Below are 144179 nucleotides of genomic sequence, written 5' to 3'. Positions count from 1 at the left end.
TATAAAAGTAGTCCTTGGCATAAAGCTGTACTAAAATTATGTGTGTATGCAGACAAAAAAACTGAACACAAGTGATAGACTGCACAATAATATCTTTAATTATCATCATTTCTCACAATATGTCCAAATTCTAAGCAGTGTGACATGAATTGAGTCATACAATTAAAGCTACACATGGTCATACCAGAATGGGCCACTAACACAATTAAATAGTTTATTTATATAGCACATTTTGTACAATCAAGCAATATAATGTATTTCAAAAGGTAAGAGTGAACTCCTTGTACACTATATTTTTCTCCCCCCTGGGGAGTTTTTTTCCTTCACTTACTTTATGACTTGTCTATGTAAAAAGCACTATACAAATAAACTTGATTTGAATGAATGTCCATTTAAAATACAGATAGGCCTCAGCCATTTTGGTACAACAATACTAAAACATAAAACAATAATAAATTATTGAACATAAAATACACAAAGTCAGATTTATTTCTATTGTGGTCTTAGTTCAAATCTAGTGTGCAGAAAAGTTGGACAGCTTGCACAATTAGAGCTGCACTCTGCATCTTTTCAATGCTTGGCAAGTGCTCTCTCTCCGTGCTGCATAATGGATAATGCGTCATTATCACTAGCATGTACCAAGATCCTCCTCTGGAATCACCATGTGACAAGATGCGGATCCTTCTGTAAAGGCCAAAGTCCACTGCAGGTCAAATGAATCTAGATGGAACAGGAAACCTGACACAAAAGAAGAAGCACAGATATAATAAATCAACACTGTCAAGAACAATCAAGGCCATTACCAGACTACAAAGTCAGGAACAGGCATCAAGTCAGTGAGCGTGTTGAAAAGCCAAAGCGACCAGAAGCTAGGTGACAACAGGCGGAGGCAGGACATCTGGGCAGTCTCAAGTTGGACAAATGTGAAATCACCACAACCTCGGTAGTGACACCAACTAAAAGTCTCTAGACATGAAATGAAAGGTCATTCATATGGGCTAGCATAGATCAAGACATCTTATGCAAGAGGTTTTGTTGTTCAGATAAAGGGAAACTCACCACAGGTAAGCAGATGATCTTCATTCAGTCTTCAGTAACCTACCAGCCCATCAAGTCTTTGGGAGAAAAACAAACTGTTATTCTGATGATCATTACTAGTCAAAGGTTGAACAATACAGCCTCTTTAGTCAGGAACCATGCTGGTGGTTCAGGTAGTTACAGTCTCAGCAACCCAATTATGGTCTGATGGGTAAACGGCAAATGTGTAAAATCATCATTGTTCCAGCAGTCACTGACGAAGGTGGTAACGTCAAATACCACAGGTCAAGAATCTAACTCACCTTAGCTGTGACAAAGCTGGGCCTCTAGCGTCGTTAATCCCCAAGAGATCCACAAAACCTATGAGAAGAAAAAAAAAAAAGTTTACTTCTAGTGAGCAAAACATGGAGTTTTGATTCAGACAAATATAGTGGTCAGTGATGATGCTGCTGGTGGTTCAGGTAGTTACAGTCTCAGCAACCCAATTATGGTCTGATGGGTAAACGGCAAATGTGTAAAATCATCACAACTCCAGTAGCATCACTGCAGGGCACAACAAAACATGGTAACATCAAATAACAGGTCAGCAACCATCCAACTCACCTTAGTTCAGACCAAGCTGTCCTTCAGCATCGTTAATCCCCCAAAGATCCGCACCTATGACAGAAACAAACATTGAAATTAACATCTAGTGGCACCAATACATGGAGTCTGATTTGGACAAACGTGGGAGGTCAGTGATGATGCTGCTGGTGGTTCAGGTAGTTACAGTCTCAGCAACCCAATTATGGTCTGATGGGTAAACGGCAAATGTGTAAAATCATCATTGTTCCAGCAGTCACTGACTGAGGTGGTAACATCAAATACCACAGGTCAAGAATCTAACTCACCTTAGCTGTGACAAAGCTGGGCCTCTAGCATTGTTAATCCCCAAGAGATCCACAAAACCTATAAGAAACAAAAAGTTTACTTCTAGTGAGCAAAACATGGAGTTTTGATTCAGACAAATAGAGGTCTGATGATGCTGCTGGTGGTTCAGGTAGTTACAGTATCAGCAACCCAATTATGGTCTGATGGGTAAACGGCAAATGTGTAAAATCATCACAACTCCAGTAGTATCACTGACCAACAGGGCACTGCAGGTACTGATGTCTATTGCACATCTACTATACATCCATGGTTGCGTCTCACATTATGGGTCAGGAATGGACTTACCTCATGACAGAGAGGTATGCATCTGGCACCTCAAACCTCCATCAGGTCCATGGAACCTATGGGGGTAGATTCAAAGTATTATGCAAAGTAACAACTTAGGCTCTGGCTAGGACTAGAATTACTCATTGTTCAGTGATTATGCTGAGGATTCAGGTAGTCACAGTCTCAACACCCCAATCTGGTCAGATGGGTAAACGGCAAATGTGAAATCATCACTTTTCCAGGCCAGCAGAACCACTCACTACGGTTACCAATTCATATTTAAATGTTCTCATTTATCAGACCTGATTGAATCTAGAAACACACAGGTCTCATAATGGGTATTGCACTCACTTCCCTGGTTTCCAGGGAGACGGTCACATTTTTTTTTTTCTACTTCAGATTGATAACATCAGTTAATTTGTTTTAGTTGGAATGCTGCTTCTTTAGTGTCGGTGCTTAAATCACATGGTACTGAGCCTTTCCCAAACTTACTTCGGTTTCACAGAATCCGCCTGCATCAGGAATACCAGCAAAGATTCCACTCAGCCATCCTTCTCTGCATATTGAAAGGGGGAAAGAGAAGTTAGTTATATCAGTTCAATAGGATGTGCCTCACAGTCTTTGAATATTTGAAAAGTGACCATGAGAATCGGTTCACTGAATACATTCAGCACCATCAAAACTCATTGACACCGAAAAATACCTCTAACTAATTGCCCTTAGAGCATGGAGCTATTGATTTTTGTCTTGCAGGGATAAGCTGTACTGAAGGAACAGCCAATGTGCATTAGACAGCTTGGATGACTGATGAACTTAAGGTCGGAGGGCACATGTAACACAGCTTGAAAGCACAGCCCAGTGCAACATTACTGCAGCCTCTCCGATGTGGGTTCAACACCAGGTCACAACCTATACCATGACCTTTACTCCTTAGAGTGGGCCAAAGTCGTGATTTCCCCAATGAAATAACCAAGACGACAATTCCCTGACCACCGGAGCCTCTGGTGACCCGTTAGCCCTGGCCAGAGCCAGTGGACAGTACTAACAATAGAAGTTGAAATGGCAAAGGGGCAATTTATCATCCAAACCGGGACAAGCAGCTGCCAGCATGATTTATTACAATACTGCAGGGACGTTTAAAAGTTTGCTATTTGATGCATGATGATTTCGGTTTTATTCTCACCAATGACTCTACCTATTGTTTTGAGATGCAATGATCAGTCAACTTTCTGATAATCCTACTTAGAACAGCAGCTAATTTATCAAATATTGAATTTGACCATGGGTATGCTCCCAACAGGCAAAGCTTTTGATTGGTGCATGTGCATTTCAAATGATAAAAGGCAAGTCAATTTGATGAAAGGGGTAGATACATGAATTGCTGTGCATTGAATTCATAAGTATTTGTGCATGGAATTGCTCAATTACAATTATTTCACTCAAATTTATTTACAATTCTTTCACTCCCATTTGAGTTAAATTGTATGATACCATTTGATAGTAGATCAGACCAAATTAACAAATCATACAATTTAATCAGATTTAATCAAATCAGTTCTATAATCCAGTATAATTGCATTTTATTCAATCAAATAATTTATGAATTCTTACTTTCACCTCAACTTTAGGCCTTAAATAAGGTTTTATTTGGAATTGGTTATATTAGTCAACTTATATTAGCATATGCAATGGCTGTTGAAGTATGCAGCCATGTGCTCATTCAGGCCTGGGCCTAAGACTTGCAGTATCCAGGGGGTTCTAAAAGGCCATGTTTGATTCCTCTTTGGTGGGAAATAGCCAATCAAAAGCTTAGTTACATAGATGATGGACCACCATCACCAAATGTGTGATTGCCACCATCAAATGCAGTATAATTTCGGTCCAAGGGGGTACTAATTATGCACCGTTCCATAGTAACCAATTCAACAGGGCATGCAGCAGGTGGTGTACTTGGTTACAATGTTCACCCGCATTGAGGTCCCCTTATAAGTAACCACAACTGTCTAGGACATGAAAAATATGTTTGAAAGATACAGGGTTTGACAGGAACAGGTAATCCAACAAACACGGGAAAAGCTTTCAACATCTCTATTCCTGTACTATCAATGACCTGGCAACAGTCACGCCATAGCCACTTTCGATACAGGGCATAAACATTCTTGATTAATTGACAAGTACTGCATATCGGACAGGAAAGGCATGGGCCTTTTTTTTGTGCCATGGATGGCTATTGAAGGTTTAGATAATTAATTACAGTTAATTATATAAACATTGACCTAAGTCATTAATGGTCGGAGTCCTCAATATAATTGATGAAGAAAAAAGGGAAGAAATAACCATAGTATTGATTTTAACTGGGTAAAGTGCTAATTTAGCTTAGCCCTGACACCACGTGGGAAGGGCTGTAGGAGTCTGTCTAATTGCTGGAATAGAGTGCAAAATGCTGGTCCATGGAACGGTGAAGCTAATACATAGTTGAGCGTTCACATTATTATTTTCTTTAAAGTGGGGAATTCTAGCCACTAAGAAATGTATGTAGGGCGACAAACTTTAAAAACCGTAATTTCTGGCAACATGGAACGTTTCATTCCAGGGCCCAGGCAGGGTTAGTCTAACCGCATGCAGTCTAATTCTCGCCAGGTAAACTAGAATAGCCTACATTGCAGTTTGCAATGGGCAAAAATCAAACGTACAACTGCATCATTCAAGGGACGAGACAATACAGTGTGGATTTCCAGCAAGTTAGTGAGCTGGTTTAGCAATGGGTCTGACTACTCTCTGGATCGAAAACGTTTCATGGAACGTTCCCTGTGATACAATGCAAGTCGTATCAGGCGCGCAAATAGCTAGCTAGCTTCGTTGTTAGACCGAGATTTTCTGTAGGAATTTACAAAAATTCCTACGAGAAATCTCGGTCTAACAACGAAGCTAGTAGTTCGCTAGCTAGCTACTGGAACTAGACTGGAACGGAACATTCCATTTCAGCAATTCGACTGACCATTTGCAAGTGCAGAAAAGCCGCAAGATATCGCGTTAATTATATTTGTGTTTAATAAAGACTCTTATATTAGATGTGGTTACCTACCTGTTGGAATAAAATGCAAATCGACAAGCTACAGCTCAGAAAAGTCATCTTGAGAGCGCAGATTGTATGCTGCAGCACGCGTTCCTCTTCACCCAAAGAAAGAACTTCCTCCTTTTTCTCTGTAAAGACATGCGCACAGACATCCTTGCCACGCATTGCACACTTGTCCCCTTCAAAGTACACTTCTACTTTGCGAGTGGGGTCCTGTTCGATTACTTTTAAAGTGCAATACTCCTTCCTCCCTTCCTTGAAGAAATCACTGAACCAATGTGATTGGATTGGTCAACTGTCGCCTTTGAGAAGTGTGTGTTGAATTATTGCTTTGAGAAAAATGCATGTAAATTAACTGGTGTATTTTTTTTATTGAAGACATAACATAAACATAGCCTATTTTAAATTGGACCAGTGGACTATCATTATCAGGTGATTGTGTGTTGACCATTTTACAGGTGATTGCTGCAACGACTAATTTCCATGATCACAATCATTATATATATTTTTTAAATAGCCTATAATCACTGCAGTTAATACCATTACTCTACATAGGCTCTAGACTATAGTTTGTTGACCTATTGATGGCAAAGAAGCATGGTGCATTCGCATCGGTTGCAGAATTGAACAAAAAAAGCGACAAACAAATTGGACACTTTTATGTGAAGTAGGCTATACCTATGCTACTTTTGATGTATTGGTTGCAGACACCTGCAGACGCCTTTTGTTTCATATTAATAATTTGGTCCTATAATAGCAATATGCTCATGTCCCCTCTCTTTTGTTAAACTAAAGCAAATCAAATAAATGGGATCCCGTTTGTTACAATACTTATATTTATAATATACCTATTTTAATCTTAATTGTTAACTACAATTGACAGACATGAATTTTTTATTTCATTATCCAATATTCACAAACACATTTACAACCGTTCACGTAAAAAAGAACAGGAGATGAAGAGGCTTCTACCCATTGTTGACATTCTGACAGACCACTTCACATGACAGATGGAAGTTATTCACACATGCATTTAGTGCAAATGTTTTAACTGAAAGTGCATAACCAACAACTCAAGCATGACGGCTCATTACCCCAACACACGGAATTTCTAAAGGTATACACGTTAATACCTCTGACAAGTACAGAACTGCAGAATACAGAGCAGAAACGCAGTGGCCAAAATAACAATAGAGGAACACAAAGTTTAGTCTATCTCAAATGTTATATACATGATATATTAATTTACAATGTGTTGTCATTGAGAGTTTTGTAACTTTTTTCCTTTAGAGATAAGCACTTCAATAGTTTGATAAATAAAAAGTAGGCTAAAGACCCAATAGGCCACTGGACAGGCGATGAATTCACTGTCAAGGCTGCAGAGACAATCATTTTCAAAAAGCCTGCCGTGAGAAAGTTTTAGGCCTTTGACATGAGACGTAAATGACAACGTCATTTTGTACAGTGCAGTCTTTATTTATGTCCGAGAGGTCGACGACGATGCGCCCTGATTCTCTGTCTGTTTTGAATTGTTCAAGAACTGGCCGCTGGCTCCTACATACAACCTGGATCGCATTGGCCACTTCTGTTGAGACAAAAAGGAAACACATTGTTAGATTGAAGTTACTTATTTGCATTAAGGCCCCTATAACATTATAGCTATTTCGAGCTGATTTTGAGTTGAGCTACATGGATTCACAGTAGGCAGTAGTATGTGTTGTGACAATTATACTTTTTGGTAAATAATACAACACAGTTGCTAAACTTCAGTGCTTGTTACAATGAATCTAACCAAATATCAGATCATTATTTTACCTAATCACAATTATAGCCTTGAAATGTCTAGCAAGTTTGTCAGATGACTATTGAATAATCTGTTAGTAAGTGTTGATGTGATATTTATAGTTGACTATTTAGTTTGTATGATTATGAGTATTGATAACCAATCATTATGATAATAATAAGAATGATAAGAATTATTATAATATAACAATACTATTTGGATTATTATTATTATTATTATTATTATTATTATCATCATTATCATCATCATTATTGTTCTGTTATTATTTGGTTCTTACATTGTTATTTTTTTGCTACATTCAATAGTTTCAAATTGAATTTCTAAGTCATTTGATTGATATTTTGTGAATATTTACTCACTTTCACAGGGTGCAGGTAACCGTCACCTTTCAGCGAGTGTAATGCCTCTGTTTGTCTTGTGCTTTCTCCCTCCTCCATGCCCTCCTCTTGCAGGGTTCGAGTCAGATGCGCGATGTAAGTGGTGGCCAATATCAACACATCGAGTTTAGACAGTTTGGTGTCTGGTGGCACCGATGGCAGAGTCCTCTGTAGCTCCAGGAACGCGTGTCTCAGGGTTTGCACTCGACTCCTCTCCCGCGCTGCGTTAGCTGCTGCCGGACGCCCTCTCCCACCGCCAAGGCCACCGGCCTGGACCACCCTGGAGCGCTGTAGGGCCTCAGGACGACGACTGTCGGTGTCAGGACTGGGGCTGGAGCTCGGACTGGATATGGGACTCTCATCCATAACTGTCACTGGGCCATTTCCACTATCCATGCGGATCGTCTGTCTTCCAACCATTGGGAGCACTTATAAACCTGAAGGGTAACATCATTTCACTCATTATACCTATCAAACTGAAAATTGCAACATGCAGTTGAAGGGAAAAAATAGAAAAGCTATTTGATATATAAGATTCAGACTTTTTCTGCATGAATTGAATCGAGCCTTAAATTATATTTATGATACTTTGACGCCTTATAGGATTTGTAACAGGCCACGTCAATCTGGTTACGCTTTCTTAATTTGTTTATTATGCTGCAAACAAATTAAATCCATATCGTCAAATCGTAAACCTAGCATATACTATCAGAGTCTGTCTTGAGTTTCTTGTGATGGATATGCCTAAACAATATACATTTGTTCTATATAGTCTGGCGATGTCGTCTGCATTTACAGTGAAAACAAAAACATTTTTTTGTATAAATTATTTACATTGGGCCTGTTTGTAGTCACATTAATCCAAATAATGTTTATTGTTTAAATAAACAATAAACATGGCATAACAGCTACACAGACCTAATGCTTGAATTGACCTATTCACCATCAATTGCAATACATATCTGATTAAAATGGTCTGAATCTTAATTGAAAGTTATTGTCCTGTTGACAAACATGTTACACCAATGTGAATCATGAAGCTCTCCATATAATTATGTTAAAATAACGCTTTGATAATCGTTACCAATTATTGCGCATGTTGTAGGCCTATTGGCTTATTTCCAGTCAAAAACATATTTGCAATAGGCCAATTGCTTGATAATGCACTGCGTAAGAAATCAAACATCCTGCGATGTGTATCATATTCATGCATGGTAGTCTAGAACTTACCTTTGAATTTCCCCAAAAGCGCCGTTTCCAGAAACGACATGAAGGCAATGCAGACTTCGCTGCTGCTACTCGAAGGAGAAAAGTAGTCCAGCTCCAACTCCACTTAATCTTTATAAAGAGGCGCGGTCGTGGAAGAAGGTGCGCAACGGTCCCTGTCCGCGCGTGGAGGACTCACCTGAGTGTGCGTAAAGGTCTCTGGAGTCTCTAATTTATTGGATACACAAAGAGCTGACAACTGTTTCACTCCGGAGTAATTAATCACAAGCCCTTAAGACTCCATGGCAGTGGGAGAGACTCCCTGCTCTTTTCTCTTTCGCAAGTTATTTCTGTCGGAGGGGAGCAGAGAGACCCGTTTTCAACGCCAGAGGCAGCATTTTTTCAATCGGATTTTGGGGGACGTTACCTCTCCAAGTATAGGCTACTGACCACAGATATTTTCTTACATCAATAAAGAGGTCAAGGAAATGTTATTGAATTGACACTCTTTATAAACTGTAGTGGTTTATAGGACACTTGCTTTCCTAGTCCGTTGTCATGCCACCACAAGAGGGGTTAGGCTATAGGCTATAGCCAATGCCTATATAAACAACCTACTGTATTTTGGTGCTAATAATACGTGGAGCAGACCACGATGACAAGTTGACTAGGGTAAGGTGATATGCAAAATATTTGACTAATTGCCAGGGTGTCTTGAGTTGCAGGTTGCAATACAGTCTCATTTTCGGAGGAACAGCTAATAAATAAACTCTAAACACTGCAATCAACAGGCATGCATGAGGAAACTCTTTCGAGACTCATAAATTAATCACTCTGATTTCCAGGGTCCGCAAACAGAGATGTCGCCAAATTAATGAATGGAATTATTCATAACATGCATATCCTCGACTGTTCTTAATAAACATTGTTTTTGTAAGGATGAAGTAACAGTATTGCTCTGGGCCACTAATTATGAGGCAAAGCAAAGAAGGTTAAGTAAGCTTCGTTTCCTAATTACCCCACATCTTTCTAGGGTTATACACTAACATGGTTTTAAAAACCCATTCAGACGTGCGCAGGGAATTTAAACAATAATAAGCGAATAAAACAGTAATCCACCAATTTTACTCCTCTCTCAGCAATGATTATATCCACGTCATTTTAGCTGGGGCACTTAATTTTTAAGCTATTTAAAAAAATCAATAATATGACTTTGGTGAGGGGACATAATTGTTCTTCCCCTCAAAGGATAGCCTAAATAATTGTTTTTGTACCAAGGTTACAGAAATTAACACAATAACAATGACAATAATCACAACATACCATTGATTAAATAAGCGTACAAACCCATAATATGAATCAGTGTCCCAGAAAACAAACGGACCTTTAGCGGAAAAACTGACAAAAATACAGTGACAGTGCGCAATCATATTGAAAGTGATTTTAATTTCACTATTTAGTCCCTTTACTGATGGAAAAATACAAATGTAATTGAATTTTTGATATGGTTGACTTATTTAACATAGACATGGTTAGGGGATAGAATTGTTCTTCCCCAAATGTATTACAAATTATAACCTCTTTGGGAATAAACCTTTTCATTAATGCCAAAAATCTTCACATTCAAGAAACAAAACTGTGTGCAAAACCACACTATCTCACCACTGGAACATGAGCACACTTCTCTTTGGCATTCTGGGGATTTCATAGATAAACATCTCATATCTTACACTCAATGAAGGCAGTCCATTTTAACATTCTTATGGTACACAGAATACACCAAATAGGTGATACCAAAAAGCACTGACTGCAAAATATCAACGTCTCTTGCAATAAGAGCTAACCAAACTTACTTTTATTTACACTGCATGACATTTGATATCAGACATATGCTTTTATGAACTCACATTTAAGATGAGGCAGCCACTGGTACTGTATGTCACATTCAAACAGACTCCATCAACATAGGCAAAGAGGTCATAATAAATACAAAGAGCCTCTGCAAAAATAGACACTGACAGCAAAGACAGCAAAGTGACTGACTGACTGACTATAGGCTCTTTTCTATTGAGTGTGTCAGGGGACCATGTGCTCCTAATGCACGGTGGCAGTAGTAGCAGGCTCTGTGCTGTGTGCGTTGGGTTAGGGTTGGGTGTGAGAGGGTCGTCTGTGTGTCTGTGTGTGTCTGTATGTGTGTGTCTGTATGTGTGTGTCTGTGTGTGTGTGTGTGTGTGTGTTTTTTAATGGAGCTGGCCGTCTCACAGAGTCAAGTGGCTTCGGATCTTGGGTGAGTCAGCCACCTCCCCGAGCAGCCCTGCACTCACTTGGATCTTCATGTTCGGTGTCCTGTAAGAACAGAGAGAGAGGAGACCGTTACCAACCAAAGACCACCAGCACCTTATCGTCATCCATGACTACTATTCCTCTAGATGATGAATGGTCAGTGTGTGATCATAAGCTTCTTCATATTTCACATTTGAGTGTATTGAAGAAATATTTATTGAATATTAAGATGAGAGAATTAAGTAAAATGTTAGGGCAAAAAAAGACCCAAAATGTACAGTTGCTATTCCTATTATACCAGAGGTTAACCCCAGACCCACGGCAGGGGGAGAAAACCGTTTATTTGCTTGAGAGAAAAAAAAAAGAAACATCTGAGATGGCGCATTTGACAAATAGCAGGCCATTCGTCAAGCATGTAGAAAAAAGGTCAGGAAACAAGCTGTTTAGTGAAACATGTTGATGTTCAAATCACTTATTTCAATTAAATACACATTCTCTCATTCAAACTGAGATATGAATTTGGCTGTCATTGTTGTCCACTTGAAAGGAGAAAATCATCAATTACCACACATGGGTGGTGCAGAGCCACTGTATTCACAATCTGTCCAAAACGTTTTAAAACACTTAATGCTTCCATTGTTTTCTTGCATTGCATTTAAACATAATAAAACTGTCTGTAATAACACATTGCAAAATAAATAGTCTTCATTAATACATTGACATTTAGACAAGCACTATTGATAGCCCAACCTGAGACGTATACTGCCTCAGAACACTTTAGAGACCTCTCTTCTCACAATGTCCATCTATCTGTAAACTTCAATCTTTTTAACAGTCAACACATTTAAATAAATACTGTGAATGTGAGCTGGGTGATCTAGATGGTTTAGAGTGTTGGTACCTCACTGCTCCACTGTCCATGTGCGCGTGGTCTGAGCAGACTTTCACACCGGGTCTCCCACACTCTGGTGGCCTCCTCTTGCTCAGGACGTAGTTGTAGGTGTATGCAGGATGGGGGCCCATGTTAAAGTCAGCTACAACACAAACAAAGCCAGTCGCACGCACACACGCACGCACGCACGCACGCACGCACGCACGCACGCACACACACACACACACACACACAAACTTTTTGAGTCATAGACATAGACGTTCACTTAAAAAAACCACTACGTCTTTACTAGGAATAAGATATCGTAAAAATAATAAGACAGAATATGGAAAAAGTCTATAGCATTTCATATCATCTTACCAGTGAAGGGATAAGTGATCTGTCCTGTCATGATTCTTTCATCTTTCAGTTTTTTCTTGGCATCTTTTGATGCTTTCCAGTTAATTAGGAACTGCCTGGACAACTCATTAATTTCTTTCCCATCAAGTTCCTCTACAAAAATAATATTTATAAATCATTTCCATAATATACAGTTTCATCATGTGTTAAAGACCTGATATACCTTTCAAACATGTGCAGCCGAGAATGAGGTAAAAAAACAGAAGCAGTTGAAACATCACGGCGAAAAGTGTACAGTGAAATTACAAAGGTCAAAATATCATGTATTTCTCACCCAGTGTTTTGCACACAGTGATCACTCTGTCTCTGTACTTGGGTTTGTGGCACAGAGGATTTCCACTCAGATCCATTTGATGCAGCTGAGGCCAATGGCAGAACACCCCCTCTAACTCCTGAAAGCACACAAGACAGAGACTTCAAACACAAACTCAGGGTGAACACTACAAATGTAAAAGGTGACGCCCGACATCACTGTAGGGGCTCTGTCAGCATGACCAAGGATCAGAGTCGTAAACGGCCTGGTACTATGAACAGTAAAACAACCTCCTGCATATATTACTATCTCAATGGACTGTACTCTTGACACTCGAAAATGTGTAATAATGATCTTGGAATCAGAGAATCTTACTAAGAACTCATGAAATGAAGGTAATAGTGAAAGGCAAAAGCGAATGCTTGAACAACCCATCAGCCTGTTTTAATAAACACTGTCGCTGGTGTCGTGTGACTAACATGTTTCCCCCTGGGCCGGTGTGGGGCTGGCTCCTCCAGCGTGTTGCCTGCAGTTGTATGTTTATCTAAAGGCACATTAATCCAAGCCTGGAAATATGAATACTCTCTGGACACGCTCTGATTGTTCATTGCCTTCCTGTCTCGACCAAAGCGCTTCCACTTTTCCAGCTTGCACTGCAATCAGTTCAGAGGGGACCCCAGAGCGCCACGCACTCCCAGGCTTTGATAAATGATCGTGTCAGGGCCGTCACTCAGAAGGGCCTCGCTGAAGAGCAGCCCAGCACCAAATTGCCCCCCACGCGGGGGTGCGGAGAGCAGCCTGGGCTGGGTGTCCACTGGGCTGAGCTAGCCCCCTCAGCTGGACTAATGATGGGCCAGATATGAACCTGTATTTGACCAGCTCTTCGATTCCCCTGTCCTCTCTGCTCATCTCTGCCCAGCTCACAGCTAACCGCCCCGGCAGATCCTCCACATTTGTCACCCCGGCTGACTGCCTGTCATAATCTATTTAAAAAATCCATAATGCTTCCTCTGGATTCTGACCAAATTGCGTTGAAGGAGGAATTGATCCTTTGGGGTGATGTCTTTGCAGGATCGATAGTGGCAGTGGGGTTGTATAAATTTCAGGAGATATCTGCTAAATATGAGAGCTCCCTCTGACACGTGTACAGCAATTACCTGCAGAGGGGTGCTCAGCGGAATATGATTTGTGTTGAGTGCCAATGTAACCCACAGTAACCGTGTGCTTTCAAAGCCGTGTCCAAACGTTACATCGCGTGGATGGAAGATAGACATTTTCTTTACAGAAATTCAACCATCTAGCTTTTCAGCTAACACATCCACAAAGGAAGGGGGGGAAAAAAAGTCTCAAAATCCAACAGCAGGTCATTTTTCAAGGTCAACACAGGGAGCAGAAACCATATCTCTGCCACAAAATGAATCTCCCATAAAGTTTTTTTTTGGGGAGGGGGGGGTAGGGGGGTGGGGGGTGGCGGGAGTATCAAATGCAGGACTCTGAGGGAAAGAGGCAAAATCAGCCTGCTAAGGAAGGAGAGAAACTTGCGCTTGTTTAAAGCTGTCAGCGAGGACGCTCCCAGGGGACTAGCCCGCTGATTTGTTGAATAATTCTGACCCTGTATGCGTCGCAGAGACTGGGAACCTCTGGCAGGATTTGCAGGATTTGGTTCTTTAGCACCCTATTCTCCATATCATTTCACACATCAGTGCATAGAGCAGCAGTGCTATGTTAATGTTACCCTGATCAGCTTGTAGAGATTGTGTTGATATGAATACACAATGCCCTGCATAGTTGCTATGATGTGGTGTGCTTTCTTGTTTGATTGCAGAGCACGCACACAACTCCAACTTTAGCCATGTTGGGAAAGTGTGGAGTGAGTGTTGAAGTTCTTGGTCAGCATTCGTTCCATCAAAAGAAGTGGTTTGATCAGTAAAACTGGAGTAAAAACAGTCAAACTTACCTGCATGTCCTGTAATTGATTGTCTGCAGCAAAGAAATGTGTGAGTTTCTTTAGAACTGAAAGATCTCTGATCTCATCAATGTTGTTCTTGTTGATATTCAAGACACACAGAGATTCCTGTAAAAGAGAATACATTTTGGTAAATACAATGGCAAAACATTTCACACCAACTTTGCTGAATATATCTCCTACCCTATCGTGTAGTGTCTTGTCTGGAAAACAACTGCTGGTAAAATGTCATATTCTTACTGGTTTGACTGTAAAATAGTTATTAAAAATCTAAAGTGATATTGTTTGACCACTGCCATTTAAATTCAATAGTCTTATTTCTGTAAGCTCCTATAACGGGGCATTTATAAAAATCTGGAGCTCATACATTTGCTCTGCAATTTCTTTAATTATCTAAATAAACCAGAATTTCCGATTCGCAGTTTGTTTACTCAAGGCTTGAGTGGTAAACAACCCTGGTTGATCTGTCAAATGAGAGTGGGACAGAGCCCTCTTTGACATCATTAAACTCAGCACAACACTGCTTCTACAGGGATCTGTGGCCTTGTGGAAACCTGTGACTTTTCCAAGGACATAATGCTAGTCATTAGTAGTCTATATATGGTCTGATAATTCCATAAGGGGAAATATAGACGTTACCAATACAGAGTACAGGGATCTATGATGGAATCCTGGGGCATTGCCGGCATTTCAGTTGTGGTGTAAAGTGGGGCCCTTCAACCCCTGTAACCACCATTAACCCAGATGATTTGTTACTCTCACTCTCATAATCATGTAGAATGATCTGTAAATCACCAGACAATGTGCTACAGTATGTTGGTCAGTGAATAGGTCTTACAGCGAGGGAGAGGAGGCTCCTGGGGTCAAAGAGCAGCTTCTCTCCACGCGGCAGCCTCTGGCCCTCCAGGTGCAGCTCTTTCAGCTCCCCAAGCTCATCTAACCCCTCCACCACCGTGATGCTGTTCCCTCCCAGGTACCTGGGGCATGCACACACACACATACATACATACACACACACACACACACACACACACACACACACACACACACACACAGGCATGTGGGTATACACACGCACGCACGCAGGCACGCACGCACACACACACACACGCACGCACGCACGCACGCACGCACGCACGCACGCACGCACACACACACACAGCCAAAGTTGTGGATTGTTGTCACCCTAGAAATAGAAGCCCTCATCCTCATTTACACTGGGTGCATGTGACATCCTACTCACAGTTTAGAAAGCTTCTGCAGGGAGGAGAGGTTCTCTATATGAGTGATGTTGTTATTCTGCATATACAGGTGAGTGAGGTTAGAGGCAAAGCTGAGGTTGCAGATCTGTGTGATCTGATTGTCATACAGATAGAGAACTGTGAGGTTTCTGCACATAGAGAGATCATCCTGAAACACAAAACATAATCCCACTGTTAGTACTTGTATGTACTGTGTATTGACAGTAGTTTATCTAGTAGTAAGATGGTACTTACTATGTCCTCTATGTTCTTGTTGGAGAAGTTCAGGTGAGTCAGTTTCTTCAGGTACTGTGGGAGGGAATAGCTTCTCTTGTTTTTGAAGTGGTTGCTGGATTTGCCAATCAGCTCCATGGTCAAGCGGACCATGGTTGCTCGTCACGGAGAGTGCTTCAGAGTGGATCTTTTTCAGCTTCAGCCAAGCGTGCACCGAACAATGACCAGGAACGTCTGTTGAGAGGAAGAGGAAAACGGACACAAACTAGACATACTGTATATCAAAAGGAAGCTCTGCCACAGAAAATGACACATAATTCAAGGAAGACAAATCTAGCCTATTTTCCCAATAAAGGTACTGATTGAAATAAAGGACAATGTAGCCAATTCACATATCAAAGGTGTGAAAATTGAATGCTGACAGCATTTGTCCCAGTCAACACAAATAGGTATAATTGATGCCAAAATCATACAATGTTGTCATGCTCATTACTAGTAACTCAGTCCAGATAAATGAAGGGCAAAGGTAAGATGACCACTCAAATTGTGGTAATTAGATCAGTCTATTCCCCGAGCAGGCCTGAAGGACAATCTCCTGAATACCCCAGGGGTTATGTATTAGCTTGACCCCAAAACATCTAAATTCACTCCCAATGAAGACATCAAGTTAGATTACAGACTCACCAGTCACACACACCAAGTAGTCATAACTGTCCTTATGACTGCATGTGCTGACATATCCTTTTCTTTAGAGAGGAATTCTGTCTCCGTGCCAGACTTTCCTTACACACTGTAAACATAGAGAGAAAAGTGTGTGTGTATGTGTGTGTGTGTGTGTGTGTGTGTGTGTGTGAGAGAGAGAGATCAGGCCAGGGTGTGACAGCAGGACTTTTCTACACTTGATCTCAAGGCAGCTGTGTCAGACATGGAGGACCTCTGTTCGATTGCATGGGTTCTACCCTGGCAACAGCAGAAGCACATTGATGCTCTTGGGACTGGACGGACAGCAATTAATCATGATTCATGCCGTGGTCAAAATATGACACTATAAGGCAAACACAAGGGCTAATGCATTGCGTAACGTTTGTTATGAGATACGATACTTAGGTGATGAAATAATTACGCCAATAATAGCATACAATAGCAATTCAAATAATTATCTTACAATTCATTTAAAATTATAATATTTAAATATATATATATATATTCTAAAATCGTATTCAAGGGCAGGCATTAATGCATTCTCATCTTGGCACACAACAAAATGTTGTCATCAAGCTAACCTGAGCTAGCTCGTTTAGAGACGTGTGTTGTTAGCTAGTTAGCTAAGTAAGTTGGTCAGGCTAAAAACAAACGCGCAAAGCAGACAGACAGCTTCTGAAGCTTTTATCTGAGATCCAGACTCACCTACCTCCGTAGTGTACACATGCACGTGTGTCAGAGGATGAGATGTGAAGGAAGTTCACACACTGCAGTATCGATATCCTTGTTTGGGAAGGATGGTCAAAAAGGTTGCCATGGAGACAACACGCCAAGGCCCAGGGCAGTCCTGCGTGCGTGGTCACCTCCACCCAAGCACACTGCTCAACCTATGGATAATGTGAGGTATTATAAACATGGTAATAATAATAATTATAATAATAATACAAAGAACTATATCTAACTTGTTTTCTAAGGGTGGGCCGTTTGTTACATTCTATACACAGCTACAGTATCATGTCAATCAAATGCACGCAGCATTTTTCCTATAGCAAAAAAAACACTAGACAAACAAATACATGAGTCATCTGAAAAATGACTAAAGCTGTTACTTAAAACTTGGGGACATAAATGAATTTCTCTTTACTTATAGTTATTTCTATTAAATGTGGACCCAAAGTAATTGGATCTAGAACAAACATAGGAATTCACAAAGGAAGTGGTAGATGAATTACATGGCTTTGGCAGAAATTAATTGGCTGTGCAGTAGGCTACATTAGATTATTGTACAGTCAGCATGCAGGTAAGAAAACAAAACATTTCCTTTAGATTGTTCATTTTGCTGTGAACCATAAATCAATATAATGAATAGGCTGATCGTTTAAAAAGTACTTACTTTAAATGTTTGTAGTTTCATCAACAGCATTTGCATGAGGTAGAGTAGGCCTAATCAATGTTTTGATTGATCATACTCATATTGGTGAAATTCATTTAAAATCCCCTGTCAATGATTTTCTCTATCACTATAATCAACATATACATACAGTACCAGTCAAACGTTTGGACACACCTTGCCAAGAGTGTGCAAAGCTGTCATCAAAGCAAAAGGTGGCTACTTTGAAGAATCTAAAATATAAACCATATTCTGATTTGTTTAACACTTTTTTTGTTTACTACATAATTCCATATGTGTTCCTTCATAGTTTTGATGTCTTCAATATTAATCTACAATGTAGAAAATAATAAAAATAAAGAAAAACCACTGAATGAGAAGGTGTGTCCAAACTTTTGACTGGTACTGTATACATACATTTTACGGGTGAATTTGGCCGTTTCTAGACTGAGTATTATTGGGGTATGGCAGAAAAAATATAGAATGAGCCAGAATCAAACAACGTATATTCCTTTCAGCACTTTCCATGCTTCAGAAATAATCAGACAACTATTCCATTCAAACATCATAAATCATGTAGTTCTTGATGTAACTCTTTAATGGTCAGCTTCTTGTGTGGTAGTAATCAGGGATAAAACTGTATTTCTTTCTAAGGAGAGATGTCAATTTTTTCTTCATGTCCAGGGCAGTGAATCACTTACATTACTAATACATTACATTTGATTTAACAATACATTTGTTCCCAATAAGTTCAGAGGCTGAAAACAGTTCACAGGGCATTAAGGATCACTTCAGAGAGATAACATATCAGTACATTTAATGTGAATAGATCTAAGGTACCAAACATGAAGTGAAGCCTAACCTGCAGCTGCTTTAAGGCCCTTAACTGAGGGAGTTGTAGAGAACTTGTACATGATGAAATCTGACACCATGTTGATCAGTTTCTCTAACTTTTTGAGCTGAATGTTGTCTCCCCTCTTTGCAGTCAAGATCACATTGCTCCGAGTAATAATGCGTATCATTCCTCATGGTAACATGGCGGGCCAAGATCACTGTGTGATTGGCTGGGCGAGCCTCAGCAGTGACCCGTGTATTGTTATATAATGTCAGGGCCCGGGCTTCCTGCGAGTGAGTGACCTGCCTCCACTTATGCATGCAGAGCACTTGGCAGGGAGGAAATGTAGAATGTAGTTCTGGGGCCTTTTTGTTTTACAGAGCTCCCCTCCGGGGTAGTGGGTGGGTTTCAACCCCCTTCACTACGCCACCTTTGTTGGGCTATTTCTGAGATCCAAAGTAAACAAAATATCCTTGGACTTATGTAGCTGGGTCATTTGTTCCACAGGGCCTATAGGTGCCCAGTGATACATAGCTATTAATCATAAGCCTTATCAATCTAATGCTCTCAGAACTCCATTTGTATCAGTATCAAATTATCTATGTTTGTTATTCCTACTCATTTTTGATGAACTCACCAAATGAGGTCGAAATCCACTGTAATTCTCGAAGGCTGATAGAAAAAAATACTGAATTTAAATTAAAACAATGCTAAATGTCAGTGGAACACAATACTATTGTAGGCTTTCGGTTGGGCTTTCATTGGAATTCACTTTCACTTTCTTCACTGTTAGTTAAACATTTAAATGTTCATCTGGTGACAATTTACAGGTCCAATGAGTTCAATATGGAATACTGGCCTTACAATTTTTAAATGATCATTCACAAACCCTGCACTGGGTAAAACTATTACAGAAATAACACATTCTAAATACTTCTTCAGCACTTTACGGTCAATCCATGTAACACATTTATAAGTCTGGCAAAACTACCATCTACAGTGCATTCAGTGGACCTTGTGAGAGGAAAGCCAAAAAGCTCTGTTAGAATCCACAAATTGCATTAAACATAACTCAATAGGTTTCTTCTTTCTAATAACACCGCATTAGGATACACACTTCCCATTATAAAACTGTAAAAATAATGTAAAAAAGTAAATCATTATAAGAATTTGTGCCAAAGCCCTTGTACGTGAGAAAATGCAGGCACATTCAATGTCCCTCCATTAGGGGTTCTCCTCTCTGCAATACTGTATCAAAAATATACATTCAGCCATTACAATACTACAAGAAAAACCAATCATGACATGAGATGGAGCCAGGGCTGCTGTATGTAAGAAAAGGCAGACTCTGCAAGTGTCCGCTTCGATGAAGAGCAGGCGCTCCGGGTGAATGGACTCCAGTGTGAGCCGCTCCCGTTTCTGTGCTGCATCACTGACGCAGCCCGGCTAGGCGACACGGCGACCCTGAAGGATTGTGTACCACAGAGAGACAACCTGCGCCAGGAGCTGCCCCGCGGAGACGTCCCATACATGCCAGCCAGTGTTTACGTTTGAGCCCATGCAGCGACTTGAGTTTGTTGTTCCATTATGTAATGCTATGACTGGCCAGAGTTTAAATGACTGGATGACTCGTGGTAGGTTTTGTTGTGAAGGAATGTAACCATGGTCTTTGTTAAAGTGTTTAGTTGGGCTATGATTGTGTGTGTGTGTGTGTGTTGAGAGAAGTCTAGCCAATGTGCCAAAAAGTCATGGAATATGTAAATATCATTGGTACCGTGTCCGATTGAACCCAAAGGACCATACATTTGAAACGTCTGCAAGCATTCAAAAAATAAGTAAAATACATTTATCAAAGTTGGAGGCAAAACAAATAAATAGGTGTAATCTAACATATTCACACTTTACATTCTCACTCAAGTCCAATTGTGATCAGAGGAAAATAATCAATTTTGATAAGCTGCCGTGAAGAAGCTCTCATTTATAAATGAAACACAGGTACAACTATAAACACAGGTACACCACTATTTATTTGCGCACATCTTTCATGTGTACATAAGTTGATACCATTCACACTAAAGAATAGGTGAAAACAAATCCAACAATCTTTCCTCAGAGGAGTGAGATGCTCCTTCTAACCACAAAACAAAATGCTAAACATACACAGTAAAACACATACAAGCCGGTGAACCTCATCTGGGCCATGTCGGGCTTAGTTGGCAGACGTGTTGATTTGATTGAAGAGTTTATCCTTTATGACTTGAGACATTAAACCATGGATTGCCTCAATGGTTGTCTTGCAGCTAAAATAGTCAGGAGACAAAAAGAGAGTTTAGTTAGTTTCTCTGGGGACTAGACAACATTGACACAGATGGTAAACAGGTAAAATTAAGATTAGGATATTTGCACTCAAAGGAAATCACAAGAAGACATCACAACCATTTTGGAATAAGCAGACCTTGAATAAATAGACATAGCCAGCCACCAGCTAAAATAAGTTATAGTTGAAGTAGGCAACTTTACACAAATATTTGTTTATTATATTTTGGTGACATTGTCTTATATGCAGTCAGCTATCAGTATGTAAAACATTCTGAGAGAAGATCCAACTTCTATGACAGACTCGCAAAACATTTCTACACTCCCAGCCCATCCAGCTAATCAGGACAATTTAGCATGCCAGTTCTCCAGTCAATTGGGCCAACATGGCAAGCCAGGTCTCCAGTGCAGGAAGCTGAAAACTGGAATGAAACGCAGTGCTCGCGTGCGTGATTGACAGGGTGTAAAGACGCCTCCTCATCTGATTGGCTGGAACGGTAGGGCGCTCAGAGATTCCGACATTTTTTAAGAGAGCAATTGCAGAGCAAGGGGCAATCGATGGCATGTAATGACAATTACACCAAACTATAATAATAATAAAAATAATATATATATATTATATTATATATAAAAATCTAGAAAGTTGCCTACTGCAGCTTTAAAAATCTTTCCACACCACACACAAATAATGCATAGGTGAAAATGTTTATAGAGGACCTTATGGAATTAGCTATGGGCCATAAACAAAAGTGAACACTCTATGCAGTGGCTCAAGTTAAAGCAGAGAGAAAGAAGGCACCAGCCCAGCAGGTTGTGATGGTATATGTACTGTATATGTTAATTGGGAAAATAACTTAAGATCAATAGCAATGACGCTGGTATCAATGTGGTCAGAATAATTGATGTCTCAGTGTATTCTATATATTGCACTAGGCCTACGTCTTTGTTTAACAGCATCTTAAACGGGTTACGAACTGTCAATAACACTGGCAAAAATGTCTATAAAAGTAACAGTAAAAAGGGCCTTATTGATAATCCGATCCTGTCAGATAATCCAGTCAGTCAATACTTGCACACCAGAAGAAAACATAGTGATGTACAATGAGGCAGGGTTCCTAATTAGCTAACCATTCTAATTTTAGAAAGCCTTACCTATCTCGTGTTGCTTTGGCCAGTTTGTCCTCGGACTTCCTGTCGTGTGTGTCCAGGCCCAGCATGAAGCTGCCTCTGCCGAGCTGGGCCTCAGACTGCTCCAGCTTCTCTGACAGATCAAACACCTGGCCTGTGGTGTAGTCCGAATTCTGGGGGCGCAGGGACCCGTGGACACACACACACACACACACAGACAAAGAGAGACACGCGGACACACACAGAGACACACACAGAGACACACACAAACAGACAGAGAGACACGCACGCGCACCCACACCCACACATTAATGAAACCATCAGGAACAGGTTCATGCACAATTTCACAACTAAACTTGACAAGATATTTTTCACCACCACCAAGACATTCATAAACTAGTTACAAATATGCCCAACTTGTTAAAGGCTTAAATGGCGTGCCAAGTCGCTGTGAAAGGGGCTCTGTAAGACGTTTGCCTAAGGTGAGGCCGTGTTTTCCATGGACAAGGTAATTAAGACACAATGACACGGGGGCCCCGATTGTGGTGACAGTGTTACAACTGACAAAGCCCTTCACCAATGGAGCAGCCGATTCTTGACATCTAGTCAATTCATCTTCATCCAGAATGCCCAGAGCCCAATGTTTGGATAGTCTGCTGCCTTTTGAGACTGTTTAGCCAAGCTCAGGACAGCGCAATGGCATCCACAATGGGAATTCACAAGGGGCTTTCAATCTCATAACGTATTGGCGACAAGGGAGATGATCCATGGTGAACCACAGAAGCATCTGTATCTCTACTTCATGAATGCGTGCCACTCCCATGTCAAAAAGGCTAGCATTGACGTCCAAACAGTCATATCAATTAGCCCTTGTATTTTAACGATTTCTGGAAAATGTAGGTAAGAAAAACAAACAAACACTGGCCATATAAAAAAAATGAATGAATTCAAATCTAAAATCAGAGGCATACAATGGTTATGTATAGAAGTGTTCTACAAATGTAATATTGCCTGATTTTGTGTTATGATATTGAAACCCTTACCGTGAGAAGACTTGAAGAGCTCAGAGTATTGACCCAATATTTATTCCAGAGAAGCTCCAGTAATTTACGGTCGAGTGAGGACTTGAAATAGGTCACCTCCAAGGCATAATACCTAAACAAATAAACAAAAACCCACACATTACAACAATCCTTAGTAAGGAAAAAAGTATGATATTACACTTCTATTGCAAGAAAATTACTTGATGTGTTTTAAGGTGTATTACATGTTACAAAATATATTACATTGTTTAAAGTATGCTTTGATTAATAAAAAGCATATTAATTCTCAGGATTAGGACTCACTGTTTGCAGTGCACCCCAAAGTCCTCGATCTTGTTCAGGGGAATCGTCTGATACTCTGAAGGTCCCTCATCGGGAGGTTTGTAACCCTGAAAACAAATGTGAAACATTTCCTGACAGTTAAAAAACTGACAATGAAAGATTACATACACGTACACAGTCAGCAAACCACTAATTAAAACGTAACAAACACATTTTCCAAAATCGATTGAAGGTAAATCAGAATAGTATAGTTAAATAAAAAACTACAGACCATACAGATAACAATCTGAATGATAATCAAGGAACCTAAATTTGCAGAAACATCTACAGCAATTATGTACCTTATTTCACACTTTAGAACAGGCTAAATGCTGGGATTTATGTTTCAACCATACCTTTGGGTAGGTTCTGAAGGCGCCAAGATTGACTTTTCCTGCAGATATGGTACGAGTGGGGTCGATCTACGGGAGAGAGATACAGTAGAACAGGAAAACGCATTCAGAGGTCAGACAACCCCTAGAGACCACCACAAGCTGGCCACCAGGAGAGAGTTTTTTTCTTCACTACCGCTGCCAGTATACTAAAAGTACACACTTAATTATACTATGCCCATGGCACTGAAGCTCTGTGAGACCAATGAAGTGTAAATAGCATATACTGTTACAAAAGCCAAATATTTGCCTGTGCTTCATGGAAGCCTACAACCATACATCAATAACCACTAAAAGGATGCCTAAACCTGATTGCCCCCCTTCTCAGTTACTCACCCGTGCCCTTGCACCCTCAAGTCTTAAAAGAAAACAAATGTACTGTCGTCTATTTAGGAAATAAGAGGCCAATGGACATCGGAACATGTGTGTTTTGGGGGGTACGGCACTATGGGCAGAGGTTGAAATACAAAGGAAACAAGGATTGATATATTACTGTACTTACCACAACAGCCACAAAGGGCTCCTGAAACTGCTGGTTGAGCATCTGAGTGCTGACATCGATGCCAGAGAGCCAGCAGCCGTAGCCTGGATGACTGTGGTACCAGCCTATGGCGTTCTCCAGCCGGCCAACCTAATGGACCACAGATGTCAGGCTATATCAGGACACGGCCAATCAAAACAGCTTCTAAATAAGAGGTATACTATGTTGAACTGTGATAGTTGCTGAAATATGTAGTATTGACATGACTGTATGATTAGATAACAACTGTCCGGTAGGCCTAAGTGTTAGCAGCATACATGCGTGCACTATTACGTCTTGACCCTTCTGTACAACCTGAAGTGCGATGGCACTGACAGATCACACAGGATCTTTTCCACAGGTAACAAACATCTTACCTTAAGCACTTTGAAATTATTCTTGTATAATGCGCTTTATAAATGTCATAGATTATTGTTATTATTACCTGTTTGGCATTCTCAATGTATGCGGCCATGTATTCATAGGCTGCAGCCTGAGCGTTGACTCGGGTCTCTGTGCCCTCTACGGGTAAGGCAAAGCTGTCCATGATATTCATGGTCTCTCCGTCCACCTTCCCCAGCATCAGCCCCATCACCTCCAGGTTTCCTCCAGACCTGGCGTGCATCACCATCTTCAGGAGCGCCAGAGCAGAGATCTTGCAATACTTGAAGTAGTGATGACTGTTGAAGAGACAACATTTTGACTTGAAGAAGTGACAACTGTCCGAAGTGAAGTGACAGATGAGGCCTAGTTACTGCAGGCTGCGGACTACATGCTAGTGTGCCCCTCATGTTACATTGTCTCACAGCAGCTAGATAGCGGTGTAATAACCCAGCCCAGAAAGGGGGGCCCCATATTCAATGTTGACATGCGCTAGTAGCAGTTAGCTAGCTAGCTTGCAAGCTAGACTGTTGCCAAAGAGATGCAATTGACACATTCTCATAACAACTCGTCCCCTTAGCCAAGTTGTCAGTACATTTTACTTACTCCTTCGTCCATGGCTTCGCAGCAAGGATTTCTTGTTGTTGTTTTTTGTCATATTTATAGATTTCATCTATGCTCTGAACTTCCTGCATACTGTTGGAAAGCTCCCATGTTTTCTGTGCCATGCTAGTCCCTGCCATGTTGCCAAACTAGACGCAAAGATATGCTTTGCTAAAATAACTATATTAGCTAGAGAGGTAACCAACAAATCCGCCAACAAATGTTCAATATTTCGGAACCTCTGATAATAACATAATCACAAAGCTAGCTATATCCCTTGTTCATCCACTCATTCAGGGAGCCATGACACTAGGCTGTACCATTGCGTTGGGCTGGGGAATATGCACGTTTTTTTTTTATGTTGTCAAAGATGTAAAAAGACGACACGAATTATTTCTGTTCAGTTAATGAACAAACTTAGGAAATTATGAAACACCATTTAACAGTGAATGGTTCTTAACAAACAAATCAAGCTTGTATATGTTACCTACGTTAAACCCCCATTAAATGTATGATTTAGTTCAGTCCAGAGCACAGACGTGATGCGAATGGAAATAGTGACATCTGCTGGGGGATTTCTAAAGTGAAATAATTCACTTTTTTGTCATTTACCCCTGAAACAAGTGAGCTGTTGCATTTGGTTTTGTAGGGAAACGTATGTCAAAATGGGAAATACATTTTTTTATTATTATTATTATTTTTGTTAGATCTCGCTGATGTCCAACCTGCTGCAGCTGTTACTTTCGTCTCACGCCCCTGGCTGTAAATCAATCGTGCTTAATCAACAGCATATCTGTCGGCTGGCCCCGTGCTAACTTCATTGTCTATTTGTTGGTAATAGACTGCTCACTGCGGTAAGTTATTATCATGATGCTATAGGCACATTTTTGTGTACACCTGTTGCTTGAAACATTTGTTATGTTTTCTGTCAGGTTTTAAAGTTATTTCAAGGACAATAAATTAAAGTTAGCCATAGCCCTTTCCTAGCCTAGCTAGTTTTGTGTGTGTGTGTGTGTGTGTGTGTGTATATGTTGCGGTTGCCTAGCAACGGAGTGATGCCCGGTTAGCAACCATAACTTTGTCAGATTTGTTTACGCAGGTGTCTCTTACAAATGGAGGACATGCAGAACGTCTTGGAAGAACAGAGGGAAATCAAGGTGCTGTAAGAACCTATTGCAATAATTCTAAGGATACCCATTTTTCCACTTAGCCACTGGCAGAGTTGGACTAGTTAGTTTGCTGTAGTTTTGTTGCCTGTAAATGACAGGCTTTAATGTGCTGTTGTTTTTCCAATTATTTGAAGTTAATGGTTTATTATATGTTTTTTCCGATTTGATTGCAATAGTCAAAGTCAAACAATATAAAGGAAATTGTTACTCCATCTGAAAGGACAGTGCTATCAACACAGAGAAGACCCCCGAACCCTAAGACAGGTGTGGTGTGTTTCGATGAATATCAATGCTCTATGGTACGTTGTTGTATGTCACTTTTAGTTCAGTGTTGGTATGCAGTGCTATTATCATGGTTTGATGTCAGTTTGGTCTTTTCCAGAGGAGAGCTCAGGCATAAGTTTGTTGGGTGCAGAATATGAGCAGAAGAAGCGAAAACTCCAACAAGAGCTTCGTTGGGACTACAGACAATATGTTACTCAGGTCTGGTCTAGTGATGTTTTACCATTATATACTAACAGCTCATCATGACGGCACTGTGATGAGTCAAGCAATTCAGTTCATATTCCACCTTAATGCATAATAATGGAGGGAAAGAAGGTGAGGTAGAATAGGCTACATAGAAAAGCCTTTAAAAATATTGTCCCGCAAAATCAAGGGAATTCACTTTGCTGTCTGTCTATCATAACCTTTTCTATCTAGTGGGTAACTTGAAAATAAAACTTTCTGTGATTGAAAAGGAACAACCCATTCCCTCTTCACCCAATGCATCTATTTCTTTGCAGATTCAGGCCCCAGAGACTGTAGGTTTGGCTGCTCACTACCCTCTCCCACCCCTTCCAGTGGCCCAGCCTAAAGCTCAACATATAGGCCCCTTCCCTGAAGAGCAACTCCCATCCAGGAGAGATGCTGCCACCTTGACCGAGACAGGGACAGGGGGGGAGAGGCAGACCCAACAGAAGCGAAGGGTCTGGGAGCTCTACAGACCAGCGGTTGAGAGGCCTCCAGTGCACTGGGAGAGAAGGAGGAGGCGCAGAGGACGCAGGGAGGAGTATACATCAGAGGAGGACCTCTCAACGGAGGGGGAGGAGCTGGAGTTCCTGGACAGGAGGAGGCCTAGAAGGAGCAGAGAGCTCGAGAGAAAAGAGAGGAGGTTCAACTACAGATCTGACAGGTGCTCAACACACTCATCAGTTAATATGCTGTGCAATTTGTTCACTCAAGTTTGGGTTTCCCCTTTAATGCCCATCTTGGTCAATGGGGAAGACGTCCATGGACGGTTAGTGTTTGTATTTCAGAGTATCAGAAGGATAAACATTTGACGTTCCCGTTGAACCAGTATAGTTTTGTCTTCATGGCAGAGTTCCTCGGGAGAGGAGAGAGGTGCACCCGACTGTTGTCCGTGAAGAGGTCCGCAGAGACGGGATCCGGAAGTCGCTGTCAGCAACACCAAAACCCAAGTACTGACCCACTGCAATTAAACTAATGAGATTAGCCAAAGCGTACGCTTCAAGTGCCATGGAGAGTAGAGGGTCAATGAGGCACTCACTTCAGCAGAGCCGGCACCACATGTATAAATCGTCTCCATTGATCTGTTCCTGTATTGACTGGAGAGAGACAACAAAGGGAAACTGAATGCACTGTGTGTTTATAGTCCATTGGGTAATTGCAAGGCGGGGTAACATATTTGCTCTTCAACGGTGCCTCTATTAATACAACGTTACGAGAGAGCGTTCTTTCCGAGTGCTTTCGGTGCTTGGGTTAACCCCAGACAGCCTCCCGCTGCATATTCCATCAGTGGAGCTGCATTGATCGGCGCACGATGAGGAGGCTTTCCACTTGGTTTCTGGGTCACTGGGTAGGAGACTCCGCAGTCAGTGTCAGCGTGTGATGTGAGGTGGTGGTGCGGGCTGATTGGGGTGTGGCTGGAAAGAGGACTGATTGACGAGCTGTGTGTTTTATGAGGTGGCATTGCTCCGGTGAAGTTTACCCGCTGTCTGTGGTGGTGTCTGTGCCCTTGGAAGTCTGCAGATGCCAGCGGCCATGAAGACTGCTGAGAGATCCACGTTAGCAATCAATAAGGACCAGGCTGAGTTCGCCACGGGACTCATGATCGGTAGGACGTGCATGATTTAACATTTGTACCTGTCTATCAAGAATCCCGTACGTCGATGTATCTATTTGTTAATGTCATAAACATACCTTTTACTCACATTGTGCACGGGTAGAAGTTTATATCTATTCTCCACGGTGATGTCATTCAGGTGCACCAGAGGGGAATGTTGCCTTACAGAAAAGGAAAGACTGCTACAGGCAGGACCTGCTGGAGCAAATGGCTGAGCAGCAGAGGAACAAGAAGATGTGAGTTTAACCACATGAGAAAATGAAGCTTTCGCAAAATGGGGGTGGGCCTTACATAGGCATAGGGTCTCTCACCTGCACTGATTTTAAAAGACGGCTTCAGTTTAATCAATACGATTCAAGCCCACCAGCGGGTTTGCTCTCACCTGTCCAAAGGAAGCAAGGGAGAAGATGCCATTTTGGATTATTTAGATTGCAGTCATATTGCGAATGTCTGAGGAGAGTGATTCAAAATGGGTTCTCTTTTACTAGGGAGAAGGACCTGGAGCTGAGGGTTGCGGCCACAGGGGCGGTTGACCCAGAGAAAAGGGTAAAACAGCTGTGCATGAAGGTGTTGGTTAACTAAATAAGATGAGATGCATCGACGCTGTTTAAGGTGATGTATCGTCCCTCGACATGTCAAAGTAGGGTTCAGTACAGTACATGAAAGAACGTAGACACAGTCAAAATATACTGTGATGACTAAGTTGGTAATCATATGTACTCTTGTATTTATTGCAGTTCCATGATAAGGTATATTATGTGAGTCTTAAACTGTGTTTGTGCAAACTGTAATTGCGTTTGTTGATGTGTTGAGTGATTCTAAAGAAACAAAAACCTAGTTTTTGTTTGTTGTCCATTCGTCTATAGGAACAAGTGTTACTTCAGTTGGGTTTTGTATTGTTTTCATACAAGACTTGGCATCATTTCCTCAATGAAAATGGTCAAGTCTTTTGGAAACAACATACTGTAACATTGAGTGGTTGCATATTTCACAGCACAACTTCTCACAAAAACTATGATCAGCACATTTCACATTGCACTGAATGCATTCACAAAGATGAGCAAAGAGGCCATAATTACATATCAATGTAACTGTCTCTGAAACACTTTGATGTACTAGATCATAGTGCCTGGCTTCTTTCACCCTCATGTTAAAATGTTCCATCATTTTTGACCACCATGACTCATAATGTGTCTCTCCATCACTACTCCCAGCCTGATCGCATCAAGCAGTTTGGGGCTGTGAACCGTGACCATCAGGACCACAGACGGGACCTCCCCTATAGACCTGGGCTAGGCCTGGACACCCTGGGGACCAACTCCCGCCCCAGGCGCCGGGAAGAGAGGCCCTCTGTGGGTAGAGAGGAGAGAGGCCCTCCTGAGAAGCCCCGGATGGCCTTCCCTTCTCCACCGCTAGACTACAGCACAGCCCTGCGCCAGCTGATAGGAGCTGGGGGGCCAGGGGTAGGGCTGGGGGCTAGAGAGGACCCAGGTGCAGGCATGGGGGTCCCTGGGGTCGCCCCTCTCAATGAGGAGTTAGTCGTCCCAAGGTACAGTAACTGAGAGATTGGTTTATTGTTGCCCTCCTGTTTCAATCTATACCTGAGGTGTGTGTGTGTGTGTGTGTTTTTTCATTCTAGAATTGCTAGCATACCTCCTCCAATGCCACCCACTCTAACTGATGCCTACAGGACCCCGTATGATGACGCCTACTACTACTATGGCGCCAGGAATCCCCTGGACCCAAGTCTGCCCTACTGTTAGTACATCTCACTTCTCACTCAGCCCCTATGTACTGTGGATTAGATTGTTACAAAAAAAAAAGGATGTGGTCATAATTAGGTTTTTAGTACGAGGTTTAGTAAGTCTGTTTTCTCATAGTGAGTCTGATATATTGTATGCTCCGCAGGGTGATTTACTGCTCTTGAATTGGCTTCGTAATTAATATCTGGTGCCCATTGTCAGGCGTGAGTAATCCAGAGTGCCTCAAATAAACCCCCTGAGAGCTCTCCATGGAGGGTCATTACCATTTGTTATGAAGCCACTATAGCACCAGATCTATGGCCAAGAACACTTGGCACGGTGATTCAGAACTCTCATATGACCAAACACTGATTTATGTTGGATGGGGACCGACAGTTTATTGAGAATTAATTTCTCTGACTCCAGAATCCAGATGTTAGCAAGTGTAGCCTATCCAATGTGCCATTTTTGGATCAATGCTTTCTTCCTATTTTTCACTGCAATTAAAGATAGCTGGAGGCTGAATGGCCCGCACAAGTGTTGGACCCAGCTGTGTGTGTGTGTGTGTGTGTGTGTGTGTGTGTGTGTGTGTGTGTGTTGATGTCCAACTGACTGTGTTCTCCCATTTCTCTCTTTAGTTGGACCTCCTGGGGGTGGAATGCCTCCCCTGGTCTTGCCAAACTTGCCCCCAGGAGTGCCACTTCCCCTTGGGCCACACGGCCGCTCTGGGTGGGTGTCCTCACCTTTTCACAACAGTCCCACAGAGACCGGCACACAAGTTACTCAACTCACGCCCTAACAAGCAGCTTATTGCTCAGTAGTCAGTGCCAAATTCATCTAGTCATAATTGGCTCTTTCCTCATCTTGAACATAACCCATTTAGATGTGTTAGAGCCTACCCATGTTCTGTAGGTTTAGATTATTTTCTACCAGAAGGGGGCGCCCATATCAAACAATAACAGGTGTTCTCATAACTACCACCAGTGGGCATTGGCATACATTCAGCACAACACACAACAGTTTGTGACACACACAGAGAACAATATGACATGAACAAGTATGTCATCTCACCGGTGATGTTTTGAATATCTTTCATTAGAGGAACCAATCAGCATGGAGCAGCAGCTCCCCCTGGGATGGGCATTGGCATGATCCCAGGAGAGAGGCCCAAACAGTCCAAGGAAAGTGTGTTGAACTACCAAGAGGCACTAAGACAACAGGTACACAGTCAGACCTCTAGGTGTGAAATGCCACACGTGTCTCCATCGGCAACCACCTCATAAATCATAAATAACTCACACCTGTTGGCAGGGAAAAGGCTTTGTTCTCTCTCTCCTTTTTATTTAACCTTTATTTTACCAGGTTAGTCTCATTGAGATGAACAGTCTCTTTTACAAGAGAGACCGGGCCAAAATAGCAGAAAAGCACAAAGTTTAAAAAAGAAAAACCCATTTAGATCATAAAACACAAGCACTACAGTTGAAAGTATACTTTTAAATAGTGCTGTGGTGGGGCATAAGTATAATGGAGGTTTCAGTTTGCTGTAGTCTCATTTGTATGATGAAAGACTCTGAGAGTTGCTTCTCTTGTCCTTAGCTCACCCCGGCCTGCTCTCCTGTCCAATTGTGTGGCCTCATAAATGGCCACAACATTTACCAAAGCCTTTGTTTTTTGATCTTTCACTGCCCTTGTGTGGTTTGGAATGTAATGACGCCTAATGCATAAACCATTGAATATTGATTAAATACAATCTTAGGTCAGTCAGTCAACTCCATTATGTCTTTGTTATATAAGTGCATTGAGAGAGAACACAAGTGTTTTGTGAAGTAAAGTGAGGGTTGGGGGAGGGAAGGAGGGAGGGAGGGAGACTCATTGAGATGCTGATGTTAGCTGTGTCAGACTCTTCACTTCTCCCCATGCTGATGTAAGAGAAACAGGAGCCAATGACTCAGATTAGTGACAGACTGCAATATATTGACAGGAAGATATCAGGCGAGAGTGGAGTCATTTCATTTCATACCTTAACTGTAGAGCTCAGTTTGAATATGTTGGAATAGACTGATGTTATCTCCGGCATTTGAAATTGAGGAGTAGTCTAAATGTTCAGCCACCAAGGATTTCTCTCAACTTTACAGAAGATAAATGCTCTCATCTTTTTAAATGAAGTCAGAAACTTTTCAACTGAAATTCCCATACAGTCATACCTACGACCATATTGTCATTGCCGTCCACAGATCAAGGAAAGAGAGGAGCGCAAAAGACACGAAATGGAGGAGAGGGAGCGCTATGATGCCAAGGTTGAGGCGGACATGAGGGCCTACGACCCCTGGGGGAAGGGGGGAGGAGGAGCCCCGCTGAAGGATAACAGCGGGAAGCTCATCAGTACGCCACCCGTGACCTAATAAACTCTGCTCTTTACCTGGTCGACGCCATAAAATATTGTCTAGCCTTTTAATGGCAAACTGAATGTCAGCCTCTGAAACTTTTATTTGTGTCATTTTATTCTCGTTCCCACATCATTTTTGATTTCATTTCTATATGGTCGTTTCATATCTATTATGAATGCATTGGCCCTGCTGTGAGGAGGTAGCTGAATCTGTAGTGTTCTAATGATGCCTACATGCCTTCAGGCGATCTGAACCGAATGCACAGGACCAACAAGGAGGCGTATGTGAACCCACAGTCCAGGGACAGGAAGGACATGCAGGGCTCCGTGGGCAGGAGAGTACCCACCCCGCGAGTGGAGGACAGAGTCCCCTCCCCTCACCATATATCAGGTAGACCAATCCCCCCTGACGCACTTTTGTAAGGGCGAAAAATGTTCAGTTTCCCGGTCTTTCGTGTGTGTGTGTGTGTGTCTGTCTGTCTCTATCTCTCTATCTCTATATCTATGAGTCACTCCTCTCCATCTCTGTAGGTTTCTCCTTTGCTCAGCCATCGCGGTTCGCCCGAGGCAACGTGTTCACTGATCAGCCCACTCCACAGCAGCTCCAGGAGCAGGACACGTACAAAGACTACCTGAAACAGCAGGTAGGGGCGCTCAGCCTACACCCCGGGAGGCCACGCACCTCCACTAGCATCAAATGGTGTGTCGAACCATTTTGATGAAGGCTTATTGTTGTCCATCATAACCAGAGGAGGGTTGGTTTGCTGACCTTGAGGAAACATTAACATTAACATTGAGGTATATGAACACAGATGTTTTTTTGTTTTTGCGTTTGGCCAGATCCAGGAGAAGAGGCGTAAGGAGGAGGAGGAGAAGGATCGTATCAAGGCGGAGGAGGAGAGGGAAGAGAAGAGGCTAGCAGAACAGAGGGTTTGTATCCAGCGGGAGTACGAGGAGGAGCAAATGAGGAAGAAACGCAAGGATATGGAGGTGAGGAGGGAGTAGTTGTTCATTTTAGATACAGTACACGTAAGAAGTCTGTTTTCGCAAACAATTGCTGGTGTGTAAGCACAGCATTTGATCCTTTTGACGCATTTCAAAGTCTCTTCACACACCGCACTAGCTTCCCCCTGTCATCCCCCATGCCCATAGACACAGGTAGGGAAAGGGAAGTCATGGTCTCTCCCTCCCGTGTAGCAAAGCACCAAGAACGAAGAAACTATGCGTCAGGCCGAGGAGCACCGTAGGGAGGCGGAGAGGAAGAGGAGGGAGGAGGAAGAGGGGGAGAGTGAGACTCTGAGACTGCAGTATGAGAGTGAGAGACAGGCGCGGCTGACAGAGGTGAGGAACGCAGTGGGCCTCAACTGATCAAAAACAGCTATCGTGACGTGATCCTTTTCTCAAGGCCAATCTCAAACCAGGACAAAAACAATAAAGATTATATTGGAAATATAACCAATTCGGTATGTCTTTTTTCAAGTGGTGAAAGTACCTTAGAAATGCTGGCTGTGATGCAAGTGTGTAATGTGATGAGGGTACATCCACTGAGGAGGACCTGGCAGTATTATATATTGATATTATATTGTCATTTGAGTGTGAGTTATGTTGTGTTGTGTTGTTTATGGAGGTCCAGAGGGAGCCGTCTCCTCCTATCCCAGCCCTGGAAAAGAGACTGGGCAAGCAGCACACTACCAGACCCCCCTCTGTTGTCAGCCAGCTCTCTTCTAGGACTGTGGCTGTGAGTTACTGGACAACCCACACGCACACATACTCACTCTCTCACACACACACACACACACAAACACACCCGTGCCCACACACACACGTGCCCACACACACACACACACACACACGTGTACCCACCCACACAAACCAACAGACTCTTTTTGGTTCCCCACGTTCCCAGGAGCGTTCTGTGTCTGCACCGCACTCCCCACCCGTGCCTGCCAGGAAAAACCAGCTCCGGGCCACAGGTAAGAAAGACCACCCTGAGGGGGAGCCACTTTAATAAAACACTGAGGTGTCAAATCATGTCATCACCAGCCATGTGGATAAAAGCCAGGACTTGCTTTTCTCTCATTCACCACCGTGCTTCCACCAACATGTCCCTCATGAGCAGAAGAAAACTGCTGAACTGAGTGTTTGGATTTTGGGAAGCAAGTAGGAGTGCTGCACCACTGTCCTCATTTGCCCCTCTGTCTCTCTGCAGAATCTCTCTTACTCTTATATTCTCTTTCTCTCTCTCTCTCTCTCTCTCTCTCTCTCTCTCTCTCTCCCTCTCTCTCTCTCTCTCTCTGTCTCTCTCTCTCTCTCTCTCTCTAGAGGATCAACAGGGTGTGATCAGTGAGTTGTCAGCTCTGCGCAGGCAGCTGAAGAGTGAGCAGAGACGGCTGGAGGGACAGATACTGCGGACCGACAGGGAGGAAGCAGACACACCTATCCCTACCAGGTAGGTCGGACCGACAGGGAGGAAGCAGACACACCTATTCCTACCAGGTAGGTCGGACAGACAGGGAGGAAGCAGACACACCTATCCCTACCAGGTAGGTCGGACAGACAGGGAGGAAGCAGACACACCTATCCCTACCAGGTAGGTCGGACAGACAGACCCCTGACACCCCAGGGGCTCAGTTCAGATAGAAGTGTATTCTAAAGAACAGAAATAGTTCTGCCTTCCAGAACTTGTCTCTCAAATTGTGCCAGAAACTTCTATTAGTGATTGCAATTAGCAACATTCTACACAGGATTGCACAAAGCTGAGTTCCAGGGACTCATTAGGCACAAACTTTCAAAAATGTTTTTTGAAACATTTCAGTCAGCTTACTGGAAGTTATCCAATATGCTCCTCTACCTTTCCTGTTTGAACAGGTTTGTTCCCATGCTGAGGTAATGAGCGTGACCCGGGTCAGCTTGACTTTCCCATCTCCTCTGCTGTTCAGAAAGTACCAGTGCCTAGAATTATCCCCCTGGCAACATGTCAACAAAAAAACGTCAAGTCATCTTTACCAAAATGTTGAAGGGAATGGCTTGGTTTTCTCAAAAAAGATCAATGCCAAATCCCCCTTGGCTTTCGGAAATGGATGTATGTATGACAATGACAGTCCTTGTATATACCACTAGTTTACCACACAAAGGACAGAGGAGATGCCTTTGAGCCTCTGCCAGTTAGAAGGCTTTCCTGAGGTGGTAAGCGGCTTACAGTGAATACCCCATGCAGGGGGGTCTGATAAAAGCACTTAAATTGTGTCTAACGTCTGCATGCCAGGTGCTATGGCTTTATCCTGACTCAGTCTCAACCTGTAACAATACGCTGTAATCCCTCCTTTTTAATGAAAACCCCTGACTTACCTAGGACGTGTAAGCTCCACTGCCTCGCAGGTACAGTTGTAAACTTGGGTTTATGGTAGTTTGTTGGCAACGGCAAGTACGTATTAGACTTCATGTTGCTTTTGGAACTATTTTGGCTTGAGTTCGCTTTGTGTTTTACTGTAGTTTACGTTCACACAGTACTGTAGGATGGTGTTTTACTGTAGTTTACCTTCACACAGTACTGTAGGATGGTGTTTTACTGTAGTTTACCTTCACACAGTACTGTGGTGATGGATGGTATTGTACTCTCTTTTGCCCAGACACCGAGTGCGCCTCCCTGTGGATGTCTTTGACATGGCACGGATGCGTGCGCAGGTGTCGTCCAGGAGACCCAACTCTGGAGGAGGAGCTGCAGCACATGTCAACATGCAAAACATCAGAGAGTTCAACCAGCTCAAATACAGAGGCAAGTCTCCCTCTTAGTATCCATCCCGGCCTGCTCTTCCTCCACTCTCCTTACTCAAATGACACCATTCACTCCATATATTTGTACAAACTTCTTCTAGATTTCCCTCCTCTCATTGCTCTATCAGAATCGCCCTCAAACAGCCACGACCAATAACGTTCCTCCGCTTCTACTCCTGCTGCTTCTGCTGCCTATCTACTCTGAAACATGCCCCTCTTTTTTTCATATGTTTTGAGACATTGGGAGATTCTGTGTGGGACTCTGTGTTTGCTAGTTGCCAGCGTGACAGCCATTATACTCCTGATGTATACGGTCAGATACAGAGGATCCCTGTGTCATGGTGCGGCAGATGTAGCTAAATGAACATGAACGTCCTGAACCAGCGTGGCGTGACCAGCCTGTTTACTGAACCTGGGCCAGACTCGGAGCCTCACCAGGCCTCTGTTTCAGCCACGATATGAGGTCATGAGTGACTCATCATAAAAGTCATTCATCTGTAAAGGAACAGCTCTGGCAGCGTAAACAGAGAGGGATAGAGAGAGTATATGGGGCTCAAACAAAGGAAATGGCTTTGAATGATTTACCAGTCTTCCGAGTTTATGTGGGTAGTCTGGGAAGCATTTAGACACGCTACTTTCCAAAATGGAGAACTAGAAAAAGGGAAAAGACAGGCCCATTGTGTACAGCAACAATGGATCCAAGTCGTTTAGCGAGTGTGCGTAGGACGGCTGTGCTCACTGTACATACAAGTTAGTGGACACACATTGGCTGGTGCGTGGGAGCAGACCAGGGGAGGATGGGGGAGATAGAAACCGGAGGACGTGCGTTTGATACCCTTCCTCATTCCGTTCCATGCATTACAATGAGCCCGTCCTCCGATTTCTACCTCCACCAGCCTCCCCCGGAGCGGACGATCTGCCGCCCCCACTACTATAGTTCTACAGAAGCCCACGTCCACTAGCCTGGATGCCGGTCTCTTTCTGAAAGTGGCAGCCTCAGTATTATTGTCTTGTTAAGTCCTGAGGCAATGAGGCAGATTTGCAGGCCTCAATCTGGATGCAAGTGACCAGATGTCAAGCGTCTGTTCCCACTCACTTACCCTTGACTGGACCCATCACAGCAACAGTTGGGGGAGGGGGGGGGGGGGGAGTGAACAAATCACCAACCAATAAGACTGGAAGATTGGACTGCCACTCTGCTGTGCCCTGTGTACAGGTCCCCCGTCACCCAAACACATCGACGACAAGATGGGCACTTGTACACGGTCTGCTTCTCTGTGTTGAGACACACGCCTTTGTCCTTGATCCTGCAGGATCCCAATCGTCGTCCTTCCCTGATCTCCTTCCCGCCTCTGATAATGACCGACGGGTGTGAAGACCGGAAAGGTGTCCACCTCCACGCTGTCATATGCACATTTCTGTCAGTCAGGGTCATGAAGGAAAGGAGACGTGGGAGAAGTAGGGCGAGGGACGTAGTAGAGACGGGGTCGTATTAAAGACGGTGTGACGCTTTAAGTCTAATAGTTCTGAGACAGAGTGCAGAGTTGCTTTGTCATCATGCCGCTGCCTCTGTCCAGTCTATAGTGGGGGGGGAGGAGGGATTACAAATGAGAGTTTTCCACTAGGATGAGATGCTTTTCCCCCCCTCACATAAGCTCAATGTTGGCTGTGAGTTTAATCTTAGCCGCAGCTGATCTGAGTGCATCCCCCTCTCTCTTAGCCTCCCAGTGTAGCATCCTGGTGGACAGAGGCACATGAAATCCACTGTGATAGGCTAATCTGTCTGTAACACTAATGCCACCATTAGTGGTACATCTGTGTCCGTGGCCACCGCTGGCAGACATCTGTAGCATGGCGATGTGATAATCCTCAGAGCGGAGAGGTGTGTGTGTGTGTGTGTGTGTGTGTGTGTGTGTGTGTGTGTGTGTGTGTGTGTGTGTGTGTGTGTGTGTGTGTGTGTGTGTGTGTGTGTGTGTTACAGACAGTGCATCCCGCGAGGAGGTACGTCACGTGTATCCTGACCCTCCCATTGACGAGCACAGTCTGGACATCCAGCAGCAGGCTCTGCTCAGGGAGCAGCAACGCAGGATCAGGAGCATGAGGAGAAGGGGAGAGGCAGGTCAGTGTGTGATATACACACACACACACACACACACACCACACCACACACACTCAAACTCATTCCTCCTCTGTCTTCAGACTACTTTGAACCGGCTGTGGAGCGACAGAACCATCATCATCATCATCCTGTGAGTGTCTGATTACACCTCCACTCAGTTTCCTTTGGTCTCCCTGCATACATGTCTCTGGCTGCCTCCCTCCAAACTGAGGTTTTCATTTGTGCATGTCATGCCTGTTTATTCTGCCAGAGGGAGAAGCCTGCTCACAACCACCAGAAGGTTTCTTTATTGGAGTCGGAGAGTGCCTTTATTGGTAAGCTTGGTGAAACATAACCTATGTTTGTCTTGACAAGCCTTTTCCCTAACTCTGTCCGGTCCGGTATCTGAGCCTTATTGTGAATTGAGGTGAAGAGAGGGTTTTGGCTTCTCATAACCAGGCAGAGTTGAGCCCACTCTCATACAGTAGTACACACACACACACACACACACACACACACACACACACTCTCACACTTGCATGCACACACCAGCACAATGCCAAATCAGAGCGGGGGCATGGTGCGCCCTCTGGTTCTCTGCCAGAGCAAACCTGGCACATGCCAAGCCATCACGCCCACACAGCTGGTGCCAGTGCTGGGGGAGAGGAGAGAGGGCCTGTGCCAGCTGCTGGGTGGTGATAGCAAGGCCAGACAGAGGGGGAGAGGAGAGCAGGAAGAGAATGTGCTGCAGTTAGAAACTACTAATAACGACTACTTCTTATTTATTTTAAATGTATTGTATATAAAGATATATGTATCTTTTCTCAGGTTTCACTGGATTATAGTCTCTACAACAATATTACCGCCATCCCCTGAATGAAAGGAACTCAATGACATATTTGTCTCCTGTGTGTAAATCCAGGCATAATCTCAATGCTATGTTATCCATGTGTAAATGTTTAATAATCTGTCCCTCCTCAGATTATCCCAACGGTAATGCGTCCCCAGGACCAGTCCAGTTTGAGCAGAAATCTCGCCAGCCCTCTGCACAGGAGAGGAGGCGGCCCTCCAGGAGGAGAGACGACGATGATGATGATGTGAGAGCTCTATAAAAGGGGTGTTAAAGGGCTTTCGCCTCAGATTAGAGGTGTCTTCACACATTAGTCACTTTAGCAGTTTGTCACTTTTAACGAGTCCTTTAAATCTCCAATTTGACAAGGCCTTGGAAAAATGTGTTGGAAGCGACTCATTTAGGAACTGTAACACCAGCAGCACCCTGTACCCACCCCCTACATCCCCTCATTACGCTACATTGAGTCACAGTGTAATGTGTCTACATCTGTCAGGAGATGGTCACTCCCGTTGGTCAGAGGGAGTATGAGGGTCAGCCGGACGCCCAGTCTCTGTTCTCTGTGACCAGCCTGAACATGGAGGGTGTCAGAGACCGCAACCTGCAGCGGATCAGGAGGCTGGACCACCTCAACGACCACGACTGGAGAGCAGGTGAGAGACCGAGTGGGCCAAATATTTTTCCTTGTCAGTATTGTGTCATTCTAGATCGAAGTGTCCGCAGGAACGAATAAACGAGTCTCTCTGGTCCCCCAGGAGGGCTGTCAGCTGACGAAGGGGACGACTTCTCCCTGCGCTCCAGCCCGTACGCCCCAGACAGACGGGTGTCCGTGGAGACGGTTGCCACGGAGCCCTGGCTGCGGCCCGGTACATCGGACACGCCGAAACGACACGCCACGGTGGGTCAGAGTCGGCGAGAGAGACCCTCCAGCAGAAATGTCTTAGATCAGGAGTGGAACGGACCCTCCACCTATCACGGCTAACCTCTGACACTTAACTCCTCCACTGGTCTTCTGCACCCAGGGAGGCGGGTTTCTCTCTTCGTCATCTCCTCCTTCATCTTTACCCATGTGGAGGTGGGACAGATGCAGGTACATTCCCTGCAGACAGCCATCATTGCTTTCACATTTCCTGCTTTCGGATCAGTGTAGATTAAGGAGAGAAGATGTGACCACCTAGACATGAAGGCCTTCATATACACACACGGAGGTTTGCTTTTGCCAGAGCTTATCCTCTCTAATGAGGTGAGAGTGGTGATGCATGAAAATGCGCTTGATTTCAAGGGGTATATATATATTTATATATTTATAAAAAGTCTATCCAGTTTTCTAATAGCGTCAAATGAATTTATTCTATTTCAGTCTCTGAATTAACAGGGATTTTAAAAACAAATATATTCCTTGGCATTTTTTATGTTGATCTGTGTTGTGTGTGTGTGTGCGTGTGTGTTTTATGTGAGTGAATTGTAATATGCAGGGCCACTGGAGCAGACAGCAGAATGGAGATCAGAATGGTAGCAGTAGACAACAGGTCCATTTAGAGCAGAGCAGAGCAGCATCAGTCAGTGTCTGCTTGGCTCAGACTGCAGGCAGGCAGGAGACAGTGAAGAATTACAGCACTGGGGAGAAATGGTCTGCCACTCCTGTGTGAAATGGTCACTGTGCCAGGGACATAGCAGGGGGTGGGAAAGGCTCTTGCCTGCTGTTGGACAGAGTGAATATACTCTTACAGAGATTTGTGGAACGTTATCCTAATGTTGAGATGTTTGTATATGTAGAAAGTAAATATGTTAATATATATGGAGTTGATTTGTTTTAAATAAATGGAAATTATTTTTCATAATTATGTCCAGACTGGTCCTTGGTGTCCTAACAGCTGTAGAATGGGTGTATATTGTGCGTGCAAATGTGCAGCATTTGAAATTACAAACAAACCAAGTTCAAAAACTTTATTGACCTATAACCTGATTAGAATGTCGGATGATGGACCAGTATTGTACAGAAAGTTGTACAGGATTTTTTTTCAACATAGAAAACTTTACATTGCTGTACCATATACATTTTTATTTCTACATCTGTGAGCGGGAATGCATCAGATCCATACACCATCCAGAAGTCTTAAAGCTCGTCTAACATAATTCAGGTACTCTATACATACAGCCTGTCCCCAAACCAAAGAAAAACAAATTAAATATATTACTAATTTATTCAATTTTGTACACAGAGCAAAATCTAACTTCAAACATGGAAACAGACCAGTAACTCAGTCAAAGCAGCTCTCATCAGGATGCCCTCCTGTCTTCCAGGTTTAGGAGGAGCCCAGTTCTCGACTATCTGTTGCAACGCCTCAAAACATATAAAATGGAATAATTTAACCCTTCAGTTTCCGTTGTGTGAACTGGTGTCATTCAATTACAAATCTCATAGGACAATCTGCAGGAGAGATGGTACAGTCGAATAAATTATCACAAAAGTAAAAATCTCCAGTGCATCAAATAAAGAGATCAAGTGCAGCAAATCCAGAGGAAAACTAAAATACAGAAATAAAATCTAGTGTTATGAGATTATATTACAAAGCGGCATATCTGTGTACAACTATTTTCATCTGAGGGGCTATTGGTGCTAATGTTAGCCATCAGCGCTGCAGAGAAAGATAATTATTATCATTGAGTAACAAATGTCACATTTTTATATTACTGAATATTTGTCATTTGCATGATGATGAAACCGTTCATTCTTTAGAATAGCTTTAAAGGATACAGTTATGTCAAGACATGGCAAGAAGCACACTAACCCTTTTGAAATATAATCGACCCTTCTGAGCAAATCAGAAATGTGGGTAATTGGACTGTATTTTGCAGTTGTCAGTACAATCCAGTGGAATATTCAGACTTGCCTGTACTTGGCATAGCCTATCTTCTTCCAGTGATATGATGAGGAGAAGGAGGGCGGATCCATAGAGGAGGAACTTCCAGTCACATGATCGGGCAGGTGAACAGCAGAGACCCCTGGGAGCTCCCTGTACCAACAGTGGGGCATTCTGAGGGACAGCCAAATCCAGAGGGAGGGAGGGGGGGGGGGGGGGGGGTCAAGTCTGGTCATTGTACCCTGGGGTAGAATAACTACTCCTGAACTGTTTGGACAGTAGACAAACAAAGAGGGGGACCTCCAGACTACCCCCATCAGAGGTCTGTGTGCCAGCCTGCATTTAGTGCACTGTCACTATCACCTCTTCTCCAGCCTCCTCCCCCCTCCCTCTCTCCTTCTCCTCCTCTGCCACCACCACCACCACGTCCACCACCACCACGTCCACCACCACCTCCTCCTCCTCCTCCTCCTCCTGCTCCACCTCCTGCTCCACCTCCACTTCCTGCTCCACCTCCTCCTCCTCCTCCTCCACCACCTCCACCTCCACCTCCACCTCCTCCACCTTAATTTCCAGCTCCTCCACCTTCAGCTTGACCTCAGGCTCTTCTTCTGGCTGTGGTTCTAGTTCTGGTTGAGGTTCTGGTTGAGGCTCTGGTTGAGGCTCTGGTTCTGGCTCTGGTTCTGGCTCTCCCCCCAGCTGTGGTTCCACCTGCAGCTCTGGTTCTACCTCCAGCTGTGGCTCAGGGTCAGGCACCTGGGCAATCTGGAACACGATCCCAATCCGCAGGTAGAACTTCCTCAGCATGGCTCGGAGCTCTGGGATCAGGTCGAACTGCATGATCTCACACAGCAGAGGGTAGTAACTGGATGCATGGGCCTTGAACTGGGGAGGGAGGGAGGGAGGGAGAGAGCAACATTGACTGTTTTGGCCAATCATAAAAAAAAGCTCCCTTAGATCAGGTCAAATATTGAAAACAAAACGGTCCATAATGTGTTTAGTGCATTGATGGCTCGGCAGGGCACCCATGTGACCCATATTCATTTTCAGGTCTGATTAAGTCTTGTCGAACATCTCCCTGACAATGACTTCGAGTGGATCTCCATAGGACATAACAGGCAATAGGTGCTGCTTTCATTAAGCCGTTGTGATACACTCAGAGCTTGATTAGAGGCGACAGCTGATTAATCACAAGGCTGATTTAGTTACAGTAACCCTTCCACTGCTGGGAGAAACAGCAGCCTGGCGTGAAGCAGGTAGATACATGCCCAAGGCCACTATCATCCACTGCTTTAACCCATTACAAAACTATTAACCCTTTATCTGTCCATGCATTCTATCAGATTATCTGTATGTGCATTTTGTTGGGATATTGACATCAGCACACCCATTCAGATTAGTAATAAGGATGGAAATAATCTGTGTGTGTGTGTGTGTATGTGTGTGTGTGTGTGTGTGTGTATGGAGCTTAGATGTGTAATCCCTTACCCTGTCGTCACTGATCTTCAGCACCTTGGTGAGGAAGAGGAGGAGCAAGTTGGTCCAGGCCTCTCTGTGGCTCTCTGACGTCAGCGTGAGGAAGTAGGCTACAGCATCACTGCACACACTAGAGAGAGAGAGAGAGGGAGGGACAGAGCAGGAGAGGGAGGGAGGGGGAGAGGGAGGGAGGGACGGGGGGGAGGGGAGGGAAGGGAAGCGGGAGAGAGAGAGTGAGAGAGAGAGGGAGAGAAAAGGGTGGGGGGGGGGGGGGTGGAACAGAAAGAGAGCCTAATTAAGTGACTATGAACTCATTTAGCTTGTTTTGACTTGTTCAGCGAAACGGAATAAATATGTAACTCAGTAATAAATTACAAGACGACCACAATCATACCAGGCTCTCTCTGTGAGGCCAACTTGAAGGGCCTTGATTAGCCAACACTGCTACCCCAGCCACTGACCTCATCATTGCCCTCTGACCTGTAGCCCTGACCCCAACCACTTCCTCTGACATAACCGCCATCTGCCAGCCCCTCATCCCTCGCCTCCCCTCCTCCTCCTCCTCCCCCTCCCCCTTCCCTCCCCTCGACTCTCTTACACTCCTCTCACCTTATCGCCTCGCCCAATCTGCTTACCCCTCTTAAGCACACTGCTGTAATCAACCCTGCTTGTCTGCTACGCTGTACTGTGGCAAAGCAGTTTGTGTGTGTGTGTGTGTTTGTGTGTTTGTATGTATATGTGTGCGTGTGTGCGTGCGTGTGTGTGTGTGTGTGACAGTGTTGTCATAGTATGTGTTTGTCACAACATTGCAAGGGTGTGTGTATTTGAAACAGCACTGCTATTGTGTATGTATTTGTATGTATTTGTGTGGGCGTGCATGCGTGCGTGCGTGCGTTTAGGTAGCAGTGACTGTAGGAGGGCAGAGGTGCCAGAGTGAGTGTGGATCTCTGCAATTTAGACTCATCTTCCCCAGCAGGCACAGTCTAATCAGCCTGCTTTCTCTCTCTCCTCTCCCTCTCCCTTTCTCTCTTTTTCCACACATGAATGCACGCATCAGGGAGAGCCAGTCTGACTGTGCCTTATCTTCATCTCATCTTCAATACGAAAGGAGTATGAAGAGAGACAAGGTAATGGCTGTCGTGAAGCAACCTCTAACAGAGACAAGGCAATGACAACTGTGTCGACTCGGTAATAACAGCAAAACCCTATTTTGTCTGTGGTGGATCTATACAACACCCAGTCTCCATTTCAGACATCTCAGATATCTGTCAAGTTTCTAGACAAGCTCTCCGTTTGAGTGGAGAGGAGCAACATCGACTGGAGATAGCAACATCAACACATTCTGACTCAATCATCTCTCTCTCTCTCTCTCTCTCTCTCTCTCATTCGTTCTCTCTCTCTCTTTTTTCCCCCTCTCTCGCTCTCGGCCAATTTCCTTTGATTTCCCATCCGGTGAGGCAGATATTGACGATGTGGCGTCGGGCGGGCGTGACCTCTCTATTCCCCGGTCGGCGTGAATGGTCCGTCTCCGTCAGACAGCTGGGTCAGGGTCAGGGCAGCGCGGGAACGCTGATCGATGCCGCCCTCACTCCGAGCAGCCTCTCATAAATAGCGGGCGTCTAACACGCACTTGCCCCCACGCCCCCGCCCCCGCCCCCCACCCCCAACACCCCCCCCCACCCTCATGAAAATGATTATGGTTGTTTATGCTGGCAGACCTGGAGGAGGGAGATGCCTGGCATGGCTGGCTTCTATAAATATAACCCAGACTTTCTACTTACTAGGATTACATTTTTAAAAAATCACCATGTTTGTGGAGGAGACCTTCCCCACAAGAAAGCGGCAATTAGTTATTAAATGTCTGTAAATTGAGAACACATTTCCCTGCATCCCTAGTCGTACGGATATAATTATCTTTGCATATGTCTGTCATTAAACGGGGTTGTGTGTGCAGTAAAAGGGTGATTAGGGATCGTCGTGAAATGTAGAAAGGCTCGTTAGTGAAGAGGGAAAATGAGCAGAACAACAACAGGAAGCGTGAGAAAGAGCAGCAGATGATCGTTAACGAGTCCATACTGGTGTGTGTGTTTGTGTTTGTGTGTGTAGTACTGCTTTTGCCTCGATTAAGTGGTTTTTTTCCCAGTGGAATGCAAATTCATCAACACTATATTTCATTATTAATGCGCAGGTGGCACAAACAGTAAATATAAACAGCATTTAGAGTGAGACCGGAGGTAGTGGAATTGAATACACCGTAGGTCGGCGGGTCTCACAGAGCGTTTGGGCATGGGTCATTGGTTTCCTTCAATCAGAATGCACTGACAATGAGTTGTGATCCTGTCATTGAGGTGGTGTTCATGCCTTGTGTGGTGTGTGGTGTGTGGTGTGTGTGTGGTGTGTGGTGTGTGGTGTGTGGTCTACGACTGCACTGGTTCCTGGTTCCTTACTTCAGCAGTCGTCTCTGCACCTCCTCCCAGGCCGCATGTCTCCTGTCATCAGTGTACATGCGGAACAGGATGCGAAGGCCACACGCCAGGCTGTTGGTCTCCTGCTTCAGCAGGTTGGGCTTCGATTTTCCTTTAAAACCTGAAACACAGACACACACAGACACGTTACTGTCCAGCTATACAGAGCTATGATGATTGTGACCAGTCGCAGCACTCATCATTAGGACCTCTGCAGTGCAGTCAGTTACCCACCTGCCTTCCACAACATGGTCCTCTGCTCGTTGTTGGAGTTGAAGGCCTTGGCGAAGCGGTGGGACTCCAGCAGGCAGTCCAGCAGCTTGAAGAGCTGCTCTGAGGTCAGGTAGTGGTACATGCCCTGGTCCTGGGTCTCCAGATGGACGTCAGCCACTTCCATAGCATCTCTCTGGAGAAGAGAAACAAAGTGTTGGGAGATAAGGTCAGGGATCTTCCCAGTAAGAGTGGCGGTGCGCCACGCTGTGAACTTGGCGGCACCACTATGTAAACATTTCAAGGCAAATTAAACTATATATTTAGTAATGATAGAGGCTATATTTGATCGCCAACGACATCGTCGTTAAAAACGAAAGCGAAAGTGCTGTGATGTTCCTCAGTGAATCCAGATTTTTTTTTTTTGCGCATTGGGTTTTGATAATGCAATCCAGCGCCACACTGTTCAAAAATCCTGGGCAGAACCCTGAAGGTAGATATGATATGCACACCCTAATAGCAGTGAATGACATAATTTGAGGTTGAGGCTGACAGAACCTTCCAGAGCCTGGGGGGGGGAGAGACATTACCTGAGCGGCAGCAAAGTTCTCTGCATCCTCCCTCTTACTGGTGGCAGGGAAGAAGACAATGTCGTCTATGGTCTGGATGAGCTCCAGCTGCACCACACACTTAATCAGCAGGGCCGAGAACAGCCTCTGTTCCTGCAACTCTGTGGAACACACACAGACACGGACAAGGACACACACAGACAATGAGGATAGGGTTGTCAAATGTCTGTGGTAAGAGCCAACCATTCATAAAGAGAGGGACTAACTCGCTGGGGTCCTGTTTCCGGGGCCGTCCTCATACATGCCCGAGTACTGACTCTGCCGTCGGTTCTCCATGGCAACCCTCTCTGCACTGTTGATGGAATGCTGGTCCTCGGCACGGGACTGGATGTCCACTGACCTCTGGGAAATGGAGTCCTGAGAGCACAGAAGAGGAAGTGATTTAGTCTGTATAACATTGCGTTGTGATGTGGGTATGGTCATATATATATATATATATATATATATATATAGTATTAGAGAAACAAATGCTACAGATCAAATCATACAGACTGACTGAGCTGCTAGTGTACGATGATTGATCAAATGAGAACATGTCAGATCTAAAACAACTCTGAGCACAGAGGCGTTGTTTCCATACCAGCTGTTTGTCTGATGGGTCCTGTTGAGTCATGGGATCTCCCTCTGCTCCTGCTGGTCTCCATGTTAGCAGCCTGACCCAAGAAAAGCAGTGGATTAGTTAGTTAATCAACAGTTAGTTGATTTGTCTCATCAAATACAGTACATAAAATGGACACGGTCAGATAGATTAGATCAACCTACAATAAACTGGTAAATGCTAGTGTAGGATACCATAGATAGTGTTTTTGTCACTGATTTATATGTGCGTGAAATGATGAACAGCAGCTTACGCGTGTGGAATGGTGGTCTTAAAGATGTCCAACATGCAGTTGCAGGTCTTGTCCCAGGTCTCAGGTGTGAACTTCTCTCCGTTGAGGATGACCACGTTCTCCAGGCAGTTTGTGCCCGAACGAGCCAACTGTTCATTATCTACAGGGGAGAGAAAGAAAGAGGTGTGGTGTGAGAGGGGGGGTAGAGAAGGATGGGGGAGAGGAAGGAAGGAAGAAAGAAAGAGAGGCCCTTCTCACCTTGCTGCACACACCAGTACAGCTGAGACAGGATGTCGTCCAGTAAAACGTCACTGAGAGACTCAAAGTACTGCGTGAAGACGTCTGAGATGGCGTAAAGTGCGTGGTTACAGGTAGTGGTCATCCACTCTGCCTTCTGTGGGACCAAAACAACACAGGGCCGTTAAACATGGTCAAAATGATGTTCCTGAGTATCACCAGAAAATAATGTGCAGTGCTACGCAGTAAAATGATTTCCCCAGGGCTATATAGTTATCATTATGAGGGGGATTGAAGCGAGACTTTTTAAACTACCTCTACCTACTTTCTCTCTGACATAACATGATACAGTAGGATTAAATCAGTAGGACTGAACAGTAATACACTCTGTACTTTAATAACACTGAGCAGGAAGATGAATGCTTCTCTATTACTGGTCATTGGGATTGGTGTTAGTCTGTATGGAACCTCGTCACCAGGCTACTGAGCACAGCGCATATAAGCCTGCAATACCAACGACTCAAACCTGGCCTTAATGGGAGTGAATTTACTAAGTAAAGTATTTGTTATTATTTGATTTCATACGGCTGCAAGGCGTAGCTTTGAATCAGAAACGTGTGGTGCGCAAGCACTGGGGGAAAGTGCTGTGGGAGATAATTGATGCAAGGTAAAGCCAATTGCTATGCGCCGTCCGTTTTCGACGCTCTTTCTATTGGCTTAATGAAGGCCATGTTTGACACATTGGTCCTGGGAACGAGACTAGTCTACATGGAACTGGTGTAGCAGCACTGGTTGGGAACTGGCCTCCGTTTGCTGCTCAGGCAGCTTCATGTTGTCAAAGATCCTGAAGACGATCCTGAAGAGGTCCTGCCACCAGTGCTTCTCAAAGGTGTGGCCGTAGGTCTTCATCACCTCAAACATCACCGTCAGTCCTCTGGGGACAGACACACAGAGCTGTTACCATCTCTCCAGATGACACCATCTCTCTCATAAGGAACATCCATACGACTTGATAAAATTGTTTTTCTCAAAGTTATGGACGGACTCCTCAGATTTTGGGTGAGTAAGGTGTTTTTCGTACCTGGTCCTGACGTCCAGTTTACACCTGTTGATGATGCAGGAGAGCTCAAACAGGATGGGGAACCACCCCCGCACCCAGACGCGGTCCTCGGGTGCTACATTCATGTCATCGCTGGTGTAGTCTTTGAACGCCTGCCAGAAAGAAAAACACTAGTGTTCACTGGTCTGCCCTGATCGGGGATAAACCCCCAGATTCTCACACACACACACACACACACACACACACACACACACACACACACACACACACACACACACACACACACACACACACACACACACACACACACACACACACACACACACACACACACACACACACACACACACACACACACACACACACACACACGCTTTAATGGATTAAGCCGTATTCACTGTTCACCCAAGGTTTTCTCTCAATTTGCCCAGCTGCCAATGCAGAAATCGCCTGCATGCACACACGTCTGCATACACACACACACACACACACAACTAATCCCTGCCTCTCGTCCAGCCCCACACAAGTCAGAGAGTGTGGCTGGAGAGTGTGTCTGAGACCTTGGGGAGAGCTCTGGCTGTAAGCACCAGGACGCTCTTCTCTAATACATGCACTCATCTCCAAAATCATCAACAATCGCATAATACCAACATTAAAACAGGTTCTCAAGTAAGTGTAACATCAGTTAGCAGTTACATGGTAACGCTTCTCCCATGCAGTGGGTCAGAATACAAGAATACAACAACGGCATGATGCTTCAGAAGGTCAGCCTGGCACTGACCTGGGGCCTGTCGGAGACGTATTTGGCGCAGTGGCGAATGAGGCGGATGGCCTCCATGCTGGTGTCAGGGAAGGAGGCATTGCAGGCAAACTCTGACAGACACTTGACCGCATCCTGGAAGGAGTCTATGGTGGCAGGGAAGTGCTTCTCAAATACATTCGCTGAGAGATGATGGACAGAAGGAGATAAAAGGATAAAAGAGAAGAGGTTCAGAGAAACCACTTATTTGAAGAAGATCAGGTTCATATACCTGCCTGTCTGTCAATCAAAATGAATGACATTCAATTATCATCCGAAAGACTCGAAACTCAATTCTTACAAGGAGAATTAGCCTAAGTAAAAGGGTCACACACACACACACCCATACAATAACCTTACAGTGAAACAGACAGCTCTCTAAAGTGTGTGTGTGTGTGCGTGCGTGCGTGCAACTTACTGACGATATGACCGGTGGTCTGGAAGGCCAGCTCCACGATGCTCTCGTCCTGGTCGGAGGCAGCCAGGTGGAACACGGAGAAGATGTTCTTCCAGCCTGAACGGATGTTCCCCGCCTGGGAGTTGACCATCTGGGCTATACACCTCACCACCATGTCTCTGATGGTGGGAGACCTGGAGGTAGAGCAGGAGGAGGACACAATCAACCATGAGGAAGGATCCTCTTTTTAGCTATTCATCAATGCTAGCCAAGTGTTATGTGTTCGTAGAAGCGCTTTATTCAGGCAATCTCCTTTTTCTGATGGGATGTTTTGACATGACGGTTTCCGACAGCAACCGTTGTCAAAATGAAAAGGCTGGCCTATTTTTTGCTGGTTGTGATGAATGAGAGAGTACCCGCCTTTGACAAGGAACACACACACAGACACACGCACACAGACACAGACACACACACAACAGGGCTTCCATGGGTTTATGTGGCTCAGTGCCACCGCCCCCCCCCCCCCCCCCCCCTAGTGCTGGAGCACTCTGCCTCTTGAATCAGTGGGTGGATTTAGGCCAGGTAGTCTAACTATGTCAATACAGAATCAGAGACAAGAGAATAATAGGCGGTGAGTGGTGGAGTGGTGTTACAATAGAAAACCAAACAAATTTGATGGGCTAGAATAATTTGTAGTGACACACACCACACACACACACACACACACACACACACACACACACACACACACACTCTACCTGTTCTTTTTCATGATGTGTTCGAAAGGCCTCAGAAAGTCCTTCTGGAATCTGAAGTTGGCCAGCTCCCCCTTTTCTAAAAATTTCATGGAGAGCTGCCTGAGAGAGTCCACGGCAAAAATAGCTACATCCTCATTGGAGTTACATCCAACCTGAACAGGGGGGAGACACACACACACACACAGCATGTCAACATCTCTACCACCACTTTTTAATATTGATAATCTCTACCCCTCTATAGCTCTTCAACACCACACTGGCCCACTTACATGGATGTAGCTAAACTAGAAACGACTCCAAAACAGGCCCTCTAAATAAGTTATGCAGCACTCGAGACACAGTGCACCCTCAAATTATTTTTTTCGACGACCTTTTTCCAGTCGGATTCTGACTCTTTAAGTCAAGGATCCTTCAGGGCTTTATAGCTCATTCTGGTTTCCATCCTTAATTGTTTAATCTGATAAAGACCCGGATAAACAGATGTAGCAGGTGTAGTAGTCTCCAGCAAATCAACAAATCGATTATTAATGAAAAAAACCTGCTTAACTCACTAACTGCCTAAGTATTCCGGAACATTCACCACCTAGAGTGGCAAGTATTTTATGTGGTATTTACCTAGCACCAATACTTTGATGGGCTACAAAATTAAGCATGATAATGTATGCATTTTTGGTGAATAAAGTCACCCATAGCACTGTTGACAATTTTGGGCGACTTTATTCACCCTCGGCACTAAATGAGTTAAAGCAACACCTTGTGAGAGACTGTTAGAAGCCCACCTTATTGAAGTGGTCTCCTATGACCTCCCAGATCCTGGACCACTGCAGCCGGATGCGGCCCATGTTGTAGTAGGAGATCTCCACGATCTTCTGCAGGCTGAACATACGAGGGTGCGTGGGCGAGGCCAGCTCATCCATCGATACAGCACACAACCAGCGCACAAAGTCCACTGAGAACGCATAGAGAAATGTGTGTCATTCCACGATCAGAACGGACATGTCGTCAATGTTGTTTCACCAAGAGTCAATAGAGTCAGTCCCTCATCGAATCATGGTAAAGTCATGAACACTCACCGATGGCATTACCGTCCAATCTGGTAGAACCTGTGAATATCCTAAAAAAGACACAAAACATAACAATGTTTTAGTCACATGCAATAGGGACGGAGGGTCACCGGAGACTCGTCAAATCAACCGTATGATTCACGGAAGAGAGAAGTCTTCAAATGAACAAAAAAATAATAATACCGTGACCGTACCTGTCCACAGCGACGACCACACTCTGGGAGCTGGTCTCCCCGATGGACTCCTGTATGCTGGCGATCTGCTTGCGATCCACTGTCCCTCCTACCACGGACAAACAAAGGGAGGTTAGACATCTCCTGCTTGAACCAGGAATACCAACAACAACAACAATACACCTGGAAATAAACCACAGTACACTTTCAAGTACATGACATCTGTATACTTCTAGAGAAACTCTACTCATGCTACTAATAAAGCAGTGTTCTGTGTTATGAAAGGGGGTGGGTGCTGACCGAGGCCCAGGTACTCGTCGTTGCTTTGTTCCTTGGTGCTGGAGATGAAGCCCTCTTTACCGCGGACCGTCCCTGAGATGTAGCGGGCCTTCACCCCCGTACCTATGAGTTGGGCCAGCTCCAACTGACTGATACACTTCATGATCTGAGGAGAGGAACACACACAGGCACACACACACACAGTCACGTCAGGGAAGGAAACAACACTATATACTGGAGATGGAGAGGGAGGGAGGGAGAAAGAGAGAGAGAGAGAGAGAAAGAGAGAGAGAGATGTTGATGTCCAGTTAGATTGAAAGAGATACTATGACAGACCTCATGCCAGGAGTTGCCAAGGTAGTTGCCATCTGTGTGGGCGACAGTGATGAGGGTCTTGATGGTGTCGATGTTCTTCTGCTTCATCTCTGTGATCCCAGAGCTGGCCGTCAACAGGGTGAACCTCGCCAGGGCCTGCACATATGCATCCCGCTCCAGCTGTGTGTGTGTGAGAGAGAGAGATAGAGAGAGATGGGGGGGCGGGGCAGTGAGGGTGTGTGAGAGAGTGAGAGAGAGTGAAAGAGAGAGGAGAGATGGGGAATCAGAAACACACACTCCCATGTCTTCTCAACAACGATTACTGCAATTATTATGACATTTATTATTATTATTATATGATGTAACTATTACTCCTTTGTGAATGCATTGCATACATTAGACGGCTACAGTACCTGGATGGTGAAGATGCAGGCTATCCGGATGGCAAAGCGGATTCCTTCCAGACAGAGAAAGGCCACCTCAGGGTCGTCACAGTCCTGCAGGCCCACACTGAAGGCTGCTAGGAAGGGTGTCCATGCCAGCTGACAGACAGAGGAGAGAGCTGATGAGTGGGGGCTGCATTGGGGCAGGGCTGTATGGGGGCAGGGCTGCATGGGGGCAGGGCCGAATGGGGGCAGGGCCGCATGGGGCCGGCCTGACAGCATCCATACAAGTTCAGCTTGTTACCTTGAAAGTGGGCCTACCTACAACATACCACAGCAATGCTAAGGGTCCCTAGCTATACATGAGGTCCAAAAGGCTGGTCTGTTGGTGTGTCTATGTTACCTTGAACATGGGTCTGACGTGCTCCAGGTGTGTGGCGCTGGTGAACGGAGCCTGGACATGACTCACAGCCTCCATCAGGGCCTTGGCTGTCTTGGCCATCTGTTCCATCTCCACGTTGTACAGCAGCCTCCTCTGCTTCTCACTGGCCACACCTGGCATAGGAACACACCAGGGATTCGGTGAACACATACAGGGTAAACTCTCACACAACAACCCCTCAGCAACCACATACAGTTTATAAAACTCTTTTGAGACACACGAGGGAATCCCGTGTGTCTCTCTGAAGGGCTAACCCTAATCCTTTAGGAAGTTCTAAGACTATCTCGGTGTCCATCTGATAAGCACACCCTCTTGGCAACGAACAAACAATGTCTTCTAATGGAGATACACACACAAACTTTTCCAATTGAACATGCAGACACAAGGACAAACTTTTCAACCGGGCAATTAGTTACGCAATCTAATCCAACAAAAATCTCAGACAACTTTAACGGCTTTGGAATCTTGATGGAAATTCAACAATGTCCACAAAGATATCACCAGATGAATAACTCTTGATTATATCCAAAGCTGATAACTTGAGAAAGATCAATTACTCTTTTTCAAATAGGCATTTAATATCCGAGCCTGCGAACAAAATCATTTTTGACACGCTCAATTTCAAACAGTAATGATATTCTTGTCGGGCCCAGACACAGAGAGAGCCCTCATGACTCACTCTGCTTGTTCGATTTGATAGTTAGCTCCTTCGTCTCTTTCATGGCGATCTTCTTCCCGGCGATCTCATCGTATATGGCCGACAGGTACTCCTCTGGCAGGTCCTTGCTATCATTGATCCCTCTGTTCATCTTGATATATTGCTCTTTAGTCATTTTGTTCTTTACCTTTAAGAAAGAAAAAGACAGACGAAAAGATGCTCATTTTTATTCACAGTGTATATACCTACAGACGTGGCCCGTCTGTCTGCCGAGGCTGAAGGGCTTGCATTGAAGTTAAGTGCTGATGACGCACTGATGCTGAGTGCACTCATTTCTATGGGCTTACCTGCGGACTGTGAAGGTCTGTTGTCAACATGATGATTGAATAGGCAAGGACGTATGCAGTATCTGCACTCGCAAACTCTGTTTGCCTGAGGAGAGAGAAGGGGAGAGAGAGAAGGGGGGGGGGGGGGGGGGGGAAATAATAGTAAACATAACACAGATCAATAAAGAATTCATGTCTGGTTGGGATTCTCATAACATATATTCTGACCTCCTCTGTTTGCATGAACAGTTCAACATTCTACAGGCAAAACTCACCCCTGGTTGCATTCTAAATATCTAGCAGCAAATTTCTCCATAAGCCGGTCGATTTTCTGGGCCTCCCCGGGTAGACGGAAGCCCTCGAGGAACATGCGGAGCGCGGAGACAAAGTCTTTGCCCTGGAAGTCCATTTGGTCCACGTAGGCATACATGACCTCTTTAGTAAAGCGGTCGTTGTCCCCCAGGAACTCGCCTACCTGAGTCTGAGAGGGAGAGAGAGAGAGAGAAAGACAGGGAGGGTGAAAGTGAGAGAGACACACACAGACAGAGAGAGACAGGAGAGAGGGGGAGGAAAGGAGAGAGATGAGAAGGGAGAAACCATGGAGAGCTAGAGATGGTGTAACAGGAAAACTTGCTTGCTAGTTTGACTATTCAACACGTCATGTCATTCATTCATTTACTCTTCAATCAGAGCCAATTTGTACACATTATATCCAGTAAATAGGAGTATTGTTGTGCTAATTACATGTTGCAGTAACTCCTCTGTGTTCCTATTCTCCTACTGCTGTCAGTCGACTCTAGTGGCTGAATTTGAGGGCCCTTGTTCCAAAAGCAGGTGTTTTTGAAACGCTCATTAATGCAGATTATTACAGTGTGGAGATCCCCTCGAGGCCAGCCAATCAGCCGAGAGAGAGTTCTTCACTCGTTGAAAACAAACATTTGCGCTCGGTGAAGGACTCCAAGTCATCTTGGAGTGGGAGGATGGGTGTGTGGTGGTGGTGAGCATTAGGGCTAAGTGCTCTGAGTAGAGTGGATAAACATGCTAACCACAGAACTATAGGAAATACAACGGCTCTTTACCGAATCAAGTCTCTCCTCCTGGTGCAGGAACTGAGCGAGGTCTTCTTGGGTGGTTCCCAGCATGCCTTGCTCTTGAAGGTACTGGATGCCCCTCTTTGGTTTCTTGTTGAACCTGAGCGCAGGGCATAGAGGCAAGATTATGCTTAGGATACACTAAGACTCGATGCTTTAGTATCATTGGGCCATTTTAGGAACTTGATTAAGGATTCCTCAGTGGAGGAAGGTTGTTATAATTGAGTGTTGTCTGTAAAACTTGTAACATTTTTATTGAATGTGTAAATTGTGTCCTTTTAACATCTTGATGTAAATAATAGTGATGTGTATATATTTTGTAATCAGGGAGCCCTTGAAAAAGAGACCTTGGTCTCAAAGGGACTCCCCTGAATAAATAAAGGATAAACAAGATGTAAGGAGCAGGATGAAGTTGCCTCCTCAATATGGAAAAAAGTCAACTTTTATTTTGTACGCCAGTTTGTTAAGGTTAGCATGTGTATAGCATAGCACATCATACAGTAGTACTGTCTACCACATCACACATCTGTGCCAGGAGTGAGAGGGCTGGCTTACAGGTCGATGCCCTGCTCGATGATCTCCTTCTGCTGTTTGAGGACCTCAAACTGCTCTGGGTTGTCAGTGCCCGACATCTGAGTGCTGTAGCTCCCGATGCCTGAGGAGGCTGTAGAGTCCAGGGAGTTGATGCTCCCGTAGCGGTTGATGGTCTCTGGTGCCTTTGTCTCTGTGTTCTCCTGCTCCACAGGCTTCTCCTGACCTGGGAAGAGAGAGCAAAAGAGGAGTAAAGAGGCTGAGAGAGAGAGAGAGAGAAGAACAAAACACTGCTCACATCTTGGGCAGAAAGAGAAGGCCTCCAAAGATCCAAACTTTGTGGAGATTCAGCCTGTACGATCTGAATCAATGGGTTGGGAGAGTAGGGTTAATCGATGGGTTGGGAGAGGGAGTTCAGTAATTGAACGGAAGATTCTGCACTGCAGAGAGAGGGATTGCATCATGGGCCTAAGGGTCTTGTCAAGGTGTTATATTGATGCGCATGCACGCGCACACGGGTGCACACTTGCACACACACGCACAGGGCTGTGTGTGTTAGCGTTTACGAGGTTGAGAGGACATTAAAAAGGTCAGTTATCTAATAAAGCGGCTGGCAGCAGATGAAGCTGAGCATGGAGGTAGTGTGTTGTTTGTAGCCTGAGGGGAGGCTGGCTGACACAGGATCATGATGCTGCTGTGGATGAAACAGGACCGTAGGGTGGTTGCCTGCCTGTAACAGACATTGTACGCTGGCCAGGGATCTTATTACCCATCGGAAACTCTCTAAAAGATTCAGGACTCCTATCATGGTAATGTGAGCTGGCAGTGTGTTTCCTCGTCTGATGATGCCTGCTAAGGGTACAGAGACGGGGCGGAGGAGGGCTAGTGGTGGCACAGAGCAGGCAGTGATACCGTTGTGTTCACCAGTAACAACACAATTAGGGTGAATAATCACTGCCATTTCAGATGCTGTGTTCAGATCCTATCACCATGCAATCCCGTCGGGGCCTATTTACCATCAACAGTGTTCTAAGCAAGTAACACGAGATGAATGCAAATGACGAGACAGATAGGGAGTCTAAAGCACACAGGACCACTCAAAGCCTCCTTAGCCACCGCCACCACCTGCTAAACTAGACCCCCGAAAGGACTTCTACTGTTACTACGGAAACCAGTCTACCAAACACTCAAAAACATTCTACCATTACCTGCTCTTCCTTTGAAGTCAGCCCACATAGGCAAAGAACAAAGGGTGAGGGACCACAGTTAAAAGGGAAGAGTAAAGAGGTACTATCTACTGTAATTATGCAACACGTTTCAGAACAAACAAACAAACAAATTATTCTAAATTACACAGAATATAACATTATAATAGACTTTCATATAACAGACTTTGAACTTTCACAAGTGAGAAAGTTCAGCCTGAAGTTACCAAAAAGCATGGTCAGATACAGTCAATGCAATTTCATACCCAAGTCTGTACTCAAACAGTTCTTTATATTAACTTTCGCATGGTCACTGATGAGCTGGCTCTAATGCTTTGGCATGGTAAATCCCTCTGTAGCATTAGCTGTTTGTGAGTTCAGCTGTCTTGGTTGGGTAGCTTAAAGTGCCAGCAGTTAGCCTGAGGCTAGCCTGTGGATCGTTTCAGGGAGCCTGAAGGGATTGTTTTTTTCCCCTAGCCTTCTTCTTAGAAAGTCTCCCTTTCCCGCCCGGTTACAGCCCTGTCCCTCCCTGGCTAAGCAGTAATTCCCTTCAACACAGTGGAAGCAGGGGATTTAGTCAGCCAGACACGCTGACAGTAGCTCTGTCTGTCACAGATGTGTGTCTCATCATCAGTCAGTCCAGGGTATCATACTGTATTAGCCTCCGCCTGGTGTATTAGCCTGTCTGTATTAGCCTCTCACAGTTGATAGCCTGCCCTCTCAGGGTCCTGCTAGACATGTTCCGGAGTGCTAACCTTCTCTCTCAGGGTCTGTATTAGCCAAACTGATGAATACCATCCTTCACTCTCACCCCAGTTAACCCCAGTTAATGATGAACGACAGAAAGAATGAACGAAAAAAATAAGAAAGAAAGCCCTGCAATAACCTGGCTGTCGTGCCTCTAACTGAATCTCCCCCCATAGACCTCCTAAAAAGCGAGCAAGCCTCTTACAGTCAATTCTACAGGCAAAGGCAACAAACAGGATATTTGTACTCATAAGCCCCCACGCATTAGCATAGAAATGTAGTAAACAGACACTACAGGACGCCACCACTGCTGACACAGAGCACTGAAGCTGCTGTGAGATGTCTATGTTATGTAGAGTATTTGACATGGTACCAGGTAATGGGGAGCTAGGATTCAAACTGTGCTACCAGACCCTTTCATCGTATCCACAAAGGCCCAGAGAGAGAGCAGCACTTTCCCCCCCCCCCCCTCAGGATTCATATCACTGTCCTTTCAGTCTGGTTGGTTGAGGCTTGGAGGACAGAAATGTTGGATCTGTCAAATCAAATGCGTATCAGTCAGTCTGCAGTTAGTTTGGTCAGTCTCTTCTCTTACCAAGGCTAGTCTGGGAGTTGGGGTTGACATACTGGTCCTTGCTCCACTCCACCATGCACTTAAGGATGGACACAAGACACTCTAGGCCTTTCTTCCTCAGGGTCAACTCCTAGAGGGAGAAACGTTATTTCAAAAAACATTAGAGCAAAAATACACAATGCCCAAAGAGTTCAGATATGTGTTTTTTTGATGAACAAAATAAGAAAATCTATGAAACACCACTCAAGTAAACAGCTTGATTTGTGATTGCTGGCTGTCTTCATCGCACTCTACTGAATGGTCAGTCTCACCTGAAGTGGTGTTGTGCCAAGCTCATGTCCCGCCCGCCCCTGGGCGATCTTAGAGAGGTCATTCACCAGCCTCTCAAATATGTTAGCAGCATTCAAGTCACAATCATAATTCACATAGATATCCACCACACTCTGGGCATCTGAGAGAAAGAAGAGAGAGGTGAAAGTCAGTATTGGTGTACACAACCATCAAAATGTTGGAACTATAACCTTATGGTTTCATGACACACACAAAACACATTGACACATACCTGCACATATTCTAGTGAGGGTCTGTATAACCATCCACTTGTGGTCGTAGGAGCTTGTGGACGTCTCTAGAATATACAGGAAAATCTCCTTGAAGAACACCTGCGGAGCGAAGCAAACAATTACTGTTAATACAGAAAATGGGACAAAATAACAAATCTGCCAGAAAAAAAAAACAGGAGAATAGATCTTCATAACCAAACTTGCACTGAGTGCTTAGGTCGTAAACACATGCATCCTGCAGTGTACCGCAAACTGACCACTCATCTATGACATCATTACATCACAAAGAACATCACTCTCCAGAAAGGAATCTGATTTCCTCCATGGCCACAAACAGAGCAGATACAGTCATCAACTTCAGTTTGAGGACATATTACAGCCTGAGCACCGTGGAAGTGGGCTATAAATCAGGAACCAACGGCAAAACAGGTAATACCCAAACTCAATCGCACTATGGCAGAACTACATTACAGCCCCCCTGTGATAAACCACATCTCCCATCCATCACCTGTGTCAGCTGCCTGCTGCATTGAGAGATTGTGTCAGTATGTCAATATCAGAATGTATGAGAGGTTTACAACATTGGGGAGAGGCAGGGAGAGACTGGCATATGGAAATCTGACAACCAATCAACAATAGAACCGTGCCTCTATCTGCATTCTGAGATGGAGAGTTCTGAAGTGGAAACAATAGGGTGAGGATGATGTAGAGCGAGAATGGAAGAATAATGGAGGGATATTGGGGGGGGGGGGGGTTCTGAGAAAAAAAAGAAAGATGCGAGGAGTTGGTCAAGTGGTTACCTCGATCTGCATCTTGAGATGGGTCTTGAAGTGGGAGAGCAGGGTGAGGAAGATGGATAGCGAGAGTTCGAAGACTTCGGGCACCGAGGACACTCCGTTCTTGGACAGTGCCACGCACAGGTACTGCTTGATGGCGTTGATGAACATCTCGTTGGTCTTGAAGATGGGCCCGGCGTTCTGCAGGATGGACAGGAGCAGCTGGAGGGACAGGACCTTGGAACGCAGCTCGTGGGACCTGGGAGAGGACAGACACCATAGTGTTTTTTTTCTTTTTTTTTTTTTTTTACTTTTAAGCTCAAAAACCTCAAGCACTGGCACTGATTGCTGAAGGGTAAAGAAGAAATGTAATTCCCTTGTTCAGATTGTTCAGACTTGTTCAGATTGATCGGAGGAGCGGATAATAATAATTAAGGACAGACAAACAGGGTGATAGGAGTGGGAGGAGGAGAAAATGGATGGGGGAGAGGGTGCAGAGAGAGATGCATCATTATCAGCTGCACTGTGAGACACCATTTTACTCATCATTAGCTATTATCAGCACTTCCTCATTGACCCAGCTGGGACTGATAGAGATGATAGAGGATTTTGATGGTAGCTATGACACCATTACCAATGTTCCTCTTTGTATAAGGGCCTGAGTTCATAACCGAAAATATAGATTTTTTGTTTGCTTATTTGCTGAGACTGGCTTCCTTGTTGGAATGTTCTCTAGCTCTCCATTGCAGACAGACTGGGATTAATGCAGCAAACAGAAATATATTCCTGCATCTCTGACAGAAGTATGGTTGCATTCTCCCAAGGCGCTGCACAGGGTAAATATGACACAACTTCATCATTTAAGCTTCGGCAGGAAGCAAAGGAACAAACAAAAGACACATTTTAGAACACTAAACTAATCAGTGTTGCCGGGGAAATCAAAGCCCACAATCACCTGACCGTGACATTATAAAACAAGAACAAATAACTCTGGGCATATTGGCAAAGTTGCAAATTGAAATATATATATTTAATATGTGCTATATTTATCCATATGTATATGTATTCCCTATGGGTATTAAACCACTCCACAACAGATGACTCACTGTGTTCGCTTCCTTAGAGCGTATTCGAAGTAACATGTTTAGAGTGTAAGCAAATACTGCAGTTGCTTGAATAAACAAAGCATTTCACCTTCAAGTCATCAAACCATGCACCATTACTAACCATAGCCTAACCACAGCCTTTCTCATCACAGTCTCTGTTCTGATAAACAGCTGCCACCCTCTCCTGTGTGTAGGCAGATATCACCCAGGCTAGTCTGGTGTAAATCTCAGAGGGTGAAAAGAAGGTGACATACAGTAGCACCGCTGCCGTGGTGTGACACAGCCTTCCTCCCTGTCGCCCCTGACAACACACAGAGATAAATAGATAGCTCCGTTCCACTATTGTCTGGGTTGGAACATCTCTCTTGTGCTCTGACAGAATCCTGACGATCCCATTGGAACATAGGCCACAACTGTTACTACATTAACCAATGGGAATAGGGTGTTAGAACATAAGGGGTGGGGGGGGGGGGGGGCATGGGTAAATGATGAAGAGACCAAAAGACAGCCAGAAATGAGTTACAAACAGAAACCAGATTCAAGAAATCCTGTTAAATAAACACTGCTATCAGATTAAGCAAATCAGATCCCCCCTCTGAATGTACAGTAACTGGCTTGGCAAAACATGGAATACCCAAATGCAATCTCCCTTGTATTGGATCAAGACAAAATCGGATTACAATTCTTTTTTCCCCCTCTGTTGTTCAGAGACTGTTTTCCTTCACAAACACAGGAAGGGATTCAGAACCAACAATCAGCTGTACTATGATGTCTCATCCAACCATAGCATCCACCATCAAATCACTCCTAATATGAACTATCCTCAAGCATCCATATGAGTACCATACAGTGATAATCTCTATGCTATAAAAACACTACATCTCTACCACATCTTACAAAACAAAATCATACTATAATCAGCCCAGTAACCTCCTGATATTAATCTGTACAGAACATATGTGCCACAGTACACAGGCACAAAAACAAACACGGGTACAGATCCTTCTATACCATACTCTTTATTCATTCATATGCAAAAACAAGTTTCAGAAGGGCCTTCTTACTTTGGGTCGGGGGGTCCATCCGACAGGGGCTTCATGGACAGCTTGCAGAGGGAACGAAAGACGAGGAAGGCATCCTTCTGGAGGATGTGGGAGAACTTAGCACCCGGAGCCGGGCCTGTGAGCGCACCAGATTCCTGTAGAGGAAACACGACAGATTAACAGGTTAAGAGCAACAAAACATTTAATGGTACATCGGTTATCCTTACCAGTGGCGGTCTCACCGCTAGGCACCAACAGTGTGAGATGAAATGCTACCCATTAGCAGATTTATTCTACCTTGATTATTTTAGACTGTAATCAAAACATAATCACACCCCTCAGACCTAGTTGGAACAAACCTCAGCAGCTGAGAGGTGTTTAATTGAGGTGATCCATTAATTATGTTTACTCCAGCACTACGGGGCCACACAACATGGCTTGAATAGTGAACACCTCATGCTAATATACTTTCCTTTTTTTTTTTTTTTTTTTTTACTTTTAATTTCAACGTGCCTGTGCGCTACAGGGTTTGTCCTGACATGACCCGTCAGGTGGCGTGGGGTCAGCCATGCAAAGCGCTCCCGGCCATACAAATAGCTGTTTTTGTGTGATTGAATAGGGTTTCAGACAACAGAGTGCACAAGAGTGCGTATCCCGTAGTGAGATGTGGAACCGAGTCGACTGAAAGAGAACCGTCAATGAATGGAACGACTCGGCGCGAGCGTCTGAAATAGAGACAGAGCGTCCGCTAACACGCTTGACAGCCTCGACGCGGGCAGAGCCTTCTGACGGACACGGCTGATTAGGACACCCAGACTGATTATAGTGGGAGAGAGAGATGTGAGAGAGAACTGGACGCTGGCGCGCAGCGGGCAATTAGGAGGCGGTATAAGGCTGTCACAGAGCTCTTTCTTTTTGTAAAGGCGACTCTTCACATTCTGTTTCACATGTTCTCTGAAAACATCCACCGAATCGGCGACAGGCCCGGCCGCTCACCTGAGTGTCATTGGAGGAGACGGACAGCCTGTCGTCGGGCAGAGACGGGGTGAAGGTGGCGGAGATGGGCGTGCCAGGGATGCCGTTTGCATGGACGTTTTCGCTGTCGCTGCCCAGCGCCCCTTCGTCCTCCAGGGAGCTCTGGGTGCCCTCTGTGGTGGTCTCGGTGGGGGGCTCCGCCTCAGTGGGCTCACCCTCACCCTTGCCGGACCCAGCCTCCTTGGCATCTGAACATAGGTGAGCAGGGTCCAGGCGGTGCCCTTTGGAGAGGTTTAGTATGTGTGGGTCAAAATAGCACTGAGACTGACACACACATATCACACACACCTCTCTCTCTTTCTACAAGGACAAGTCTACATAAAGACAAAAGCCTCAAAACATTCTAATTCAGGTAGTCAACTCTATTATTCAGTAAAAGATATGTGAGATCGATAGTCAATGGAGAAATTCTGTGATTGGAGTTGTGGGTATTCATTCTCAAAATGATGGGCATTTTGAATTAGTGACGTAGCTCATCTCTCGACCGGAGATGTACTTTGCCCAGACATGAGATTATATATAAGTTCCAACAGACATGTTAATTGTCTAATGAGTGAGTTTTACCTCCAGAGACAGTGTTGACCACCTCCTGCAGGATGCTCTGGACAATCTCCTGGGCCTTCTCTTCATAGTTAGGCACCTCCTCTTCCTCTCCTCCTCCCTCCTTTTGGTGTTGGGCTGCATCTGAAAGTCAAGCTCAGCTTTATTCAATGTGCACTGGGAAGAGTTGTATAACAAACACATCAAGAAAATAGTGAAGTGTTTAAAATCAGAGAGCATTTTAAATTAAATGGAAAAATGAAAAACTATCAAACTAAAAGGAGCAAAGCGTAAACCATCAATATGAATCAGTGAAAAAAATGTCTGCGAACAAAATGTTTTTTTTGTAAATGCTGATTGAGGCCCTCATTGACGTTAACAGAGTACAGTAAATGTAAAGGTTGAAAACATTGTCCATCCTTGACGCAGTGGAAAATTGCTCTTCATGAAAACACATTTAGTTCCACAATCACATCTTCAACAGACACAACAGAAAGCCCTATGATAATACACAAAGCTTTCTTAGCGTGTGTGGGTGTGTGTGTGTGTTTGTGTTGAAAGTGCCAATTAATTTGCAGACAAAAACAATCTTTCGATCCAACCTTTCTTTCTCTCCCTCTCTCCATTATGTTTTGTACCAAAACTTTTTCTCATTCCAAACCTTACTCTGTCATAAAGGAAAGAATTTGAGTTGTCAGATGATTCAGTGGAGAAAACTGTCTTATTATATGATTTTCTAACTGTAATAAAAAATAAAAAATAAACGTTGTCACTATTTAACTCACATTAAATCACAGAGAAATGTCAAGGTTGAGGCATTGTTACAATACATCTACTGTGCTATGAAAGAAGCATAATAACACTAAATACAGTATGTGAGTCAGGGGATGTTGACGGAGGTAGAATTCATGGGGACATTGTACTGCATGGAATGGAATGAAGAATGGTACATATAAAATGTGTGATTTCTGCCTCTACCAGCCTCCCCTGAAGTGAATCTTCAGACATGCCAAACCTCTTCTTTGTAATAAGTATTGAGTGACCCTTAAGTATATATATGTGTGTGTGTGTGTATGTATACACATAAGCTCAAGCATGAGCTCATATACAGTCCAAGTGTGTATGTTTGCCCTGCTGTGTGCATGTCTGTGTGTGTGTACTGCTGGATGTAATCCACTATACAGTAGGTCAGCCCTAGCATGAGACTCACTCTGTGCTGCTGTGGTGGCCTGGTCTGCCTCTGTCTGCTCATTCTCTGCTGTACAGAACTCAGAGCCGTTCTCTGGGTCTGGGCTCTCATAGACAGAGCCCTGCTCTCCCTCCTGGTCCCCTGACCCAGTTGTGCTGCCCTGAGGGCCTGGGGCGGAGGTGGGGGTAGTAGGCCTGTTGGCCTCCTGGGGAAGGCCCTTGGCTGGGGGGTGGGTGTGCTGCTGGAGCTGGGGTGAGTCTGGTTCTTGGTGCGGGGTGACTGGGGAGTGCTGCCGGTGTCTCTCCCTCTCCATCTGCTTAGCCTCTTGGAGCTGGGGGAGGGGAGGAGTGGACACACACATACACACACACACAGAGACACAATACCCAGACAGAAGAGCCCAGCACAAACAGACACACACACACAGACACAAACAGCCACACACACAAACGCAAAACACACAGAAAAACCCATTAACACAAAGTACACAAACTCATCATACCAATTACAAGCTTGAACAAGCTCTCTTAATTCCCTAAGGTCTCTCAGACCCCTAAAGCCAAGCCACAAAACGTCCGGATGTCAGACCAGGAAGACACAGTTTTCCAAGAGGAGGGAGCAGAACACAGAGTTTCCACCCGGCTCTTTTAACATAAGGACGAAGTGTCAAAGTGTGTGTGTGTGTGTGTGTGTTTATGAATGAGGAATCATACTGCCGTATAGGACCTGGCTTTCAGAACAACCTATGGGGCATACATGCTGTAGCATGGCTTCATGCTTGGGCTATGTAAACAGCTCTATTTCAGTGCATTGGAGGCAGTGTGTATTTCTGGCCTAAAATGGCTAAAATATCCTACTGGTTGTCAGTGTTACAGCACAGTTTCAGAATGTGGAGCAGCGGACTGTGACAGTGTTCATTAGGTTCATCGGCAAACTCCACATGGAGGCCATTGAAAAAGGCGGGTTTGTTTGAGTGGGTATAGCAAACCATAGGATGCAATACTAACGCTATATCTGTCATACACACAGCACTTCACGGTTGTCATAACGCATCAACGATTCTAAGAAAAAGCATCTAGTTCAAGCACTGACGATTCTCTTTCAGCCAAGCCATAACAGCCAGGTGCATTATGTAAGTGTGTCAAGAAATGTTAAAAGAACTGAAAAACTGTTCTACACAGCGATGATGAAAGCGTGACACAACTGAGAAAAAGGACACAAATGGAGGTGTAAAGGACACACGACGCATCACCACAACCATGACAGTGAGTGGTAAAACCCAGGCTCCAAAATGAATAAAAAATCACTCAACAGAATGTTTTCATGTACCTTCGAAAACTGTGAAGTGAAACTATAAATTGACAAGAGTGTGCTTGTTACAACTGTAGGCCCATGTTTCCACAGTCTTTTCAGTTGGCTTAAGACGTACAGTACCTGTCTTGACTGTCGTATACTGTAGAGAATGACTGGTTTTAGTCTTTGAACCTCTTCTGCAATTCATTTGGATACTGGACATTTACATACTGAATGACCTTGTATGACAGCCCATTGAACCATCCTAAAAAGGTCTGGTGGAAGACCCTTCACTTGAGGAACAGTACCTCCTCATTTCCGAAGTTAACGTGGTGCACTAACAATCTCGTTCTAAAAATAAAATTAAAACATGTTTTCCCTCAAACCCATTTCTCTCTCTAATCTAATGAGTACAGTCCCAACGTCACAATAGCATTCAATGCTAAGAACCATCGAATTAAATGATACGGCACTCTATTTAAAAAGGGTAAATGAAATGATCAAAATCAAATTAACAGGACGGTAACAAGTCTAGAGAAAGAGTCAGAGACAAGCCAATACAAACACACTAAGCTCATTAATCAAATGCCACCTCGGATCCAGCCGGCCTGCTATATTAACAGCCTGTGTGTCAGAGCCCAGGAGAGCAGAATACAGAGACAACAGTTCTATTACCCAGAGAAACAGCAGCCCATCTCATCATTGTATGACTGCATCTCTCCCTCTCTCTACCTTCTCTCTCCATCTCACTCTCTCTTTCTCTCCATCTCACTCCCTCTCTCTATCCTTCTCTCCCTCCCTCTCCTTCTCTCCCTCTCCAGCCCTCCACCAATCCTGCATGTCTACCTTAACCAACACAACACAAACAGAAACCCATTCAGAAGTGAAAGGCTCTGTGGGGCCAGCCAAGTCACACATACACGAGTGAATGCAAACTAAACATGGAAATCGGTGGAAAGATGGTTTGCAGGCAACTGAACGGAAGCCACAGCAAGCACAGTGGAACCACAAGGCAAGCCTGCCCCCAGAGCTGGAACAGAGGAGGAGACGGATGGATGGATGGATGGATGGATGGAGGGATGGATGTACAGATGGAGCCCAATGCGCACACACAGAGAAGAGTTCAGAGTTCAGATCAGGCAAGTCAAGGCAGTCCTGTACGCTTTTTACCTGGCGATCACGCTTTCTGGAGGCCAGAGACCAAGATATCTTGTGATTTGTAAGCTATGTGTCCGGGGGGGGGGGGGGGGGGGGGGGGGAAGGTGGGGGGAGGGGAAGAAGTGTCAATCGAAAAGAAAAAGATGATATTAGAGCAAGCTTTGTTTGAAAGGTAACACCTTAACTTGGACCCCTGGTCAAAAAAGCCCTCAGTACATGACACTGTCGTTAGCATGACACGGCCGTAGAAGTCAAGGCCGGATCTAATAGTCTGCTGTCAGGTTAGCCATGGTTAGCGTAGCATACAACATGACAATTGTGATGATATTAGAACCATATTGAACGGTAGGTTTTTCAGCACATTCTGCAGCAAACCGGTTCATCGTATAGTCACTGAATACCAAGACAATCCCATGTAACTACATGTACACGGTGCATCTTCACGCAACATTGGATCCATACGTACTTATACATTTGCCATGTCATGCTTAAGAGACACATAAACTGTGCTTTGTGACAGAGTGGCTCAAGTGAAGAGTGACCCAGTCCTCCCCTGTGTGTGTGTGTGTGTGTACAGTATGTGTGTATGTGTGTATGTGTGTGTGGGGGGGGGGGAGGGCTCTCCCAGAGGGACTTACTGCCTGGTTCTCCATGCGGGCGAAGATGACATTGAGCATCTGTGTGAGCGTGGCCTTGGCCGTGGTCTGGTTGATCAGGTTCTTGCTGGCCAGGTAGATGTTGTAGCAGGTCCTGACTGCCTGGAGGACTGTGCCTTCATGGATCTCTATGTGCTGGGAGGTCACTGCCGTCAACAGAGCCTGGAGAGGGGGGAGCGGGAGGGGGAGGGAGAGAGAGAGAGAGAGAGAGAGAGAGAGAGGCGTAAAAGAGAGAACAAATACATGATGGGAGATATGGAGTCAATCTATTTATTAGGGTCACTCAAAAGGACCCCCAGGCCCAGAATGTTACTGCAGAAATCAATAACGTTAGAACGTGGGAGATGCTCTCCATCTCTCTAAAGCCATGCATCCACAATCACACGGTTGCCTTTGTTTAGTGTCGAATCGGCAGTGTCAAAAGAAACCACACTACGTACAGCATTAAACGCTATCCTGTTTCTTTTAAAAATAAATCAGGTTCACAGAAAATACTATGAGGACAGACAGTTCCCTCAGATGTCGGACGACTCTGCGACACTCCCTTCCAACCACCGTGATCCTCTCCTCCCGGTCTGTCCCATCTCACTGTGGCCAGGGCGCACACACACGCGCCCACACACCCCCTTCCTGCGCCCCCGCCAGCACCACCCAGAGCTGAGCTGACAGGAGATTAAGGGGGCTGATGGTGAGATTTGGCCTGCTGTTCCAGGGGCCAGGCGCACCGCGCTGTAACTCGGAGCAGCGAATGGAGATCGCCGGCGACGCGAGACGAGACGAGACGAGACGATCTGCCTCGCAGGAGGTGACAGGCCAGACGAGGACGACTTCCTCTCTCTCTCTCTTTGTGGTCTAACCCGTAGCTAAGAGCAACGCTTCCCTGTCTAACGCACTTCCCCTGAGTGCCCTTTCCCCACAGCTATAAGAAAGGGTATGCACGCATACACACGTACTTCAGAGATAAAAGCACTCCGTGTGAGCACACTGCGCCTGGGACTGTACACACACATTGTTTACAGTCTATTCTCCACTGTCCAGCAATGTCGAGTGACAGAAAGAGAGAGAAAGAGAGAGAGAGAGAGAGAGAGGAAAGAGAGTACCTTAATGATCTGGAGCTGAACCCCCTCGTCCGTCTGCGGGCCCTGGAAGCAGCCACAGATGGTCTCGATGATCCTGTCGATGAGCTTCTTGCCGGGGGCCGTGCTGTCCGGAGCGCTGCCTGTCAGGTGGCCGTACGCAATCAGCTTCTACAGGCGTCACACGCACACACGCAGACACACACACACACACACACACACACACAGAAAGAGAGAGAGAGAGGAAGCCACTCAGAACAACAGAACACTGAAGACAATCCAGAAATACTCCAAATGTACATCACGACAAACTGCAGTATGAAAACAGAAATTGAAAATCTAACTCTTGACTCAAATTTGACAAAAAAAAAAACATGAAAACAACAATGCTTTGGCGCTTTTGGTTTGACAATGGTGACCAACTGTTCAATCAGAGTGTGTACACACCTCTGATGCAGAGAGACAACGTCAACATACACACACAGTTCTCGTCCCCCCGCGCCGCGCCACCGACCTGTAAACAGTCCAGCGACGTGATCACGATGCGGGGACATTTGGACTGACATGCCAACTCAAATGGCAAGAAGTACTTGTCGGCTTCCACAAAGCTGGTCTTCGATTTGATCGGCGGTAAAGTGCTGGAACTGGATTTGCTGTCTCCGGGGGGCGGACTGGAAGGAAGGAAGGAAAGAACAACACAAAAAAGGATAAAAAAATAAAATAAAAAAAACCCCCAAAAACTCAGAAGGATCATACGGTATACTCTGTCAACCACCATCACACAGCCTTGTCTTCTACAGTACCATTCAGTCCCTACTGACTAGTGTGTGTGTGTGTGTGTGTGTGTGTGTGTGTGTGTGTGGTCATCTGTTCAGTAGGGGTTCTGTCTGGTGTTTATGCTGATGAAGGTTTTTTTTTCTCGGTTGAAGTGTGTCCTTGTGACTGTCATTATTGAAATCACATCAAAAGACACACAACCGTCATTGGGAGTGCCGTCTGCCTGTAGGATGGGCCTGCTTTTGTACTCAGAGGTCCTTGACTGTATGTGCTAACAATGGCCGCATCGCTAAAACAACAGCAAGCTCTACCCCACCCATGCTGCACCGAGCAGAGGGAGAGGGAGGGAGGGAGAGGGAGAGGGAGAGGGAGAGGGAGGGAGTAGGAGAGGGAGGGAGGGGCTGCTTTGTTTATGTCTTGGCTGAGAGAAAGGATGACTTCAGCTTCTTTAGAGGGACGACCTCGCAGTGCTCTGGGACACGGCAGAGAGAGAGAGAGAGAGAGAGAGACAGACAGAGGCAATAAAGGGAGAGATATAGAGGGGGAGGAGAGAGAGAGAGAGAGAGAGAGAATAAGAGTAAGAAGAGAAAAGAGGACAAATATACTAATCTCCCAAACCTCTCATCTATAATCACAGAACATTGACTTGAATGGGGGCGCCCCTGGTCTACTCACTCTAATTCTACGTGCCTGACCTAGCCCTGTCCCCAGCAGGATGTCTAGGGAGAGCTGCTCTCGCCTAAGTCACTGCTCAGCCGTCCCCCCCTCCCCTCTAATCAGCCCAGGCAGGGGATTAGCCTGCTCAGATTCATAATTGACATAAATGGAGGTTTAGCCAGGCAACCAGGGAGACTATTCTGGGTCCTCAGAGACATGTCTGGCTTTATCTATTCTGGCTAGTGCGGTGATTTTTGCTTTTTGTACAAATTGGACACTGTTTTTTTTTGCTTACGCAAGCTCCTAGGGGATTTTCCGATGTTAACTTACAGCCGTCTCTATATTCATTAATGACGGGCAATCGTTGAGTTACAGGAAAAAGTCCTGCATTCTCCTTGGGAGATAATGAGGAAAGTGGTAGGGGAGGGTGAGTTGCGGAGGTCCGTCCTAGCCAAACAGGGGTTGAGTTAAAGCCTGGCTGGGGGGGGGGGGGGTCTCTAAGCACCAGAGCAGGAGCACCGGTGTGTGGGCAGGGCAACTTTGAAAGCTTAGGTGTCTGGTATCTGAACCTCCACTAGCCTCTTCCTCCTCCTCCTCCTCCTCTCTCTCTTCAACCCAGAGATGAGCCCATCTGGGCAGGCCATGTGTAGGAGGGAGCTCCCCATCACTCCCTAACCTCAGGAGTCTCATTTGGGCCCGAGCAAACGGAACATGCTGATCTAGCCTTGCTCATCCGGTCCTGTTGTGGGACCTGAGGGAAGGGCGAGAGAGAGAGAGAGAGAGAGAGAGGGAGGAGAGAGAGAGATAGGGAGAGGGGAAGAGAGAGGGGGGGGGGGGGAGAGAGAGAGAGGGAGAGAGAGGAGGAGAGAGAGAGATAAGGAGAGGGGAAGAGAGAGAGAGAGAGCAAGGGAGCGAGAGAGAGGGGGAGGAGAGAGGGGGAGGAGGGAGCAGAGAGAGAGAGAGAGCGAGAGAGAAAGCGAGAGACAGAGGGAGGTGGGAAGGAGTGGAACTCATGGTACATTTCATTCCACAGCCCTGGTTACTGGGCAGCAGAGCTACACATACACACACACACACACACACTGCCAGGCAAAAGCAAGCAAGCATCCCTCCCTCCCTCCCTCCCTCCTCTCACACACACTCTGGCTGAAACAGACGAAAGCCCGGCACTAAGCAGGGGTCCATGAGAAAAGCCATTAACGACAGAGAGAAGGGCTTTTAGGAGCAGGCCAGGCAGAGCGAGAGAACACACACACACACACACGCACGCACGCACACGCACACACTACATTTGCCAAAAACAGAAGAGGGATAGACAGTCACTGAGAGAGATGAGGAACACATTCAAACAAACCTGAATTAATTACTGTTACAATTCATTTAAAATTACCTTACCTTAATTTGTCAGATTCCTCCTTTATTTCCTCTGAAAGAAGGGGGGAGAAGGGGAGGGAAAAGAGAGGAGGAGAAACAGTTAGAACGGTGGGGTAAAAGCCGATGGGGAGAGTGAGTTCTGCAGTGTTTTACTCAACTAATGACACCGTAGGGAATAGCTGATATCGGGGCCTGGCAGGCAGCAGTGAGGAGCCTTCTTATTTATGAATGCTGTACTTAGTGGATCTTCTCACTCCTTGACAGCTCCTTGTGAGACTATGAAAGTATGAAATGTTGATGCTTTAAATGAGAAGACATCAGATCAGTTGATCTGTCTGAGAAGCTTCGAAGAACGCCATTGGCAACAAACTCTTCAGGCTCTGTATACAGCAGCACACACACACACACACACATTCTCAATGAGACGCACGGATGCACACACTTACACTCACATACACTCACACACTCACACTGCGTGCTATTTATTTGAGCTTCTGCAAGGAGTGTAGGAGTATGTTTTCAGACACTCATTTGGTGTGTTGGGTGGGGGGGGGTTGGAGTTGAGAGGAGTGACTTTGTTTAGAGTGTGGCATCGCTGTGACAGCCCTCGAACTGGTTTTCCCTCGGTGAGAGAGAGAGAGAGAGAGAGAGAGACAGAGGAGTCTGGGCATCGTGCACACGCGGTCTCGCATCGGAGCCGAGGCGAAATTAGCATTCACTGTGCGCCGTGTGTGACAGCACCAGAACGTTTGTGTTTATTTCACAGATATGGCAACATGAAAGCGTGTGTGTGTGTGTGTGTGTGTGTGTGTGTGTGTGTGTGTGTGTGTGTGTGTTTGTATCAGCTCTCTGACTCATGGAAGAGCGATGCCAATTAATGCTCTCCGCCAAGTCGGAGTCCAGTCCAGCTCAAGGAAGAAACAGTTTAAACACATAGTGTAGAAAGCTCTCCACACAGCCCCTCCGAAGACGACGACCCTCCGTTCATTAAACAGACCTCCGTAAAGGATTGACAGCTCAATTATTTCACTGCCAGCAGGCAGTTCTTCCTTTCAGAAACCAAAAGGCCACTCAATTTAGTTATCAACCCTCCGTGGAATTGAATCAAGACTGGTTTCGGGAACCTCTTCATATTCTTGTGAGGATTCTTTCTTTTTTCTGCTTTTTTTAATCACAGGGAGTCGTTGACCAAAAAAATTAAGTAATTTGGGATATTGAAAGCTCTTTCACAGAGAGACACTGTGGAAGAGGAACCATATGTCAGGCATTTATCTCATTCTACATCCCTGTATGGGGCCTGGTCCCTTCATCTGGGCTCCACTCTCTCGCTGTTGGTCCTACAATGTGTGTGTGTGTGTGTGTGTGTGTGTATGCGTGTGTGTGTGTGTGTGTGTGCGCACTTGTAGTGTGTGTGTGTGTGTGTGTATTAGTCTATGGGAACTGTTGCTTCATGCGGGCTTCAGTGTGGTGGCAGTAGTTGTGCTGCTGGTCATGAATGAGTGGCTGTGATTAGACTGGGGAACAATGAGGCACTGTGGCTAAGCCCTAACCCTGGGAGCAGAGTCAACACTGATAAGGACAGCAGAGTAACAACCTTTAGAGAGAGAGAGAGAGAGAGAGAGAGAGAGAGAGAGATGTTGCCAAAGCCTGACATCACAGGCCCAATCCCAGACACAGAGTAAGCTATGATTATTAAACCCAGCCAGCCCCAGAGACCAGCACGAGAGACCAGCACCAGAGACCAGCACCAGAGAACCCATCACCAGAGAGCAGAGAGACCAGCACCAGAGAGTCCAGCACCAGAGAGACCAGCACCAGAGAGACCAGCACCAGAGAGACCAGCACCAGAGATCAACCAGAGGTTTGATTCAGTCCTAGCCGGGTGAGAGCTTGGAGATGAAACAGTGCTTCTGTGCTGCTGCTGCTGTTCTGTGAAAGAAGGCCTTCAATAAAAAATAAATGAATTCTTCAGACACTGCGCTTTATTCTTTCATGGAGAGACAGTGATATGCAAGGGAGTGTCATGTCTGTGGTGGTGTAAGTACAACCTTGTTGTGATATCTATTCAACAGGCATTCATTGCTTAATGTCTCGAGCATACCGTTAACAGACAATGTACACATGGCTGTTTTGATCAAAAAACAATGGGGATTGTCACTTTGACTGGAATTGAGAGCTGAAACCATGGCAACGGTGAGTGTTAACTAGGAATGGCAGTGAGACAGACAGAGACAGACAGACAGACAGACAGACATGCTGGTTACCCCTGAAAACCCCACCCCATCTCTCACACACCACCGCCAGTGACTGTGCTGCACCAGGCACACGCCCCCCCCTACACACACACACCCCCCCTACACACACCCCCCCCCCTACACACACACACACACACACAATTGAATGATTTATAACTCATTTACATTTCATTTTCTCATATTCACCAAATGAACCATTGCAGCACTTTGTCACCCAAAGCTGTAATAAATACATTCAATTAAAAAGGCAGAATTGAATGTGACTAACTTCATCTGTTCTCGCCTGCTTTTTCCACCATACATAAACGACACAGAATGTCCTGTGAGTCACACATACAATTACAACATCCAAGTCCACTCATTTCCTCGATGCGCCTCAGCTCTAGTGCTGCTGACCTTGAAGGTCCTGTATGGTGGGCTTCAGTCTTCAACAACAACAGCCCCCCCCCCCACCCCACCCCCGAATCATCACACAGGACAATGCTGCTGATGCCTGGTGAGACACCACTGATGAACATAATGAGTTCACATCAAAGGATGGGGCCCCTTCTTACTGGCCTTGATTGATTAACACACACACACGCACACACGCGCACACACACACACGCACACGCGCGCTGCTCATTTATCTCAAACAAAGACATGACAATGTCTGCTAATGCTTTCCTAAATGCTTTCCTAAACATTCTAGTTCTAAACGGATCTCACATTAGGCCAGGCACTGTAAGCAGACGTGGTGGATGGGCGTAATGAATCACCTACAGCGGGAACACAGACACTGTTGGCCAGATGCATTAGAGAGGGAAGGCGTATCAACTCTCCTGGGGGCTGCAGCCCGAGCTCTGAGACAAAGCAAGCCTCTGTGGCTTCCATTAGACCTACAGAGTGAATGTGGGCCTAAACCTTGACAGACCCCCCCCTCATCCAACAACCATATCTGGCGCTGTGACAACCGCAAGCACTGCCATGTCAAGATGCATGTCAACCCTAACCCCTGACCTCACCCTCACCCTAAGCCTTGACCCTAAACCCACGCCAGGACAGCATCGGTGTGCTTTGGATGTCTCAGACGCTTGGCACCACTAAGGAGCCAATCATTTCAGTACCCAGCAGCCCTAGACATGCGGTGTGTGTGTGTGTGTGTGTGTGTGTGTGTGCGACACGCACGGCTGCATTCTGCTGGGTAGTAGCTCTGTAGTAGAGACTTGAAATGCCAGGCCAGCCCTCTAGTCATCTCTAGTCTCCAGCCCAGATATCAAAGTGTGGGATTTTCTTCTCTACAGCCCGTTTGTCCCCAGGACCCAAGGACTGTCATCCAGTCAAAGAGCCCCAAGGCTGTCACTGGGCTGGGCTGAGAATGGCAGTGGAAAAGGGGGCTAATAACTCCTCCCTCCCTCCCTCCCTCCCCGCCCATGTCCATAAAAGTTTTCTCGCAAGCACGCAGAGAAAGATACTCTCACACTTACATTGTTCACGCACACATGCGCGCACGCGCGCGCACACACACACACACACACACACACACACACACACACACACACACACACACACACACACACACACACACACACACACACACACACACACACACAGTGTGTGTAAGTCATGTACTTCACCTCTGGAAAATGATATCAGCCACCCTATACAACGCCCTTTGTCCTCTCCTGGGCCAATGAAGAACCGGAACTCTTCATGAAATTCATAGCCAGCAGACCTGCCCATCTGCCTTCATCGACACATAATAGGGCTCAACGTTATGATACGGTCTTGGCTACTGTCCAGCTACTGTGCTAAGGGCCAAAAAATGGAAATCAACTTCTTTCCCCCAGCGCCATTTTTTTTTATAAAGACAGAACAGCCACACTTATCTAATGGTGTTCATTTTGCTGTAATCCCAGTCTGCTAAGGATAGAAGATGTGTTTCAATCAAATAAAGAGTTGGACCAGCAAGGTACAGTAAAAACCCATATTCTGATAGGACGACACCACAACATACACGGTCTGTGAAGAACACATGAGATGTTGAGAGGCAGGTCTGTACAGTAAGACAACCTTGACCTCACAGCAGAACCACCTTCGAAAGAGAAACATAAATAAACAATCCACTTCTACCGCCCATATCAGTTCATGTACCATAGTCTACTTGCTCCATTAACAGGCTATATAAAACAACAGTGTGGAGTACATAACTACTGTAGCACACATTTAGAAATATAGCACCAAGCTTTTGTGAGTGTGTTCTCTCTCATGATACTGTGTGTATGTGTGTGTGTGTGTGTGTGTGTGTGTGTTACAACACCACTACAGAGCTCCCATGGGAGAGGGCTGTTTTTCTGAGACAGAGAAGCACAACAACCCCGCCTGTGATGACAGGCTTGTCACTGAGACAGTGTGATAAACACAGCCCACTCCAAACAGGACCAAACAGGGTCACATGCTTCAACTACAACTGGAGTGGGTTTACAGAAAGAAAACAGTAAACCGCCTCAACGGAAAAGGGCAATCAACGATCACCGAGTATGAAATCCAACCTGCACCAAACTAAAAACTGTTGACAACACTATCAGGCACAGTTAAGACCACGACTTCCTGCCACATAAAGGTCTAAACCTCTGTCAGAAACCTCATTTTTCCAGTGAGGCTACACTGCTTGTAGACCGCTTCTCTGAGGCAACATTAGCATTAGCAATCCATCACAACCTAGTCATACTGTACATAGCTCTCTGAAGCAGAGCAGCACAGTCACACACAAACAAACAACCTGCTCCCCTCCCACTGAGAAGCTGCTAGCTGCTCACAACATCGGCTGTGGAAGACACAGCTGTCTGTCTGCCTGTCTGTCTGCCTGTCTGCCTGTCTGCCTGCCTGCGTGGCGTGACAAGGCATTCCAGAGAACTAGCAATGAAACATGTACCCCACTGGGAATGTCTGTCACATGGAGCCACAGTCGCCTCTGCTATCCTCCCTGACTTCACAGGTCTCCTCTCTCTCACTGCATGGGAGCTGCTGCAGGAGAGGTGGCTAAAGCAGTGGTGCTGTGTTGTGGTTGTGTAACCTTTTAATCAAGGATGGCCTTCGCTTCTGATCCATTCAAATGTGTAAATATTGAATTAAAAATCCACAAAAAAAATCATTAAAAAAACAAACATTGAATTGGCTTGAATGTACTTTCAAAAATGTCATTGAAATGGATTCAAATGAAAAAAAAAAAATGTCGTTTAGAGATGTTTTTTAAAGCTAAAAAAGCTGAAATGGTCAAAATGTCACTATTTACAGTGTAAATAGATAAACGTGTTGGATTGTTTATCCCGTCCACACATCATCCACTGCTGGCAGCCGTCCTCTGATCGCTCCTGACTCCTGATTCAATAAAGACTCAGGCTCATTTAAAGCGGCCCATTTCAAAGGCCATATTCACCCCATGACATCTCTCCTCGGCAGGTATTGGGAGCTTCAATTAGACGGTACCGCACCACAAACTGCCTTCAGGGTTCTAGCTTTGCGTGCAGGTGAGTGGCGTCGTCTGATGATGCGTACAAACGGGGCCCGCAGACAGTGGCGAGGCTGGAAGGATGGTTTCACCTGGTCCAACATTCTCGCTGCCTCAAGCTGGTCAACACTAATACTAATAAACAGTAATAAACAGTAATAAACAGCCTCTCTGCCAGTGAGATGCGCGGGCGCACACACCATCTCTCTCACTCCCTGTCTACACTCTCTATCACACAAACACACACACACACACACACACACACACACACACACACACACACACACACACACACACACACACACACTCAAAAGTGTTTTACATCAATTAAGGAGCAAGCTGTCGACTGCTGAATAGCCTGCCGCTTGGCATTAATACACACTGCTGCTCCGTCGGCAGGAGATAAACAGACATGTCTGGAGACACCCTGCAGCACGTCACGTGACTCACGGAGAAGAGACAGAGCCCCAGCAACTACCTATGGGCCGGGGAGGGGTAGGGGGAAGAAAGAAAAGAGTGTGTGTTTGAGAGAAAGAAAGAGAGATTCATTTAGCAGCAGCTAGCTCCCTAAACATTTCTAAGTCTGCCACCTGCTCCCCACTCTCACATGGTGTGCGTGCATGATAAGACATCACCAGGGACGGATTGGCTTTTCACTCTGACATCTCAATGAGACATTCTTCTCTTGCCAGACCTAAAAAGGGCTTTCTCCACACACACACACACACACACACTTCTAAGGAACTCCTTGTCCTAGACACACATGCGCGTGTACTCACACACAAACATGACTATTACTGCTCTCCTTACCTGAGATGATAAGCCCTATGAGGGGACTAGAGCAGGTGAAGGAGACAAGGTGGGAATTAAATATAGTTCAAACTAGGTTACAACATAGATGGACTTCCATTCCCATCATCCTCATTCCTTTCATATCAGTCAGCAATTCGAAGGAGAAAGCTTTTCAGTGTTGGTACATGCACCGTATAACCTTGTAGCACAGCCAGGTCAGGGCAAAAACACACACACACACACACACACACACACACACACACACACACACACACACACACACACACACACACACACACACACACACACACACACACACACACACACACACACACACACACACACACACACACACACACACACACACACACACACACACACACACACACACACACACACACACACACAGGGGTCAGCGGTCAATCAAATTCCAGCGTATCTGCATCTGGCACTGATCCAACACTGAGACGGAGTCTGACTTGAACCCAAAACATTCTGTCCAACACCGTTTCCCCTCCCTCCCTCGCCCGCCCGCCCGCCCGCCCGCCCGCCTCACTAACCCATGATTCCTTCCCGCCCCTCCAGGCTGCAGAGATTCCTGCTCCTCCAGATCGATAGGCCTACACAGCAGGCAGGCAGGCAGGCAAGGAATGGAGGTGTGCTGCTATAGGATTTCTAGCTGGGAAGGATTGGTTGAATACGGTGGGCTGCCAGGTGGAATTTAGATGAGAGGACAATTTAGACGGAGACCCACAAAATGTGTTTAGCAAACATTAAAGCTTGGAGAATGGTTCAGTGATTTAATTACAGGTTGGCAAATGTCAAATTCTGTTACAATCGAAACATTCAGACCTCGATAGGATTGCAAACCTGCCGTTTCATCACATTTTGAGCCCCATTCATCTGAGTGCTAGAAAACCACCATTCACTCAATGGCTGGTAAGTGTGCTGTGATGTTCTGTTCTCTTTTCACAAGAACAGTGTGTGTGTGTGTGTGTGTGTGTGTGTGTGTGTGTGTGTGTGTGTGTGCTTATGTGTGCGTAGGACAAGGTGTTCCTTTGAAGTGTGTGTGTGTGTGTGTGTGTGTGTGTGTGTAGGACAAGGTGTTCCTTTGAAGTGTGTGTGTGTGTGTGTGTGTGTACCTTCCCCCTGAAGAGAGGATGTCACCAACTATCTCCAGTACGACATCGCTCAACCGCATGAAACCTTGGGCTGAGCCACAGTATCTGAAATGTTGCTTTTATCAAGAGAAGATACAAGATTTTGAATGTCACGACTTTTGAAAATGAGTCACTGTATTGTTATGTGACATCGAGGTCCACAGAATGTAAGTCAAGCACAATCTTTAAAATCCTTTTTCTTAGAACCCCAATGATGAGGTTGTTTGCAGACACACTTTGCCCAATCTGTGTGCGACAGCACATGCACACACACACGCGCACACCCACACAGACACACACACACACACACACACACACACACACACACACACACACACACACACACACAGTCCAACGAGGCAGGGTTGCCACAAACCACTGGTCCAAGGTCAGCTATGTATTCATCACCCTGGTGATTGAGAATGGCAAGGGGCCTTGGGTAATCTGATCCTGGACCTGTGCGTCAGAGGCAACCTCCACCTACTCCCCTTATCTCCTACCAGATCATTGATCAACTGGGGGAGAGGTGGGGGGGGCAGCTGCTGCTGCCATGGTGAGCCTGAGAAAAATCAGACCCCCGACATTTCCATTGTACTGGGTGAAAGGAGAAGGCTGCACCGCACTAATTATATTTGGAGGCAGGAAATAGTGCCAGGGGTTGTCTGGACTACCTAATGTGTGTGTGTGTGTGTGTGTGTGTATGTGTATGTGGGGGGGGGGGGGGGGTCCGGCCCACTCACACACGCTTTGCTTAAGCCCCTTTCTAATCACTGCACTGACTGACTGCTGTGGCAGAGGTGCGCACACACACACACACACGCGCACACACACACACACACACACACACACACACACACACACACACACACACACGCACACACACGCACACACTCTCTCTCTCTCTCTCTCTCTCTCATTCTCAAACATTTACAGAGCACTACGAGTCAGCTGGCAGGCCGTGATTATGGAGCTGCTGTCTCTAGGAATCCATTTGTAATATTTCTACACTATAAACAAGAGTTTGGTGTGTTGATTTATTGGGGGAAGGGAGGCTGTGGAGATTAATAGCAGGGAAATGGTGGGGAAACAACAAAGGAGTAGGTGCCCTGCACACTACACACTACACACTCCCTCACCTCATTCTGCCAATGTGCCCTCTCTCATCCACCTTGTACTCCTTCACTACGCAGCATGCTGGATGTGAGGACCAAGCTGGCATGACATCCCTCTGTTCTCTCGTTCATTCGTTCTCATTCTCACTCTCTCTCTCACCCCTTCAATCCCTCTCTCCCTAAGTATTGCCTTGCCTTCCCTCTCTCCATCCACTCACACTCTCCCTCCCTACCTCTCCCTCCCTACCTCTCCCTCCCTACCTCTCCCTCCTTCCTATACTCTCCTCTCTCTTTCCATCTCCTTTAGTAATGGAGATGTGTCGTTAGCTTTGTGTCAGCTTGCCTCAGATGAACACAGATGGCACAATCTGCTAAAATATGAGCATTGTAACTCTTCCAACATCCGATGAGAGGGAGGGAGGGAGGGAGGGAGGGAGGGAGGGAGGGGGGAATCTCTCCATTCCCTTTCTCTCATCTGTTTGTGGTTGAAGGATAATTAATTCATCACCTGTCCTAAGACTGAACAAGGCACTGGCGCGCAGCAGTCATGTATTATGGATAGGGTATCGGTGGAACTAATTATCTGCCAAAGAAAAAAAAAAAAAACACAGTGAGAGGTGCTTTCCTCCAAATCTGTGGGTCTTCCAGATAAAAGCTTTCTTTTTCGTTTTTAGATCTGGTTCAACCTATCGAGAGGATTTATCTCCTTGCTGCTAATTATCCGGACACTTGACCCTGCGGGCTTGAGGAAGAGTCGGGCTGTCTGCACGCAGTCTGGGAGGGCGAAGCCAGGAGCGCCGCTCACCATGGGGTCTAAAGCACTTCTCTTCTCTGCTCCACTTCTCCTCTCGTCTTTTCTGTTTTCCTCTGTTCTCCTCTCCTTTCTTCTTGTCTGTTCTCCTCTCCTTTCTTCTTGTCTGTTCTCCTCTTCGTTTCTTTCCTCTGTTCTGTTCTTATGTCCTCTTTTCTATTCTCTCTTCTGTTCTTCTAGCTCTGCTTCAGACAGTCCTCAGCCCGGCGTCTCACTGCTGGAGCAGCCTGCTGTAAACCAAATTAACTCGCCACATTCACACTAAACAACAATACCCTGCGGTAGGGCTTGGCCAGATTCCATTTCCCAACACACACTTCAGGCCAGCTCCTCTACGGAATTTGACTGTGAGTGTGTGTGTGTGTGTGTGTGTGTGTGTGTGTGTGTGTGTGTGTGTGTGTGTGTAGGCAGGGAGTGACAGGGAGTGAAAGAGATGAGTGTTTGTGTGTGTTTGCACCACCGTATGTGTGTGTGTGCACGTGTGTGTGTGTGTGTGTGTACAGGTTTATTTGTGTACATGTGTGTGGTATTTGCAGACTTCACTCACACACACACACACACACACACACACACACACACACACACACACACAGATCTGTCTCTATTTACGGAAAGAACTGCTTCACAGCCTGGGGAGATCAAATCTATTGCAGTGAAATTTTCTAGAACACTGACAATAAAGGATAAAATATGGCTGAAAGCTGCCGTCTCTTCACTCATTTACAGTTTCTCACCCACAGTGAGACTTGCCAGTTCTATCAGTGGATTGCCTGCTGTGTCCCGGCTTCAGACAGTTTTGGAGTTGGAATATATCTGGCTTCACCCACTTTGTTGTGCTGAATTTCTGTCACTAATGTGTAGACTGCGTTGAAGAAGCAGTCTAAAGTAAACGCTTGTTGGTTTAACACATCCAAACTCTCTTCGTACAGATATTATTGTATCCCAATAAGGATTTAGGTTTCTGCTTTCCCGATTCAAAACCGTGGAAATGTGTAAGTACCGTGTGGTGCAATTTCCAACCCATTTGTTTTGTGTGCAAGAGGAGAGCAATGGTGTATACAGGTCCTTTGGGAGTCGCAATGAAAATGTAATTAACAAATTGGATCCATTATTGGGCTTATCATGGAGACCATGTGTTCACAGTGCCTAATGACCTGACGGGTCTCACTCTCCAATAGTAGCAGCCCAGTGGCTCAGTTACCCCTAGCGACAAAGTGGCCAATGAGTAGTCTCCATATACCGAGTCTTTTATACTTCAAGTGCATACAAATTGCAAAGGGTATGATGTATCTTCTCTGAGATTCAACCTCTATGCCCTTGGTAAACTGCCACCTGTTAAAGAGTGACATTATTGAATCCAGCCAGAGAAACAGCATGGTTTGTCTTTGGTCTAACTTCAATTTTACAGTCTGGGCAAAAGCATCCCACTTCTGTGGGATAAAGATGTATCACTGTGTTGGCAGATACCTTACCTTGCATGGTAATGTTAAGGTCTACCTCTGTCCTGAAAGCTTGCTTTACCACATTCAAAACACACAGATCTTTGAAAGCTCTCAGCACATTAGTAATATATTTCGATATTGTACAATTGTTCAGAACAGCCTTTGAGTAAAGGCTATGGAACACTTACTTTGCTATTACGCTGTCTCAGAATTGCTAAGCATTTGAAGTGTGTCGATTACGTTCAAAGTGGAGCTCCAGCCACACAAAGTGCCTCCTAAAAAAGGCTGAAATTGAGAAATGGAATTGATTTGCCTCAGTCTAACTCGGACAAGTACAACAGTAATTCCGTCTTTAAAAAAAAGCCTTGGAATTCCACTCAGGATTAAGATTTTGACCATGAAATTCCTTTGACTGATTGAGGACCACAGAACCACCATGATGCTGTGAGGAGGACCGGCTAAACAACATAACTAAACAGGACTGAAATAGTCCATAACAGAGATGACTGATAAGCGATTTAAGGAGAAAGATGCTCCTTGGAGACCGTATAAGGAATTCTTAACTACTATCAGCTCATGCATTCTTCCTGAACAGTACACACACATTCTCCACATACTTTCCAAGCTAGAAAATGCAAGTATAAATCCCCATTTACTTCGACTTTCAGGAAGAATACTTTTTACTGTTTTTGGCAGGTGGAGTGAAATTAAGTGAACTAGACCCTTGATGGGGGCATGACTGTTTTGCACTTAAATATGGTGTGTCTTGATTCATGAATATTTAAATGTGTGTTCATTCTGGGCTTTTTTCGCTGAACGTAAACTGCAGCCAGTGTACATGAGGGAAACAATAGCAGCTCTGTCTCTAGAAGCATACATGGACACCCAAAGGTCAAACAGCAGAATACCACTGTCTATACTGTCCTGTCCTGTGCTGCACGTCCCCTATGCTGACTAAGCAGCATTTCAACTGGTAGGCATAAACAACAAGAGGTTTGCTCCTTTCAGGTCTATCAAGAACAGCCAGTGACTAATATTCATATGACCACTTTAAAACACCCACTACATAGGACTAATCCAGACAGTACACGACATGAATATAAAAATATTGAGGAATGTTGAGGATAGACTGCTATTAACATTTGAAATGCAGTAGGTCCCATTCCCAACAACAACGCCTCAGGGTGAGCTGAATGTATTCACAAGCTGTTGTGAACTGAGAAAGCGGAGGACTGTGGAATGAGAGTTATGTGCTGCAGGGCTGCTGGACACTGTGACCTCTCATAAAGCAATGACGCTCCACCCTCAAGATGGAGATGAGGTGCCTTTAAGCCAGCTTGGATTTGGATTTTCCAACTGCTTACTTAGAAAAACAACCCCTAGCTCCTACCCTTTTAGTGTTTGCAGATCTGAAATGGATAGATATAGAAGGTAGATAGATGGATAGACAGGTTAGTTAATAACTTAGCTGCACCTAGTCTATTTGGTTGAGAGTTTCTGGAACAATTCACCAATCGGGTCCCTTCAGATCTTATGGGTAGGAGCTGTTTAAAGAAAGATGTAGAAGTTGTAGAGCCAATGATGACATACAACTAACATACTAGTGTGTTGGCAAGTAAGAAATCAATAGGCAGAATATGACACAAATTGGTTACCAACTTGGAACTCAGCCTGTCATTGAAAACTGTTTAATCATCATGAATGGGAATGAATCACAACCGCTATTTCTCAGAATAGGTGGGCAGTTACTGCGTCTGAATGTCTTTGATGTCTCCAGTCAACTCTGTCTCCTCCTCTCTCTCTCTGCCTGTTTCTCTCATGGCAAGGAATTAAGATGACTGTGTGATCCTAACATAAATGAACTCATGCTTCCACTACTTTTCTCACTCTCTTTGAGAACGTGAGAAAGTGATACAATGTGCTATGGTAACTGTCAAATGTTGTTTATCGTTAAAAAAAAGAAAGAAGCAAAGGTCAAGTTGAGAGCGAAAGCAAGAACTGACTCAGTCGGAGGCTGGCCAACAAAAACAAATGTGGATATTGTTCACACAATGAGAGAATAGCTAAAGTAGGGCTCAACTTCTAGTCTACACTACAACATGCACACTACAACATGCACCAAATAGAAGTGAATAACATCTGGCACAACAGCCCTGGTCCAAGTATATGATAGGATCTAAACACCGTAGGTCTCTGGATCATCATAAAATAATCAGAGAGCGAGGACTGTCCAATTCCAAATCAACCCCTAGCCCCTACACTAAGGTACTTACTATAGATCTTAATCGGAATGGTGTAAGCAGTACAGTTTATTGGAAATGGGTATAAGATGTCCCAAAGAGGAGGACAGTGAAGGGGGTGAGGGAATGAGGACTCACTGACTTGGAAAAAACAGATACAAAAACATATTGTATCACAGTGCCTCTCCTCTTTCTAAGGATCTAATTTAACTGAATATGTATATATGGATAGAGTGTAAAAAGTGTTGTTGTTTCTTGGTGTCTTGACAATATATGACTCATCTTATTTTATTATTTATGTATTATTAGTATTATTTATTTATTTTTTATGCATTATATTATGTCATTCATGTATATTTATGTTGTTCTTGTTTGTAACTGTTCTATCTATAGCTGTTCTGTACTCTTCCATGTTCTACCTCATGTAAACCCCAGAGAGAGTAGTGGCTGCATGTGCAGCAGCTAAATGGGAACCTGATAAACAAATACACTGTACTGTATGTGTCCTGATCTGGGGGACTGTGAGTGAGAGGGCAGCAGACTGGAAGTATAGTGGCATTCTCTCTGAGATGTCTCACTGCCCCAAGGCAAAGAGAAGATTATGTAACTCCATAAGTAGGCCTTTACTGGGTCACCCAGTTGTTTTGACATGTAGTTACTTCAGTTTCAGAGATTTTCAGTGGCCTTCAAAATACTCCACAACTCAAATGACAAATCCTGCCACAAGAATCGCTTTTTGAATCGCTTCAAAACATTCAAAGATTTACTTTACTGCTTTTAGTCATTATCCTACACCATATGGGTGTTTTTCCTTATCTGCTAATAGGTATGAGGAAGCACTGTGTTACATTGACTGCCCTTGAAAAACACCCACACACTCTGAGGTTCTAGTCTCTTTTTTCTTTTAGAGTTTATGAAGGCCATAACAGCCTCTACCACAACTAATCTCATATGCTTCTATCATAGCCCAGTTATAAGACAATGGGGAACCTTGCAGATGCAGAAATAAATAATTTAGCAATCATAGCACAGGCAGTTTTAGAGCTATTGAAAGAGCAAGACTAGGACATTTGCAGAAGTGGCCTTGGGCATGCACAAACAATCCTTTAGTGTTGTGCTATCCACCCAGAGCTAGGAGGAAGGTAGGCTCACTGGGTGCACAACAACAAACGTGGGTTCATTGTTTCACCGGCAGTGTCAAATTACTAATGTTGCTGAACAGAGCCTCACTTGTTCCAAGCCTACTGCCAACTTGCAGACACACACGGAGTTGAACTAAAATGTTTATGAGGGCACAGGAAACCCTGCTGTGACCTTCAGTGGAACATCGGAATGTTTCATTTAAAGTTGAGATTGGCCTATAGACATACTACTTCCTATGTCCAATGAGTAAAATACGACCAGAAAAGCGTCAGAGACAGACGGGAAAGAGGACGCGTTTCCGCAAAATGCACCTGCTGCAAGTGCGAATGATGGCGCTGACATGACAGCTGTCATTATTGTCAGCTTTATCTTTCTCAAGTCTCAGGTAGCCTACAGCTGGAGACAACCCAGGACATATAAACCCCGGTCTCCAAAGACAATCAGTAGCCAACATTCAGCGCTACTTGTTTTTTCCCCTCAACACCACTCCCTCGCGCAGGGCAGCGCAACATTTCGAGATCAGTCAGGCGCATAGGGAAGGGGTGAAAGCGATCCCTGGTGAATTATTTACACATTAGACACAACAACTGAAGTGAAAACATACATTTCAAATTAACACTTGTCACAGTTGCTTATTCTTCATGGGATACGATATTGAGGAAGCCTGCCCTAACTCTAGCCCGTGATGGGTCGTAGGCAATACAATTCTATAACGTTACACTGAAAACAGTGACCGTGAACTTTCAGTTAATACTGTAGCTGACTGGTTATTTCAAGGCGTTGTATTGTTAAGTCTATAATTGTAAGTTGCATGCGTACAGCCTTCAACTGTCAAAGGAGGCACCCACCCCTTTCATTTGCACCATTTCCGTATTTCACAACTAACCAATGATAATCTCACAGACCATCGATGTAAATTCAACATATCCCTTTACATTCTAATGAACATATTACACAATAAAATAATGAACATAAAACTTCCGTAACGCACGGCGCAAATGTTGCCAAATACAATTATTTTGTTGCGACACTGTAGCAGCCAAACATAACTGGCAAGATCAGCCAGGCGTACATGACGTGTACAAATCAATGACAATCTAAGACTGTAACAATGTAACAGTAAAACTTACCTAATGCCACCTCGCATGCTTTGCGCAATTGAGAATGATGAGCCTTTTTTACCTCCTTGTCGGCTAGGATCTTTTCCAAAGCTCGGGTTAAAAACATGTTTTTCGTCTTTTTACCCTCATACATGACGCACCGGAATTGGGGCGAGGAGCTACCTGTCCCAAGAGCTGCAACCGTTTGAGATAGATCTATCCTTTTTAAAATGACAGTCGCTGTGGCCCTAACATACAAACATAAATAAACACAGAAGGTGGGGTAAATCCCTCAGATTTCCTTTAGCAACCTGCCTGCGCCATGTTGGAAGGAAGCGACGTCACGCACGTTAAAAACGGCCGCAGTGAGGCAGCAGGGTGAGCCAGGCAGTGGTTCAAGGAGCGACGGGGGAGAGAGAGAGAGGGGGAGAGAGAGAGCGAGCGAGCGAGCGAGAAAGAGAGAGAGAGTTCACCGGTTATGTGACTGCCAGAGTGCTTGTGGGCGCGCGTGTTATTTCTAAAATTGTGATCATATAAATCATGAATATGAATGTGATTTCGATAATCAAAATAAATAAACATTGTTGGCTGCTTTGCAATCCTCCCCCTAAACTCATGCACCTGTGCAATGATACAGCAAAGGCACTGTAGGAGGTGCTATTCACCTTCATACAAAAAAGTTGTCTTGACACAAGAAACATTATAGTCATTCAAAAATAATGTGCTTTTATTGCAGGGCCTATATGGTATTATGCAACTGTTGCATAATAGTACATTGTGCTATTGTATCAAATACAATGACAGTGTAGTCTATCTGGATGTGTTGGGTTGAATGAAAATGTTTATGTGACTGTCCTGTCTGTTCCTCTGTTGTCATTGGTGCAACAATATATGAGGCACGAACATGAGGCATATATACGTGTTTCAAACCACTTTCAAAGCAAAAACAACAACAACAGCAGCAGCAGCAGCAAAAACATTGCAATGCGCTGTGAAGATGACATCAGTGACAATGACAGATGAAATGTTTTATGTTGGCTTGAGTGATGATGTGCCTATCAATTACTCCACTTGTAAAGATATCAGTGTAAGTGACAGCATCTGGTGAGACGGAGGCTGTGGAAGTGTGTGATTACTTAATGTGTGTTTACACTCGGTGCTCATGAAGTGATTTTGAAAAAGGCACCGCTTTGAAAACTATATGAATAGATGTGTTGAATAATTCTGGAGTTGCCAGTTTTTTGAGTATGCACAACAGCATCTTCTCTAGGCACATAAGGGCTGGGGACTCTGTGTATCCATTATCTAACATTTAATCTGAGGCCATGCATGTTAACATCTGATAGGTCATACAGTATACACCGTCAGCATGGCCATGTGTTTGGACATCTCCACTCAGGCATGCTGCGCTGGACAGAGTCCCCCTCTGGGAACCAAAAGGCCACTGTGGTTCACTCAACCAGAGGGGACTCAGACCGGTTTAAACCTCTCAGAACCGGTCCAACCAGATTACTTCTAAGTTCTAGATTTCCACAAGATACAAGATAAAAGATTGTTTCATTGGCACACAACCAAGGTTGGTGGAATTTGTTTCCAGCATGGTAGGGACCTCTACTGTACATTCATCACCATATACACTCACTTAACACTTTATTAGGAACACCTGTACACCTTCTCATGGTGGAGGTGGTGGAATGGTGTGGGGAATGTTTTTCGGCACAATTTGGGCCCGTTAATACCAATCAAACAATCATCGTTTGAATGCCACAGCCTATTTGAGTATTGTTGCTGACCATGTGCATCCCTTCATGGCCACAATTTACCCATCTTTTAATGGCTACTTCCAGCATGATAATGCACCATGTCACAAAGCAAAAGTCGTCACAAACTGGTTTCATGAACATGACAATGAGTTCAGTGTTCTTCAGTGGCCTTCCCAGTCACCGGATCTGAATGCAATAAAACACCTTTGGGATGTGATAGAACGGGAGATTCCCAACTTGAAAGTGCACCTGAAAAATCTGCAGGAATTGCGTGATGCAATCATGTCACCATGGACCAGAATCTCAAAGGAATGTTTCCAACATCTTGTGGAATCAATGCCACGAAGAATTGAAGCTGTTCTGAGAGCAAAGGGAGGCCCTACCCAGTATTAGTATAGTGTTCCTAATAAAGTGTTCAATGAGTGTATATCAATGTGACCAGATAGACAACACAGAGGCTGCAGTATAATACAACGTTATGTATAATATGTGTGGGAGGTACAGTCATGACTGTGCATGACCAACAGGAGACATCTTTTGCATCAGTGCAAATCTAAGTGATTTGTAAAAAAAGATTTGCAAGTTAATCATTTCAGTCCTGTAATGCCTTGTTGGATGATATCTAACAAACAAGTTTGTGTTTCTCACAGTAAATCCTCCCTCTTTTTTGACTTTGCAATCAGCCTGTTTCATCAGAGGGAATGTGTTGCTTCACTTGGTCTGCAGTGTTGAAAAGAAACATGGCGTTGTTTACTTGTAAAGGCAGTATGAAATAGAGTACTTGATCGCTAGTTCAAGCTAAATGCTCTCCGGCAACAAAGTGCTGCTTTTGAAGGTGGCCTTATTACCTCTTTGTGTTTGATATTCAGCTAATACTACATGTAGAGAGAGAGAGAGAGAGAGAGAGAGAGAGAGAGAGAGAGACAGAGAGACAGAGAGAGAGAATATGGTGTTAGCCGAGCATTAGCCTAGCATTATAGCTCACTGTTGCCTTTTCTTACACCAGTGAGCATCTCAGTCTCTTGCTTTTCCAAAGTCATTGCTCACACTTTGCACCCAGGTGGGCGGCATGCGGGAGACTCCTACTGCATTCTTAGTCTCAGTTTTCTCTAAGGGAGTGTTCACACAAAGAGATGGGTATGATTGATATGTTATATTTGATGACAGCCTAATGACGAGACAGCTGTGTTGGTGGCGGGCAGAGCTCTGTGCCTGTTACAGCATGCCTGGCAAATGGACAGACAAGGAACAGACTAAACCAACAACACAGGCATGCTTTTACATTTGTGTTTGTGTTGGTGGCGGTATTGAATCAATTTGGAAAGTGGCACCAATCCTGATAACTCGTTGCATAAAACATCATGTTGAAAATGAAATAAGGATTGAAGTCTGAAGTACCAGAGACACAGTGCTCCAAGTGTTGTTAAAATGAATTGTTAAAAACAGAGCTAGACTTCAAGGGAGACATCAACATAACAGGCAATTCTCATTTATATGAAAATGGCAATAGCAGGCTTACCATAAATCTAAAAGGGAAAGCAAAAGTATTGGAAAATATTAGTCCAATATAGTTTTCTTTTACTCTCTTGAGGTTTTCCCTCATCCCTTCAAATAAATGATTGTTTTCTTTACTAAACTGCAAAAGAACACATTATTGTGACACTACTGAGAGTTTCTGGTTGTCACGATAATAACACAATGAACATATTACGAGCATGCGTGTTTCAACTTTTATTACATTTTTATCAAACTGTAATTTGTACATTTTATATAAAAAGTAAACATTTGGAAGAGAGTCCTTAGGGGAAATTAAATGTCTCCCTTAGCCCTGACAAAATAAGGGAGCAATAAAAAAATAGGAAGAGTGTCCAGTCAGTATGAAAGCAGTTGGTTTATAATGAACTAACCATCCTTGTTACTGCTTTTCACTCCTATGAAGAATACTTTGAAGTCTGAAGTAACTGTTGTGTCTCCTGTTTGCAGCTCACTCTGTCATGGCTCTCAGGAGGGGTATATCCATTTAGGATGAACCCAGGTTTCTGCTCCCTAACATGGAGAAGGGAGTGAGTCTTGTTCTTCAAAGGGTGAGCCTAGAGAGGTAATTTGAGGTGAATGTCACATGGCTGTTGAGTGTATTTGGACCTCCAGACACACTCACAATACTGGACACAATGACTCACTGGGAGAACTCTCCACCAATCTGTAATTCATACAACATTTGACCAACAGTAAACACAATCTCACATCAGACTACTCAAATAAGACTGTATGACACATATTGACATAAATACATGGGTCGACTGTATATACCCATTGCTATCACGCTCTGTTCTGCCACAATTTACAATATCTTTGGGAGACATTCTAGATATGTGGTGCACACATCTATGTATGTCACACATGTTTTAACCTGTGGTGCTCCAGATAGTTAAGAACAATAAGAAATGAACAGTAAGATGTGAGACCTTTCCCTTGTAAAGTGCTGTGTAATAACAGTAATATTGGGACAAAGGAAGTCTGTTGAAACTGCAGAAAAGTGCAGAAAGGAGTTATCAAAGAGTTGATAACACATGGTCAAGATAGTATGTAATCTGAGGCGATATGACTTTAAAAAACGGTATCTTTGCAGCTGTTTGAAGACATAATGAAGTGCCAACTTCTCCTAGACATGAAATAGAGTGCGGCCACTCTCAGGTAAACAACAAGGCTTGCATGACACATATTTTAGTATAGATTTTTTGGCACAATGACCCAACACCTATATTTCTATATCACATAGCTTTAAAAAGTAAAACAAGTCCTCTATATCATATAATACAACCAATAAAAAGGCCACCATGAGGCTCTTGTCCTTGTAAGGTCTCTGCCTGAAAAACAGGTCCAAATGCCATCTTCTAGAAACAGTAAAGATGAGTTGTAGACAACGTGATTGGATAGATTGAGATGGTATCATATATATGGGAATTTCTCTCTGTCCGTCTCACACTTCTTCAGCAGGCCTGAGGAGATTGTCTTCACAGCCCTCATGGTCTCAGTGCAGGTGGGGTTGATCAGGGCTTCCGGGAGCAGGAAGCCAAAGTAGCCTGTGTCCCTCAGCTCAAAGGCAAAGGCATATGGGATCCCATTCCTATAGGCCCAGTCCATGGAACTGCCTGAGCTAACATCTGTGGGGAAGGAGAGAACCATAACCAATAAAACTATAAATAAAAGCTGAATATAATGCCCAATTCACACTTTTTACAAGCTCCCACAACACATGAACAAACAATGAAATACTGTATAAATTCTTAATCATACTTGAGTATGATACTAAATCAAAGGTATTGGTCATTTGCGTAACGACGTACCTAGCAACGCGACCTGCTGGAAATGCACAACTAGAGCTCAATGTGAATCACTGCTATTCTCCGGGGGTCGCGTGATATCAAAACATGTGGTGTTCACTTTCAAACCATTTAATGAGACAGATAATCTCCGACCAGGTATTATGGCACTTGACATGGGCTAAACTGATGTAACCACAGAGTGGTGGATCTAGAGTAGGGTGTAGGAGGAGGAAGAGGAGGAGGAGGAGGAAGAGGAGGAGGAGGAGGAAGAGGAAGAGGAAGAGGAGGAGGAGGAGGAGGAGGAGGAAGAGGAGGTATGTAACTCACACAGTGTGGTGGAGCTAGAGTAGGGTGTAGGAGGAGGAAGAGGAGGAGGAGGAAGAGGAAGAGAAGGAGGAGGAAGAAAAGGAGGAAGAGGAGGAGGAGGGGGAGGATGAGGAGGAGGAGGAAGAAGAAGAGGAAGAAGAAGAGGAGGAGAAGGAGGAGGAGGAAGAGGAGGAGGAGGAGGAGCAGGAGGAGGAGGAGGAGGAGATGTGTAACTCACACAGAGTGGTGGAGGCTGGTCCATATCTGTACCTCACTCCATAGGCAGAGTACAGGGCTGTCACTGCATTATGGGCAGCTGACTCCTGTAAGAGGGACAACACATCTCCAGCCTGTCAATCACTTGAACTCATATAAAAACCAGATAGACAGAGACATTTTTGATTGATTCTGGTCAGGGAGAACACTGTCTCTCACCACACAGCTGAAGTTGGGGATGGTGGCGTATTTATAGGAGTATGGGTAGAGCAGCATTTGGGCGTAGGCATGGATGGAGATGTAAGCTTTGACTCTCTTCTTGTGCTTGCGCAGGAACTTGGCGACGGCCTTGACCTCCGGTTCGGACTCGGGGAAGGGTCCACAGTACGTGTCATCACAGGGGTGGGAGGAAGCCCCCTCCTCTGAGAAAAAATATTTTCAAAAATCCCATTATGTGGTTGTTTGTTTCAGTGTCTTCATTTGAATGCAATTAAAACAGTGTCCGCTAAAGTAATCAATTGTAAACTGTATAAGGAACACACCGGGGACCACAGTGGGACATCTATTTAGTCGTCTGAACCGCATCAATCCCATTTTGCGCAAAAAGTTTGTTGGGACCAACTGTCATACTGTTGTTGCCTGCAAATAAATGTTGACAGAACTCCTCTAGGAGAGCTTTGACAGCTCACAAGATGTAGACAACACCTCTCGCCATTTTGCCAATGTCTCAAACTGGTTTTATTTGCATATTCTAAACACACAACAACAATTAGCCTGTAAATTACCCCTGGTATTATCTGCCCTTTAGAATGTGCGATTGGTCCCAATCTGAAGAGAAGGTTTCAAACAAACAACCTATTCTATATTCTTAGACAACAAATGGCTGTAGGTTAAATCATTAATACACACTGTGTTGAAGAAAATACCTCTACCACACTTATAGTTTGATTTATGGTTCCCCTCCCATTCTGTGCCATAATGACAAATGCTAACGCTAAGCAGAGCCCTATAATCATGTGGTTGTCATTCCATAATGAATACCCTATACATCAGTGGAGGCTGGTGGAGGCAGAAACCGGAGGACGGGCTCATTGTAGTGCATGGACTGGAATGAGGAATGGTGTCAGGAAAGCACTTGATACCATTCCTCATTCCAGTCCATGCATTACAATGACCCCGTCCTCCGATTTCTGCCTCCCTGCTGTACACAATGTCTGTGTTTTGCAGTGTGTGTGTGTTTTATGACTGGCTCCCACTGGCCCCAGAGTCAGTACTAAAATCTAGTCCTGGCCAACGTACCGTACCTGTACACAACAGGTTTAGTACCCAGGGAGTTATGAAAGAAGCACAAGGTAACGGGCCAGGCAGTGTTTCCTGTAAGCCAGCCTGCCTTCAGGGGGTGCTAGAGAGCTACAGTGCTCTTCAATCCAACGCAACAGATACAAAACATTTATGATTCTTTTGGTGAATCAATGAAACCCGCAACCAGTGTCTCATACAGGCCTTAGAGATAATCAGTGCCACATGCTCTCTCTCTCTCTCTCTCTCTCTCTCTCTCTCTCTCTCTCTCTCTTTCTCTCTGTCTCTCATCATCTTCATCTCAGTTCTCTCTCATTGCCATAAATATCCAATCTTTTCTCATGACAGACTGCAATTAGCCTATGAGAGCACACCTCCCTCCCTGAGAGATGATGATTGAGCAGGCGTGCCCCAGAAGACCCTCCCAGCCCCACACCCACGTTACCAGCATCACATCAAACAGAGGGAGTTGTCACCACACAAACATTTAATCCACAGCTTACACTAATTAGGCAGGCATAGCACCAGGAGACTCATCTCCAAGCAGTGGGGGAAGACACCAGAAGAGAGAGCACGCGCGCGAGAGAGAGAGAGAGAGAGAGGGGGGGGGGGGCATTTATACAGTACATATAAACAAGCACACACACACACACACACACACACACACACACACACACACACACACACACACACACACACACCTGTCTCCCGATCAATTTCCAAAGGACATGGCAGATTGAACTGCCAGTTCTATCTTTGAGCATTTCTTTTTTTTCTGTTCATCCTTTTCCATCTCATTGGGTTCTAGTCCTCATAGAAAGGTGAGAACACATTCATCAAACTCACCACACCACTTCACCTTCCAGTTCCTGTTAGCGTCCACACCCCGGCAGTGGTACTTGGCGTTTTTTGACCGTGTTTTCCTCCAGAAGCGGTCCTTGGTACAGAACAATGACATGGTCAATCCAATGACACATTGAAACTATCAATGATTGAATGTACTGAAGAAATGTTCATCTTCTAACAACAGAGTTGAACAGGACAGGACCCAGTTATTACACTTTAGCCATTATTTCTGCCTTAAGAGAGAGTATTATTATTATTATTATTATTATATAGACCTTATTCGATACAAGGGTTCTTCTACCAACTAAACCTAGAGGGGAGTGTCTGCAAGAGAGGGGAGAGTCACCGTGGTCCAGCTGTAGTGGTACCCATCTACGTTGAACACAGGCATGATGTAGAAGTTCAGCTGGTTCATCAGACGTCTCATCACAGAGTCGTACGGGTAGGAGTGCAGCGCCTACGGTAACAACACATCACGTTAGGGTTAGGGTTTGGGTTAGGGTTAGGGTTAACAACACATCACGTTAGGGTTAGGGTTAGGGTTAGGGTTAGGGTTAACAACACATCACGTACACCATCACAGATCCGTCAGCGTCCTCCGCTAAACAAATGAAACCAAACCAAGATGAAATGAAACGTGTTCAAGTCAACTCAATAAAAAAAGACTCATCGTGAACTACGGTATGACGAGGAATAAAGTGCGTTGAACTTCCGTCATGAGAGGAGCAACTGACCATCATCATGCTAGCTAGCGTACCCAACAGACAACATGTTTGTGACACCACCAGCACTGGGACTAGACAGAACAGACTGTCAGTGGCTTAATAGATGACCTGGACAGAGAACACACACCTGTGACACCACCAGCACTGGGACTAGACAGAACAGACTGTCAGTGGCTTAATAGATGACCGAGACAGAGAACACACACCTGTGTGTATACGCTATCACTGTCGTAGCTCAGCAGATAGTTATCCCTCATCCATAGTATTAGGCTAATGAATAGCCTGCAGGCTACAGTGGAGTATGGGGGAGAGAGCGAGAGAGAGAGAGGGAGAGAGAGCAGATTGGGAGTGGGGTAATACCTGCTCTGTAATCAGGCTCAGCCCAAGGTTAATCTGCTTTAGTACAGAGACAGAGTTCTGCCCTCCGGTGGCCAAATGGAGCAACTACTCTACTGCACTGACTCACACTCACAGGTATGGGGAGGGGGGGGGTCACACACCACCTGTGCACTACCACCACCACCACCACCACCACCACCACCACCACCACCACCACCACCACCACCACCACCACCCCCCACACTCTCTCTTTCTGCCTCCATGTCACTCTATTTTTTATCTTTCATTTGTTTCTCTCGCTCATTCTCACACAACAACTCCCTCTGTCATTCTTGTAACCTCTCAATCTACCCCCCTCCCCTTGCTTTGACCATTTCTCTCTCTCTCTCTCTCTCTCTCTCTCTCTCTCTCTCTCACACACACACATGCCCTCATACAACTGTGTCGCTCCTTTGGTGTCTGAGTAGCAGAATGCCCCTGCTAAATGGTCTTTACATGCTATGGTCTAACAATGTTACTGGTTGAAGGTGATTTGAGGTGACCTAATGGTGTGTGACGGTTCACTCTCCCACCGGACTGTGATGTGGCTCAGAGTTCACTAGAGGCAGAGAGCATGTCCTCAGGAGCGCTTATCACAGCACTATCAGAGGCTATTCAGTTGAATGTGTGTGTGTGTGTGTACGTGAGAGAAAGAGAAAGTGAGAGTGTGTGAGTGTATGCCTAGTGTGTGTGTGTGTGTGTGTGTGTGTGTGTGTGTGTGAGAGAGAGTTTGTGTTACAGTAACACAAGCTCAATTTCGTACCGTGTGCGAATCCCTGCATTGAGAGTACGAGGAGTCCAAATGTCTGGGAGGCGTTCAAGACGCCAGAACAAAGGTCACTCTAAACAGTTTTGCAACTGTTTGGACAGATGTTGACACATATGCTGTGGTGGAGGTGTAACTAAAGAGAGGCCTGTGTGCCTGGTGCTAATAGCAGTGGTTAAGTACCCGAAACAGACCTCCATTTTTTCGACCATCATTCAGGATGTGTTCAAGGACACAAACATCTAATCAGGATGGTTTACGTTATGACACAGTACACATCCAGTCATTGACTGCAGTGCAACGCATTGTTAAACACAGAGGTTTATTATTGTGAGCCTGAGACGGGTTAGGGAGGTGGAAGGCTCTTACCTCTTTGACGAACCACTGGCAGAAGGATGGTCCGATCCACTCCCTGGCGTGGACCCCACAGTCAATCCACACTGACTTCTTATGGGGCCGTGTTCTCTTTCCTAGCTGACAGGATAGGACGTCTGTCAGTCAACTTCAGAGGTGTGTGTGTGTGTGCGCACGCAAATGAGTGATTGTGTATGTGTGTGTGTGTGTGTGTGTCTGTGCGTGTGTTTGTGCATGCAAATGAGTGATTGTGTATGTGTGTGTGTGTGTGTGTGTGTGTGTGTGTGTGCATGCAAATGAGTGATTGTGTGTGTGTGCATGCATGCATGCGTGCATACGTGTGTGAGTGCATGCATGAGTGGTGTGTGTGCCCCCCCCCCCCACTCCTACCTGAAGCACATAGAGAGGCCTCCCCTCGTAGGACCTCCCTATGGAGAACATGTCCACTAGATGGGAGTGGGTCCTGTTCATCTCAAACATCCAACTCTGGATCTACACACACACACACACACACACACACACACACACACACACACACACACACACACACAAAAACACACACAAAAACACACACAGCAAAGAAGTTCAAAATCCTCTCACATGATCATTCATTAGGCTGGTGACAGCAATAACACGGTATATTGGGCATATGGTCCTCGTCAATCAGAGAAAAACCCATTAGCCTCTCGTAACTCTCTGAGATAAGGACACACCAGGGCGGGCATCCTATCAGCCCATCCCTCAACGCTACGGCCACACGTCACACTCTTAACTCTGTGAAAGAGCTCATTTCACGCCAGGCAGCGGCGTGGTGGTTGTAAATTGGCCGATGCTGATTCCGTGTGGGGATCCACACACGCTTATCCTGGGGTGGCTCTGGCTTCGTTTAGGACTCTGTTGACGCTCAGTAACTGGTCCGACACCCACTAAATCAGCCCTTTTCTCTCTCTTCCTGACCCAAATGTCCTATTCTCTACAGATGTTTAATCTAACGGTTCTTCACGGATGTGATGGAAAAGTACGTATTTGTTATGGTATGATATGACATGCTACAGACAGATGCTACATCCTTGGGTGTGTGTGTGTGTGTGTGTGTGTGTGTGTGTATTGGTGTACAGCACATCTACATGTTTGCATAAGTGAGTGTGCAAGCCTGTGTCTGAGGGAGATTGTATGAGCCCTGTGTGAGTGTGAGAGAAAGAGAGAACAAGAGCAGAGAGAGAGAGAGAGAGAGAGAGAGAGAGAGAGAGAGAGAGGGAGGGAGAGAACAAGAGCAGAAAGAGAGAGAGAGAGAGAGAGAGAGAGAGAGAGAGAGGGAGGGAGAGAACAAGAGCAGAAAGAGAGAGAGAGAGAGAGAGAGAGAGAGAGAGAGAGAGGAGAGAGAGAGGGAGAACAAGAAAGAGAGAGCGAGTGATAGAGAGAAAGAGAGGGGGGGAGGGAGAGAACAAGAGCAGAGAGAAGACGAGAGGAGAGAGAGAGAGAGAGAGAGTGCGTGAGAGAGAAAAAGAGACAGAGAGCGAGAGAGAGAGCGTGAGGAGGGGTTCAAAGCTGGTGGTAATGATGGGTTAGGGCAGCCTTGCTGAAAGCCTCCCTGGATCCCCCTATGAGAGTGTGGAATGCATGCGGGCCTGGCACTGGGCCTTGATAGATCCATGATTCAGGAGGTTGAATGCAAATGCACATCTCAAAGACTCCTGGCTGCTCTGGGAAAACAAACAGCCCTGAGGTGTGTGTGTGTCTGCACAGAGCTGCAGTGAGTGAGAGAGAGAGAATGTGTGTGTGTGTGTGTGTGTGAGCTGAGGAGTAAATGAGAGTGCTTTGTCCTCTACTGTGTGGGTCTTTAGAGAAGTCAAGTACTAGTAGTGAAGGTGTGTGTCTTTGTGTGTGTGTGTGTAGGTATGGTGTGTGTGTGTGTGTGTGTGTGTGTGTGTGTGTGTGTGTGTGTGTGTGTGTGTGTGTGTGTGTGTGTGTGTGTGTGTGTGTGTGTGAGAGAGAGAGAGAGAGAGAGAGAGTGGGAGAGAGGGAGAGAGAGAGAGAGACTGGGTATCATGCCCTACCTCCTCCAGAGAGTGGTACACCTCATAGTCATACTGAAACTCTGACCTCCGCTTCCGGGAGGAGCGATATCCTGTCTGCTTTTCAATTTCTTTCTGGAGATTGGAGATGAACACCCTGTGGAGAGGAGGGAGATGGGCTTTAGTCTGACAGACAGTCGGGAGTTTTCTCATCAAACCTTTACAGAGCTGCCTGCATATCTAATCACTCCATGCAAAACAGTTATCTACCGTATGCTGTGTCTGAGAGCAGGTTTTCCATCCGATTTTAATCAGTTTCACAGATGGTTCTCATTTAAAATATTCTCAAGGCCCTCATCAGAGTCTGAGGAAAACGTCCTTGGTGATTCAGCTTGGCGTTGTAACATCAAACACGAGGAGTCTTTTCTTTGACCTTGCTCTTATCGTTATTGTGCTTATTCCAGTGAGCTGACATTAACGTTGACTTTGCCCTTGCGTGAGCAGACGCCTTCCAGACGACTTCCAGACAGGTCTATTGTGATGATAGAGACCTCTGTGCATGTCTAAATAAAATGGAGAGGAACTATGTTGAAGAAACCTTTCTCAAAGCTTTACAGTCGGTGATGCATTGAAAGATCCCTCATTGACACTGTTTTGTCAAATGCGACACGCATACGTTTGGAACATGTTTTAATACCGTTGTACACATCATAAGAACAGCTGAAAGTTGAAAACAGAATCATGAATCATGAACACTGCGGACAGGTTTGAAAGTATAAATACGCTTAGAAGATCTGAATGATAGTTCATGTACAGTTTTTTGCTGTTTTGTATGTCAACAAGTATATTGCTAGCGACCATTGCTAACAAGTCCCTTTCATGATATCACACATACGCAAATCATATCAAGAGTGTGGTAAAACATAACATTATTTCTCTTTGAAATTAAGTCTTTTATCCCCCTCCCAATAAAAAACCACCCCCCACGGCCCTTTCCGACTCACACTGTATAAATTATCCCTCAAAGTCCCTCCAACTCTTAATATGCTGAGACACACAAGCCCACCAGTCTCAGATCACGTATACTGGCCACACTGGAATACATATACATCTATGAATGGTCTGAGAGAGAGAGAGAGAGAGAGAGAGAGAGAGAGAGAGAGAGAGAGAGAGAGAGAGTCCTCCCTGAGGATATAAATGACAATGGGAGTCTTTCTGGCTGTGGCTGCTTTGATAAAACTCCATATTTTGAACGCTGATTGTGATGATTGATGGGGTAGAGAGATGAAAGGCCTGCTTTAAGGAGCAAACTGGAAATGGAGCCTCCATGTAAGTGTGTGTGTGTGCGTGTGTGTGTGTGTGTGTGTGTGTGTGTGTGTGTGTGTGCTTTGAGGAGTGGATATGGATGGAACCCCCTTGCATGTGCAAATCATAATCGGTCTGGGGAAAGCTGGGCACTTCGGGACACCCTTTGAGCAATAGATGTTCCTCTTCCTATGGAGGGAGAGGGGGGTTGGAGAGTGTGTGTGTGTGTGTGTGTGTGTGTGTGCGTTTGCGTGTCTGTGTGTGTGTGTGTGTGTGTGTGTGTGCCTTACTTATAGTCAATGTGTTCCTGTTGCAGCCGTGCATGGAGCCCTGGCGTGTCGTTGTGTCTCACGTGTACGTCCACTGTGGCGTTGTGTCTGATCAGAGAGGCACTGTTGGGCTGCCACAGGTCCACCTGAGACACAAGAGAGAGACTTATTCAGACACAGTGAAACACACATACACATACACACACACACACACACACACACACACACACACACACACACACACACACACACACACACACAGGTCCGGCCGAGTCATCTGGCGGGCCCTAGGCGAGATCTTAACTTGGGGCCCAAACCCCAACCCTCATGCTCCCAATCTCTGCCCATGTCTCCAATCAAACCCTTGTCATTTTCTAAAAACACAAGGGAGTCACGAGGGTAGATTCTCAGTCCTTTACTGGTCCTATCCTGCCCTGACAACCAGTTTTACTGTACTGCCCTCTCTTGTAAGAAACAAGAACCTAGTTGAGCTGCAAAATATGAAATCTGTAATATTTATTTTTGAAAAGAAGGTCTTGCCTTTTTATACAAAGCTAAAACAACTAAGTTGCGATAACACAATTCTCTTTGTAGCAAAGAGTGAGATATCAAAAATCTGCCACGGCACTCCCATTGAAAGTCTTTACTTGCATTCCATTCTAATATTATATTACCTTGATTTTACCTTAACACACCTTATTCAAACATTTGTTGATTTTCACATCACATCATCCAAGATGATGTTGAAAGTTCTTGTGAATATCCAAACTTTCTCATACTTTGGAAAAGACATTAAATCCTGTACAAATATCAGTGCTGGTAATAACTTACGGTAAGGAGGTCCAAAGCACCGGGTCACAATATTGCTCTCTAAGATAAAATAAGAGAGTGCAATTCAAAGTCAACAACAGTGCTTATCATAGCATCAGTTGGCAAAGGAAGAGACTATTGTTTCATGGGTCAACCTAATATTGCTGCCACCCCTGGCCTGTAAGCGCCTAGACTGAACTGAATAACAGAATTCCAGTAAATAATAAAAGCAGTACCATTTTTTTGGTTTCAAAGGGTGAGAAATACGAGGTGTGGCGTGAGTGTGTGTGACACACTCAATGCGTGAGAGTTGTGTGTCAAATAATGTGCTGGATCAAGGAACACATACTGAAAGATGATGCCTTCTTTCAGACTCATTCCTGTACTACCCTCTGAGATTCTGAACTGTGAATTCTCTCTCTGTCTACTTTCTGCTGCTAAGCAAGTGTTCCGAATGATAGACTATTTCATTTGGGGGCCTTTAGACAATTGCAGGGCCCGAGGCTATCACCTACTTCGCCTTTGCTTCATGCCATCCCTTCCCACGTGTGCGTGCGCACACACACACACACACACACACACACACACACACACACACACACACACACATACACACAGAACTGCCTCTGGCATATCTCCTGAACAAATGCCTATAGTTTCCTGCTGCTAACAAACCCAGGCAGATAGTTCCACTTTAACTAGAACACATGGTGATAATGGCAGTCTGCAAAAACTTTCCGATCTGAGACTGTTCTCCATAGTACACATTTGAGCAGACCGGAATCACACAGGGTACGGGAACAGTTCAATAACAAATCGGAGCACACCCATTTGCGTAAAACTATTAACATTGGTTCGGCCTGTTATTTTAATGTGGCATTTGAATCCTGAGTGATTGAGTGAAAACCAGATAAATACAATATTACGGCTTTGGGCTTAGATAAGCATTAATATTATGAGTACGGTAAGTCTGTGCCCTCAGACCACGGGTGCGTTCGTTGGCTGTGTTTGGAGGGAATGTTGATGACTCTACACACAGTGTTAACGGCCCATAGACCCGGCCCTCCCACCGCCTCCCACATCATCATCATCACACACACCCTGCTGCTGTTTGACCCCCTGTTACCAGGCAAAGCCCTTTCCTTTCAACGCCTGCCAACAGATAGGACTGTTAGCTTTAGCTGAAATAACCTGCTCATTAGCCAGCTGCCGCTAGACAGCCGAATAAATACCCATATGTAAACCCTGCTACACAGACAGCTAGTATAGTCCTAGTTCAATGATACTTCTTCTCTGGTTAACTCTGTCTAAAGATGACCTACTGTCCTGTAAGATGATGAGACACTGCTAGCTACAGCATGTTACAAATGTGATGACGGTTGTACATTACAATACAATGGAATGACTGCTTCTGTGTCTGTTTCAGAGCTCACCGCACCATCTGGCTCTCATTTTCAGCAAGGGGGTGGAATCTTGCAGATTGGCACACATGCTTATTAATTGATGACATGGTTTCAATGGTTTGCAGAACATCATGCTACCCACTTAGCGCTAAACAGAACACTACAGTATAATGGGTTAAAAAAACAACTCTTTGACCATGAAAATTGTATGGTGTCCTCAAATTTACTCGGCTACTCAAAGCCAACTTAAACCTCCAAATGGCCGAGAGCACCATTGTTACTGTAAACGTTTCAACATAATGGCTTCTTTGCTGGCCTAACAAATCAACCAGCACATGCCCAAATGCCCCCAGAGCATCCCTATCAGATAACACGGTTCCTTCCCAATAAAGCCCTCATAGATCCTAGTCAAGGTTTCCTCTATTTATTGACACTAATGGCTCCTACAGATGCATTCCTTTGCTGACTGAAGGGCTTTATTTGGTAACGTTATCACACGGGATAAGATTACTCCAATCCTTTATCTCTGGATTGTTTACAGGATTTTATTCGTGGTAATGAAATAGTTATAAATTGAGGTTGTTTTATCATGGTGTGTATGGAGAGATGCATGGAAAGAACGAGTGGGCAATAGTAACTGTTCAGTGCTGGGACGTACTGTAGACAAGCTACCTAGAGGCCACTAAGGCGAAATTCTATCTCTGTGTTTGTAATGCCAGAGAAGTGACAGTAGACAGATTGACCATAATAATAGCTTTCAATGGTTTCATTGACCAACAAAGGTCAAAGCATGACACATGACGTCTCCACTCGTACCTATAAATGTTCTTCACCCTCACTACTACGACTACCCTTAATCCTGTTTGATTTTTAAATGTTTTATTGGGATGAAATGTATGCCATCTTTTCATTCAACACAATTTCTTCAGGAATAATTCTCTCGAATTGTGTAGCTGTATGGACAACGTTTCTTATATGACATTAAATGGACGTCAGATCTCCATCTGACCCCTCTCCCTCCCTGAGGGTGAAGAGTGTGACTTTGGCTCCTGCGGCGTCGCGGCGAGGCTAAGCTAATGAAAACACATCGCTACAGCAGCTGTCCAAACACAAGTCCCTACGTCTTCTCAGTCTACCTCCAGACCCACCGTCCCTCCTTAGACAAATCCCCAGACCAGACCAAGACCAACAGCCAAACACTGCCCTGTTTTTCATCACCATAAATCACTACCATTAGGGCCATTTACTCCCCCCCCCCCTCTCTATCTTTCTTTTCACTCTCTGGGACATGTTTCTCTTAGTGGTTCAGTACCAGCCACAGCCCAAAAAGACATCTGAACGTGGCCAAGCACGCCTCTTGCTGTCCCAAATATGGTCCAACACAGCCAAAATAGTGAACCACTGCACAACACAGCCCTAAACAACCAACAAACATGACGTACAAAGTGGAATGCATACAAATGTGCATTTCCACCCAGTTTCTAAACAACCTTGACCGCTCGGGTTCCGCCATTATTTTCATAGGATACTAATAACATCAGGTCTTCCTGTGAAAGGGCATCTTCAAATAGAATACGACGTACAGGGAAAGTCCACATTTTTCCCACAATTGCTGTGTAATGAGTCCCAACTGGAATGGAGAATTGAGGAGATGCCTGAGGAGAGACTCCAACTCTGGTAGTGACCATGAACCACGTGTCACTCTCACTGCAGCCTACCCAACAGCACAGTCTGCATCTCTGTACAACAGATCAACAAAGGAAGGTCTTTGACTGTTGGTACTGGAGTGACAGTTCCTCGTAGATGGCAACAGTGTATATTTTCTTCCCCAGCTTGGTAAACAGAAACATTGATCTTTCTCAGCTGTGAAACCGAGCGTCCAACCAAATAAACCCTGCCTGCAATGCAAAGATAAAGGGCCCTCCATCTTCCCTCCACCAACCTCTCTCAGACTGAGGTGTTCAGTGAAGTGGAAGGGCCGCTCACACAAACATCCAGACACACTGTGGTGGCTACATCTCTCAGTGTGACTCAGTGAAGATGTTCTGTCTGTGGCAGATGTCCATGCTTCGCTGCTTGTTATCTCGTTGTCCCTCTCGCAGGCTCTCTGTCACTCTGCCACCCGGTCCCTGGATGTCACACATCACCTGTGATGGGACTAGTTGCTGAGTGTCACATGAAGACTGGGCCCATGGGAGGACATGAGGGGAATCTATCACACACACACACATACACTCGGGTGAGGAGCGGGTGTTTTTGAGCTCTGTGAAAGCTGACTCTGACTGAGCCTGTCAGACAGTTTGGAGTGAGGGTGAAATGTTAAGGGTAGAAGAGCGACTGCTTTTGTTCCAGACCAGCACTAACATATTAGTATCTCAACCAATCATCAAGCCCTTCAAAAAAGTAGCTGAATAAGGCGTGTTCGTTCTGGGCTGGAACAAAAGCCTGCACATCCTGGGGGTTCCCCAAGACCAAAGTGGAGAGACACTGATGTAAAAAACGATATAAAACGGGGTCAACTGTGGGTGTGTCTGTCAGACATCAGTAACAGCACTCATAATCCACCTATATCTACCTGACAAAAGACAACCAGACGTGCTAATCTCACCTCCGGCTCAAACTACACACCCACCAGTTCACCAGGGATCTCTCTCCTCCATAATGCCCATGTTAGCAATGCATTTCTACTGGTACCTATTTGCGAAATACTTAATCAGCTAACGCCCCCAGTGGAAAGTAGATTGTGCCAAACTGTGAGTTGAGTATAAATCACCCTATACAATGAGATGATATGAGAGGGCATAAGCTCTATCTGGGAATCAGATATGTCCGAGACAGCTTAATCTGCATAATTCACTTGTGACACGGTAATCCCCCTCATCTCATAACTCTCGCTCACAAGCAGAAATATGATCAGCGGTTCTGTCACATTGTCATTCTGTCACGTCCCTGTACCACAGCAGCCTGGGAGGCGTTACAGCCACTGTGTCATAATCAGAGATGATGACTCTGTGTGTGTGTGTGTGTGTGTGTGTGTGTGTGTGTGTGTGTGTGTGTGTGTGTGTGTGTGTGTGTTTCTGTGTGTGTATGTGTGTGTGTGAGAGAGAGAGAGAGGACAAGAGGGGGGGGGAGTAAAAGAGAGTATAAAAGATAGGAGCTTACCCTGAGATTTCCTAGAAGTTTCTTTACCAGCTGAACCTCCTCATTATTGCTGGGAGTTATCCTGAAGACTTGATCGCTGTAAAAGCAGAATAATAATGTCAGTACCTAGTTATTTCTTCAGCTTGTCACAATGTTGTTTACAGCTGAGGGGAAAAAACTTTCCTCCTGAGCTATTCCAATGGTTTAGTGCCTGCTGCCACTTATAGAGACATGATGTGAACTAAAGTCTTTAGAGTGGGAGTACTTAGGGTGGGGTTCAGTGGAGGCTGGTGAGGATAGAAATCGGAGGATGGGCTCATTGTAATGCATGGAATAGAATGAGGAATGGTATCAAACACGATTCCTCATTCCATTCCATGCATTACAATAAGCCTGTCCTCCGATTTCTACCTCCACCAGCCTCCCCTTGTGTGGTTAAAACCTCTTATAGTCCACATACTGCATCAGTACTGTAACCATACATAATCTGCCCGCCTATACAGACAACCACAGCAAGATGAAAGTGCTCCGCAGGATTTCGAAAAAACACTTAACTAAAAGCACATCCTTTAAAAACATCTCTGCCACAGTGTCACGGTTTACGCAGGTCTCTTTGTAGTGACCGGGAAATGACTGGAGTGGTGTTTCAAGGCTGAAAGGGTAGTTCCTGCATTATCGTGTGGCATTGATGGCAAGGTCAAACCAGAGTTGAACAATCTGGCTGACACTTGATTGTAGGATCATGTTGCAGAGTGCTGTGTTCCATATACAGGTAAAGGAGACATGGTGTCTGTTATTACAATGCAGATTTTAAGAGAGAAAGGTGAGAATCAGGAGATTAACATACAATCTATTTTGAATCGTATCCTTTATGACCACAACATGACACTAGATACAGTAGTATATGAATCATGACTGTGGGTGAAGCCCAGATATCCTGACAGGTGTACACATGGAAAACAGATGAGTCAGATACTACTACTAATACTATTCAATCCTCATTTCACCTGTATTACACCTGCCCGAGTTTCTTGTACTCATAGGATACAAAAGGACACACTGAGAATAGATTCACACTGATGATAACATCAAGACAACAAGGTCATAACAAAGACAAGCCACTGCAGTAGCCCTCTGTGTTTGGCTAGTGAACACCATGTGGACCACCAAAGCTATCTCCTTTCATAGTTTGGCTTTTGAATCGCTCCACACAGAGCGAGCTCACTTACGAGATTTATGTGTGCAACACAGTTCTGAATCTGATGATATCTCACTGACATTCAGAGCAATCAGTACCAATAATCTAACTAAATACTATTTGATTGATATATACAATGATATATACAATAACTACTTTTTTTGATAAATAACTCTTATTTTAATATAATTTATAAATAATAAATAACAACTTATTTTAATCAATGACCTGAGTAACTAATTGTGATATAAAGTGATTATAAAGAGTGATTACTGATGGTTACGATTGCTCATTTATCAACACATTCCTCCATGTATTATAACCAATTTCCTACACTTATATGCAATTTGGCACACTGTGTATACACTTCACACAAATGCTTGTCATTGTATCAAAGTACAGTACCGCACACACAAACACATTCCCATTGACCAGGCTCACTGGCCCCTGTGAGTGTTTACAAGATAGCCTACATATAAGTCTCCAAGGATCTGTCAGTGTCAGCTGATGAGCGAACGTTCACACACACACACACACACACACACACACACACACACACACACACACACACACACACACAAACAAAGACAAAGCCTGGCATTCTGTATCTGTGTATCAGGAGCAGGGCTCTACGCAGCACTGGGTATCCTTCTCTCTCTTGTTCTCTGTCTCTCTCTCACACACGCACACGCACACGCACGCACACACACACACACACACACACACACACACACACACACACACACACACACACACACACACACACACACACACACACACACACACACACACACAGGAGAAGGTGAGAAGGTGCTGAATGTTGCACTCCCTTTATTGCCCCGATGCTAGGCTCCCATCGATGGTATGGATCAACACAATGGTAACTCCCTATAGAGTGATGGAATTTACAACACATAGAGTGTCCATACTCCAGACCTATACACACATGGAGCCACCATCCCTAGGGGAACTAGCTACAAATCATCATAAACCCTCTTTCTCCCTCACTGTCCCAAACATCCCTGTGTGTGTCTCTCTCACGATTTCTCTTTCTCCCATTCTCTCTGTCCCTTCTTTCTCCCATTCTGCCTCTCCATGCCCTTCTCGCTCTCTCTCTCTCATTTCATCTCTTTTTTCCACCTGGTCTTTGACAATGTGACACAGGAAGTTGGGCCCCCGTCAACAAAGGGCCACTAAAGGGTGAGAGAGGGAGGGGGGACAAAGGGACAGCAGCACACCCCTGAACTCCAGCGGCAGGAAGAAAGGCCACCAACTGCCAAGGTGACAGGCAGCTTCAATACTCCCCATGTTAGACTCTGAGGGCCTTTAAAGGAAAGTAGAGGAGAACCTGGAGGTACAAATCCTGTCTGGTTTCACAGGAAACACTTCAAATGCACAAATTTGTTTACTGTTTTATTTTGTTGAATCTACTATGTCTCTGAAAACAACAGACCAAGATGTTAACCGTCTCTCATTTCTTCACAGATACATTATTGATGGCAATGAGGACTCTCGAAAGTCTAAACAATCCGCCATGGCTACAATCAGGCATGACTTCAGAAAGCGGCATCTATTGCCATCAACATTGAGTCATCTTTTATCTCCAGGCGATCCCCAATGGATCACAGACTCGGTCTGTCATAACAGAGGCTTCTGAGTCCTCAAAGCTATCTACTGTAGCTGCAAGCAGGGCCAGCGTGTCATTCTATCGGGACTAAAGCTGTCTTCAAGCTGTCAGTCTGACGATTCCCTCAGCACTTTTTGTGACAATAACTGTTTAAATGAACCCACCGGCCCTCAAACACAAAGCACTTCTGTTTCTAAAGTCTTTTGGGATACTGAGACACACAGGTTCTGTTAACGTCACTCTCTGTGTTGAGGGGGAAGGGTTATGAGCTTCTGCAACACAATATAGAATTAAGCTGTGTGTACTGTATAAGGTCATGCTCAGCCAATTTGCCCTCACCAACAATAAAGACATGATACAAGGTTGAACAAACGAGATCATTTAGACCTTTAAGACTAAGGGTTCATTGTGCGGTTCATCCGTCTACATGGGGACAACACCCACCATCGTATGGAATGTTCAACTGAACAGAGATCCCTACAGTGTTCCATGTTGGGACTTTTGCTTTCTTGCCCTCAGCTTCCTACCTTGTTAAAAGCAGGGATCGTCTGTGTGGAGCAGCTGGGGCTTGGGTGGGGTGCAGAGCTTTGGAACAGGTCCAGGGTGCAGTAGAGAGAGAGAGAGACAGAGAGAGAGGGGGGGGGGGGGGGGGGGGGTCTAGGGGCGTCTTTCCGGCAGTGGTGGTCCCACTGAGCCTCCAAAAACTCCCCCAGAAGCTAACGACTAAAAATGTCCCAGAAGTGCCCATGACTGGCAATGGAATATATATATATATACACATATATATAAAAAACGTCATTCGTTCCTAAGAACTCTCGGAGTTCAGAAAGGTAGTTGAATCAGTCTATGGATTGATAACATACCCCCCAAAACAACCTTCAACTACAGTGTTTGTGAGAAGGCAACCAGGTACACTATGAAAGATCTGATATGGACTCAGTATGTGTCCAGGTTCAATTCACAGAGATCAGGAGCAGAGAGGCAATTTCCAAGCGGAGATGCAGGCAAATTACATGCCTTACTAGAGGTGGGGAAGATGTGTGTGATCAAAAACATTTCTGTGTTGTGACTGGTTTACCAGTGCCAGTTGCTGCATCTCCAATGTGCTTATCAGCAGGGATGAGAGAGTTGCTCTCTGTGCCATGACATGAGAGACACAGGCTCTATCTAGTTTCCATCAGAAAACATGTGTACCCATATGTCCTAAATGTATGAATAGGTAGGCCTACTGTAGGCCTATAGACACAACATGTTATGTCTCCAGAAGAGAATATTTATATATGAGAAATGTTAGCCATACAGACTTTGTACATTATACCTCCTTTCAACACAGGACGCCTGATAAGCCCCCCTTGATGTATAGATAATGTTGGTTTCAGTAGCCAACTGAAGATACAGATCACTGTACTGCTTTCGAGTTTTTATCTCATAGGGTTGAACATGAATGAGAGCTCTTAGGACTCAACTTACTCTCACAGTCACAAGGCGCACGCATTAATGAGAATCCTTACCCTGCGTAGCGGTTGTTGTAGAGGTACCCACCGACGGGACCTAGCACGTTGCTGAAGATTATCACACAACCCAGTAAAACCCAGGCGCGAAATGGACATCTAACGCCCAGTGCCATGCTGGTCAAAAATAAATAATGACAGGCGAGATTCTCGCCCTCCGAGATGATTTTTCTGCAGGCTGCAGCTCAACTTTGAATAAGAATATAAACTGTGATTAAAAATAAGGATGTTCCCGTCAACAGGTTTAAAGTGTCCCGGGTCGCTCGTGCGTCCTCGTTGTCCCGTTGACAATTGCGCAGAAGTGCCGCTGAGGTGCTAACGTCGGTCAACTGGCACCGGGGAGGCATTTACCCACCTCTTTGAAGGTGGTGGGAATTCCAGCGTATCCCGTCTTTTTAAAATGTAGAGTATCTTTGTCACGTGACCTGGTGTCAGGGAGGTTAGTAACTGGATCCCTCTCCCGTGTGGATACGGGGACGATCAGCGCGCACCGGATAATCAGTGTGAACAGCGAATTAACCGAAGCGAGGTGGCTATTTAAATCGCTTTTCACCGTGTGCATGGTGATATAGACCATATGTCTCTTGCATAATACAGTCTAACTTCCTCTATGCCTCATCCAGATGTTAAATGTAACTTTTTAGGTGTTTCAGACAAATTGTGAACTACTTCAGTAGGCAGCAACTTGCAGGGAAACTGTTTTAAGAGATGTTATTTTAATCCATTAGGAAACATTCAAGAGAATTTGTGATTATTTGTTCTTTTCTGACCATGCCTCTATTTTACACCAATGCATGCTTATACAACACACGTTTATAGAGAATTCTCTATTTTTCTCAGTTTTGTTTCTTTCATCTTTAAAACAAACCATGTTTTTGGGACTTCAGTGCTGAAAAACAACCTGAATCCACTCAGTGTGCTCAATGTGTTTCCCCCCCATTAAACTCAGGAACACATTCACAGACCTCCTCAGATCTCATTTGCATCCTATAGAACCTTTTTATTGCCCAATGAAGAACCGTGGTTCCTGTTTACTTGGTGGCTCTCATCACACTCCGAAAGCTTTAGGTGGGTCACACTTCTATAGATGTGTAGATCAGTCAACCAGTGCACTAGACTATGAGTTCAGCCAGTGATGACTGGGTCATCCTCCCAGCCTCAGTGGCTTGGCTTGTCTCCATCAGGAATCCCTCGGTGGCTCTCCCTGTTATTCTAGGCTTTGCGTGACTCCGTTTGATCCTCTACTTATCATCCAGTGCGGTGATTAAACATCTAAGTCAACTGCCTGGCTTTTCCCTTTGTGATTGCATGGCGGCAGCACATTTTTCACATGCTTTCCCCCTATGTCAACACTGCACCACCTGTTTTACAACCAATTACTGTACAACAGATCATTCCCCCCAAACAGACACAGACAGGAATGCTGAGTCCCACCCAGCTCATTGAACAAGAGAGGGAGCGATCGCTGTGTGGATGTTGTACTGTTGTACTGTACTGCTCTTCCAAGAGCATCATGTTCCTAAAGGCCTTTTTAACAATATGAGGTGTGTTCAGGTTAGTGTACTGAAACAGCAACTACACCTTCACAGTGTGTCTCTAAACTGTAGCATTGGATGAAGCAGAGAGGCTGTAATGTCTCACACACCCAAGCTCACTTCAAAGTAACACTTTAACCCCATAGTACTTGCATTTGTTTGATTCAAAATCCAAACTAAAGCCAAAAGAAGAAAGAATGTTCACTATCCCATTAATTACGCAGGGCACTGCAGATCATTATGAGGTTATCCTTTCTCAATCACTCAATAACTGGGTCATATAATTGTGATAGGGAACGTAGCTCATCTGACACATCTAATAGGTAGCATACTCTGCATCTGTATTTGGTTGGCTTTGGCACAGCCCAGTGATAGACAGTTAAGCATTTAATAGCCAATCTGCCCGCGGTCTATTTGAACAAAATCTGTCTCCCACATTCAGGACAAAAGCATGGTTATACTAAAATAGTTGAATTCAGACTGTCAAAAGCACTGTTTCACAATGTCAGTTGGTCAGCTCAGGCAAATGTAAAAAGGCTGAATGATGAGGATTGTAGCTGACGCCTATCAACATTTCACAGGAGCTCAAATGTGGTGTAATAGGTTTCGATATGAGTTTTATTGACAGAACTATTTTTTGAAAATAACATAAAACCCAAACTGAAGTGTTTTTGAGTACTTTGACAGCCACACACAGTAGCGCATTCATAAAACGCTCCCTATGCCTGTGTATATCATGTTCTGGGGGTTTGTGGGGGAGCTAAAATTGCTTGCATATATAAAGACTGGGCCAACTTAGCAGGGTTGCAGTAAGACTGAGGTCTGACTTGTTGGGCGCTCAAAGGCCCAGAGAGGCAGAATGAGGCTACCACCACCAGCTCTCTGGGAGTCTGTGTGGCCTCCATGTTGTTTTAACATCCAGGAACGCAGACCTGGACCAGGACGCACAGTACAGCCCAGCCCTGGATGTGGTTTGTAGAATAGCAGGAGAAGCCACTCTCTCTGGCCCTCACAGAGCCTGGTCTTATACTACCTGTAACAGTTAAAATGTCACTGCTGGTACTGGGGACCTGTAAATCACTGCACTGCATTTCTCTCTCAGGAGGACAGTGTGTTGTGAGTGGAAGCGAGGGTGTGAATAAGCTCTTTGATAAGTCCCTCTCGGGCCGGGGCCGGGGCCGGGGCCGGGGCCTGGGCTATGGGCATGCGCTGTAGGGGGGCACTGGTCTGGCTCTGGCTCTGGGGGGTGACTGCAGCTCTTTGTGTTCTGCTGGGTCTCTGAACGCTCTCAAATGACAACGGATCAGGACTGTGAGTGGACATTGACGACCTATGACCCCCCCTGGGGGAAAGGGAGGAGAGAGGGGGAGGTGGCGGTGCCCAGGGATTGATCATAGGTCCGCTTTGCGGCCGGATAAAATTAGTCATGCTCATTATAAGGGGAGACGAGGGGGCAGATGAAGTCACCCCTAAAATGCAATGCGATCCAATTGAGTTCTATCGCGGTCATTAGTCTCTGGTTGAAAAGGATCGACAGGGCAGGCTTTTTAATGTTCTGGCTGGTCTAGGCCCTGAGAGTAGATTCAGAGGTTGTTCTCACTGTGGTTCAAGGACAGAACTCCTATCCTGGAAGTCGTTCTGTCGATGCAGGGAATTCCACCACAGCCTAAAAGGGGGGGGGGGGGGGGGGATTAAGTTTATAGAAATAGTGTGACTTAGACACACATCTGCCATCCACTGCCTCCCATCTGCACACACAATGAAGCTCTCTGTAAAGACAGCTGTTAATTGAAACCATTTAGTTTGGCACTGATGCTCAGAGATGAAACAGGCTGTAAAACGTATCATATGGGAAAAGAGAGGGGAGGGGAGAGGGGCATCTAAAATAAGATGATGATGCCCAAAGGAAGCCATTTTGATTAACTGCTGCTCTAACCACCAAGCTCAGTTGCATCACTGTCACTGCTGTAACAAAGAAAACGGTTGTCAAAGTTGTGGGATATTCATTGGGCTTATTGTTCAGTATGCTATACATTTACCCTCGTCCATTGTGAATAATACACAAATGTAATTTGAGGCTGCAGGGTGGGGTGAGAGGGGAAGGGAAGCTACAGGGCATGAGGGTTTTGGCTTAAACCAGCATTGGATTGATATGAAACAAGGACAGATGTGGTTTGTGTTCGCTCACCCAGGTTCAGTGTGATCCTGTCAAAAGCAACGTGTCTGGGCCGTATCCCACTACACTTTAGTTAGGCTGAGTCACCTTAGCCACCACAATGTTACACAGAGGATTGGAACCACATTGTCTGTGGTTGGACACAAAACCCTGCTTTGTACTTCAAGGAACTTGACTGTATTACCGTGCCTCACGAAAAGTGTGATGTCCCTATTCTTTGACGGTTTTTGTTGACTGATACACAATTTAATGTACTGTTTCTCGAAACTCTCACAAGCCACATTGCTTTGATGTTTTGAACAGTTTTGGGCTTACATGCCATACAGGACCCTGCTGTCATGATCTTCTCTCAGACAACCTCTCAGATTACTGGGAATTAATAAATAATTCCATCGGCAGCACTTTTTGGGGGATTTGCTAAGTGCTGTTGTGTGTGATACGGTGCATGTTGGGTCTCATCTGAAGTTTTGATTCATCTGATGTATGGGTGTCAAGTTTTGGATCTGACACCCTGCGAAGTGATGCGTGATGGGAGTCTGTTGTGTTTGGCCCGACCTGATAGGTACGTGCATAAGTGGCATAAGGGTAAAGAATAGGGGTTACAGTACATGTCCCTACTATATTTTCGGCTTATAACATTTTTCACCTTAATATACGTTTGACAGTGAGAGCAACTGCAGAGAGTGAATTCTCATTCCTATCTGATGTATGCCTGTCGGATACATCCTGTTTTGAAGGGGCATCAGTCTAACCTGAATGTACAAGATAAGTACACCCTACTCTGGAGACACGTATCTGTATCTATGGTAGCAGGCTTGTTATTTGTTTACCAATCTGTTACAATCCTCGTCCTGTAGCACTCCTGGCAATAACAAGACACCAGCACCAAACTAGGATGAATAGATGTTATCCAGAGTGCAAAGTCATGGGCAATGAAATGTCTGGATTTGGAAATAGACCTGCGCTGCCATCGCTCTCAATCTATCACTGGTGCCTCATGGTGCCAGTTAGACGTCTTCTATGTATGGAGGAACCTTCGTCAGAAGCCCAACTAGCCAGGATGCTTGGGTGTTTCTGCATTCAACAATTCTGCAACAATAAGATGGCTTAAGCAGAATCATATATATATACATACTGGAAACCTGAAACCTGAAAACGATTATTTATTTATTGTCATGCCTCACACCACATAAACTGCATCATCTCATGGGACCTAACTGGGACTGCATTATAGTTGTGGCAAAAATGCATTAGCAACCCTTGTGTCACTTGTTTGTTTGTTGAATAAAAAATACTTTTCTTTTATTGGGATATTGATCTTTTACACACACAGGCAAAGAAAATGTTTATAAGAGCTTATTGGGCAAAACCATATCCAATTACTACTCAATCAAACAACATTACAATCATTCACATTTTATAGATTTGTTTGTGTTTCCAAACATATGTGAGAATCCTTGTTAAAGAACGCACGCACGCACGCACGCACGCACGCACGCACATACCATAAAGAGGCACTAAGCAAACAACATCCTCCTCTAGTGTTAAAGAATGGATAGTACAATGCTTTTAACTTGACTGAGGTCCGTGGCTTGTTGCAGTGGTTTACAATAAATGCATGTTGACAATGGTTTCATAATGCTAATAAGCAGAGGAATATAAAACATCACTTTGGGTCCCCAAACCTTTCCCAATTTGCTTAAAATATCGGGAGAAATCAATCCAAATATGCTATGGAAAATACCTTTTCTGAGATTGAGAGCATGCCAGTGAGATTACTCTGATTTAAATCCCTTTAACTGCTGTTTACTACAAGTTTAAGAATCCTATCGTTTGCTCAGTAATGAATGAGACAGTCCAGAAAAATATCAAAATTACTAATCTAGTCCTCGATAATCTAGTTCCCCCCCCCCACCCCCCAAATCCAATAATGCAATCAAAGTACATGCAATACTATAAATGGACACTAGAGGACAGTGTATATCAACATTTACGGGATATGTCCTTCCGTCACCTTAACTTGATATTTAAGCCCATATGATACATACAGCACCTTTTCAGTCTGAGGGATTCATGCGTATAAATACTGTTGATGGTAAAACAAATGTAAAGGCAGTCTAATCATCCAGATTTCCATGTTTAAAAGCCCTCATAACTATAATTTCCACATTTTAGAGGTATCTGAATTTCTGTATGACGCTCTAAAATTGTCAATGACATACTGAATTGCACTCACTCACTGAGCAATTCAATTAACTTTAATGCTGAAGACCAAGTACTTTATGCAGATGGAAAGCTAATTGAATTTTCACTTGTTGAGAACAGTTAATCCTTAAATCATTAGTTTCGGTGTGAAAATGACTTCCAAATCCTCTTAAACGGATTAGTCCTTCAACCGAGTGAAACTTAAACAGGTTTGGGCGTTAATTATGGTAATGTTGGCTCAGTTAATGAGGGACATTCAACATCTGATTACTGTAACAATGTAAACAATACCACAGCAGTGACCCTCTTCAAGTTCCTGACATTGCTGATTGTGTGGCAACAACATGCAGTACTGTTGTTGCTGAAGTTGTGCAGTGCTCTCATATTCAAGTAAATTCAAATACAGTCTTTCTAAAAACATAATGCTGTCTATTTTTTTTCTATGATCGTCTTCCTTTTTGCTTTGATACTGTGGATATCCGCTGGGGTGTGTGTGAGCGTGTGTCTTGTGTTTTTTGAGAATCTGTGAATATGTGGAATGATTTGAGTGAGAGCTGAACTGGGGTGAGCTGTGTGCTGATCAATTGGTCTCAGCTCACTACCTCCCTACACTGCTGCAGAAGCCTAATGCCTGATAGAGAAGTGAAGGTTTCAAATGAGGAGACGGAAAAAATCCACTCGGTGCAGGATAATGGTTATTTGACTCAGGCTGGCAGTTTCCATTCATATTCACAGAAACTATCAGATGGACATGTGATGCAACTCAATGGCCAAGACATACTGTATTTAGGGCCTACAGTAGGCTATCACTGCACCAATGGCACAACAAGCGTTATCTACTGGGTGAAGAAACATGTTGAAACTTATTGCGAAATCAGTTGATATGAAAATGCCACCCCATAAGTACGTATTCAGTAAAGTCCTTCTTTTGGGTCACACATGCTGCCATATTAGGTTAATTTCTGTCTATTTCCGGGACCTTCTCTCCACTGAGTTGTACCCACCGAAGGTAAGTAGGTATAACAATCTTGTAGGTTTAACAATCTTTCATGGCAACCACATGGGAGTACCAGGAAATGTAATATAACATAACAGTACAATGCTGCCCAGTGACAGATCTTACCACTGTATTCTGTTTCCCCCCTAAATACAAACATGTGACGTAATAGATGAAGGTGCTCATGTACCTACCAATCTATAATACGGTAATTACATGGTAACTAACTACAGTACACTGGTAGTTACTCAAGTATAATGCAAACTAATGTCAATTAAGTCCCAAATTGGATCTTTCCAAGCAAACACCATGTCAAAGTTGGCGTTGCATAGTAAAGGACCTCACATGGTGTGTGTGTGGTCCCTGACACCTTGGTTATAGGGCCCCTCTCCTGCAGGGTCACACTCTGGTGAGTTCAGTATAACAGAGGAGGACCAGGCCTAAACCAGGCTCCCTGAGGCCTGACTGGACTCCAGCTGGACTCCGTTTGTTGACTTATGCCATGGCTAATGCAGACCCAATGCCTCCACACTAATCTCTAAATCTGTGTGTGTGAGTGTGTGTGTGTGTGTGTATGTGTGCATAAGCCCAGTGTATATGTGTGTGTATATGTGTGTGTATGTTGTGTGTGCGTGTGTGTGTGTCTCTGTCTGTGTCTGTGTTTGTTTGTGTACAGATACAATCATTCCACCCTGAATTTCCTTCATACAACATTCCATCAAAATGATGATTGCCTAATGATGACATTTCTGCAATGTATGTCTAAAAATGGTTGCAAAACAGTTTGAACAAACTTTTGTAATTATTTGAAAAAATCTCAATCAAAAACTTAATTCACACTGCGTTTTGTTGACACATTCATGCTCTGGTGAAAATTAATCTTACATTTCAGACACAGGGCATTACATTTTAATACCATCTATTTCTCTGCAATAAATCAACATTCATTACGTTGAAAATGAATTTCTAGCAGATGAAAACAAGAACAGAAAATAATCAAATCTCTAGTTGCTTTCAAAGACCATGATTGAGGTTAAAGTTTGCGTAGAACATCAATAAAACATTGATTTCTTTGTTTACAGGCTCTAAAACAGACGTGATGGTATTCAAGTAAGATCAAAATTAAAGTAAAACAAATCGAAATCGAAATGTATTCTAAAGTACTGCTGCAAATAAAGGATTAACTACTTCGTAGTGCATGAAAAGGAAAATTAATGCAAAACTCACTGTGGAATTATTATAATCAAATGATGTTTGGCCATATCCAAGATAGCCTGATGATGAGGTTTATAACAAGAGATATAAAACGTTACATGTCTGCAACTATGATAGCCACCCCTATTACATAACTATCATCTCAAATTAACTTTTAAATTGTTTCATGATACCCTAGAACCCCCCCGAGAGTAAAAGAGTGAGAATAAGTCGAACGTGGCCCCTTTTTAGTCTGGGAAAGTGTTGCATTTTAATTACCCAATGTCATCAACATTTCCCCTCTACAGTGTCAGAAGGGACCAAGCTGGCACGGGTTCCCAGCCATGGTTTCCTGTCCTCTCCGCGGTGGAAGGAGGCTGGATTTAGGATGAAGGTCTTAGGAGTCACATGGACCCAAGTTTCTGACTGATGTCCAGACGCTGGTGTTACACAGCTTTCTCCGGCGTGTGAAACAGAGGGTCTCACATTGTTGTCAAAGTTTGAGATTTTTGGGCTGTTCATTCAGGTTTTGTCTGATTTATCCGGAATTAGATTTTGGCTTTACTTAGTTGAAGTGCAGTGACCGATTTCACCTCCAGTTTTAATCATGTTGCAAACTTTTTTCAGCAACAATTGAAGTCAATTTTTAATTGAAACTTTGAACAGCTGCAGGAGATAACCTTCATTGTTATTTAATCAAAATGACTGAAGAAAGCAAAGCAGAGCATAGAGCTGAAAGCGGGAAAGATTTGGAGAAACAGCTCCGTTTGCGAGTGTGTGTTCTGAACGAACTTTTGAAGACTGAACGGGACTATGTTGGGACACTGGAGTTCCTCTCGGTGAGTTTTAAAAGTGTATTATTTATGAATGAAATATTCAATCTCTCTTAAACGCCTGGCAAAGGAAGCCTCAACAACAACAAAAACTTTAAGCTAGAGGCAGAGATCGTGCGGGTCACATCAGAGCCCGAATTGTGCAATGCCTGTCAATTGGTGATGGTTAAGCAATACTTGTGTATTTCGTTGTAAACACGCAGTTTTTTGATGGGAGAAGCCAATGTTGATGTTTTTCCAGCTACACAACTGAATCTGTGTGTTTGTTGCAGAGTTTCAGACTAGCTTGTAGTTCTCAAAGAAGATTTACTTTTCAGATTAAGTGTGAGAAATTCTGAAAGCAACCACATGCAGGCACACTGATTTGCAAGCTCCAGTGTGATGGATTAATCCTTTTCTCTGATTCGTTCAGAAATAAAACCTCATATGCTTGGCAGTTTGGTAATATTCTGCTTGCAACACTGGTACTGTAGCTACTTATAGACTGTTGATGTGTTAACATGTATCTCTTATATAAATGTGTGTATATTTCCTCATTTCAAAGTGATACATCAGTGAAACTCTTTTGTAAGTGTTCTATCTGAAGATAACAATTCCCTCTTTACATAATGATGCACAATATGTTGCCTATATATATGTAATAACTACAAAGTAACTATTCAGCTTGAAACGGAATTTGTCCAGTCTTCTTTTATTACTGGTCAATGAGTCACTGTTTTATGGACCCTACTCTAGGCTCAGTAATTACATTCAGCTTACCAGTGTAATCATTATACAGTGACTGCATGGCATAATAGGCTAACTTAACATAAAGCGATGCCAAGGCAAATATAATCATCCCTCCCAGTGAAGGCATCAATAGTCTAGTCACAGTGTGACTGTGTGGCATCCACAGAGAGTCTCAACAGGTATAGGGTTATTTTTATTCCATCCATAAAATTGGTCTGAAACTCACACAGCATAACAAATACCTGGGAGTGGAGTCTTCGCCCTTTGCCAAGAGCTGGAAAGGGGCACTCTGCCAAGGACGACACAGGTGGACACAAAATGAAAACCACCTGTGTTGGTCCATAGCTGGCTGCACACCCCTGTGCTGCTCTGAGCGCAGTACTTGGCTGCAGTATGAGAATGACGTGCTGTCAGCTTAATGGCATTACCAAGAAAACAGCCAACCTCAAAGGTAGGCAGGCAGGAAGGAAGGGCAACTCTCTTTTAAAAATGCTGCCTTGTTATGCGTAGCGTAAAACAAAATAGAGTTGTTAGCGTCTTTTAGGTATTTAGGAAATTCATTTTCTGCGGAGAGCTATGGATGTCGTATGAGATGATCGAATATTAGGCCAAGTCTTCATGACAGTAAAGGTGACATAATGCTTATGTTACTATTATGGATGTGTTTCGTATGAGGTCAGTCAACACCTGCTTAGACCTGAGGAAAGCCCATTAACATTAGAGAGTCATAAGCAACAACCCAAAAGGCAGTTGGTCAGACTAACCTCATGTTCTCTGGACAGACTTCCTACGGTTTTCTCAGCAGTTTGCTTTCTCAGTACGATGGGAACTTTGCATGGAAGTGGGGTTGGGGGGAGGGGGGTATACCGGGGGGGGTGGGACGCACTATGTTGTGTGTCATTAAGAAAGTTATTTCCGAGGCAACATGTATTTGTGTACTTTCCTCAAAGCCAAATGGTACAAGGGAGAGAGAAAGGCTCTCGATCCGCCCCAATACTGTACAGCCTTTTCCTAGAAAACCATCTCATCATTCCATTTAGAGTAACGAAAGGAGGCAATTGCATGGGAGTCTTTAGGGAATGTGTCCTCTCTCCAGGGTTGGGGAATGCAACCCTGGCGCCCCTCCCCTGGAGTGTTGGAACTGGTATTCATTTAGGAGAAGCTCCTCGGGGGATGGCTTTCCTCCTTGCCACTCTATCCTACTTAGACTTCAGATGTTGTAGTTGCAAATGAGATTTCAAAACAGAACAGGAATGATTGCATTCCTACCCATAATTGACAGCTATTATTTGTTGGTGCCATGTTAGTGGCACCAACGAATACATTGGTTTTAAGACACACACATACAAAATGTAATTTTACAACTAAACTACAGTTCTGTGCTTAACACATATATTCATACTAAAGTTAGCAAATCCTACTGACACATCAAGGCACCTCTTTGCTGTCTCATAATTGGGTCCTCTGATGTTGATGAAAGCCCCAAGTTGTAACTCCTCTGTGTGACAAGGGGGCAATGAGAGAGAGAGAGAGAGAGAGGGAGAGAGAGAGAAACTCGTCCTCTCTCATCATCTGGAGATGCTGGGAAGCGTCATCTATCTATGCGATACTCTGGGGAATCAAAGGCAAACCCTGATCACTTTCATCTGATCTCCTTCATGAGGAACACACACACACACACACACACACACACACACACAAAGATTTTAGCAAAGATTTTGAGCTTCAGTGGCTCCCAACCTGTCATCAACCTTGTTGTCAAACCTCAGTGAAACTTTACTGTAAACAACATGTGAGCATCCTCTAAGAGGGCTTTTTAGAGTGTTTTGGGGGGAAGGAGGTCGAGAGCTTTCTACCCCACTGTGTGGCTTTTATGGTGGGATAAGCCTGAAGACACTGCCTGCCAGGAGGGTGAGAGGGAGAAGTTGGGGTAGATACTGCTAGGAGGGTGAGGGGGAGCGGGGGGGGGGGATACTGCCACGAGGGTGAGGGGGAGAGGGGGAGAGGGGGAGATTGGGGCGAGGGGCGGTTGTTGACGTGAGTGCCTGGGCCTGGTGCCTTCTCTTGTAAAGCATATTTCCTGGTGGAGGAATTCCTGGGAGGTTAGGAAATGCAGGGGAACAATGAAACACCGGCCAGTAGCTTGAGTTGAACCCAGAGGAAGGCTTGTTGCTGCCGATCTGCTGAACCCAAAAACAATCTGCCATCCATAACAACACATACAACTGAGGCAGTGGGAAACTTGGAGGGCTTCTGGTCCCCCATTCCCTCTAGAACAGTGCTTTCCAAATGGTTGGGCCAGAACTCACCCCTCGGTACCATCCCTTCTAGGTCACTGCATTAGATCGGGCTGTGTCTGGGCCTACTGTTTTGTTCACTGTACCTGGAGGGCTCACTAGAAAATGTGAATGTTTTAAAAAAAGTCAGGGTAAAAATCATTGGGAAACGCTGCCCTAGTTGATAGCATTAAAACACCCTTAAAGCATTTTTAAAAAACTATTACTATTACACGTACTGTCTTGGCATAAAATCACAGTTATCTGTCATGCAGAAGTTATCATGCAGAAGTTATCATGCAGATGTTAGAGGAAGTCTCTTAAAGGACTCAGTCTGAGATATCTCAGGCCTATCTTACATAACGGCCGATTATAGATGGAGATAGTGGGCGGTGTTGGACACAAATATTTATCTTGGACAACATGGGGTCAATAAAATGACATTCGCTTTCAAAAATGTCTTGTTGAAGGGGAACGGATGAAAGGATAAAGTCAATACTTGGTCCTCATTCAGCTCCTTTGCAACTCTGGTGGTTTTTTTAACCACCGCACCGTCTTCTGTAAATGTTTTGCTTGACGGTGGCCTTGTTGACGCTCTTATTGAGAAAGGGGGACATTGGAAACCACTCAATTGTCTGACAAGCACTTGAAAATGTTATGAGTAGGGAGGAGGGGGAGGCTTTTCATGTCCTACTTCGATGGGAAAAACAGAACCAAAGCTTTGGCTAATATATTCCCTGGGGCCTTGATATGAGTTAAGTGTTCCCTGTGCAGCCCCCCCCCCCCCCCCCCCCCCCCACCCATTCGTCTGCATCAGCGCATGGAACAGTAAAGTGACCCCCTCATGTAATGTTTTCAAAACCTTGATAATCCAGCTCGTAAAATGAGAATAACGTTAAACGAAACGTGACTCAATAAATCTGGACTGGATCTCTTTTCCAAATGCTAACCCATCAACTCTCATATCCTTAATCCCCCCCCCCCCCCCTCTCTCTTTTTTTGGTCTCTCTATATTTGGTTATCCCCAGACATTCTCCTGTAGTGAACAACCATAAAAGTGGAAGACCTGTGGTTGTTTTATGTTAATTGGAGCTCGTAAGTCAAAATGGTTGAACAGATATTGGAAGCCATGCAGGCCTGATGGGAAAAACAGACAGGCAGTTGATCCTCTCTCGCTGGCTCTAACAGACCCAGGTGTCCATGTGAACCCTGTTAGCTGTGTGTGTGTGTGTGTGTGTGTGTGTGTGTGTGTGTGTGTGTGTGTGTGTGTGTGTGTGTGTGTGTGTGTGTGTATGTGTATGTGAGAGAGTAGTGGAGGCTCACTTCTCTCTCTGTCTCTCTCTCTCTCACTCTCTCCGGGTTTGTTTACATCCAGGCTGGCCCTTCCAGGCGGGTGCTGGCTGATGATGATGTTGTTTTTGCGTGTGACACATGACCGGTGGTGAGCCCTATGGGGGGTGCAGGGGAGTTAGGGGGCGTCCATATCCTCTGGACGGACAGGCAGTGACCTCAGGGTCATGACCTCTTGTTCCCCATCCCCTTCCTGTGCGTTAATCTTAAGACTTGCCTCCAACAGCTTCCCCCATGCCCCCTGATGTTCTGGCGACAGGAACGGAATATGTTGATGATCAGTGTGTGTCCTGACTTGGTGAAAACACACACACACGCACACGCTTACGAAACACACTGCCACACACACTCACACACATGCTGTGTGAACAGACTCCGAAGAAAAATGTCTCTAATGCCACCATGATGATCCGTCATGCTCATAGTAGACCAGTGGAGGCTGGTGGAGGTAGAAAACGGAGGACGGGTTCATTGTAATGCATGGTGTGTTCGATACCGTTCCTTAATCCGTTCCATGCATTACAATAAGCCCGTCCTCCAATTCCCCCCACACCAGCCTCCAGTAGTAGACTCACACTTAACTTATTTGATTCTCCTCCACCCTACTGGGGCATAAGCGCCTGTAGACTGTTAGCCAAGGCTAGCAGGAGTGCCCCAGAATGATTGACACATGAGTGGAGGGTCAAGTGAATCCCTGGCTAGCGCTTCTGCATGTCTGGATGAATAGCAGGCAGGCAGGCAGGCAGGCAGGCAGGCAGGCAGGCAGGCAGGCAGGCAGGCAGGCAGTGCATAAGGAGGAGGGGTTCATGTCAGGTCCTGCCTCTGTAATAGGCAGTGATAAGAGATTGTGCTGTAATTGGAGTACAGGCATGGCGCAGCCTCGCCCCCTTTACCCCTCTCACCCTCTCAGACGTATCTGTCCACCCCCACCACTCTCTCTGCCAGCCCCTCTCACCTCTCCTCCTCTCCCTCCCACCCACCCACCCACCCCTCTCACCTACTCTCTCTGGGCCAAACAGTAGCCTGTAGATATCTCTCTCTCTCTCTCTTTCTCTCCCCCCCTCTCTCTCTCTCTCTCTCCCTCTCTCTCTCTCTCTCTCCATCTTTTCCCTGAGTCCCACAGGCAACACCAACTGCATATGTTCCATCCATTATTGCAGATGCTTTGTTGACATGGAGAGTATTTTTCCCCTCGCTACGTGAAGGATAATTAAGATTCCTATCTCTCTAATCAGAGAGCTTGGCCCATTTTTTTCCCCTCACTGAGTCCCGTCCAGAGGATTTCTCATGGAGGGTGAATTTTTAATCAGACCCGGCTTGCCTCTATCTTATCCTGAGCTTAGACAGAGCTGCCTCCCCAAGGTTTAAAGCAGGCTCATTCCACACAAACACTGTTGTGTGTGTGTGTGTGGGGGGGGGGGGTGTATGTGTGTTTGTGTGTGTGAGTGTGTGTCTGTCAGGAGTGTATGTGTGTGTGAGAGAGAGAGGTGTGCAATGTTTTTCCCGTTTCCTTTAATTCGATCCGGTCAGCCTCTCTAGTCTGACAGAGGCAGTTTCTCTCCCTGACTGTCCCCTGTGTGAGGCCCCTGAACAGAGGCAGTTTCTCTCCCTGACTGTCCCCTGTGTGAGGCCCCTGAACAGAGGCAGTTTCTCTCCCTGACTGTCCCCTGTGTGAGGCCCCTGAACAGAGGCAGTTTCTCTCCCTGACTGTCCCCTGTGTGAGGCCCCTGAACAGATGCATCGTCTCTCGTATTCTAATTTCACACCACTGGTGCACAAACAGCCTGTTATTTTATGCTACCTTAGTTCAAGAGGATGTAATCATCTCCACCCCATTGTTTGTTATTTTCCGTCTGTGTGTGTGTGTGTGTATGTGTGTGTATGTGTGCGTGTGTGCGTGCGTGTGTGTGCACGCGTGTGTGTTTGCACAAACCTAAAAGCCAACTCAGGCTCTCTGGCAGGGTTTGAAGATGAACGATTGCCGGGATTAATTTGCTGATAGGGGAGCACTCTTGTGGAGAGCTGTGTGTATCAACCAGGTGTACCCAGTTCCCATATCAATTAGAATGTCTGAAAGGGCTAATTAAGTAAATACCTATCTCCTCTTCTTGGGCACTACTGGGGATTTGCCTTCTGGATATATTTTTTATCTTTGGAAATGTGGGAGACTGCAGGGGTAATAAAAAGCCAGAGGTAATTCATTGTTAAGCATATTTATTCATGAAAATGAACCAAAAACTTCTGCATAAGAGTCGTCAAAGTACAGTAGTTGTCCAGTATGCAATAATATGCTTCTGGCTTGGTGTTGGTGTTTGTGGAGACTACTTTACCTCCTCTCCTTGTGAATGTGACACACTGTAAGTCCTTATGATGGTCTGGAGCGAGTGAGTTCCTCTGCTTTTGTCTCAGTGAGCAGGATTTCCTTCCTTCCTGGCCCTCCCCTCCTTTACATTGTGCTCCATGTTTCCTGCCTCCCCATCGCCATCAACCCCCCCCCCCCCCCCCATACACACACACACACACACCTCCACCTCCACCCCTGGGCCTGTAGAAACACACATGCCCACCACGGAAAATAGACCCTCAGTGGATGGGGTGGATGAGTGATTTGGGTATGGTATGGTGGTGAGCCACACATAGGTCAGAATTCACAATGTTTCATTGTTTACACTTATCTCAAGGATCGTATCTAACAGACTGGAACCACTAAAATCCGTTATTTCAGTTTGATGAAGCCACAGATCAATGCATTGTGTCTAAATGACTCCTTCACACAGTGAACCTGTCGGCGGTGGAACTGTAGAAGAGAAGGGTGTCTCTGTGATTCTGCCCCCTGCCAGCTGCCTGGTCACATGGTCCCTACGTGTCACAAGAGTGGTAGGGCACCGGTGGACACTTGCGAGGGCCGTGTGAAACAGGCATCCTCACAAGGGGCTCAGTGTTCGGGCTGGCATGCTCCCCTGCGGGCACAGGGCACAGGGCACCCCCCCCCAACCCACCTGTCCAGTCCAGGGAGGGGGTTGTGATACCAGCCTGCCATCTTTCAATGTGCTCTAATGTTGTCATAATGTTCACGACAGATCAGACATTCGGAAACTGACTGTCCATCCTTTCCCTATCGTTTCTTCACATGGGTGGTAACTGCATTTACACAATGACAAGTGTTTTTTCCCCCTTTCATTCTGAGGTATCGCTTTCTGTTTCTTGACTCAATTGCTTTAATTTCAGTATCGGTTTCAAATGAGGTGTCCTCTGGATGTTCTGGACACGTCCCTCCCCTGTGAGGGCCACAGTCACACTCTCCATTTGCTGCACGTCGTCTCTATCCCCTGCATGTGTAATGGGTCAGAATCCATAAACAGACACTGCTGCTCAGCCAGACGTGGGAAATTCCGCTTCCCCCTAAATTCTTTAATTAAGGGCTTGGCTGCCATGTGCTAGTGGCTCGGGGAGGCAGACAAGTGTCCCTGTGTCTGTTTCTCAGAGCAGATGTCTCTCTCTCTCTCTCTCTCTCTCTCTCTGCTCTGTTGGCTCCTCTAGCCCTGTGGGGGCCGTTTGTCCTTAGACTGTAAAACACCCACGACTGGCCCTTATTTTAGGGACAGACGGACAACCAGACAGCCTCCACGCCCTCTTTGATTTATCATTGGCCTTTCACCTCCTTTATGGGCCCAGGGTTGTGACGTGTGCGCACCCAATTTTGTCCCATTCATAGAAGGGTGATTTAATTGTCGGAAAATGACCATGAATACGACGTCCAAAGTCTCAATCAGGCCAGACCACCCGAAAGAAGGTCTCTCAGGCTAAAAATTACACTGTTATACTTAGAAAGTTTCCACTTCATCCCTCTGGATATCTCCATAGCCATGATTCTGAAGTTGAGAGGATGGTGGTGATGGCGATCGAGGTGGTGGTGGAGGTCGTAGCGGCGGCGGCGGTGGCGGTGGCGGCGGCGGTGGCGGCGGTGGGGTCACTGGAGGTCAACCCAGATAAACAGGACTGAGGACATTGGGACAGTGGACGACACTTGCCATAGATTCATGCTGGCAGTCTCCATGCAGACAACCAGGCAGGAGTTCCATTGTGAGGGTGTCATGGTGGCACTGTCTCTGTAGGGCCACTGCTCTGTCCATTCACAGATACAAAAGGTGGCGTAGGGCCCAGACCCCTGGGACGGGCTTGAGCGGTTGACTTCTCAGCAGCGTTTGGTTGGCAGACAGGCTGTCTATGGGGCCTAAGGGGACTAGGCAAGAGAAGACAGAGTTGTTGTTCTTTTCTCCATTGACTGTGTCCAACTCTTTGAGTGAGGCGGATGGAGGGGTGGCTAGTGAGCCTTGTCCCCCCTGCTCCCTGTTGCTGCTGCTGCTCCTGCTGGGTTGAACGGCATACGTCCCCGTTGGAGGGTTTAAAGACCCAACACGGTAATCAAATTAACAATCTGGACTTGTGACAGTCATGCTTGGGAGAGTGTCAGAAGATTGGAGACTGACAATTCTGCTAAGTCATCTTGGGATCCGGTGGAGTGTGCTTGTGTGTGTGTGTGTGTGTGTGTGTGTGTGCTACCATTGTGAATCTCCAGCTATCAATCTGTAATGGGTTGCTCCGCTGCACACACAGATTGAACTATTAACTGAAGCATGCTGGAAGTGATGGGACCTGATTTCTAATGTACTGGAGGCTAGTCTCAGGAGTTGTTACCACGTTTCACAAGCTATCAAACTTCCCTTAATACGCAGGTTTAAAATGGGTGGTCGTCTACGGGTCTGTACAGGCTGAAATTGAGCCTATCCTAAATGGAAAGACCTCAAAGGCATCGTGTACACATCTCCCTCTGGTATAACCACTTCAAATGGACATACACATGAGATGTTTCATCGTGTAACGTTTCATTCCAGCTTTGAGATGTTGTCCTGGGTATCAAGGTCATTGAAGGGAGACCACTTTCTCTTGTCCCGTCGACGTTAATCAGGACGGAATAAAGGAGGTCAGTCGGCTACTGATGCCAACGTGGCGCTGAGCCTTTTATTATGTTTTTGAACCTAGATTCTGTTTGGTTATGTTTATGTTGGTAGGGGGGGGAACACTGTTACAAGCTGTGTGAGGCACATGAGGTCTGCCTCGAGTTTGTGTTCCTTGCCGTGACTTAATGGTAACAGTGTGTCAGCGTACAGTATGCCCAGACTGGCTGATTCCTTTAATGACAGTGATTAAGTGTACCGAGACAGACAGGCTTTTGTACGTTAAAAGAGGATCGTATGTAAAAGACCTCCTCTCTTGTCATTAATAAAAACCAGAGTAGGCCCAATATAGAGCCAGATGCGCCTCGCCGCTCCCAAGATGAACAAGTGAACATTCCTCTCTGTATTTATAGTCTGTATTTCCTGTACACATTCTCACTGGAGGAGAAGCGCTGTCGGAGCACTCTGGGAAGGCTGCCGGCGGGAAGCTTTGGGTCCTGGAGGTGTCTTCAGGCCTTAAAGACGGGCGTGTCTCACTCATGGTAACAGAGGTTCTTACAAAGGACTGCTTCACCACCCACATGTCCCCTGGCGTGTTGTTCTTGTGTCTGGTCAGTACTTATGAATGAGTGTGTGTGTGTGTGCACGTGTGCGTGTGTGTGTATGTGTGTGTCTGTGTGTGTGTGTGGCTCTGTGTGTGTATGTGTGTGACATTCCTCTCTACTGTAGATTTAAGTTCAAACAGCCCTGGTAAATGCAGTTCCTCACAGCAGGAAGCATGGTAAAGGCACCATTTGTTTCCCAGGAGTGGGCGTCTTACACACACACACGCACACGCACACACAGACGCTCGCACACACACACACACACACACACACCCACACACAAAGGTAAGGTATAGAAACAGGTGCATTGGGAACTTGCCTGAGGATATGAACATTAGTTCATGCTGGTGAGTGGTCACAATGCTTTGCAGTTGCCCCCCTTGTCTCGCACACACACACACACACACACACACACACACACACACCATCTCTCTGTTCCAGAGAAACTGACTTGTGTGATTGAACTTGTCGGTCACGTTGTTCAACATGCTTTCACAGTCCACTGGTTCACTCGGCTGGGCAGTGTGGCGGGAATAAAATGCGTCTGTTGTTTGTGTCTCAATCTCTGGGACTCAAAGGCCTTTGTCTTCTCTCTGGTTGTAAATGAGAGAGAATGTCTGCTCACACTCACGCTGAACTGGAATAGATTGTGTTCCATCAAAACTGTGTCCATAGCCTAGTTTTATCCATAGTCTGTTGAGTATAAGTTACCACAGGCTTTCTAATTTCTCAGCAAAAGAGACTGAATTTCAAATGTAGGCCAAAATGTGTCAAGAATTGCAGATGCATTGGTTGCTTAGTCCAAGGAAAATCTTTGTCCTGGATGTGCGTGCTGCCAGTCAGTGGCCCAGTTTGGACAACAAAGAGAATCACTGAATCATCTCTGGACAAAGGGGACAGTTTCTCCAATGGAGTCTGAGAATGAAGAGTCTATTCACTCCAGCAGCCCTGATATGCTATACCTGTGACCTGGACCATTATATCACAGTGAACGGTGTGTGAATTGACTGTGTGAATAGTGTGTTATTATCGCTGAATTCCACTAACGGCAATAGAACTTGGGTTAGAAGAGACACAACTGAGTGAGACATCCTGATATGAAGAAACACAGCTGAGTGAGACATCCTGATATGCAGCTCTATGTATTAAACACAAACTACCAAAGAATTCCGGAACTCTCACCACCTATAGTGCCAAGTGTTTTATGTGGTATTTACCTAGCAACAATTTTGGTAAATAAAGTCGCCCATGGCACTCTAGAATGTTGACAATTTGGGTGACTTTATTCACCTTTGGCTATCTGTCTAAATTAAGAGCTGCTACAATACTTGTCATTTCTGGGAGAAGACAGTGTGCTGTGAACCACACCATCCTCAGAAACTGTAAAACAGTGTTTTATATGTAAGAGGAGGAGTATCTGTTTTCTTGCCCCCCCGATGGTTTTAACCTAAATGTATTAACAGATGTGGAGGCGAGCTTTGTACTTGACTCAAAGTAATTTCTGCAGCATGGGAGCAGTTAGATAACTTTTTCTGAAAACAGTTTGCTGCATTATTCTGTTCTGGCACATCTATTTAGCTCTTTCTCTCTCTCTCTCTCTGGGTGGGATATGTACTATTCCCATCACAGCAAATACTGCATGTGTGGGGTAATTGATCATGAGAGTATTGTAAATGAAGCAAGCTCTCTCGCACGCACGCACGCACACGCGCACGCACGCATACACACACACACACACACACACACACACACACACATAAAGACAGAGTACATTAATACAGCATTAATACAACATCCACCGTCTCCCTCTTGTTGTCTTTGTATTCCATGGGAGGAGCAGGGGTGTCCATCTTCGTCCTATAATTGCATCACTGTATGGCTGTGTTTGTGTCAGGAAGCAACCGGCATGTGTTCTTGCCAGAGTGTCCAGGGTCCTCTTCTGTTTCCCAGAGAGACACAGAGATAAAGATTTAACACCGGGAGTAGTTAGCCTTCCGCCCATTATAATGCTGGTTCAGCTGGGAGGAGATGTTGGGGGCCAGCGTTGCATAATAGCCATTCACACAAAGCCCTGGCCTTTCGCTCAGGAACTAGGCAGGGCCCAGTGTGCGGTCTTACAGTAAGCGTTCCGTCGGCATGGAAACGGCAGAACTCTGGAGCCTGTCCATTCCTTTGCCCTCCCTCTCTCCCCTCTATTCCCTCGGTGGCATTCAGACTGATTTGGCCGCATTCTTTCAGGGGTCAGCTTTAGGCCTAACCCTCATAGCAGTGGTCTCTAATAGCAGTCCTGAACTGATCTACAGGGTATGCGGTCTTATCTTGAATGGATAACCCACAAATCAGCAAACAGACAGGTACCCCATAGCCCAGGCTCATGCCCAGAACAGAGATCAGAAAGCAGGCGTCTCTCCATCACCCCACAGTGGCTCGCACCCTGAGAGCTCCTGCGGTGCTGGATTGATGTCAGGTAAAGCACATGCAGTGATTGGCCCGTCCCATTCATCATAGCCAACAGATGGCTTCAATGGCATAATGCGTTCTTTAATGGAGTTTTAATGTGCATCTCCACCCTCAGCTATCTGGATGACATTCAGAGGGATACTGCCGGCTGTGCTAGAAGGAGAGGAAGGGAGGATTAGTGTTGAAACAGACCTTAGGGACCAAGAAAGCAGTTTTCAGGGTGTGTGTGTGTGTGTGTGTGTGTGTGTGTGTGTGTTTGTACATTTGGTGTTGAATTGGTCATTTTTGGAACTGTAGATTGCACTGCAGGAGGGCTAAGATTAAAGACACTTCAAGAGGAACAGCTGATGAGAACTCAAGCTGTGCAAGATAGTGGCCTCTGCCAGGTTCCACTGACGGAGGAGATATTAGAGTGGGGTTGGTTCAGTGAGTGATCTCTTAGAGCAGAACATCTTTGTCATCTGGACAATGTCAAAAAAGAGAAGATTTACCGCTGTGGACCACCATTGGTAATAGGAGAACTAGGTCTACTGGGTTTGCCCAGTCTGGAGGCGTTGGATGCCATATTTGTGCTCGGTTTGACTTTCCGAGAACTACCCACGAAAAGTACAGCACACAACACTGTTATCCAAGTCATGTATCTCTGTTAGTCTCCTAACTTCACCTTTACCTTCCTCTGTCCCTTCCATGGAGACCAAGAACCTGCCAAGGAACATCATTCAAATTAAGCCTCAGAAAAGACTTGTAAAGTGGCGCTCTTGAAGTCGACTTGCATCCTGGTATTTGTCTCTGGTATTTGATAAAAGCGTTTTTATTGAAAGCGTCCGTCTGTTGCTCCCTGGTTGTGGTCACGTAATCCTAGACTGGGACTTGGTCCCTGGTCCCATTGAACTGCGGTGATAAAAGTCTGCTTTTGATCGGCGGCTGCTTCCAGACATGCAGATTTTGTGCAGAAAGCACATCCGCTCCTGGAGAACAGAATGTCTCGTTTTGGGGATGGAATGGCCATTGGTGAATTAATATGAGGATGGAGACATGTGTTCCTTATAACTTCTGGGCTGTGTCTGAGACCTTTGTGAAGTTTCAGAGACAGTCAATGAGGCTAGCAGCTACATGCTATATTGTCCATCCTACAGTCTACAGTATGTACATTATATTAGTGTGTTAGGCTACTTGCTCATACCTGTATGTTGCTAAGAAAAAGCTTAGCATCTAGGCTCATCCACAGCCTCATGGTGTGACTAACCTGAGGCTGACCACAGTGTGTTTGTACCGGATGCTTGTCTTATTGTCATTAGAGCAGGTTTTGGGCTACTCACTGATGCCTCAACCTTTTGATAAGCACATCTTATTTACTGATTAAACATCTTACTTACTGATAAAAACACTGTTTATTGTGTACACTCCTAAATACGCTTTTGAGTCGCGGTGTCTAATCAGCATGCCGTAGTAAACATCTGTAGTGCTGTAATGTTATTGCCATCTCTCTCAACATATGCCTCTTGAAGCTGTGAATGAATTCTGATTATCACATGCAGAAATATAACATGAAGAAATATAAATTACACTTAAGAGACTCTTCAGATGAAAAGGTTTCGCAATTAGTCTCTAATGTCATACTCTGATGACACGAAACCGTGTTTAGATGTAAATGAACGGCACATTTGCTCAGCGAACATCTCCAGTTCTGTCAGAGGGGCTGTTGACGTCTTCTCCATGTGTGGAGGCCTACAGATTAGATTAGACTTGCTAATCAGATGCTAATGATAGTCAGCCGCTGAGCGGTGAGGCGAGGCAGCTAGAGAATGGTAATCAGCGTGAAATAGTCCTTCACAAAGAGTCTGATTATTTAGTCAAGTCGTTTCCATCCATGAGCCCAGATTCAAGCATTCAATTATCCAGTTCTTTTTCCCCCTCATGTCGTGCTTGGAGTCGATTCGGGATACAATGTGATCTCAGTTGGGGAGATATTTTAGTCTAAGCTTTCCCCCCCCATATAGTTAATGTATTTAATTAGTTAAGGATTGCAAAAACAAATATTTAAAATGTGTAAAGCTAAACACAACTCAAGTTCTTTATTTTACCCCAGCAATGTGTTCCATTGCCTATCTCATCCACTTGCAGCTATAAAGCCATGTGTCATGGTTCAGTGTGAGCAATGCAAACAGGAAATACTTCTGTACTTGTATGGGTCATTAAGTTGTTTACATGAGTTGCGTCTGTTATCAGGTACGCTGTCAAGGCTGTCTCTGCTCCCTAGCCATGCTAAACAACAGATGGCATGACAGCCCCAGAGGAGCAGTAAGTGGATGTCCAGTTATTCAGCATGTTAGACTAATGGTCAACCCAAGTCACATTTTTAAGATGGAGAGGAAGCCCCCTGTGGTGAGAGGTGACAGATGTAGAATGGCTCCCTGGATTACAGCGGGTGGTCGGATCACACTGTCTTGTTGTGTAGTGTTAGATCATGTTGATGGCGCGTGATGCGTCATACAGTACGTTGCGTTGTACCATGTTGTACCATTGAGTGAGGTATTGTGTTGTGTCGTAATGGGTTTTGTTGCAATGTGGAGGGTTCTGCCTAGTTAGTGTTTTGTGTTCTGTAGTATGGTGTCAGTATTTGTGAGGTTTAGTCATATGGTTTTGTCATGATTTGTGTGTGTGTGTGTGTCTGTGTGTGTCTGTGTGTGTGTTTGTATTGGGCGTTGGGGGTCATCATAAACCTGTGACAGGCCGGTGATTGATGACCTGGTGACCCCTGTCGTTGTCATTACCTCCTCTTCAACATGAACCTGGGCTCCGAGATGACTACTCCTGCTGAATGCTGGGTAATCTGTCTGCCATGGTGACACGTCACTGTGGAGGTCAGACCGTAGACTGACCCCTTGTGACCTTTCTCCCTCCTCACCCTTTCCCTGACCCGTCTCAGGCCAGTCCCCTCTCTCACTGCTCTAACTAGGAGATCCTCACTCCTCACTGGACCTCACAGTGTCTATGGAACCACTGTCCCCGTTCATAACGTGTCATTCTGGAAGGAACTTTCAGCATGTGTGACAGGACAGGACTCTTAAGTACAACATGGTGGAAAATTAAATGAATACACAAATGGTCTGATATTAGGCCAAGGAAAGTTCTGAGTAGCTTGCCCCTGAGTAGTCCTCTTATGAATATTTGACAGCAGTTGAATAGAAGCTGGAGTGGTTCTTAATGTATGAACATGCAAGGGTGTTGGGTAGAGATAAGATTTGAGAGTATGAAATGCAATTCATCCTCGATGCTGTGCCGTCTTTGAGCTTTCGATTTATCATCAAAATAGGATTTGCTGTCGCTTTTGTCATCTTTCACCATGTCTTCCTGGATATGAAGTGAATTTGGGGACATCGTCATCAATCTTGGCTAAATCAGTGTGCCACAGCTTTGATGTTCTTACGCTTACAGAAATCAAACACCCTTAATTCCAAACTGCTACAGTATCGAAATGGTGTCACTTGTTTGCCTTTGCAGTGACAGACATCATACCTTTTGAATATACTGCCTAGGGCGTGGTTTCTCACATGGCGGGTCACAGCTTAAATCCTCAAGGGTCATAGTTGAAAATTCTCGCTAGAACATTTTTATTTTGTCCATTCGGTGGGCCTCAAGAAAGTGCCTGAAGCGTTAGATCGGCAGCCAAGTACCTGTAGCACAAAGAAAGTCTTGAATCGGCACTATCCTAAGGGAGTAAGTCGGAACCCTTCTCATCCATCTCAATTCACACAGTGTTAGCTTCCATCCCACTCCCACCCCCCAGCTATCGTGATGATTGCGACCTCCTTTGAAAGGCCATGCACTGCAATTATTAGGTGTTTTTTTCATCCAGAGCAAAGATCAGCTTTCACATGTATCAGGTGTCCATTGTGATGGTTAGCAATTTGCTCTGGCACTCAAGTGTTGCAGCTGCACACTGGGCCTCAAATCTGCTCTCTACTTTGGGCTGTTAAACCTCCAGCATCAAGTACAAATGGTCAGGCGCCAAACGTAATTTAATCTTGGACAGAGTTCAAAAATGTTAAATGTGTTTCTTTTCTTTTCTTCTTCCTCAGGTGTTTCTACACCGTCTCAACCAGTATGCGGCCACGAAAATTGACAAGAACATCACAGAGGAGACAGTTAAGGTGAGTCGCTGACCCTCTGATGTCGCTAATTACTATGTAATTAAGCCTCAATGTCCCTGACATGTAATAGAATGAGTCCTTTTGGCTCTGGTGCTACACGTAAACCTTGTTTTCATAATGTAATCCAATAAAAGGCCGGAAATTACAGCCGAAACCAAATAAAGCAAGGCTCTTGTTTAAGGGACTCTTTCAACCCAAAATAGCCGGGTTCTGAATGAAGAAAGAAATAGAGGGCGATACAGGAAGCAGCTGTAAATATATTCTATTTATAAATGAATCCGGCTGGAGGAGTGTGACAATAAAGGATGCGTCCTCGTGGTGGGAGTGTTCGTGACTGTCGCAGTGGGCTTACGGAGGGTAAACATGCATTCACTGGACATTTATGTCCCGTGTTTTGGAACATGTCTGCCCATCCTGTGTTTGAGTACATGTTGTGCAGGGAGGAGTCTGGAGGACAAGGTCAGACGGGGGTCAGGATTCTAGAATGTCGTGTTACCAAACATGTGCCCTTTCCGCATGGAATGAGAGCTTGAACTCTCAGATAGAAACCCCGAAAATAGTCCCCTGGTCTTGAAGCTGTGGCGGTCCACCACAGGGACTATAGGGCCCCTCTCCCCATATAGTGTCAGCACATTATTTAGTAGTTTACCATTGCCACATAAATTACATGAAAGCGAGGCAAAATTGAATCCCACATGAAGGCAAAGTTCAACTTTCCATATGATGGCGCATATAAAATGTGTCCCAATTCATAATTGCTTTCCATTAAAATCTCTCTCTCTCTCTCCAGCTTTCTTTACTGTGTGCTCAGAAATGCTCATTCCCTCCCTTAATGTTGGAATTACAAGATTATCTCAAGTCTCAATGTTCGTCTCAAAGAAAACCTCATGCATTCTTCTATGACCATGTCTCTTTGCTCCAGACAAGTCCTGTGTCCCAGAGTTGGCGTTACCATGGCGTTACCATGTCTCATGTTGTGTGCTGTTGTGTTCCCTCAAGGTGTTGTTCTCCAACATTGAGGAGATCCTGTCTGTGCACCGTGACTTCCTGTCCATGGTGGAGGAGCTGCTCCAGCCGGACCCCCACGCTCATCACGAAGTGGGCCGCTGCTTCCTGCACTTTGTGAGTCTCACAGGTTCTCCGGACCTCACACATTCACACACCCTGTTCTTCACTTGGTCGTCAGGACGTCTCCAACCACGCTGTCTTGCGAAAACAAAAAACGAAACTTGACTTTGTTTGTCACGAGACGAGACAGACAGGCTGTTGTTACACATCTCACACTACAAGAGCATTGCAGATGTTTACCTAATGCAGATGTTTACCTAATGCAGATGTAGACCTAATGCAGATGTTTACCTAATGCAGATGTAGACCTAATGCAGATGTTTACCTAATGCAGATGTTTACCTAATGCAGATGTTTACCTAATGCAGATGTAGACCTAATGCAGATGTTTACCTAATGCAGATGTTTACCTAATGCAGATGTAGACCTAATGCAGATGTTTACCTAATGCAGATGTAGACCTAATGCAGATGTTTACCTAATGCAGATGTTTACCTAATGTATATAGGTAGCCCTCAGATGGGCTCACATTAAACAAGCATCGTTGACGGCTGTGTGCTCCGAGTTAGAGCGACGGCATGGGGATTTCGGTATGGCCGCTTTTCCCCTGCTCTATCATGGCCACCTAGTGACTCTCCTTATTCATTGACTGGAGTCCCTTGCAAAGTGTGGTTATACTACAGAGGGGAGAATTCCAATCCAATCCAAACCATCCCATTCTCTCACTCTCTCTGTAGTTATCTCTGTGTAGTGCTGCCGAGGAGAAGATAAGATAGGCCTTCTGCACATGTTTTAGATTTATCTCCCCCTGGATTACCCATAAGCACCATGGAGATACTGCACATGTGTGATAGGGCTGATCCAGCTCTCACATGGACTCCTGTCATATATCATATTTCTTTGATGCAGAGCTGGGAGATGGGCCGGTATATCATAGACTTCTGAGAGTTGTAAATCTAGCCACATTGCTTTTAAGGCTCAAGTGGATCCTCTCTGTGTATTCTACTCCACTGTAGACCTGTTACAGGTCTCCATTTTGGCTTCAAAAGCCTGCGGGTCTGATGCAATGACAGTGTGTGTGTTTTCACAGGTGTGCTTGCTCATATTAAGAGATGGGCCCATAGCCCCCATGGTGAAAGTCCCCTCTAATTCAGAGCCTAATCTAGCATGCATGACTTTTGGACGCTCGTATTTCCATAGGTGAGGCCATCATGTGAGGCTGCCCAGCAGGGAAGATATTTCTCTCTCTCTCGCTCTCTCTCTCTCTCTCTCTCGCTCTCTCTCTCTCTCTCTCTCTCGCAGCCAATTTCCTCATTCACAGTGATGAATTGTTCCTCCTGTAGGAGTTCCTAGAAAGAGTTGCAATTCAAATTTGACAAACAATACAACCTAAACAGATCTGACAGTGGTTATTGTAAGATCTCTTAAAGGGATAGTCATTTAGGAATGCTTTTTTAATCATGATAACTTGCTTGTTTTAGCAGTCAATCATAACCCCCTAAACTGTAGTGAATCAAACTAATTCTCCCCTGTCTACTCTCCAGCTTTCCAATTAATTGATAATGTAGTTTCGGTGAACTACCCCTTTAATTGATCCAATGCCAAAGGATACAGTACACTATTCTTCATTCAGTGCACGCACGCACGCACGCACACACACACACACACACACACACGCACACAGAGTCTTTGAGCTCATGCTCCCAACCCTCCCTCCATAAGTTACCATATGATGATCTATCCTAACAATTTGTAGTGTAGTTTTAGAGGAGAATACATTAAGGTTGAGCTAAATGGCTGAAGACTGTATTTACTGTATGTGCTGCTTTGTAGTCATAGTGATTTAGAGGCTTTGTGGGTTTCTCCATCTGCACTACCTCAAAGACAATGGGGTGTGAATGGCATGGGAACTAATTGGGGAAAGTGGCTTTGCTGACTTCTCCGTCCTATCTCCCTCTCTCTGTTTTGTCTCTCTTCTCTCCGTTTCTACTCTTATTTCTCTGTCCCTCCGTCTCTCATCCCTCCTCGTCTTGCCCCTTCTCTCATATCTTCCTCCATGTCCACTTCTCTCTATCTCTTTCATTGACCTTCAACCTACCCTCTCTCACCACCCCCCTCACCCTTCTCTCCCTGTGCATCTCTCTTTCCAGAGGAGCCGGTTTCAGATTTATGACGAGTACTGTGGGAACCATGAGAAGGCCCAGAGACTGCTGCTGGAGCTCAACAAGATCAGGACCGTCCGGACATGCTTACTGGTGAGGAAGCCCACCCCACACACACACACACACACACACACACACCTTAGCTCAGCCATACTGTACGGTGTTAAACCCAGTGTCTTCCACTACGATTGGCAGATGAGGATGATGAGTGACCCTGCCCCTATTTCCTGTCCCTGTCATAACACACAGGGAGATTATCATGTCAGCTAGGCATTGTCAGTCTTGCAGAACAAAGGAATGACTAAGCATACCCTTCTGGCCCAGTAACCTGTGTGTGTATACGATTATATGTGCGTGTGTGTGTGTGAGTGTGTGTGTGCGTGCGTGTGTGTATGTGTGTAGGTGTGTGTGTGTGTGTGTAGGTGTGTGTGTGTGCGTCCGTGTGTGTGTGTGTATATGTGTGTAGGTGTGAGTGTGTGTGTGTGTGTGTGTGTGTTTGCGTGCCTATCTGCCTGACTGTTTCTCCTACCCCTTCACGTCATGGTGACTCAGCGCGTGCTGTTTGAGGATGTTTCCTTTGTCCTTGCTACTCACACATCCGTCAGGTCTCTATGGTTTGTCATGTCATGCCTTGCCCTTTCACCCTCCCACCCCTTCACCCCCCCACACACACAACCGTATCACGGCCTCCATCCACTCACGCTTTAAGACCTCTGTAAAAACAGAGAGTGATGAAACCGGGGACCTACAGCATTGCTTCGCTTCCTCTGGAGGACTCAGTATCTAGGACCACAAACAAACGTTTTCAGCCACACACACACATCTGAGGGATCATTCTGTGGTACCATAATTACACAGCATTTTCCATATGGATACGAATCCTATGAGTTATAGTTCTCATAATTGATGATGAGAGTATTGTAAATTAAATGAGGCAAGCACACTCTCTCTCACTCACTCACTCACGCACACACACACGCACACACACACACACACGCACACGCACAGATGCATAGAGATGCCGTAACCATGCCTGAGAGCTCTGTGTGATTTAGTGCTGCCGCATGCCTTTGAACTTGGGGCGCAGGCGGAGGGGGGGTCTTAATTGAATTTGATTTAATGGTGGGTTTATAGCCCTGACCTTGGGGAGACCTGGCCTTGCACCAGGCGTGTGAGGCTCATGTTACCCAGCTTACCTCGACCCTGGCTTGGGTTTACAGACCTCAAGTTACCCTCTCACCTACACTCAAGCCTGGGCATAACGGACCTCAAATTACCTCCATTAAACTCTAAACCCCAGGACCACCACATGACACGCAGCCTTCCTAGTCTTTTATGCTGAGTCAAGGTCGTAATTGAACACTATGTCACAATCATGAACCTCTGGCCAATGGCCATCAGGATGACCCCCCTGACCTGACCTCAGCTCTAGGGTGGACGACCACTTTGATCGACCGCAGAAGGGATGAAGGGATGGATATAAAAAAGAAAGTGATGATATTGATGCTCATTTATTTTCTTTTTTATTTCTTCACCCACCCCCCCCCCCCCCCTTCTGCCCCATCTACTCTTTTCTTCCCAACCTCCCCTCTTCCTCCTCTCCTCCTCCTCTCCTCCTCTGCCTCTCACCATCAGAACTGTATGCTGCTGGGAGGCAGGAAGAACACAGAGGTCCCTCTGGAGGGCTACCTGGTGGCTCCCATCCAGAGGATCTGCAAGTACCCGCTGCTGCTCAGAGTGAGTCCATGTTCTGTACCAGGGGAGGCTGGTGGAGGCAGAAATTGGAGGCGGGGCTCATTGTAATGCATGGAATGGAATGAGGAACGGTATCAAACATGTTGTGGGGGGTGAAACATCCAAACCCTCATTACGTGAGTAATAATACCTAATTCCTCATTACGCTCCATGCATTACAATGAGCCAGGCCTCCCATTTCTACCTCCACCAGCCTACACTGTTCTGTATATACTGTCCCGTACCACGTCCTCTAGGTCTAGGATCTACCATCCTCCTCCTCCTCCCCTGTCCTGTATCATTCATATCAGCCTGTCTCTCTCCATCATGAAGCACTGGGGGGTTTATATTCTGTCTCTTCAATCTGCCACACTGTCGTGTCTCTGCTTTAGCTCTCCGGGTAGAGCCTCACAGTCCTGTATGAGTAACTCCAGCCCTGCCCCTAGCTATCACATTCACTGCCCCACTCAGCGGTTAAACATACTTCACTCCTGCTTCACTCTCTGTTGATGTTGGGTTAGCTCTGCCCCATGTCAAAAAGTCAGTGAAATGAAAGAGCGTTTTTTTTTTTTTTTTTTTTTAAGCGAGCATGCCTGCACTGTCGAAGTTCATTAATGGAGTTGAGATCTATTCATTCACGCAGGCGTAATCTAAACAGCCGCCGGCACGAGGAGGGAGATGTAGTAGTAACAATAATAACGATAGGAACGTAATCTGATTCGCTGGCATGTGAAGTGCTGCAGCTGGAACTGCCGAGGCCTTCCTCTCTGTAAATACCGCAGATAGCCATCGCTGGTCGCAGAACTATCCAGAACGCCCTACTGTAACTGCCACACTGAGACCCGGTGTTTAGGCTGGCCCCGTAGATTGCCATCTCCCTCAGCAGACCGTGTCATGCAGTAGCCGGCCTATTATGTAGTGTAGCTAACTGACATGTGCTGTATGTCAGAGAGAGAGGGAGGGAGGGAGGGAGGGAGAGAGGAGGGGGGGGGAGGGAAGGAGGAAAGTTACCGCCTTTACCATAGTTCTGCCTTTTTCTATTTAATTTTTGTCTCAATAAAGACGAAATAAGGCCTGGAATCAAATATACTTATCGATTTGATTCAAACCATTTACTACCTCAGGTCACACATCTTATCTGTCATTTTTGGTAACGGTAGTGATAAAAAACATCAAAACATCCCCAGAGATTTGTCTGGCCCCATCAGCTGTGTTTTACACCTGTGTGTGTGTGTGTGTGTGTGTGTGTTCAGGAGCTGTTGAAGAGGACCCCTAAGAAGCACAATGACTACTCCTTGGTGTTGGAGTCCTTGCAGGTGATGAAGGCTGTGTGTTCCAGCATCAACGAGGCCAAGAGACAGATGGAGAAACTGGAGGTGTTGGAGGAGTGGCAGTCCCACATCGAGGGCTGGGAGGTGGGGCAGAGCACTCGCTCTTTTACCACGCTAATACCCACCTAAAACATGTAGGCTTCTCAGAGCCATTAGGATGTCTACCATAGAGTTATACAGTACCATACACCTCAGTGCTAATCAGATTGTACGGATGTACTGTACGTATTAAATGGTGTTTAACTGTAAAAGGGCTTGCCATACATGACATATAAACACACTGTTCTTTTTAACATAAGCGTATGTTTAGAATGACTGATGGGGCACTTGAATGTAGGAGCCATTTTTGCTGCACCTTTTTATATACAGTATCATTTAGGTACACTTGTAGGTGTTTTACCTCCAAGCTCCCTGCTAACCCCACTACACAGCCACGGTCATGACTCATTTAGACCCTCTTTAGTCCAATAGCAGCCATTCAACAAGAAATCTCAGTAGCGTGAATTGCGTAGAGGCATTTAAGCCTGGGAAGTTGAAATTATTTCAATAACAATGTGCTGCATTCACAATAGCCAAATAGTTTCTGCCTGGATGAGTCTGTTGCTCAATCTGCTCACGCTTAAAGGTGACCACTCTAATTATCATCAGGTATATTGCAGCCCTCGGTTCTGAAGTGGTATTATTATATATCTCAGTCTTAATAAGGGGCTAATGGACCCAGTGGTGGTCGGGTTGGGATAACAATGGTGCTGATTGTGCTGTAGAGGCCTGGGCCTGCCTAGGCTGCTTATGTAATTGACTTGGCTTTAGTCAAAAGAGGCCCGAGGGCTTCTGGCCACATGCAGACAGAGATACGCAGGTATTCCAGTTGGGTTCAAGAGACTAGGAGAGGGTTGTGGCTGTAAGAATGAATCATTATTTCGGATATAGTGCTTATGAACAATGTTATGAACTTCATATGATTGGGGTCACCATTTCAAACTCAACTGCTTACAGTATTGAACTGAGTATTTGATGCAATCATGCTCAATCAAGCACACACCGTCACTCCGTCAAGCCTGGTAAGCAGTTTTTGATTGAACAGGGCACAGTGTTTTTAACTCAAAGCCTAG

At 45.0% G+C, this 144179-nt stretch overlaps 7 protein-coding genes and 1 long non-coding RNA gene across 9 annotated transcripts in view; 2 read left to right on the top strand and 6 right to left on the bottom strand.

Moving 5' to 3' along the window:
• Nucleotides 1–56: 56 nt before the first annotated feature.
• LOC310808303 lies at nucleotides 57–5436 on the bottom strand. The gene is made up of 8 exons (XR_014554352.1): nucleotides 5321–5436; nucleotides 2728–2791; nucleotides 2254–2309; nucleotides 1929–1986; nucleotides 1642–1695; nucleotides 1341–1398; nucleotides 1060–1115; nucleotides 57–738 (listed from the first exon to the last, which is right to left on the bottom strand). It is a non-coding gene; the product is annotated as an uncharacterized lncRNA (long non-coding RNA).
• Nucleotides 5437–6788: 1352 nt separating this feature from the next.
• tcf24 (transcription factor 24) lies at nucleotides 6789–7943 on the bottom strand (the record flags this gene model as incomplete). The annotated part of the gene is given in 3 exon segments (XM_083675103.1): nucleotides 6789–6896; nucleotides 7475–7913; nucleotides 7915–7943. Coding segments are annotated over 3 exon segments (576 nt in total).
• A 3013-nt stretch (nucleotides 7944–10956) lies between these two features.
• On the bottom strand, nucleotides 10957–16151 carry ppp1r42 (protein phosphatase 1, regulatory subunit 42; the record flags this gene model as incomplete). The annotated part of the gene is made up of 8 exons (XM_083682133.1): nucleotides 15988–16151; nucleotides 15735–15901; nucleotides 15330–15468; nucleotides 14483–14599; nucleotides 12547–12664; nucleotides 12234–12365; nucleotides 11883–12015; nucleotides 10957–11044 (listed from the first exon to the last, which is right to left on the bottom strand). Exons 1-8 carry the CDS (start codon nucleotides 16117–16119, stop codon nucleotides 10957–10959), a joined length of 1026 nt encoding a protein of 341 aa, XP_083538259.1. The 5' UTR covers nucleotides 16120–16151.
• A 4748-nt stretch (nucleotides 16152–20899) lies between these two features.
• cops5 (COP9 signalosome subunit 5) lies at nucleotides 20900–25901 on the bottom strand. The gene is made up of 8 exons (XM_083675090.1): nucleotides 25601–25901; nucleotides 25059–25293; nucleotides 24596–24724; nucleotides 24058–24123; nucleotides 23684–23769; nucleotides 23381–23492; nucleotides 22362–22510; nucleotides 20900–21193 (listed from the first exon to the last, which is right to left on the bottom strand). Exons 1-8 carry the CDS (start codon nucleotides 25735–25737, stop codon nucleotides 21103–21105), a joined length of 1005 nt encoding a protein of 334 aa, XP_083531216.1. The 5' UTR covers nucleotides 25738–25901; the 3' UTR covers nucleotides 20900–21102.
• Nucleotides 25902–27126: 1225 nt separating this feature from the next.
• cspp1a (centrosome and spindle pole associated protein 1a) lies at nucleotides 27127–41474 on the top strand (the record flags this gene model as incomplete). The annotated part of the gene is made up of 24 exons (XM_083682025.1): nucleotides 27127–27249; nucleotides 27552–27940; nucleotides 28791–28882; nucleotides 29031–29127; nucleotides 29380–29437; nucleotides 30106–30440; nucleotides 30531–30649; nucleotides 31272–31362; nucleotides 31733–31853; nucleotides 32868–33015; nucleotides 33264–33410; nucleotides 33551–33663; nucleotides 33860–34009; nucleotides 34217–34360; nucleotides 34647–34757; nucleotides 34926–34992; nucleotides 35342–35468; nucleotides 36649–36798; nucleotides 38779–38912; nucleotides 38993–39042; nucleotides 39163–39226; nucleotides 39873–39988; nucleotides 40238–40394; nucleotides 40497–41474. The coding sequence occupies 24 exons, from the start codon at nucleotides 27127–27129 to the stop codon at nucleotides 40721–40723; spliced, it is 3330 nt and encodes a 1109-aa protein (XP_083538151.1). The 3' UTR covers nucleotides 40724–41474.
• A 1353-nt stretch (nucleotides 41475–42827) lies between these two features.
• Nucleotides 42828–88364, bottom strand: arfgef1 (ADP-ribosylation factor guanine nucleotide-exchange factor 1 (brefeldin A-inhibited); the record flags this gene model as incomplete). The annotated part of the gene is made up of 40 exons (XM_083681905.1): nucleotides 88073–88364; nucleotides 72519–72549; nucleotides 70204–70360; nucleotides 69714–69860; nucleotides 68596–68775; nucleotides 65528–65837; nucleotides 64342–64461; nucleotides 63739–63998; nucleotides 62764–62897; nucleotides 60618–60852; nucleotides 59817–59916; nucleotides 59566–59705; nucleotides 59276–59384; nucleotides 56753–56954; nucleotides 56186–56297; nucleotides 55382–55587; nucleotides 55128–55212; nucleotides 54802–54967; nucleotides 54084–54235; nucleotides 53711–53839; nucleotides 53319–53477; nucleotides 53004–53148; nucleotides 52725–52812; nucleotides 52540–52580; nucleotides 52246–52415; nucleotides 51467–51618; nucleotides 50730–50902; nucleotides 50294–50454; nucleotides 49534–49664; nucleotides 49257–49386; nucleotides 48474–48609; nucleotides 48237–48375; nucleotides 47966–48038; nucleotides 47592–47742; nucleotides 47347–47486; nucleotides 46781–46952; nucleotides 46529–46667; nucleotides 44094–44211; nucleotides 43101–43490; nucleotides 42828–42872 (listed from the first exon to the last, which is right to left on the bottom strand). The coding sequence occupies exons 1-40, from the start codon at nucleotides 88194–88196 to the stop codon at nucleotides 42828–42830; spliced, it is 5952 nt and encodes a 1983-aa protein (XP_083538031.1). The 5' UTR covers nucleotides 88197–88364.
• A 3159-nt stretch (nucleotides 88365–91523) lies between these two features.
• Nucleotides 91524–111555, bottom strand: cpa6 (carboxypeptidase A6). The gene is made up of 11 exons (XM_083675059.1): nucleotides 111301–111555; nucleotides 106986–107061; nucleotides 101632–101756; nucleotides 100079–100193; nucleotides 98412–98513; nucleotides 98037–98141; nucleotides 96145–96255; nucleotides 95799–95889; nucleotides 93873–94075; nucleotides 93676–93760; nucleotides 91524–92969 (listed from the first exon to the last, which is right to left on the bottom strand). The coding sequence occupies exons 1-11, from the start codon at nucleotides 111414–111416 to the stop codon at nucleotides 92755–92757; spliced, it is 1344 nt and encodes a 447-aa protein (XP_083531185.1). The 5' UTR covers nucleotides 111417–111555; the 3' UTR covers nucleotides 91524–92754.
• Nucleotides 111556–120108: 8553 nt separating this feature from the next.
• prex2 (phosphatidylinositol-3,4,5-trisphosphate-dependent Rac exchange factor 2) overlaps nucleotides 120109–144179 on the top strand; it is a gene marked incomplete at its 5' end in the record, with an annotated part of 104656 nt that continues 80585 nt past the window's right edge. For both annotated transcript variants that reach the window (XM_083667064.1, XM_083667063.1), the window contains 6 exons: nucleotides 120109–120246; nucleotides 136701–136772; nucleotides 137772–137894; nucleotides 139991–140095; nucleotides 141638–141739; nucleotides 142990–143151. In XM_083667064.1, the coding sequence (XP_083523190.1) occupies nucleotides 120109–120246; nucleotides 136701–136772; nucleotides 137772–137894; nucleotides 139991–140095; nucleotides 141638–141739; nucleotides 142990–143151 (702 nt within the window). The remainder of the gene's footprint in view (nucleotides 120247–136700; nucleotides 136773–137771; nucleotides 137895–139990; nucleotides 140096–141637; nucleotides 141740–142989; nucleotides 143152–144179) is intronic.

The sequence above is a fragment of the Argentina silus genome, assembly GCF_951799395.1.
Source record: "Argentina silus genome assembly, chromosome: 1".
Classification (NCBI taxonomy): Eukaryota; Metazoa; Chordata; class Actinopteri; order Argentiniformes; family Argentinidae; genus Argentina; species Argentina silus.
The sequence above is the reverse complement of the archived record's forward strand: the minus strand, read 5'-3'. Positions and strand labels throughout refer to the sequence as shown.

Excerpts from the sequence above, each read along its gene's own strand:
- cops5 (XM_083675090.1), bottom strand. The coding sequence starts at position 25,737 with ATGGCAGGGACTAGCATGGCACAGAAAACATGGGAGCTTTCCAACAGT. Across the intron at positions 24,124-24,595 it reads AGCCCTTTGTGGCTGTTGTG|ATCGACCCCACTCGTACCAT; the intron begins GTAAGTACAGTA and ends TCTCTCCCGTAG. Across the intron at positions 23,493-23,683 it reads TTTGGGGTGCACTGCAAACA|GTATTATGCCTTGGAGGTGA; the intron begins GTGAGTCCTAAT and ends TTATTTGTTTAG.
- cpa6 (XM_083675059.1), bottom strand. The coding sequence starts at position 111,416 with ATGGCACTGGGCGTTAGATGTCCATTTCGCGCCTGGGTTTTACTGGGT. Across the intron at positions 101,757-106,985 it reads AACTTCTAGGAAATCTCAGG|GTGGACCTGTGGCAGCCCAA; the intron begins GTAAGCTCCTAT and ends CTTGTGTCTCAG. Across the intron at positions 92,970-93,675 it reads ACCAGCCTCCACCACTCTGT|ATGTTAGCTCAGGCAGTTCC; the intron begins GTGAGTTACACA and ends CCTTCCCCACAG.